General features: G+C 46.2%; 2 protein-coding genes across 2 annotated transcripts; both read left to right on the top strand.

The window, feature by feature from the left end:
- The first annotated feature begins 17,615 nt into the window (after window positions 1-17,615).
- SLC49A3 (solute carrier family 49 member 3) lies at window positions 17,616-43,113 on the top strand. The gene is made up of 10 exons (XM_075410644.1): window positions 17,616-17,760; window positions 26,754-26,912; window positions 27,871-28,090; window positions 32,828-32,904; window positions 33,022-33,159; window positions 33,728-33,844; window positions 35,431-35,583; window positions 38,758-38,915; window positions 39,547-39,659; window positions 41,137-43,113. Exons 1-10 carry the CDS (start codon window positions 17,632-17,634, stop codon window positions 41,289-41,291), a joined length of 1,419 nt encoding a protein of 472 aa, XP_075266759.1. The 5' UTR covers window positions 17,616-17,631; the 3' UTR covers window positions 41,292-43,113.
- Window positions 43,114-66,379: 23,266 nt separating this feature from the next.
- LOC104339335 (neuronal acetylcholine receptor subunit alpha-7) lies at window positions 66,380-129,350 on the top strand. The gene is made up of 10 exons (XM_075410912.1): window positions 66,380-66,708; window positions 83,969-84,108; window positions 100,388-100,432; window positions 102,183-102,292; window positions 104,737-104,816; window positions 106,585-106,752; window positions 108,816-109,010; window positions 110,294-110,380; window positions 123,120-123,229; window positions 128,378-129,350. Exons 1-10 carry the CDS (start codon window positions 66,630-66,632, stop codon window positions 128,897-128,899), a joined length of 1,536 nt encoding a protein of 511 aa, XP_075267027.1. The 5' UTR covers window positions 66,380-66,629; the 3' UTR covers window positions 128,900-129,350.
- Window positions 129,351-144,179: the final 14,829 nt, after the last annotated feature.

Raw genomic sequence — 144,179 nt, 5'->3', positions numbered from 1 at the left:
GGGATTTTTCAGAACCAGTGTTGCCTGAACTATTACTCCTCGATCACTGAGAAGGGCTGGGCTAATGCCAGGCGCTCCTGACATCGCCCACAACTTCTGCCCATACAGGGCACAAATTCAGTGACACCCACAAAGGGGTTGGAGGTTTTAGTGAAGTTTCCAAAACCCAGGTGTACCAGAAAACAAAGCAATGGTTTCTGATATCACCGTGTCCTGAGCAACGGCTTCTGTTGTCACTGAGGGATGGACTGAGACGTATCCAAGCGAGGATACGAGAGATGGGTTGTGACCAGGCGTCCCTTGCTGCTTAGAATGGGCACCCAGCCCCACCAAGCCGGCTTCTGCCCGGACTCCAGCTGAGCAGGTTGCGAGGTTTGGAGTGCTGAGTGAGGCCTTGGTGCTGGTGCCGTGCTTGGCAAGTTGTTCTTTGCAGCTCTCCACGCCTGACCCCAGAGCCATTGAAGGATTTTCCCCACACCTGCCAGCTTCAGGTAGCCAGGACACCCAGGAGCCGTGCTCGCAGCAGCAGAGGTGGCTGGCAGGGAAACCTCACCCTGGGCAGCTGGGAGGGTTTCCTTCTTGAGGGATCTGGCCACTTCTTCCACCCCTCTCCGGGCCGGCCAGTGACCGTGGCCTCTCTTCCTTTTCTAGCGTGACACCGGCTGCTGCAGCGCCTGTGAGAGGGAGCAGTTTGTCCTCCCCAGCTCCCCCCAGCCCACCGCAGTGGATGGAGAGCATGGCCACGGAGCTGGAGAAGCGCTGCCCCATCTGCCTGGGCAGCTGTGAGGAGGCCAGCTACGTGATGCCATGCCTCCACCGGTTCTGCTATAAATGCATACTGCGGTGGGCTGAGAGCAAGCCCGATTGCCCCCTCTGCAAGGGGGGGGATCCAATCCATCTTACACTCTGTGCGGGCAGACGATGACTACAGGGAGCACGTCATCACACCATCTGTGCCACCATCAGGCGTTTTCGGCGAGGCACACCCAGATCCCAGCGACCCAGCTGACAATGACCTCCACGACGACTGGTGGGCTGCAGAAGAGGTGCCCAGCAATCCTGTCAGCCTCCTCCAGCACCCAAACCGGCTCAGCTCTTTCCAGGACCAGGTAACGCTCCTCCAGACCCTGCAGTCCTGGTTCCATCAGGAGATGGAGGACACCTTTGTCAATGGGGTGCTGGAGGCAGCCATGGGCATCCACGTAATGGACACAGAGCTGCCGGTCTGGATGGGGGGGGGTCTCCCTCCAAAACCCCAGAGCCCCCAGCCCCGCTTGCCTCCCGAGGAGGGTCTCCCAGCCCCGGCCCAGTCCCTTCCAGCAGTTCTGCCAGATCCAGCCCCCATGAGCTCCCCGGCACCTCATCTGCTGCCTTTGCTGGGGGTCCCAGCAGCCACCCCTCTGCTCCCATTGCCATCCCCGTGGAGCAGGAAGAGCCCCAGAAGGAGCCAGGGGAGGCTGTGCCCAGGCCGTCCACTTCTAGCCGGGGCAGGGAACGCTCCCCTGGGCAGCCACGGTGACCCCAAAAGAGGAGGACCGGCAGGTCCAAGGGCTCCCCATCCAGCAAAAGGCCAGCATCACATCGCTGACCCTGGAGGGTGCCTCGGGCGATGGCCACACCAGAACTGGGCCATCCGCTGGGTCCTGCGCCAGCCCTCAAGGGCTCCCAGCCCCCCCCTCCCCCCATATATCCTAATAAAATTAGTGCCTGAAAACTACAGAAAAAGTCTCAGTGTCACTAACGGTGCAGGTGGTGTTGAGGGGTCCTTCTACACGTGCCAGCTACTACTTCATTGTTCCCCCTGAAGGCAAGTCCTGCATCCAGGCCTGCAGCTCTGCAGCTGGTCCCGGGGCAGATGTTACCAGCCGGGAGGTCTCCAGGGCCAGCCCGTGCCCCACAGCTCATCTCCCCAGCCCTGTCCTCCTCCCCACCGCACCCTCTGCCCCCGTGGCCTGGGGCTCTGCTCTCCTACCAGCCTGCACTGCCCGCTGCAGCCTCGCAACGGTGGCACCCAAATCCCTCCTCCTGCACGGAGTCACGGCTTGGGGCTGCTCTCGGCATCACCCCAGGCTCCTACCCTGCCAAGGCAGCAGCCCCAACAAGTTCGACCAGAGGAAGTGCAGAGTCCTGCACCTGGGGAGGCACAACACCAGCCACCAGCACATAGAATCACAGAATCACAGAATCACAGAAAGGGAACATTTCCAAAGGGAGACTAAATCCTGATTTGCGGAGCTTTTTTCTTTTGCATTACACTACAGTGTGAATGTAGGCTGATGTCCTTGCAGCAGACCTCTCCTTACCACAAGGCTGCCTTTGACAGCTGCTTTGTTTTTCTCCGTTGTCGCTGTGTAACAGTCCTTGGCCATGGGTAGACCAAGACCTGCAGACGAGAGCTATCAAAGAGCAGTCAGAATGACAGAGTTGGAGGACACAAACACAGAGCAGTGGAAAAGAAAGCACGAGAGCTACTAGTTTACACAGCAAAGCACTCCATAATTCTCTGTCCTGACACATTATCCTCTCCAATACCTCCACCCTGCTTACAGCTTTACATCACCTGCTTTCGCTACACCCGCGCCCCGCATGCTGCTGCCTTACACAGCCACACAAATTCATTCCAGACCAGGCGTGAGCACACAATCTAATTTCCTTCAGTCTAGTCACACAACAAAACTGAGAGCTTATGGCAGCCTGTTGCTGTCTTGCCAGCTGCAGGAGACAAGCATCAGAAGAACGCACCACGGCTTTGCAAGAACCATCATCGGCATTTGTGAAAGGTTACTACAGGCTCCAAGGCCACACTTGCCATAGTTGCATGCTTTTTGTTTGCTCTCCATAGTTCCATTACCGTCCAGTTTCACCGTGGATATGCTACTAGGACGAGGAAAGCATTAAAGTACCACTCAGGAGAACAAAGAGGGAAGAGGCCGAAGGAACACAACTGGCAAGCACTGGGACAAAGTTACCAGTGTTTCACGTAAGTAAAGAGTTGGCTGATCTCAAAGGGCATTCTGCTGGAGTAGCAACCGTGGGCCCACGCCCATAAAATAAAAGCACTGTGAGTCTGGATCATAAATACCAGGGCATTTTTCAGTTGTGCCAAACCCCAGGACTACTCCTAGCAGAGATCAATGCCTCCTCCTCTGCAGCGCTGTGACACATCTCTGTGCATTTGGCAACAGTCCCCACATGCAGGCACAATTCCTGAACTCAGTCTGAGCTACACATGACAACAAATTCAGCACGGCAAGGAAGACCCCCCTGTATTCTTTGATGCTGAAGCTCCCCAAACCGCAGGCTGCTGTTTTGCACAAAGCACAGAGCAGAAGCGTGGTACTTGAACAAACCTTATTTTCCCCAGATTCTGCAGTACAATCATGTAACACAAATTCAGGAGCCCCTCTGATAAAACACCATGCACTCGCAGTGCAGTTTTTAACCTGCATTTGCCGAAGACAAAGCACTACAAGCAAAACCAGCACTCCGAGAGGTACTGCAATGGAAGGTACGTCATTTTTGTGACATGTCTTTAACATTAGCCAAGTCCAGGCAGTGAACATAAAAGCAACCTGCTGTAAAGGAGATCTACAGTTGCCTGGCTTCAACTAGTTTTGAAGGACATATTGGAATAGAGTTGAATGCAAGTACTTTCACAATAACTACTCTCAGAATGCAAAGTAAAAACTGCAAGCCTCTGCACGGCACAAAGCAATTCTCTTGCAAACTGGTTTTGCTTAAACTCACTGCAACACCTGACGTTCTCAAAACCACCTAGTGTCTCCTTCACTTGTTTACCTGGGGACAGCTCAAGTGAACCAGCCCTGTTCTCTGTAAGCTCTCTCACACAACACATGCAATGTTAAAACGTGCCTTCATTCCACCTTGTTTTGGGCTGTGTGACAGCTCTGCACATGAAACCCTGTCCTGTGCACACTTAGAAATAAGGAGAGGAAGCACATGCATTGCTTCTCATCCAGGCTGTTGGAAGCTCTTGGCCTTGTAACTGTGCCCGTTCTTGAAGGACCCGGAGCAAGCATCTTCCCCAAGTGATGTTATACATAGTGACTAAATCAATCCACTGTATCATGATGATTTCACTTATTGATTGCCAAGGTGATAAACGGGGATTTTAATGCTGTGAAGTATCATATTTGGGCTTAGGGGCCTCAAAATCAATTTGTGAAACATTTAGGAGGCATCTACCATCACTTACTGGAAATGCTTCCTTTTACAGGTTGATCTAAAATCCAGCTGCCTAATGAGCCTGCAGTGACAACCCTTCAGTTGTTGAGAAGTTGTATGTTGCTGATTACTGACCCAGCACACACTCTGTGTGTGCAGTAGGCATCTACAGTCCATGAGAAAGACAGAACGGTACGAATGCTATCTGCAGCACTCCAGCTGAAGCCTCCTTAAGTAGAAGAAGAATTCAAAGCTGGATTTTCCAAAGCTGAGGCCCTCATCAAACCAGTGATTGACCGATAGTTGAGAGATGGGGTACTCTCAGTTGGTACTCTTCCATTTTGCACACTGTCAATAGGAATAAACAATGAGCCCAGAACTCTTCAGCCCCAGCTACTAGCCATCAGGCCTCAGACATTCCTCTGGGAGAATGCAAGTCATGTATCTGGGCTACCTCAGCGGAGAAGAGATCCAAATTTGGAGCTCCCTCATTCTATTTGCATACACTGACTTCAGCTTAAAAATGAGTGTGTGTGTGTTTGTGTGTGCACATGTGTTTGGTTTTAGCAGAAGATTCTCTCTTATGAGTCAGAGATTTCCCAACTATTGATCAGACTGTAAACTATGCTTATTATCAGAAAAGTTAGAAGGATAAACACAGTTTATCCCGTCACTCTCAATACTTTATTTACAAAGCTCAACCACCCACCCCAAGACGAGAAACTCATCAGCCCTCAGACCTCACCAGAGAACTGTGCCTATTCTCCCAGTCTCTTCTCCTCTCCATGCATCACCAGTTCACCGTCTCCTTGAGGCAGGACTAAGTTCTTCGCTATTTTGAGTTCCTATAAGAATATCAGCAGAAGCCAGAATACCCAATAAAAAAAAATTTCCCTTCCCTTGGTCTTGTTCATCAGCATTTGAATGGCAAAGTGGAAAATCCTTGTAGAGAAGAATCCTCCCAAGTGATCTGATAAAGTCCAGAAAGCTTTCCTGGATACCCTTACTCATTCAGAGATGCTTACTATTCTCTCAACATTTGTGATACCCCTCCTCTAGCTGCCTAGCTCACTCCTAGCGGGATGTGGTTTAGTCCCCTGGGGATACTCTGAGGAGTGTGCCTCTTGGAGGTCAGCAGTGTCCCCCAGTGCCCAGGGTTATAGGTTCACTGTGCTGCTGTGTGAAGAATGTCTTGCTAGCCACTTTACTGCGAAATCTTCTTAACTCCAGCCAAGTTAATGTAAAAATGCAAATAAAATTATGCACACCACGCAGAGTACCAGACATAGTTACAGAGGCTTGAGTGAAGAAACGAAGGAAAAATCTCTTCCCTTGCAGCTGAATTATATCAGAAGTGGTCACCCTCTCCTGCCAGTAGACTAACTTGTAATTTTTCCTAACACACAGTTTTGTCAGGGAATTTCTGTTTGACTCATTAGGAAGAACCTTCTCCTTGTGGAGCACTCTGGATTTTAGAGCCAGTATTGCCTTTTGCAGACTTTTAGGGAGTGAGGCAAATTGAGACAGACAAAATCTTTCTTCACAAAGCTTGGTCACACCTTCCCACTCATGAAATGATTCAACTGTTCCTCTCAACTGAAATGGCTCTGCTTTATTCACAAAGTGACTCCCTCTTTGTAATCCAAGTGTTCCTTTCTGCATTTGTTTGGTTATTTAACAGCACTTTCATGTCAGCAAGTGAAAATTCCTCTTTCTGGTGACTCGGTCTGTATGCGCCCTTACAAAATGTCTTCTCTGCTGAGCCATTTTCAAACCACGCTGTGATAACAACAGATCTGGAGTGAACCTCACCAACACCTCCCAATTAGGGCTGCTGTACGCAACAGCTGCTCCAAGGCTCTTCTATCTCTTGAAATGCACACTTTTTTTTCCCTTTTGGAGGGCTCACTCCTTCCAAAAAGACAGTGAGATACCCGTAATGAGGGACTCTAATGGTAACTTTCCAAGGAGTTCAGAATCAGACAATCAAACACTAGTCAGTGTTAAAACGAAACTCTCTTTGGCATCTTCCATTTGTGCCTCTTGTCACCTGTGCATAACCCAATGGGCTTTAATTACTTGGGTTTTTTATTTTCTTGTGAAAGATGTGATTTTCAGGTGAAACTGAAGATAATGTGTTTCTTTGGAAACAGGACAATTTTAGCTGTAAGTGGAGCCATGCATTTATCCTGAAACATGTCATATTTAATGGCCTATGGCTCACAGCTAATTCCTGTTCCTTTTCACAAACCCTCACACCCCAGTTTTGAACAGGAGTAGACTTCACAGTGCACCGAGTAGTTATCATGAAGCAGAAGGTTACTAAAGAGGTGATCTGAAATACTGGAGCATGCCCTTTATAAAGCTCTGTGGTGTGCCTGGGATCTTTACATTCTCACAGCTGCTGTTCAGCACACTATGGCCTACCAGATGCTGTGGAGAATTTTGGTATAGGTAATTTGAAAATGGAAATTATTTCCAGTTCATAAATTCTGGTGGGTTTTTTATCTACTTCTGTGCCATTTTCCTCAGACAAAGGATAGAACAGTGTTCCATACAGATGCAGTGGGCAGAAATTACATCAAAGCTGAATGGAATGAGAAGCAAATTACATCAAAGCTGAAAGAAATGAGAAGCAAAAGTTCACAAATATCATTAGGCACCAGAAGCTGAAGGGGAAGAAAAAACCAATTCCCCATAACAAGAACTAAACAGGAAGCATGAGGGCATGAAAATGTGCAGGTGCTCTACCTTCCACTACCAGCCAACCTAGTCAACTCAGTACTGACACGCAGCGTGCTCCTGGAAAAGGTCACAATCAGGGAACGGCTGTTCTGCACTAAAGGTAAACTTGAAAAATCCTAATAATCCAGAGTTTCTGCAGAGGAGGTTCAAAGGAATGAGGAGTGAGCAGACCTAGGCACTATACGTTCAGCCACGAGAGAAAGTTCCTTCAACAACACCCTTTGCCAGCACTGACTCATCTGGAGCTCTGGGAGAAAAAGCAACCTTTGCATTTGTCTGACCAACCTGGACAAGAGAGGTAATTGTCAGGGGAAAGGGTGCCACTGCCCTTAGAGCTGATGGGAGAACTTAGAGAAGGAGGCTGGTTTTGAGTGCAAACTATGAAGTGGGGGAAAGAATTACGGTTAAAAGTTTTGACTCTCCTGATTAAAAGATATGGGCATTTTCAGCCCAGCAGGACATCTTGGGAGGAAAAAGATTTCATGAAGACTCTGATTTCCTTTTCTCTGTTACAAAAGGTCAGCAAGAGATACCTGCCCAACTACAGGTCAGGCCTAGTTTAACACACCTGGACATCTACCACTTCATGATTGTCCCACTCAGAAAAAGAAAGAGAAAGAAAAAAATGGAGCAGAGCAATCGAGTTTTACCACATTAAATTCTTATCCCTCACCTCTTCCCTTCCCTACTTTTTCTGTTCCATGATAACAGCAAAGATCTTTACATTCTCATAGCTGCTGTTCAGGACATTGTGACCTGCAACATCCCATTGGAAGTTTTGGTATAGATCATTTAAAAATAGAAATTAGAGATTACGATGAAGAAGAGATATTCCTAGTCTGTAAATTCCAGAGGATTTTTTACATTCCCCTTTTTAAAATCTACTTCTGTGCTACTTTCCCCAGACATAATGATAGAACTGTCTTCCGTATAGATGCAGACCCAACCTCAGGGAAAAGCCCAGTCAGTCTTGGGCTGGGGAGAGCAGGGCAGGCAGCAGGAAGGTCTGAACAGAAGTTTTGTTTCTCCAGCACGAGCCTTATGACAAGAAGTCACCAACACTACAACTCCGCTCTTCTGTTTTCCCAGGGAAGCTGGCAAACTAGTTCACTCATTGACTTGTTTTTCCCTTTCAAAATGTTGCAAAGGTTTGGAAATTGTAGAGCACACAAAGCCTCGTCCCGTATTTCAGAACTCAGTGCACTGTCTATATTCCAGGTTGTACTTTGGTTGTGTTGGTGGCTTCTCCTTTTTTTGAAAAATGGCAGTCCCAGAAAATCTATGGTCATTCAGTGCAATATTTACTCCTCTATCAAATAAAACATGAGCTGATACTGTAGTGATTACTGCAGTGATTGCTGGGTGAAGTTGCACATACAAGATGTGCAAGTAACAAAAGTGGTGAAAGAAAGGGCAAGTTAAGCACGCGGGCATGCAAAGAGGCAGGGCCTCCTCCCAGATACAGAAGAAGGATGAGTGTCAAGGCAAGGGCAATCCAAATAAGCACCACAGCAAGCAGGAAGCACACCGCCTCCTTCCCCCGCCCCATCACGTTTAGAAGGAGAGGGCAAGAGTGCAAAGACTGGCATGAGCAAGAAGAACCCGAGAAGAAAAAAACACATAACATACAGTTTGGTCCCGACTTTTCTCACTGCGGATCCCTCCAGCCTGTTCACCATGACCTCCACACAAGGAACCACCACGGAGTCTGGCCAGACGGACTCACTATCAGGCATCAGTTCCATAGTACTGTATGCCCACAGCTAATTTAGAACAGGATTGTGTCAGACTAATATACATAGAATAGGATTGGATCAGACTTTTGCAGAAGTACAGGTATTGAGTAATGTTGTGTAAGAACTGACCAAATGTGTTGTTAATGAAGGAATTCAATGCAGTTTAAAAGTGGCCAGATTTGCCAGTCTTCTAAGCATGGCCGTCAAATCAGTCCCTGATTCCCTGAGATACATAAATGCATACAGATGATACAGATGTAGGTAGACATGTAGGTATAGAGACGTTGACCACTACCCTCTGGCTGCGACCTTCCAATCAATTCCTTCTCCACCGAATGGTCCACTCATGAAATGCGTATCTCCCCAATTTAGAGAGACAGGTGTTGTGGGGGACTGTGTCGAAGGCTTTACAGAAGTCCAGATAGACGACATGCGTTGCTTTTCCCTTGTCCGCTGACGCAGTCACTCCATCATAGAAAGTCACTAGGTTGGTCAGGCAGGACTTGCCCTTGGTGAAGCCATGCTGGCTGTCCCGAATCACCTCCCTGTCCCTCACGTGCCTTAGCACAGCTTCTTGGAGGATCTGTTCCACGATCTTCCCAGGCACAGAGGTGAGGCTGCTGCGTCCCTACTTCCCAGGGTCCTCCTTTCTACCATTTTGAAGAATGGGCACAATGCTTCCCTTCTTCCAGTCACCAGGGACTTCATCTGACTGCCGTGACCTTTCAAATATGATGGAGAATGGCTTGGCAGCTACATCAGCCAATTCCCTCAGGACTCTGGGATGCATCTTGTCAGGTCCCATATGTGGATCCTTACTGCATTCTTTAGCTCCCATGTAACACATTTCTTTGTGCAGAGAACAAAGGATAAATTTGCTAATGTTTCTGAGAAGACTTTCTTTGCTTGTCTCGTTAGCCCTGCGCCTGGGTTACAGCAGCAGCAGTTGTGTGTTGAGGGAACCTCTGATGGCTTTGGAACAGGACACCACCTCTGTACTGGGCACCAAGCAAAGCGACCCCATGCTGTACTAGCTGGGTGTAGCTGCAGCCGGCGTAGCAATGAAGAACGAGCAAGAACAGTGAAAATATGGTAACACTAAAGCCCCGATTGCTGATGTTCAAGAGGAAAATGTTTTAAAACGCTCACAACAGGGTGAAAAAAAAAAAAAAAAAATCAGGCGGCAGCCGCTCCAGGGCACAGGCGGGCCGGGGCGGTATTGGCAGTCCCCACTCAGGCTCCTCCCATGGGCGCTGGGCCCCGGCGGCTGCGGCGGGCGGGGCAGGTGGTGGTGACTGGCGTTCCGCTCGTGGTCGGGGCTGGAGGAGAGCTGCTGAGGAACTGCAGACGAAGGTGGTGCTGGGCCGGGGGAAGTGGCTGCTGGCACTTCCTTCTGCTTCGAAGCACAGGTGGGACACCCGCTGTGCCTGGGTCTTGTGCTCGGTTGTGCGGAGTGGAGCGCGGAACGTGGTCAGGTACGATGGTTCGACAGGAGCTTTAGCTGCTGGCGTTCGCAACGCCATGAAACAGGTTATGTTTTCCGTGGGGAAAATAAGAATGAATAAATAAATAAAATACAATAAAATAGAACTGAAAATTTAAATTCAATTAAATTAAATCAAAGCAATAAAATAATAAAATATTGTTTCCATTTCTCTCCTTGAAAGATTCATCCTGCAAGGCACTAGTGGAGTTGTCAGTGTGCAGACAATTGATTTTTGTGTAGCCGTATTCACAATTCCACTCGCTTGCCTTATGTGAGTGGGTAAGTTTGGTATAGACATAAATGGAATGAAAAACTGGCCCAAGGACAACTAAATACAAAAATGAGAAAACACTTTAAAATACCAGGTAATGTTTTAAGTCTTCCATTGAGTGACCTTAGGCTTCAGAAAAGATTGGCAGCATAGACTGATGCCGTGAAAAGCCGGAATTGAAGACTCAATAGTCGGCAGACTATTAAGCAGGTATTCTTTATTGCGGCGCCAGGCACACGGGGGATCTCTCCTCCAAACGTGTGCACCGAAGAGACACAGTTACTAGGTATTTATGCTATGTTAACATACATATTCATTACATTTCCAAGAAATGTTTATCATAGTAATGGTTTTTCCGAGAACTCATTAATATATGGTAATGTCCGTCGCACATGTTTGTTTGGCGTCTCTCGGCAGGGTCTTCGGATTATCCTGCAGCCTCCTTATCTCTGTAGTTTGCATCCCTGTTCTCCCAAGGCCCAGGCGCCTAACGGGATTATTCAGGAGTCCCTTGTCTTGCAACTGTCCCGTCCCAATTATTCACAAAGAACCAAGACTTGTTTTGGTTGTGCAATGATTCTGACCACCGGAAGTGATAACATCCCCTACATGATACATTTGTTACATTTACAGTTATCAGATACAACCATCAGGAGTTTGTTTTACTTTACGTTCACGGACCCACACGCAGAACTTTCTAAGGCACGTGTAATTTATTTTAGCCAGAAAAGTCCTGTTGTTGGGCTACGTTCACCCATCTACGGGAATGGTTACAGCTGCAACAACAAGTCTGTGCTTTGCACACCGTTGCAAGGAGAAACAAGCTGAAGCGTAGGCAACAGGTCTTCAAAGCTTCATTTCGTAGAATCACAGAATGGTAGGGGTTGGAAGGGACCTCTGCGGGTCATCTAGTCCAACCCCCCTGCCGAAGCAGGGTCACCTACAGCAGGCTGCACAGGACCTTGTCCAGGCGGGTCTTGAATATCTCCAGAGCAGGAGACTCCACTCGGAGGCAAGACTGTGTGATGGACGAGTCTCCCACCGCTGTTCTGCATGGCAGCAGCGACTGCTGGCTTCCTGCACCTCCGTCAGGTGCCTGCAGTTCTCTCAGGGGACAGGGTGCTTTTCCAGGCTCACAGCTGCCAGGGGCAGGAACCGGAGGAGCCGTTCTCAGGGCCTGCCTCGCTGTGAAGAGATTCACACCGTGGGTGACTGGTTTGCTGCTCAGAGTGTTCGACACGCGTTTTGCTGTCTCTGAAGATATTTTTTTCTGATTTGACTGGCCTGTTGTGCTCTAGCCAAACAAGAAATCAGTCTTTATGTCTGGAGGAAAGCGTCTGGTCCAGCAGTCTGCAGACACGCCAGTGCAGCTACTTCTGCATTCCTGTTTCCCCTGTGTACCTGTCGGTAATGTGGAACTCATATATGCAACAGTCTCTTCCAGACTGGGAGATCCTTTGTGCTGCTTTGCTCTGTGCGCTTAACAATTGCTTTCCCTGGGGTTTTTTTTCTTTTTTTTTAATGTATGATCTTTTGTTCCACAAAAAGTCTTAGACTTGCATTTTGACAGTCTTGGAAATGAAGATTTTACTGGTTTCTTCCAAGTCACCTTCCTGGGTGCACTGTGGAAACAAACAGGATGCTGGCCTCCAGGCATGCAGAATGAGTCTTTGGAGCACTCTGCCACAAACTATACAAATACAGATTTTAATTAGCGTTAAAAGGTCTAGATTAACTAAATCCAGGATTCCCTAGGTAAGTCTCCTCATGCTTCTATTATCAGGCCAAGAGACAAAACAGCAGTAGATGGTGGATCCATTTATGTAGCAACAGCATTTTTCACTATACTTTTGTGGAATTAAAATTAATCAAGGCTTGCTAATTTAAATGTGAAAACATTTGGAAATCCAAGAATAAAAATTGTTTGAGCAATCCTAATTCCACCTGCACCCTCATACACACACTCTACATCTAATGAGCCTGTGTGGTCTTTAATTACACTTTCAGGTACCATTTTAACCTGGGCTCCATGATAGTAAGGAATGCACAAAACTAGTATGTCTGCCTATTTTATGAAAATCTGTGACTGAAAAGAAAGAACCTGGCCAGGGATCCCAGCTGCTTGGTTTCCTTGCCCTCTAATTCCACGCTGCTGGCCCCATTATCCCAGCACCGCAGCAGCCAGGTGGCAATGTGCTCGCCTGGGTGGCGGCTGAAATCTTTCCGCATGTCTCGCAGCTCGCCCAGGGACAGGGACCGGGTGATAATCTCTGTCTCTATCTCCCGCGATGACCCTGGCTCATCGTCATCCCTCCCGGAGCGATCTGCTCTCTTTGCGTCTTTCTTTAGTTTTACGGAGGCGACTGCTATGGGCACAGGGTGGTCTTTGGGCTCAGCTGCGATGCCTGCGGCTGGAGCTGGGGCTGGAGCAGCTGCCGTGCCCGCTGGGGAAGCCGGGACAACGCCAGTGGCTGCAGCAGCCATGGTGCCGGTCGGGGGGGCTGGGACTGCCTGCTGGGCTGGAGGGGCTGCAGGGCCGGCTGGGGGGGCAGCGCCAGCCGCAGTGCCTGCCACTTCGTTTCCCCCCCCTTCCCCTTTAGGGCACTGAATCAGGTTGAACAGGGCTCGGTAGGTGTGGGCCAGACCCCAGCACATTGCGGTGATCTGTGTCTCTCTGGAGTTCCCAGGGTGGCAGCACACTTTTTGCAGATATTTTACTAGTTTGTCCGGATCCTGCACTTGTTCAGGGGTGAGTTTAAAGCACACCGGTGGTGCCCACTGCTCTAGACACCTGCCCATGCTGTCCCTCACACCCAGCCACTCACAGCTATCCAGCCCCGGGGCAGGTCTCTGCACGATGTTCTTAACGACTTGTTTAACCCTAAACAAAACCTGCAACCCATTCAGGAGGCAGGACGATAGAAACCCGCTGGCCTGAGCATCCCACGGGTACTCGAAATTCTCAAAAGCTGTTAGGACCAGCCTGAAGGAGAGGGGGGGCGAAAGAGTGGGGTAAGGTATCCCCTCCGGTTTTCCCCACAGATTGGGTTTGATTATTAACAAATTCTAAGACATAGGATCTGAGGTACGGAAATGACTGCAGTGCCGCATGCAAATAGAAGCCTAATTTCATGCACAGTGATGTTATCATGTCATAAGTCGATATCGTACAGTAGAGCAAAATCATCATCCTGGTCCTTTTCTCAGTGATGATGAACAGCATGGCAATGAACACATAGTGCAAGTACGGATTTACATAGCAGAGCCACTTGATCAAAGTCAGAAACATTTTTTACCGGCGACTATTTAACTAACACAGAAAATGCGTATAACAAAATTTAACAAAATCTAAGAAAGCAGTTTTAACACCCGCTGCTCAGCCCTGCCGTTATCCCCACCCCACGCTTGGGCACCAAATTTAATGTTCTGGTTTGGCTGCAGCCAGCAACAAAAGCGGCACGCGGCCGCTCCTCCCCCCGCCGGGGTGTGGAGGAGAATGGAAAGAAAGAGGCAGAAACCTGTGGGTCGGGATAAGGGCAGTTTAACAGAACAGCAAACAAAGGGAACAGGAACAACAACGATACAGATGAGGAGAAAGCACAACACAAACCGCACAACCCACAGAGCCGTTCTCCCACACCACCGCCGTGCGCTCCTGAGCCTCGAACGAGTTCCCTCCACCCTGCTCCCCGCCTCCGGAACCCAGCATGATGGCACATGGTACGGAATACCCTGCTCTGTTTGGCCAGGTGGGGTCAGCCCACCCAGCCGTGCCCCTTCCTGAATTCCAGTGAAAATTAACCCTGTCCTGGCCGAACCCAGGACAGCCTTCTTTACCTTAATCTTCACCAGCACGGTCTCCTAGGCCTCAAGGCCTGAGATTCACGGAGGGGACGGATGACCATTAGTGGATGACTCAGGGGTTGCTGGAGAGAACTTGAGTCATACAAGCCTATGGAACCAGAAGGGCTGGGTCCACGCATGCTGAGAGAGCTGACTGGTGCCACAGCAAGGCCTTTTTCGACCATCTTGGAGAGGCCATGGATACCCCTGCCAACTGGAGAAATGTTCTACCGGTATTCAAAAAGCACTCAAAAGACACCCCAGACAACTGCAGGTTGTCCAGTCTCACATCAATCCCTGGAAAAAACATGAACCAAGTTCTCTTGGATCATATTTCTGGACACATGGAAGAGACATAGGCAATTGGGAATAAAGATCATGGGATCACTGAGGATAAATCATACCTGGTGAACCTGCCTGATTGCCTTTTTTTGAGAAAAGAATGGGATTTGGGGTGGAGGGCGGTGGGGGTGGGGCAGAGAGCAGAGGGTGTTGTTTACCATGAGTTTAGAAACATTTTCAACACTGTCTCCCACAGTGTTCTTGTATCTAAGTTAGGACATTATGGTCTGGATGGGTAGCCAGTTGGATGGGTAACATACTGGTTGGATTGGGTCAGAGAGTTGTGGTTAATGAGTTGTACTCTGTCTGAAGGCTATACCATGGCATCTATCCTAGGACTGGTCCAGTAGTAGAACAGGTTGCCCAGAGAGGTTGTGCAACCTCCATCGTTGGAGGTTTTCAAGATCAGATTGAGCCCTAAGCAAACTGGTCTGACTTCATTGCTGACCCTGCTTGGAACCAGGAGGTTGGACTAGAGACCTCCTGAGGTCTCTTCCAACCTGAATGATCCTGTAATTCCTACCACTAGTGCTCAGTGCTGGAAAGCTGCTTTGAATGCAGAATCCTCTCCCAATACCAAGTTTTTCCACACCCATTTTACAACCACGGTACAGAGACTTCAAAACCTGCTTTCACATACCTACTGTCCCAGTGTTTCCCTCCCTGACAGAAAAGAAAAATGGTTTTTGGGGTTTTGTGTTTGTTTTGGTTTTTTTTTTCAGGGACTGTTCCATGTACAAGTTTTGTAGCTGAGTCTGTGCAGTGTATATCACATACGCTCACACATCAGAGACCACAGGTACCTCAATACAAGTGCCTACAAAATAAGAAACTGCTTAACTGAGAAGCACCTATGACACCTGGCTTAAGCTGCTATTCCTGAAAACAAAAGCTAGGATGAAAAGAGGGTATAGGATGTGCTGGGGTGTGGGGAAGAGAAAGTGACACTGGAGAGAAAGGGACTGATGGAGATCTGTCAGGCAGAAGTGGAGCACCAGGAAAGACTGAGGAGGTGTATGGCAGATGGGGCCATTCTCCTTCGTTCAGCACTAGTCCTACCACTGTCCTTGGTGTGCAGCCAGTAACAAGTGGCACCACTTGTTCATGGGACACCTGGTATGGAGCAGACTAATGAAGTTGCACAGAGCTTCTCTGAGCACTCTTAGCTCCCTGCAGCCCCAGACTAGTCCTCGCAGGGTACGTACAACAAGGCAAATACAGCTAGGAGAAGTAGGGGGGGAGGGAACTGAATTTCCTCACAGATGTGACTTACACAGATTCCTCTGGTTATTCTGGTCCAAATGGCAAAGCAGTTCTTTCCCACTGCAGTTGTATTTTTCCCTTTCTGTGGCCTTGCTTGACGCATACTTTCTGACGTCTGCACCCAAGGTGACAGAGCTCTCATAGATGGCATCTCCTGCACTGTCCAGCTACAGCTCACTCCTGGACCATATTTCAAGTAGAGAACAGCATACCATATTATCTTCACACGAAAAATAATTCAGAAAGGAGCTAAACAGGGCAGCCTTGATTCTGAACTGTGCTACAAATATGTGCAGTTTGAGCTTTTCATGTATTTTGCTAACAAAATGAAGGGCACAGAGCAGAAGTAGTAAAGGTGTTTCACATAGGATCCTGGTTTCTGCCAGCATTATTCAGATCTCTTTGACGACAACACAGATTTTTGAGCTGAGAAAGGAATGGACACGGTGGACTGATTACGTGGGCAGAGCCTCAGAGAAGTTCATTCTCACACAGGGCTTGCCTGCTGACAGAAGAGACGGAGGAGAGGAGGGAATGATGGCTCTCCTAGTGAGCACTGACCTCTGGGTCCCATACAACCTGGGCCTCTCCCCCTTCTTCCTCCCTCCCTCTCTCTCTCCACTCCCTATCCCCTGGCCTTGCCAGCATGGAAAATTCCAAGCTAAATTGTTCATGAGAGAATACTTGAATGCAGGATAACCCTCCCTATCCATGCTTCCAAACACATCCAAAACGTTTAAAATAACGTCCTTCTCACAGTAAATGACCTCAGCCTCTGGCTGAGCGTGCGTTGTGCTCTTAGCAGATTTTGGTGAGGAATGGCACAAGAGTTTCAAACGGCTGAGCAAGAGGTGACATGGTGGATGACGGTGCCTTGGAGCCATTTCTGGAATCCACTGGCCTGTTGTCTCGGCACTCCTGAGGCTGAGCGGCGGGGGTGCGGTGGGTGTAGGAGGGTGATCAGACCTCAGGGTTGGGAGGAAGGCATCCAGGGACTATCGGCGTCCAACAAACCTGAAGTCACAGGTCCTGTTCAGGAGTGGAGCAGGCTTTCGCTTTGCACTCTTGGCTTTTTCCCTTGGTGAATGGGAAAATGTCCTTTTTGAGAAGAAGGTAACAGCTAGCGTGCGTGTCTCTGCACTGAGGGAAGGCGACACTGCTGTCTCCAGCACAACCAGTCACATAAAACCATAACCAAACCATGTCCCGTGGCTGACAGATCCCTGTGGGTCTCAGCATCCTCCCTTCATTCTCCTCTAGCCCTTTTTCTGCTCCAGCGAGTGATCGCCCTGGGGCAGGGCTGCTCGCACGAGGCTTCTCCCTCCTCCTGCCACCAGCATCCTGGCCGCCGAAGCTACCGAGCTACCGGTAACGCGGAGCGACCGGCGGGCGCCAGAGAGGTTGTCGCTGTCGCGGTAGTTGTTCCCACGACACACGGGCGAAGAGAGAGGAGCTTCCTCTCCCGAGGGTCCTGGCAGCCCCCTCTCGGAGCACCGCGCTCCTCCCCTCCGCCGAGCGGGACAGGGCGAACCCGGCTCCCCGGGGCAGCGGCAGCCGCCTCCGGGCCGGGCCCCGCACCCGCGGGGAAAGGCTGTCGCTGGGCTCGGGGCGGCTCTGCAGGGCGTGCCCGCATCGCTGCCCCACGCTGCGGGCCGGGCTGGGCCGTGCGGTTCCGGGCGCGGGCGGTGGCTGGGCCGGGGGCGGGGCGGGGCGGGGCCGATCGAGCCGTGCCGGTCCACGCTGATCGGAGCGGCGCGGCGATGGAGGGCGGCGAAGCGGCCAGCCTGCTGGGGGAGCGCGGCCCGGGGCGGCTGGCCCGGTTCAGGACCTACCGGCGGCGGTGGTTCCTGCTGGCCGCCGTCTGCCTGCTCAACTGCTCCAACGCCATGGTGAGTGCGGCGCGGCGCCGGACCCGCACCCGGGAACCCGGGACCGCACCCGCCGGCCGCCCGGCTCCACCCCCCGCGGGCAGCCCGGGGAGCGCAGGCGGCGCGGGCAGCCGGGGAGGCGGGGCGGTGGGCTGGCAGGCTGGCAGGGCCCACCCGAGCCCGAGCCCGAGCCCGAGCCGCCGCTGCTTGTCCCGTCCTCACAGCAGGCGGCAGCCTGCAGGGCCCGCCCCGGTGCGCGGTCTCAGACCCGGCCCCGCGCCCGCGGAGCGCCGGGACGCCGTGGTACCCGCGCGGCGCGGGGAGCCCGGCCCGGCCGTGCCGCGGGCACCGAACTGGCGCCTTTTCCTTCTGGACTCCGTGTCTCTGGTTGCGACCTGGGCCTGCCAGCACCTGCCCTGCGACTGGCGGGGCCCGGGGCACGGAGGGGCGGTGGTGGCGGGGGGCAGGAGCGGGGGTGTGACCGCGGCGTCAAGCCAGGCTGGGACCGAGCGAAATGTATTCCGGGGCACCGCTGAAACTGCTGCCGGAGCCGCTTCGTAGGCCGAGGGGAGGAGGAGAAAGAATTCGGCATCTGTGAGGGTCACGCGTTTGAAACCTCGGAGCAGGGGAACGATGTTGAAACCCCTCGTGTGGAGGAGCAGCAGTTAGCTCTGCCCGGCCGCTGGCCGGTGACAGCAGATGTGTCTGGTCAGGGAAAGGAGCAAGCAGGTTTCCTTGTTGCACCCGCAGAACAGTACAGGTGTTACTCTGCGCCAGACACACTGGTACCTGAACTTCTTGATGCCTACGGGTACTTTATTCTGACAGACCTGGAAAAAAGCGATGCCAGATCATACCCTCCACCTGTTGAACAGATTAAAACTAAGTTCAGTAATTACCAAGATAAACACATAAAGTTTTCCCTGAGCAAGTCCTAGTGTGCGAGATGGAAGCCCAAATCTTTGCTCACCAAGTCGTTGAGGACAATGTTGATAATTATCAGACTGATGTAGAAATACTTAGGTGCTTGAGGATTACCATGCTGCGAATGCAAGCCTGTCTGGCAGCCAAGGCCAGGCACTGCAACCTGCAAACATTTAAATGCGTGGAAAGAAGGAAGAGTAGGTATTCCATGATGCGAGAGAAATGGAAAAAACATGGTGAGGATTTGGCTGTATATCGAAAACAAAAAATGAATGCTTTCTTAAGGGAAAATCACTGTATCCTTTAAGAGTGTAAAGAAGTGTCCTTCCTGCAGAAGAGGAATGTGAAGCCGCACTGCTTGCTTGCAGTTCAATTGGCACAGCACAAGGACATTACGTGGCAAGAAAAAACCCACCCTGCTAGAAGTGGACAGTGACAGAATGGGTGAAGGAAGCTGTACAAAACCCTTCCAGGTCGTCTGGTCAGGCTGACTTTGCTGAAACCTTAAAAATGAAACTGGAGTGTTACTTAAAAAGGTCCTTTCAATGCATCCGCAAGTACAACTATGTCCCGAGCCACATTGCTGAAAACTTTGCAGCCCTGAAAGACTGTACTGTTGTCTGTCTGCTCGGTTGCTTGCCAGCTTCCTGACTGTCCATAGTATTATCATCCCACAGTATGAACTTAAGCCAGAAATTCACCACTTCAAAACTGGGTATTTAATGAATGTCCTAGGGTGGAAATACTGTTTCTAAGCCACTGCAAAGGTCTGGAATGGCAAGTATGCTGGCTTACAAAGATGTAACCAAACGTTTCCTGGTGCTAAAGTTTCTCCTAAACATTCGTGATAAAAATCACATTAAAATGGAGGGAGTGGTTGAAAGGCCATGAAATCAAAGTGGTTGGTTGCCGTTTAAAAGTTCCAGATGGAAAGATTAATTTGCTTGTTCTGTGGTGTGAAAATTGCCTTGCAAGTTAAGATGTGTCCTCAATTCCTGTGCAGATGTTGCATGCAGCACTTTTTTTCCGTGTACTCCCATGTCAGGCTACCTGCAAAATGCTTACGGTAAGGACACGTGATTTTTGAATTGTCTGACTTGGAAAGAACAGATCACCTCATGTGCTGGACCAAGCTTCCAGAACGATGCCTTGTATTCCCCACTGCACATGTGGAGCTTTCTATTAGTGGCCTCCAGTGTCACTAAAAGTGGCAGACAGGAGACAATCCTGAGAGGGCGAGACCGTCAGCATCAGGACGACAAGACAGGAGCCACTTAACTGCAGGAAAGCACGCTCGGTCAAGCGGGAAGGGAATGCTGAGAAAAAAATGTTTCTTAGTTCAGGCTGTTTTAGGATTGTGATTGAGCAAAGCCAGCCCAGAGCAGGTGATGAAAAGGGCACTCTTCCCTACTTCCTCCTGCTTCACATCATTGCGTGAAATCCTGTCTTTAACCAGAGCACAGAGGGGTAAATACGCTTTAAGGGAGGCTTTTACACCAATGATGAATAGTCCCTTACTTGAATCTCTATTACAGACCTGAGTTTAAAAGCCTCTGTCCCTCCCTACTGTAGAAAGCGGATACTGTCTTACCAGGGGTTGGTTCTCATTTCCTAAGTATAGCTATTCTGGAAATTCCTAGCTGACATTGTAGTGTAAGAAATCTTTGCATTATCTTAAGGCATCAGTGTAGTTCACTTGCTGCCTGAAGGTCTGGGCAGAGAGGCTGTTCTGACCACAGCTAAGCCGAGATGGTTGCTCCCCAGCTGTCTCTTGCAACATTCCTGGTGAGGGGTGACCGAACTATGCCGGTAGTTGCTATCCAGACTTGTTTTGTGAAACTGTTTCTGCAATTTTGAGTGTGTGGGTTCTTTAATCTGAAGACTTAATGTTAAAGACCATTCATGGTGTGCTGATAGGTGCTGTAGCAGTAAAATGCTGAGGCAAATGCCTCCTTCCTTGTTGCCTCCTCCCTGCAAAGCTGAACAGGTGGGAATGTTGTGTTTCACAGGAGGAACTTTTTCTTGACTTGGTGCTGAGGCCAGGGAAATGCACAGAAGAATGAAACCGAGAGCATTTCCTGCCCTGTTCTGTGCCTGTCAGCATGAGCAAGCTGGCGAAGGAGGAAGGGAGCAGAGAGTCGGAGCTGGCTCACGCTTGGCTGGGTGGTTCCTGACTCACCAGCCTGGCAGACTTCCACCACTGCTGAGTGTACTTGGGAGAGGAGGGAGAGCTGCACAAGTGAAGACTGCCATGCTCCAGGGCTGGGTGCGCACGCTCCTTGCCCGCGCCCGTCTGCTCCAGCAGCACCCCTGTAGATACGCATGCACACACAGCTGCTGCTGCCCAGCTGTTGGGTCCTGCTAGTCCTTCCCAGCCGTGTGGAGGCAAGAAGTGACATCTAGGCAGGGATCTGACCTTTCTGAAGGTCACGCCGCTGTCCTCACTTCCTAGGCTGCTGTGTCAGCACAGGTACCTTCAGTTGAGGCCGGGGGCTGTTTGCTTCCAGACTGGGTGGCCCTTTTGACCTTGAAGATGAGGAGTCTGGTGTAGGGGCTCCATTGCCCAGACCCAGGGGAGGAGGAGGCAGCCTGTGTGCCTCAGAAAGACGTTCTACATCACCTTCAAAGCAGTGTCTGGGTGCATGGGGGAAAGCAAGCTCTGACCGGGGAGAGCTGCTGCAGGCAGTGCCTGAGTGGGGATTGGCGAGCTGTGCCTGTTACAAAGCAGAAGGTCTTGTTTCATATAAGTCATCCCCTTTGGCTCCTCCTTTTTAAGCTGTACATAAAAAGTATTACAGGGGCATTGCTACACTGTGCACAGCTGTACAGAATGCCAGAGCACTCCGTATGGCAGCCTTTGCTAGCTGATACCACCATCAACATGGAAAAATGGCTTAATTTCCACTCTGCCTGACTGCATGCGTTTGCCATTCTGGAAATGATTTTGCTTTTCACTTTTAGAATCCTGATTTGTTGGGAGAGGGGTAGATGTTGGTTAACAGCTTGCCTTTCATGAAAAACATTTTTGGTCCTGCTCTGGCAAGGCTGTGTCTGGCTGTACATGTGATGCATTGATGCATCATTACTGCTCTTTGAGCTCCAAAAATCCTGGGGCTGTGTTTATTTATATGCTGCCTGCTGCAGCTCACCCCTGTTGCTTATGAAAGTGTGGAGTCTGTAGAGAGTCCTTCCTTCAGCCGTCACCTGGCTACCATTGCAGACAGAATTTGTGGCTCACGGTCCACCAGTAACTTCCGGCAGAAGTGGGAGAGAGGACTAATGATGGACTCCCTTGGAATGGGTGGATGGGAACTGGGTCCTGCAGGCGAAATAGGTCCTGAAGAGTCTGTGTGGGAGTGTAAACAGTAAAGGCAGTAGGGTAGAAGAACTGAACCTGGAGAAGGAGGTAGAAGGGGAATGAGAGCAGGAAGAAAACTAGAGGGTTTGGGCTGATTCTGAGAGGAAGAGGGCTGGATGCACATCTGGGAATCAGCTAAGTGTTTACAGGGGTATCAGAAAGAGCAACAAAGAAGATCAGAAATGGAGGCAGGATGAGAACAGCTGTAATCTGTTCTTGGTTACAGGAGTGCCCAAGCAGGCTGCAATTAATGGGGAAGGGAGCAGGCAGTCTCTGGGAGGTGCAGGAGAAGAGAAAACAAAATGTCAGCTAGAAGAAAAAAGCAGAGGAAGGGAGAGCTGAAAGCGGAGCCAGTACCCTTCTAACATCAGTACCAGTCAGATGTTTTGAGTTTCAGTGCACTTGCTCTCCCTGGTGGTCCCACACACTCCATTGTTAAAGAAGGTGTGGAGGGGGCTCTCCTGTGATTAAGGAGATAAATTAGACTCTGCGTGGAAAAGATTTTTTGCCTTTTCTCCCTGTGATGTGACATGGGTACCCAGCCAGCCAGCTGCGTGCTGAAAGCAGTGGGAGCTGCAGCTGTAGTCCAGTGCAAGCCAGCACAAGCTCGCAGTTCTTCAGGGGACCTTCTATACTCTTCATCAGTTGCCATGTTTACTGTGTCCAGCACAAGTTTTTACAGGGAAAAGCATGTGCTGAGATTCAGCTTCCTGCCCAGACTAGCAGGCACTGGAGCTTTATGCTGTCTGAACTCAGAAATCGCAGTGAGATGAACATGCTTCTAAGGCTTGAGCTCAGGGGAGAAGAGTGCGAGACTTACAATTCCTGCATTTGGAGAAGAAATGGTGTACGTTATTACAGCGGCTATTTCAACATCCTGCTAGGTGGATATCTGAAGGAAGGCATAAGTCCATCCCAAATGCCAAAGATCAACTACTATGGTCTACAACATGAGTGACCATGACCAATGATATTAACGATATTAATGATATTAATGATTAGATTATACAACAGTAGGGGCTGTCATCTGAGAACAAATAATACAAAATCTGTGAGGTAATGCTGGGAAGTGAATTTTGACAAGTATTATCGGGTTGGGCTCACAAACCCATTGTGGTTGTTTGGTGTTAAAAGGTAAGAGTCCCTGTGCTTGAGTGGCTCTATGTGGGCTTCTGTGTAAATGACTTGACCCAATTATGCCATGGCCCAGAGACTGGGCTTCTGTTGACCTCCAACGTCATCCACTCCAACTCGTTAAGTAGCCGAGCTGTATTCTGCTGTGGGGACTGCACAAGGTAGTTGTTGAGCAAGTCAGGGTGTGGGTCTCCGAGCTGGGTACATTTGGAGCCTCAGAGAGAAGGCATTTCTGATCTGTGGGGTGCCAAGCTGGGAATTTTTTCAAAGTTTGCTAAAAGGTTTTGGTTAATTGTAGCCCTGACAGGGCTCGGAAGGGATGTAGGGCATAGTATGTGAATGGAAATTGCTTGTCAACATTACAAGTCGGGAAGAGACATTGACAAGGGGCTGGACTCTCGGTTCTGCTGCTGTGAGATCCATTGAGCTGCCTTCAGAGGAGCGCATGTGGACATGGACGTAGCAGCGTAGTGTGTAACGCAGACTCCCCTTGATGCCTTCTGCACCTCGCACTGAGGCTCTAAGTCTGTGTGGCTGCACGGGCAATGGAGCTGAGTGCAGCTTGACCAGACCACAAGGGCGTGTTTTCACAAAGTGAGGCTTGTGCAGGGACTGAGTAAGTGTGTAGACAGCCCTGTGAGGACAGAGTTTTCTGTCTGTTTCTCCTTCCTGTATTTGTCCTAGCAGCAACTGCTTTTGGGGGCTGGCATCCTATAACCCCACACATTATCTCTTCTTCTGCATCTGTCACAGTGATCCACAGTGAGGAGCTTTGATATTGTTCTTGGTGTGCCAAAGAGGAGTTAAGACAAGTGGCCCTTGGGGAGTGGAGGAGAGAGGAACCTCTCTCAGTCTCTATTGTGTGTCTTTAGAGGTTACAGGGCTTAGACCTCACCAGGAAATAACTGCACCATCCTCACCCTGTTCTGCCTGAGGGTATGTGTATCAGGGCAGTCCCTGCGTAGGTACTAGCCTTGGCATTGCAGAATTTCAGAAACAACATGTGGGATAAGGGCTCTAGCTCCCAGCAGAAGAGCTTGCTAACTGCTGTGGATGAAATCATCGTATCTGGGAAAACCAAAAGCGAACGGTGGCATACTCACTTGCTTAACGTGGCAATTTCCCTGTGTTGGCAAAACCCCACAGTGCAATCACTTTGTTCCAGGGGTGTTTGGCAACTACGTTGACCACAGCTGCACCTTGAGCTCCATTACCTAGTTCTTAATTTCTGTGAGCATCACATGGTAAACAACCCCTGCCTGAATGGAACCAGAAACATACTTTTACTCTCCAGACCCATGAAGAAACCCACTTCCTATTTTGAAGAGCAAACTCAGGCTTGGACAGGCTGTGACTTCCCACCTTCTGTGCTTTCACACAAATACACTACAACTGGACATCTTGCTGAGCAGAGAAATACCGGGCAGCACAAATGCTTGGTTTTCAGTAAGGGATGGCTTTACAAGGTATAATGGAAACATGCCAGAGTGCTTGATCCCAGCTTGCCTGGGTGTATACAGTCACTGAACACAAAATGCTGTGCTTTGCCTTGTGGCATCATTCTCCTAATGATGTCATGGATGAGTGAGGGTCTTGTGTGGAGCAACAGAAGGGGAGAAAATCTACCTGAAGCTGGCTTACAAAATATATCATCTCTTTAATTACATTGTTTCCTGGTGCAGTGTTTCATCACCACCACCCCCATTTGGAGGGCAGTGAGGAACTGAGAAGTACTGTTGCTGGAAACACACAGCTGGGTTTTCTTTAGCAGCAGTTTGGCATCCTGTAATCAAACTAATGATGCTTGTAGCATTTAAACAGTTACATGAGCATTAAACATTTAAATTCTTATCCCAGTCTGATAGAGATCAGTTCTGGTAAAACAAAGGTGGGTGAAATTTCTTCCTGAGTCAAGATCATTCCACTAGTACATATGATTTCAAGGAATTTTTAAAAAGCTCATTTTATTAGAAGTCTGCTGCAAGTCTCCCAGTGACCTGGAATAGCCTCTTTGTTGTCAGACAAAAGTACAATTTCCTTCAGCACCCAGCATCTTCATCCACCTGATTGCAGAAGCTAAGTAAACACCAAATCCACCCTCTGCCAGACCTCTGACTGATCCCACATGGGTGTGTCTGAGCCCAGCACCTCAATGTGAGCTTTGTGCTGAATGTAGGAGATCTGGCATGTCAGCTGCTTTCAGAGAAGAGCAAGAAGCTGATGCTAGGGGTCCTTGTTAGGACACAGATAAAGCTTCTCTGTTACTGCCATTTACTTATTGCATCCCTGCTAGAAGAAAAGCTTAGCTAAACAGTGATTTGCATGTGGCTATTCTCACAGAGTGACACTAAGAGAGAAGAAAAACGCATCTCCCCTGCTGCTTCCATTTAGTGCGGTAGTTTTTATGGTCTGTAGTGTGTAAGAAAATAGGAACACTGGAAATAACAAGTAGCAGAGTGTAGGGACGCACCTTACTCTGAGGTTACCCAAGCCCTTTTACAGTTGCACATTAATGCCACAGCTGATGCTGTCTGCAGGATGCAGACTGTGAAGAGGAAGCTTTTGATGGCAGAGAGGGGTACCTGGAAAGAGACAGTGGCTGTAGTTCTTCTGCAGGAAGCTATAGCTAAAGTTTTTGTTCATATTCTGCAAACTTTATCGTCTGGAGTATTCAGCAGTGGCAAGATCATTTTCTGGCAGTGGAGTAGCTTACATCCACATTATTGAAACTTATTCTTGGGTTAGGCCAGTTTTTTTGAAAAGCACCAGAGAGGGCATCTTCACAAAGAATCCACAGAAACATCCTTAAATTTGGTGTAGTACCCTCATTTCTTTCTTGTGGGTGTGATCTCAGGACCTGATTTGAGGATCAAAGCAGGCCTTGTCTTTCGCAGAAGAAACCAGAAGCAGAGAGCAATCTTATGAAACCAGTGCCTAAAAAGTCTAGGGAAGTATTTTCAGATATGGCACTGAAGGGAAAAGATGGATAGTTATTAATGTACTTCTTGTGTTTTCCTGTTATGTGTTCTGATACATTGAATAGTGCAAATTTGTAAGCCCTTTCCTAACCGCGAGTGTGTACAGAACAGCATGGAATAATGTCTCCCTTGGCTGCCACATAGCAAAGTTGTTCTTACAAAGCCACATCCAGAGGTTACCAACCAAGCTGAGTTTCAGAGGCTCTCTGTTGCAGAGAGGAGATGGCAGCTTCTGTTTTGTTTATGCTGACATAGAAGGATTGCTTGTGGTTTACATCAGGTAAGCAAGTGCATCAGGGGCCAACATGTTTAACCTGCAGACAGAAGAAGGTACTGACTTCTGCTTCAGCCAGCTCGCAGCAGCAGGACTAAGGGATTGGGGATGAGGTAGTGAAACAGATGGGGTGCTCTGGGCCAAGATAGTGATGATATCAGTGGTAAAATAGTCCTAGCATGAGTAACTGCAGACACTGGGCATTTGAATTTTATTACTAGCCTTAAAAACCGAGTTTCAAGGAGAGACTAAGATAGCAAGCCCCTTCACAACTCATTTTGGGGGTGCTGAATTTCTGTTCTGGTGGAGTGTTCATGCTTACTCATTTTTGCTCTCTATTTTGCAGTTGTGGCTGACATTTGCTCCTGTGGCTGATAAGACAGCTGTCTACTTCCACATTTCCCTGGAGATGGTCAACTGGCTCTCAATAGTGTACCTCCTCATCTCAATCCCATTCGGTCTGGTGGCAACATGGGTTCTTGACAGCGTGGGGCTCAGATGTGCTGTGAGTTGAACTGCTCTGTTTCCCTCAGGACATTTCACCCAGACATGGCAGTGGTGACATCCCTGTGGGTTTAGCTGCACAAAGCACTAGCATGCATACTGTGAATGGGAGTGTTGCCAAATGCTGCAGAGGATGAGCATGCTGAAAGCTCTGTACTGGTTCAGTAATAGCTGTCACATCGCCTCTGAGGTGGGCAGCAGTGGGAAAAGCCAGAATATAATGTTGCATCCCTACTTGCCTATTCCTGTTTCAGTTTTTGTTGTCTTAGCCAACTGCCAGCGACAGATTCTGTGAGCTGACTGTGAAGACCTTGCTGTAATTGGGTAAGGTTTGCTATGGAAAAGTGTTAGCACTTTTTTTATTTTGTTTGCAGGGCAGTTTAAGGAGCAGCAAGGCAGGGTGCAAGCAAGGGAGCCCTGTCAGCTCAGAGCTTGGTCTGTGCTGAGCCAGCTTGGGATGTCCACACAGTCTTCCCAGAAGCAAGAGCGTTCTGGAATGTGGGACTGAAACACTAGCATGCTAGTGGTATAGAAGAGCATTAGCAGGACACGTATGCTGGATGACTCTTTACTGTGATCTTTGGATTGTCACAGCAAAGTATGGGTGATGGTGCAAACTTCCAGAGTGTAATTAGCGAACTTTGGATTTCTCATTAATTCCGTGACAGTATCTGCTCTCTTGTATAAACTACATTGTGGTCTAGTTCTCACGTGGGGTCAGGACAGCCAGCTTGATCCCTAAGGAGACAGGTGATTAATTCACTTACCGTTGCATTAGGAGCGTCCTGCAGTGACCCAAAGGGGTGAGGGTGGTCTGCAGGCAACTTTCCATGCAGTGATTACTAACACCTCAGTGTCTCATGTCGTGCATGCGAGACCCTGCTCATGTTACCCTCTTCCGTTAAGTTCTGCTCTTCAGGCTTCAGCACACAACCCCTGGCTGTTTCTGCTTGCTGCAGGTGATCCTGAGCTCGTGGCTGAACATGACAGGTAGCATCGTCCGGATGTTCAGTGTCCTGAAGTTCCTGAGCTTGGGTTCCCAGAGTTACTGGTACCTGTTTGTTGGGCAATGCCTCTGTGCACTGGCACAGCCACTTATCATCTTTTCACCAACAAAACTGGCAGCTCTATGGTTCCCAGACCACCAGAGAGCGACAGCAAATATGATCGCATCAATGTGTAAGTGATACCTTAAAAGTAATATTGCTGCCTCCCAGAACTTGCTAGCATCTGTTTGCCTTTCAGAGGCAGCAGACAGAGGAAACTCTCTGTACTGTAGCCATTTGGCCCTGCAAATACAGCTCTGCCCAAAAGTCTTATACCCATGTGCAATAAACCTGTACCTTCAAGGCCCCACAAGACAGGCAAGCATGTCCATGCTGGGGAGCAAGAAGTGGGCCTTAGCCACCTCCAGGTGCAAAGTTCAAAATAAGCCACCCAAGCTCCCAACCTTCTTCCTCTCTGCCGTGACGAGGTGATCATCTTTGCCTAAATGTCATGGAGGTTGAGAACAGCCCTCAGTGTTACTAAATCTAAAGTCTGTAATGGCCTTAATTCTGCAGCTTGTTAGGAAGGTGTCCAAATTACATGTGATGTCAGTACCAAATTCTGTAACCAGATAGATGTAATTCAGATAGAGGTAAGGCTGCTGCAGCAATTTTGTCCACGACTTCATCCACTAGCAAGTCTGAGCATGTGTTCCCAATTGGTATGTATGCACACACAGATAAAATACTCAGCTGGCCACACAAACATGTTGGAGATGCTAGATGCAGCAGGACTACCCACACAGAAACCACATCTGCCTTGCAAAGTGCCTGGAAGCTGGGGAACTGCAGGGAAGGCGCCAGATACGCTTGCTGTGATCTCATTCCTTTTTTGATTGCTTTAGCAAGAATGGATTTGTGGTATCAGAACAAATAAATTCTTTTTGCACTACCTTCCCTAGAATAGGATGGATCTGATGGCTTACCTTGTTTCCAAGAGCTGAGACAGACCTTCACCCTCTATGCTGGAGAAGAAGCTCTGTTGTTAGTGTGGTGCGATACAAGTACTACCAGAGACTACAGGGACCACTGGGCACTTGGTCCTTCACTGCCCTGAACGACCCCGGTCTGCAGACAACTTGCTCTTTTTAAGCCAGAGAGCGGCCAAAGAGCATTTCTGTCATATCATGTCCTCAGTCCTTACAGGACCAAACGGATATAACTATGGGAAAGAATAACACTGAAGCACAAGGAACAGTGGAAACCCAAGTCCTGAAGCTGTTCAGTGTGTGGCTTGTTGAGATAATAGCGTGAGGACTGAATGGGCTGTGACTATTACATGCTGCCGCACTTGCATTGCTGTGTAGAGGGCTTCCATTAATAATGTCTGGTTACATGCATTACTGTCTGCTGTACAAAATCAGGATATCCCCAGACCCAGTCATTTACTCCAGTGGTTAATTACCTCACTGGCAGATGTCTACATGTTACTTCTCATCTTTATGCTCCTTGTCCACCAGCTACTCAGTCTTGTTGCACCTGTTTGTTAGGTAGTTATGGATGGAGTCACCTCTTCTCTCTTTTGTCTAGAAAGACTGAATGACTCCAACCCAGTCACTTTACAGGCACATTTCGCTTTGCCTCTTCGCAGATGTCTCCATGTCTGCCTGTTGCTCACATGAGTTTTTTCTCTCTGCTTGATCTGATTTATCAATACCCATTTCCTGTGCTAATGCCAGCGCAGCCCTCAGTATTGTGGTACTGTTGGTGTCAGTGCTACACACAGAAACTAGCCCTATCGCCTCCTGCCAGTATACCCACAGCTCCTGTTAGTGCCTCTGGGTAGGCTTCCACATGCCTGTGGGCAGACAAAAATGGACCTTGCACACAGGATCCTGCTGAGCAGCTGAAATCACTACGACTCAGTTGTGCTCTTGAGTATTTACTGTATCTCAGTCCTCCCCATCACTTGCAGAGACTTACTCACAGAGCAGCAGTAGAGGGCCAAGAACTGATCCCCTGTGAAGAACATGAGAAATTCTCCTACGTCAGGAGAAGAAAGACTCGTCTGAGTCCACTGAAGTGGCCTCTGCTTCATCCATGGGATTCTTCATTTACTGTGGTCTGTTGGCACGTCATTCTTTGTACCCTGCAGAGTTGTAGTGCATCAGAATCACTGTCCACAAAACATACAGCCCCATTGCAGAGTACTGTAAGCTAATCCACCAGGACCCCTGGACCATAATGTACAGTTGATTAACTCCAGTGATATCCTTTCCATTCTTAGTCTAGGCTCATACCATTTCTCTTTACAGGGAAAGAAGGCAGCTGAAACCCTGTAATTACTCAAATAGTCTCAGTCTTTTCAAATTTAGCCCAAAACTCACATTTCCACCCCTCACCCACACCTGGAACTGCTTCAGCATTGCAGTAGTTCAGGGAAACATGTGACAGTAGTTTTTGCCCCAACAGAAAAGCTTTAATCCATCTCCTTGGAAACTGTTGTTTAATTGTGTCCATGCATTTAGAAGCAGATAACATTTCACCAGGATCATAAGCTAGTACTTTCTGAAGTACAGAGCAGAAGTGCTACGGTTGTTGTGTGCTATAGCACTATTAATGATGCCTCAGCAGAACCATAGAACAGACAAGGTTGGAAGGCACCTCTTGGGATCATCTCGTCCAAACCCCTCCTCAAGCAGCATTGGCTAGATCAGGTTGCCCAGGGTTGTGTCTAGTCAGGTTTTGACTGTCTCGAAGGATGGAGGTGTTGCAACTTAAATGAGCAACTTGCTTCGCTGTTCAACCACTGTCACAGTAAAAAAGTTTATATTCAGACAGAGTTTCCTGTGTTACCGTTTTTGCCCATTGCCTCTTCCTGCCACTGGGCACCATTGAGAAAAGTCTGATTCCCTCTTCTTTACAGCCTGTGATCAAGGTTCTTTTCCCCAGGCTGAACAGTCCAGCCTCTTTATGTGTGACAGATGCTCTGGTCCCTTAATCATGTCTTTGGTCCTTCACTGGACTTGCCCCATTAACTGCATAATTTCGTGTATTGAGGAGCCCAGCACTGGATTCGTTACTCGGGATGTTTTGTCACCAGGGCTGAGTAGAGGGGAAGAATCACCACCTTCCACCTGCTGGCAATGCTTTTCCTAATGCAGCCCAGAATGCTGTTGGACACCTTTCTGCAAGAGTGCAGTGCTGGCTCGTGGTCAACTTGCAGTCCACCAAGACCCCATGTCCTTCTCGGCAAAACTGCTTTCCAGCAGCTTCTCCATGCTGATCAGTCCCAGCTCTCTCAGTCTCTCCTCACATGACAGAATCTCCAGTCCCTTGATCATCTTTTTGGCCCTTTGCTGGACCAGTAAGTCCGTGTCTCCTTCACAATGGCGAGCCCAGAACTGGACAGAATACTCCAGATGTGGCCTCATTAGTGCTGAGTATAGGGGAAGGATCACCTCCCGCTGACAACACTCTGCCTAATGCAGGCCAGGATGCTGGTGGCCTTTATCATGAAGTCGTGTTGCTGGCTTACGGTCAAGTTTGTGTTCACCAGGACCCCTACCCCCGACACTAGGTCCTTCTTTGCAAAGCTGCTCTCCAGCTGGTCAGCCCCAGTGGGTACTGGTGACTGGGGTATTCCTCCCCAAGTGCAGAACCTTATATTTTCTCTTGCTGAACTTCACAGGTTCCCCTCTGCCCATTTCGTCACCCTATTGAGGTTCCTCTGAATGGCAGTGTAGCCATCTCTTCAGTCCGCCAGTCCTCTCAGTTTCACATCATCTCCAGATGGCCTCCAGATGGACTTCATGGCAGTGATGATAATCCTCTGGGCCCAGCTGTTCAGCTGACTTTCAGTTCATCTCACTGTCCACTTATCTAGCCAGTACTTCATCAGCTTGTCTGCAAGGATGAGACAGTAGCAACAGCCTTAGTAAAGCTGAGATAAAAAACGTCCATTGCTCTCCCCTCATCCACCCAGCCAGACATCTCTCCGTACAAAGCTATCAGGTTGGTTAACCATTTCTCCTTTGCTGACTACTCCTGTTCACCTTGTTGTCCTTCATGTGCCTCGAAGTGGTGTCCAGGATTAGTTGTTCCATGACCTTCCCAGGGATCAAACTGAGACTGAAAGGCCTGGAGTTCCATGGACTTTCCTTGCTGTTCTCCTTGAAGACAGGTGTCACATTCACTCTCTTGCAGTCCTCAGGAGCCTCTTGGAATTGCCATGGCCTTTTAAAGATAACCAAGAATCACCTTGCAATGAAAACAGCCTGCTGCCTCAGCCCTCATTTGTGCACCCCATCAGTCCCATGGACTGGTGCGTGTCTGGTCCACTTAATGTTGCCTAACCTAGTCCTCCTCCACTGAGGGTAAATCTTCCTTGCTTCAGACTCAACCTCCGGTCTCAGGGCTGAAGGCCGGTCTTACAGTAAAGACCGAAGTGAAGAAGGCACTGAATAGCTTGGACTTTTCCATGTTCTTTGTCACCAAGTCTCCTGTCCCATCCAGCAGCAGGCCCACATTTTCTCTAACCGTTCTTCTGCTGCAGATGTACTTGTGGAATCCTTTGTTGTTGTCCTTCACATCTCTCACCAGTCTCAATTCCAGGTTGGATTCAGCTTTCCTAAACCCTACACACTATTAGAAAATTTATAGATAAACCCCAGTTCATAGGAGTTAGGGGTCGTAGGGAAACAGGTTTGTAGAACGGACTTAATGGGGGTGAGGGAACAGATGTGGCAACAATAAGACCACAGAGTCAACTTTTGCAGATGTTCCCCTCCTGGTTTCTCCCTATATATGTTTTGTTCTGTCCTTACTCCTTGCTCTGCTGCACGCTGCAGTGCTGACTGACAGTAGAGGTGGACACATAATTCTGACTGCTTGCATGAAAAAAGTGTCTCTCTGTTTTACTTCCTTCCAGCCAATCCTTTGGGTATTCTTCTAGCAAATGTGCTGTCACCTGCACTAGTTCCTGAAGGAAAGCACATCCCATTGATGGTAAATGAAAACTGCTTTAATCAGCTAGCTGGGCTGATTTGGGTCCAGCTGATTTGTTTACCTGGAGGCAGTAGAGCTGGAAGGACTGGTAACATGTCTTTACTTTGTGTTGCGTAGCTGGGTGTTTATGCTGTCCCAGCAGTAACAGCCTGTGCTCTAGCAACTGTGGGGATTCATGAGAAGGTTCCTCCAACGCCTCCTTCGGCCAGTGCCACTAACTCCACCTCCCAGCCATTCCTCATGGGGCTCAAAATGGTAAGTGCTGTAACACAGAGAAACCAGTGCTGGAGTGAGGGATGCAGCCCTGCTAGACAGGAGTATGCTGGGGAATCTGCTGACAAAGCAGTCTCTGAATGCCATTTTACCAAACCTGCCATGGAAAGCACCCTAATGGAGATCAGGATCCCTTCCTTCCTCGGGGAGTGGAAGCTGCTCACAGCAAAGCTGTGAGAGATGCTGTCTGACCATTCAGCCATGGGCTGGCTGCTATTCAGCTAGCTCAAACAGGCACACCTGTCTCATGCAAGAGGACCACACAACCTGAGCCTTCTGAGCAGACGTGGTAACAGGTAGGACAGCACATGGCAAAGTGAAGGAAGAATTTGGGCGCTGAAGAGATCCTTCCTCCCTACATGATTCCCATTTTAATTTGTCCTCTGGCTGAATGGACAGGAGAGAGCCAAACTCCTCTAATGATCACGGGGTTGCCCTCTCAACCTTTCCAACTGAGGGGTCAGAGCCACTGACCCTCAAGTCTATTGTCACAGCCAGGCCTGTTTTCCCCCTTGACCTGTTTAAGTGATACATTAACTTCTTTCTCTAGCTCCTGAGAAACAAGCCGTACATCATCCTGGCAGTGTGCTTTGGAGGAGGAATTGGGATGTTCACCTGCTTTTCAGCTCTGCTAGAACAGATCCTCTGTGAAAAGGGATATTCAAATGTGAGTCTTCCTCCTTTCCTCCCCATTCGTTGTCCTCATCATCTATGGTAAAATCAAAATTATTTTCCCTGATAAAGGACTCAGAACAAAACGAAGACAGTTGATTGTGCTGAACTGTCTCATATTTCATTTGCTCACGTTATCTAATATAGATTAAGCAGTACATTAATCCAGAGCACAGTCAATCTCTCAGTATAATGGATTATCTGCATTTTCATTACTGCCCATGGCCACATTCCCCTTTGCAAGTGAAAAACCTTTACTCCTCAAACACTTTTTAGGGAAAAAGAATATTGTGTTTTTTCTAAGCCACTCCAGAGCGCTGATGTCTATGCAGCCTTCTGACACCTTCCCCAGAGCAGGACAGGGCCCAGGCAGGCCCTACAGTGAAGAAGAAGGCAGGCTGATGCAAGCACCTTTTCCTCTTTGCACAGTCTTACATGAAGCCAGGGCAGCAGAGGAAGTCACAGGTACTGTGATGGATGTTTCTCCATCCTCCCCATGACCCTGGCCAGGTGCCACTTTTACAGTTGAGCACAGCGTGTGCACAGCTGAAACCAGCAGTAGCAAGGGGCTGCCCCAGTTCCTGCCTTTCCTCTCAGTCCTGCTTCTTGTATCCCCGTGGAGCTCCTCTTAGAACACCTCTCCAGCTGTTGTGTATGCACATCAACGTGCATGGTCTCTGTCCACTCCCTGTCGACTCCCAGATCCGGTACCTGGCTCAGTGCTCCATAGCCAGGCCACATTTGTGCAGTCCATTGGCTTTTAACTGGAAACCTTTTAAACTCTGCAGCCTTGCATGATGCTTTTGTCTGTGTGTGACTGGCTTGCCATGGCCCTTTAGCCCACAGAAGCTTTTCCAGATACCCTTTCCTTCCAGTCTGCCCCTGAGGCTCCCAGAAATGTTACCCAAACTTGTTAAAGCTTCCCTGCTTTCAGGACTGGTGTCTGCATTTGAATTCTTACAGACCTGAAGGAGTGGAACAAGGAAAGATAGTCATAGAGCATGTACCCTGTCCTAAATACTGATCACTGCCTCTCTAATTAGACCTCCTTGCTACAGCCAGGTGATGCTGTGTCTCATGTAATAGGCTTTGGGGCTGCCAGCTTTGTGAAACACATTCCACCCATGCAGGTCCCTGGTCCCTGGTAAGAAAAGGGCCAGGAGCATGATTATAAACAGGACCTGACCTCAAGGCAGTTGGATCTGTTACCACCATTTTGGACGAGGCACCTGATTGCCCCTGGAGGAGCTAAGAACAGTCTCATGCCTGGCCTGGAGCATTTAGTGCCAGGGAACTGCCGCTGCTGTGCTCCCAGCCTCCCTTGCCAGGTGTGCGGAGACTTGTTGTCCGTTGAGACCTTGGGAGTCCTGCAATCGTGCTGTCCCCGCACACTTGTAGCAGCACCTGGGCCCCGTTATTTGTTACTCAGAGCCCTATGGAGGCCTGAGCTATTGCAATGGGCCAAAAAACTTATGCTACCTCAGTCGGTGACACAGTAGCAGCAGACAGATGGGCCAGTGACTTTAAAATCTCTTTCATAACTTCTCTAGTTGCTCATCTTGTTGTTCTTCTGCCCTCCAGGAATTCGCTGGCCTGAATGGTGCACTTTTCACAGTGTGTGGTTTGTTGGGTGCTTTCCTGCTGGGCCTGTATGTCGACCGGACAAGGAATTTTATAGAGTCCACCAAGATTTGTTTCTGTCTGAGCGCACTTGCCAGCATCGTGTTCGCAGTGGTGAGTTCTCCTTTGCATTGCACCATACCTGTGGGTTTAGTTCTGTTGTCATATGATAAATCATCAACTCAAACCAAGGTCATCTGATGTCATAGTGTTTATTAAGCCATGTGTTATACTTTGGGATTATCTCTCTGGTCTAGGAATGTTTTAAAGAAAAACCCTTTACTGAGGGTTTCAGAGTCACTGCAGAGCCTGAGACAGACTGCTTCAAGATGTAAATAAATTGGCATAATTTTGCTTCCCTACATTGGATCATCATGTTTGTTTACTCACCGTGAGACTATTCTTTCCAAATAGAAATGGAACTGCTAGATATCCCTCTTACAAAAATGAACAAGAATGCTGTTGTTTTCTCAACACCTATCTGTAACAGTGGTGGCTGCCAGGAGTGTAAGATTAGCAGAAAGGACCTAGTTATGCGCCCAGTAATGCAGTAGTTCCTTGAGTAGGACAAGACGCTGCCATTCAGCGTGACCTGGATAGGCTGGAAAGTTGGGCAGAGAGGAACCTGATGAGGTTCAACAAAGGCAAATGCAGCGTTCTGCACCTGGGGAGGAACAACCCCATGCACCAGTACAGGCTTGGGGTGGACCTGCTGGAGAGCAGCTCTGCGGAGAGGGACCTGGGTGTCCTGATGGACAACAGGTTAACCATGAGCCAGCAGTGTGCCCTGGCTGCCAAGAAAGCCAATGGGATCCTTTGGGTGCATCAAGAAGAGTGTGGCCAGTAGGACGAGGGAGGTTCTCCTTCCCCTCTACACTGCCCTGGTGAGGCCTCATTTGGAGTACTCTGTCCAGTTCTGGGCTCCCCAGTTCAAGAAAGATGAAGAGCTACTGGAGAGAGTCCAGCGGAGGGCTACAAGGATGATGAGGGGACTGGAACATCTCCCCTACGAGGAGAGGCTGAGGGAGCTGGGCTTGTTCAGCCTGAAGAAGAGAAGGCTGCGGGGGGACCTAATAAATGCTTATAAATATCTGAAGGGTGGGTGTCAGGAGGATGGGGCCAAGCTCTTTTCAGTGGTACCCAGTGACAGGACAAGGGGCAATGGGCACAAACTGAGGCACAGGAAGTTCCGTCTGAACATGAGGAAGAACTTCCCTCTGAGGGTGACGGAGCACTGGAACAGGCTGCCCAGGGAGGTTGTGGAGTCTCCTTCTCTGGTGATATTCAAGGCCCGCCTGGACAAGGTCCTGTGCAGCCTGCTGTAGGTGACCCTGCTTCGGCAGGAGGGTTGGACTAGATGACCCACAGAGGTCCCTTCCAACCCCTACTATTCTGTGATTCTGTGATTCTGTGAAATGCAGGTAAGGGGGTTTACTTGGATCCAGCCAGGAGAGGAATGCAGAACCTACAGACTTTATACTCATGGGGCTGGAGTGCAAGTACTGCACTCAAGCATAGTCATTGCCAGTGGGATCCATCACGCAGCAGGAACCTGAGCATGAGGCACAGGACTCGTAGCACTGGAGAGGACCCAGGCTGGTGCAGGTCTCTGCTTTCCCAACAGGCTTGTGCTGTGCATAGAATCACAGAATTGTTTGGATTGGAAGGGATCTTACAGATCATCGAGTTCCAGCCCCCCTGCCACGAGCAGGGATACCTCCCACCAGACCAGGTTGCTCAACGCCCCATCCAACCTGGCCTTGAACACTTCCAGGGAGGGGGCATCCACAGCTTCCCTGGGCAACCTGTTCCAGTGCCTCACCACCCTCACAGTGAAGAATTTCTTTCTTATATCTAATCTAAATCTACCCTCTTTCAGTTTAAAGCCTTTACCACTTCTCCTATCATTACATGACCTTGTAAAAAGTCCCTCTCCAGCTTTCTTGTAGGCCCTCTTCAGGTATTTCTCCTGCATGTTGAAAAATCCAGCCTTTTAATACAGCATGATCACACCTCCCCCTAGGCCAAGATCCTAGTGAAGTTAGCTCGACTTTGAAGAGACAGACAAATGCAATGCCTTTCTCAGTGTAAGACAGGGTGCCTAAAGAAGACCTTGCATTTCGCCCTTTACTACTCCAGCATTTGTTGGGGGGATGCTCTGAACACAAGTCAGCACATCTGGGCTCAGGTAAAGCACAGAGTAGGCAAGAGACTGTGTCAGGAAAAACAAGCAGAGCTTTCCGTCCTCCCCTTCATCCCACACTGATGAACTCCTTGTTCAAAGTAGTAAAATGAAAAACACCCATTCAAATCTGCTGAATGACTTGATGCTTTGAACTCCAATTCTTGACTTTACCGGTTTTGCTGGACCAGAGCTGCTGCAGCCATGCCAGGAGAGACACCTTGTGTTCCTCTGTGGGAATTTATTGCATAGTTAAGGAAGAAGGTACCAGCATGGTGGCTGCAGGACTTATGGCCTTTACTTTACTAGCATTGGCTGCACAAGTGCATGCTCCTTTCTCCAGAGTTACAGACAAGGCTGTTCTAGGCACTAAAATAATTTCCAAGGTTTGTGAATGTTTCAGGTATTTTGTTTGTTTGTTTTGTGGGGTTTTTTTGGTGGCAAAACTCCAATATTGCAAACATCAGTCTGACATGGTAAGGAATAGTTTTCCTTATCAATGAGCTGGAGCAACCCAGTGAATTCTCATAACCCAATGCAAACACTGGGAGGAAGGTATGTGTTGAAGAAGATGACATAGAAACAAGCCATAGTAGTGCATAGGCCAGCCAGCACCAGTACTGGAGCTGCAAGGAAGATGATACACTTTTGGACAGTGAATTCACAACTCACCATGGGTGCAAAATTCTAAAGGTCAGCTCCTCAGTGACTGCAGAGCCTGGGTGATTTCTTCCCAAGGGCTACCCCCGAGGACAGCGTGCAGCTCGGGAGGAAGGTATGTGTTTCACTTGATGGTGGAGCTACACTGAGCACACTCTTGTAAGTTAGCGGCCGAGAAGTCAAGTCACAGTGACACAATCACACCAATGCTTTTCAGGTAATTCTGCTGATCCTCTCTCCTGTTGCTTAAACTCAACAGATAAATCTCCATCATGTAGCCAGTTGTTGACTCTAGAGGGTTGGAGGTAAAAGAGGTTTCAGGAACAGGTAGGGAAGGTACTGGTGAGGACAGTGAGCCCTAGGGAATTCCTGCGGGTTATGGGTTCAGAGACTTTCTGTGCAGCTGTGGTGACACTGAGACTTTGGTGTTGCTTTTCTGCCTGCAGGCTTCTCGGTTCAGACATCTGGCTGTCACACTGGCTGTCACCAGCTCACTCTTTGGTTTCTTCGGCTTTGCCATCTACCCCATTGCCATGGAGCTGGCTGTGGAGTGCTCCTACCCCGTGGGAGAGGGCACGTCTACAGGCCTGATTTTTGTTGTAAGGTAAGCAGGCAGGTTAAATCCAATTGGCAGCTGAGCTTGGGTTCAAACACAAACACACACACACACACACATAGAGGGTTGTGGTTGCAGATGGAGAAGAGCGTGGACATCAGTGCTAGCCATCCTGCTGAACTTCTCTCTGGTGTCCGTGCACGTGACCATGGCAAGGGGGGAGCAGTCAAAGAGGGGCATTAGACACTGCCTTTGAAGGCTGTTGTCTCCCACTGGTTGTGGACTTTGTTGTTGCTGCCAGCCAGCTATGAATGAGGGAGAGGTTGAAGTCATAGCCTGACTCTTTCCATCCTCAACTCTGCGCTAAGAGGTATTTCCACATCTCTGGCCAGTGACAGCTGTAGTTCAACACCTGCCTGCTTCCAGAGGGATTGTATAGTGGTGGTGCCACACTGGCCTCTTGTCCGGGGGTGTGCTGAAGGCTTGACTTGGACACCCTGTGAGCCAGGGCCAGGTAACCAAGTGCCTGGGCCAGAGGAAGCCAGCAGTAGCTATCTCCACTAGAAGGACCCTGCTCCAGAAAGGGGCCGCACTTTCTTCCCGCTGGGGAAGCTGGGCTTGTCTGCAGCACTGATGAACCAGGCAACTGCCATGACTACGTGTTGGCTTCTCCTTGCAGCCAGATTGAAGGTGTGGTTTTAATGATTCTGCTACAAGCCCTCACCATGCGTGTTTCTGAGGATCCATCCTACACCTGCGCCCTTGACCAGGATGGAGCCCTGGACTGGACAAGTAAGTATGTTCTTGGGAAATGATGCTGGACACTCGGTTGCACCCCATGTACCCCTCACCCTCCTCCAGGTCTCACTGTGAGGGAGCCTGCAAGACTGATTCCTATTGTAGCGTATCTCTTAGCCACCTTTCTCAACCTGATGGTGCACTCCTGCTGCTCCTGCTAAAACAGGCTTGCAAGATTGAAATGGGAAGACCTCTAAGGTGCCATGAATGCTGCTGCTTGCTCTGGGTTAAAATTTCTCTTACAGCCACCCTGCAGAGACCTGAGGTTCACCAAACTAGAAGGCAGCTGTTCTGGGAGGAAGACACTATCCACATAGCACAGCCTGTGCTGCCTTGCAGTGTGGGAGGCCAAGACTACAAATGCATTGACTGAAAACTACTTCCCTTGCTTCTGCACACACAGCTGCCTGGGTTTGTAACACGCCAGTACAGCTTTATTCTGACTTATTCCACATTTCCCTTCCTTTCATAGCTGGTCAGGAGAAGAGACAGCAATTGAGATGAACAGGAGCACGAATATTTTTTCACTGCAGGCTGAACCCTGGTATTGATCTCTCAACTGGTTCATATTTATGTAATATTGACACAGAGTCCAGGGCACACACTGTAAAACAAAGGCTGGCAAACACCTTTCTAAAATATCCTCCGTGGCTGAGCAGAAACTCCCCAGAATGAGCTCCACTAGCTGGCAGGGGACAAGGCTTCACAGTAACTGCCCTCAAAAAGCAGTTTGACTGGTTCATGTCTGAAAGCCCTCAGTTCTCCATCTCATCAGGTGAGAGCTGGATCTCATTATTAGGTACCCATTCCTACTCACTTTGTGGTCTTATACATGCAGGGACATCTGTGGAGAAAGGTGTTGGAGGTATTTATTTGGGACACTGCTGGAATGAGCACATAACTACTTCCAGGCCTTGTTGCACAGCCTTTCTTCTAGATTTACTCTTTTTTTTTCTTCAGAAAAGGTTCTTTCAACACAAATTTTTCTTTGGTTGAAGTTTATCCTTAGTAAAGCTTTCCTACACCTTGCTCTCGGATGATATAACAAGAAGCACTACCTGTGTGGACCTGTTCTCTTATGACACTGAAGTGTTTTGATTCAGTCTTTCTTGTAACTTTTTTCACCACGCCCAACACATAAAAGTGCACACATACATAGAAGCAAACAGTCCCACAAATATACTGTGTGCACTGGTGTAAGACCTCCAACCTTTGGGGTCATGCAGGACAAGACACCTGGAAACTTTCCACATTTCACCCAAATCCTCTTCCTATGCCACTGTTACATGAGGCAAAGTTTGGCTGTTACCAAACTGGCATTGCCCCACTGCGAGCTGCATGCTGTCCTCGGGGGTAGCCCTTGGGAAGAAATCACCCAGGCTCTGCAGTCACTGAGGAGCTGACCTTTAGAATTTTGCACCCATGGTGAGTTGTGAATTCACTGTCTAAAAGTGTATCATCTTCCTTGCAGCTCCAGTACTGGTGCTGGCTGGCCTATGCACTACTATGGCTTGTTTCTATGTCATCTTCTTCAACACTGACTACAAGCGGCTCCATGCTGAGACAAACAGCGGTGCTTTGGTCAAGACAGAAGATACAGCAACAGCATATGTTCCTGAAGCCTAACCAGGCCAAAAAGGGGATGCCAAGAGCCCAGTAATGGAAGGACGCAGGCCTGTGGGCAGGGACCATGACTGCTAACGCTTAGCTGACACATGGGGATATCTGGGTCCTATTGCACAGGAAGCAAGGGCTAGAGCAGAGTAACTGGGGCACCTTTGCTGTGCTTCCTTCAATCTTGTATTTGTTTGTGAGTCTGGGCTGTAAGAAAGGCTATGCTGCCAGAAAGGTCAAAGTGGAATTGGACAACTATGCAGTTAACAGGGATTTTTAGCTGACTTGATTCAAGCTGAAGAAATGTTGCAGAGGAGAGGGGCATCATAATTCAGCCATTTTTTAATTTTCATGTACTTGGATCAGGGGTGAAGCTTTGAGAGGAGTGCAAGCCACGCATATCACAAACCAGTTTAAGGACTGTGGTTCTTGTACAGCACTAACAACTCTTCCACTCTAAGGCTGGAGCTAATTGTGCCTCTTAGTAAAGGGTGGTAGGAGCTAGAGCATCCTTCCGTTGCAGCAGGGAAGTGTAGGTATGTGATCTGTAATACACGTCTGTTACAATGAGCCACTTTGTCCTCTGCTACAACTGGAAAAGAAAAGCTCTGCCTGAAGTGCCACATGTCAAAGAAAATGTCAGTAAGCAGCAGAAGTTAAACACAGCAGCATTCCTCACCCTTCTCGTCCCCTGCCAGATGATGAGACGTTCAGGATAAGCTTGTTTTACTCGGGCTCCTGTTATTTTCTCCATCTCTCGTGCAATTTCAGCGGTTTCGGTTTTCCAAAAGAAGACGAACCTGCTGGTATAAGATTAGGGTAGTGCACCCTCCACAGGCCAAGGCATGCTCTCCTATAGGGGAACGTTGAGAGAGCAGCTCACTTTTTGTGGAATGACACAGCAGTGCCTGGTGTGGTGGAAGCTGGCAGGAGAAGGTGACCACTTAGAGAATGCAGGGATCTGTTGTAAGTTTCTGCAGATTTTTTTTGGGAAGGGGCTTTTTGGGGAAGACCAAGTAAGAAACATCAACAAGCATCTTCCATTTCTCTCTGCAACTGACAGATGTTCTTCATCAGTGTTAGAAGAGATGGGTAGTGACACAAAAGATCCCATCTAGAGTTCAGTTACCCTAACAGTTGCAATAGGTACAACTGGATTTTTCATTTTACAGTACTTCCACAGCAGTCCAGTATGCTGCTTTGGTGTTTGGGTCTAGATGTACAACCTGAGAACTTTTTTATAACATTTCAGTGGTAGAAAAATAAGATAGATAGGACTTGGTGATGCTTCATACCATGCACCTTGCAAGAGGATCTGAGTACTTGATGATTAAGGGAACTTGATGCAAATTGGACCTGTGACTGGCCTTTTCCGGTCCAGCTAAAGCAAAGCAAAGGATGCAAAGGCCCAAAGCAAAGGATGCACTTTCCCTGAGGAACACTGTACAGAGGAGCTCTCTCAGTACCTGAATTCTCTTCCCCGTTATCAGCTAGAAATCCCTCCCTTTGTAAAACACCTAGCTGCATCCTTCTAGGGATCCTGCTAGTTCTTACAGCTCCAGCCTTGCACTTACCAGTAAGCACTGATGTTTGTCAAAGGCAGGATGAAGGAAGTCTGAAGCTGAGGTGAAACAAGATCAGTTTGAACATGTCAGAGGAATGAGATTAACTGTCTTTTGCAAAACTAGCTGGTCAGTTCTGCAGCCCTGGACCTAACACATGGAACAGATGGACACCAAAGTTACCTGCCAGTCCTGAGTCCTACTGTATTGGGAAGCAAGAAGCACTTGGTACTTTATAATTATATATATTTACAAATGCTTATGTTTTTTAATAAAGGGTGGTTTAAGAAAAGTTTGGTCTTTTCTCACTATATTAAAGCATTTTATAGATGCAAGTGTGGCTCAGATCTGCTATGTAGCACAAACCAAAGGTCTCTGTATTTGCCAGCTGTGCATTAAGTTGTGCTCAAAATGATGACATGAAGTGGTATCTCCAATCCATAAAATGACAGTGTGAAATTAGCTGTAGATTAAACTACAGTTAGCGCTATTTTGAAGGACAGGTTAAAGGAGTGAGGAAACACTGCTAGCCAATGTCTCAAAAACCTGCCATTGTCCTGGTCAAATAGTCTGCCTTGCACCAGCTAAGACACTTTTATCTTTTTCCAAGTATATAAAAGGGATTTGAAAGGGGAGATTTTTCTCTCTAGTAATGCACCAGACATATAGGTGTGTGAAGCTAATTCTGAATTCCTAATGTGTAGTGGAGCAGGTTGCTCCTCCACTATACAGTTTGTCATGTCCTGGCAGCATGCCATAGAGGCATTATGGCACTGCTAACGGTGATACCAAGTAGCTTGCACAAATACCTACCTCTCACCATCAGCTGTTTCTGCTGGCTCAGCTAACTTCACATTTTGTCTTTAGAACAAGAAAGGCTCAAATTTCTGTGATAGCCTGTAGTTACTACCATAGCTGAAGTCAGCTTACTGCTGTACACCTTTCTCCTCAAGGCTGCGTAACTCATCTGTCTCTCACAGCTCACATTTAGATGTGCCTTTCCCTGGAAAGCCTATAGAAAGCGTGAAGCTGAAATCTTAGCAGGACAGAGAGATTTTAATGTGAAGGCATGGACCTAGTATGCTGGAGTGGTGGACCCATGTCCCCTCCCTGCCAAAGGAGTGGTCTGGTTGCCTTAACAAGTCTGCTGTGACCCCAGTAACCCCAGCAGAGCCTTCTGCAATAGGTCTGTAGGGGTCACTGGAAAACTGGTACTGCTGAAAGCCTCCTGCAAAGGTGAATGGTCCTGGCTGTGGTCTGGTCTCACTAGAGGTCTTCTGCTTTTGTAAAGCCAAAGGAGAGGGATGTAAAGGTCAGCAAACTGCTCCCATCACAGCTGTGGATTCTAGAGAAGCCCTCTGACACAGGCAGGGACATGCATTCTTGCCATCCTGCACACAGCTGTCATCAAGGCAGCACTTCTGTTGTGAGAAAGGTTGCTCCTCTTACACAGCTTTTAGTCTTGACACCCTTGGAGCAGCTCAGTCCACAGGCTTTCTGCAGAACACTATCACCACCTTCTCTAGAAGCAACTCTGCTTGGTGAGATAGACAGGCAGACTACAGACTTCCTGCACCCCCCCACAACAGCCAACTCTCCCTGCCCTCTTTCTGCAGACTCCCCTGGGGACTGCATGGGGCTGGCAGCGGAAAGTCAAGTTCATGTGAGCCTGGGGGTGAGCTATATTGCAGCCTGAAGACCAAGAAGTTCCTGCCTACCCTTTGCTGTACTGGCCAGACTTGGCTGTAAGTACCAGGCAGGCAAAAGGGGCAGGGACTGTACTGGAGAAAAGCAGCTCCAGGGATGCTCCTGACTACAGCCACCTCATTAGAGAGGCTCAGCTGAGACCCTTTGTGCTGCCATGGGAGGAGTTGTCAGTGTCCAGTACTGCCATGCTGCACCTCTCACAGGGACGGTGGACATAGCAGCATTGCCTCCACAGGTACTTGCACACCAGCACAGGAAGGCCTGCCTCTACAGGATTGGGTCACCCCGGCTGGAGGTTGTCTACACTGTAACCCCACCAAAATCAAACAAAACTAACATTTGGTGTTGTCTTTTTAAGTAAGTAAAAGCAGACCTGTCATCAAAATGTTAAAAAAAAAAATCCAGAGAAACTTTTAAGAGAGAAAATGATGCATTTTGTTTCTTCAAAAGACAGAAAATACTGTAGAAAAAAAACCCAAACCTGTGTATAAACCGTATAGATACAAAAATGTTGCAGTGATTGGAGCTGGCAGTGGAAGCAACACATCATGAAAAAAACACAAATTACTACAATGGCTGGAGTAGGCATTCTGTCAGCTGTTACTGCCCCTTTTCAGACCACTGTGTTCAAACCCCTTTAGCAAAGACACTCGGTAAGCAGGACAGACACTAAAGCAAAAAGTCTAAAGCAATCACACTTTGGGGCTACAGAAAACATCTTGTGCTTCATACCTTCCTGAAACAGAGATTTATTTTCTTCTGACCCCCAGAGCCTCAAGACCTGTTGTCCACTTCTCACCTTCATCTACACCTCTCTTTGGATCAAGTTCATCACAAGACGAAGACGTCATGGCCTACCAACGAAAGCAAACTGTAATTTAGCTTTCTAGGGCTCTGTAAGGTTGGAGCTCTTCAGGGGAGCATAAAGCAGCAGCTAGCATGTCCAAGTTCTGATTGATACTCTGAAATCTTAAAAAAAACAAGCACCAAAAGCAACTAGTGCTTGAAAACTCTCCAGGGAATTTTCATCATGCTTAAAACAAGTGGCCCTGCTCACAGCTGCGATGCATTCATGTGTGTGTCTGCTTAGCATGCAGCTCCCTTAGTAATTTTGGCTCAAATCAGAGGGTGGTATAGGATGGAAGCAAATATATGATGGAACCATATGTGCTACAAAATGGCAACCGAGCTAGATTTCTTGGGAGGTTTTGTGCAAAAGGAGCCCAGAAGAGTGGCAGGCAAAGTACTAACTAGCTGAAACATCTATTATAGTACTTTCTGCCTGGATACATGTTCTAGTTTTGGCTGGGACAGTGTTAATTTTCTCCCTAGTAGTTGGTATAGTGCTGTGTTTTGGATTTAGTATGAGAATAATGTTGATAACACTCTGATGTTTTTAGTCGTTGCTAAGCAGTCAAGGACTTCTCAGCTTCTCACACTGGCCCCAACAGCGAGAAGGCAGAGGGTGCTTGGGAAGCTGGGAGGGGACATGGGTAGGACAGCTGACCCAAACTGGCGAAAGGTATATTCTATACCATCTGACATCAGGCTCAGTATATAAGCTGGGGGAGTTGGCTGGGGTCAGCAATCACTGCTCAGAGATGGGCTGGGTGTCTGTCATTGGGTGGTGAGCAACTGCATTGTGCATCACTTGTTTTCTATTGTTGTTGTTATTATTACTATAATTATTGTTATCTCTTCCTTTGCTGTCCTATTAAACTGTCTTTAACTGAACCCATGTTCAGTAAAACTGAACCCATGAGTTTCACTTTTTTTCGCATTATTCTCTCCATTCCACATGGCTGTGTGGTACTTAGTTGCCGACTGGGGTTAAACCATGACAGTGCTTTTTGGCACCCAACACGGGGCCCAAAGAGTTGAGAGAACAACAATTCTGACCAGAGCATGTTTAAACAAATTTGTTACAAGCATTCATTATATGAGTTTAGTTGTCACTGGTCACAATGTTGTTTTATTTGTTCTCAGAGTTGTGTTATGAAACAACTTACTTGCTTTATATACTGTTTATCAATGCTTATGTGTAGTTTATCAACTCTGGACATTGGATTAAGGTTACCACTTTGGTGTACTCTGTAACACTGGCTTACAGTATAATAAAATCATCATCTGGCATTTGTACTCAGCAGTGATGGGCAGCGTGCAGGGCAGAGTGGCCACTGCTTCTTCACCTCTGTACTTCAGAAGCCATCTATTAGAAGCTATTGATAATTACACTTTTTACCTTTATTTCCTCAGAGACCCAGTCTATGGGGGAGGTACCTTCCTTCATCTACCCTCCTCCAGGCTAATTAGAATAGCCCTCGAGAATTTTAAATATCCTTGGGATGTTCAAACCAGCATGTTCCTATTGCTATGTCTCCTGAATGTGTTTCAGGTCTTGCTTGGGGTTAAACAACTATTTAAAAATACCACCCCATCTGCTACTGTTGCTCAGTATTGTGCAGCTACTCCAACCCCAGCAACAGGCACTGCAATCTCTCCAACCCCCACAACAGGCACTGCGGCTACTCAGACCCCAGTGACAGGCACTGTGGTTACGCAAAGCCCTGAGACAGGCACTGCGACTGAACGAGTGAATCAACCTGTGCCAGTATCAGTCACCCCTATACATAAGAATAATGGACACAAAAGTCAGCTTGTTTAGTAAAGGATGATAAAGCAAGGCCATCGCGAGAACAGGAGAAGGAAGAGGCAGAACCAGCGATTATCATCTGATCCCCATCACTGAGTGAGCTGCAAGGTACATGGAAAGATTTCAGCCATCATCCAGGTGAGCAGCTTGTCATCTGGCTGCTCCAATGCTGGGATAACGGGGCAGTAGCCTGGAATTGGAGGGCAGGGATGCCAAGCAGCTGGGATCCCTGCCTAGGGAAGAGGACACTGACAAGGTGATCGGAAAAAGGACACAAGCCCTCCGCCTCTGGAGGCAACTCCTGTCAGGCACGAAGGAAAGGTATCCCTGCAAGGAAGATGTTATGTGTCACCAAGGCAAGTGGACCACCATGGAGAGAGGTACCCAGTACCCGAGGGAACTCGCTGTGTGGGAGCTGATTTATAATAACCCGGACAAAGCGCGGTTACCCACAGGTCCAGATAAAGTCCAATGTATCCAACCCATGTGGTGGAAATCTGTACAGAGTGCACCAACATCATATGGCAACTCATTGGCAGCCCTGGCCTGGAGGGATGAAGAGAGACCATCGGTGGAAGAAGTGGCTAGCCAACTCCGGCAATACAAAGACAGTATCTCTTCCTTGCTACAGGCCTACATCTTGGCTGTGGAAAGACTGTCTGAAAAATCCAAAAACCTATTTGAAAAACTGTCCTGAGAAGGCCAGCAACTCAAAGAGGACGGTGTGGAGAAACTGTCCTGGGAGGTCCAACAACTCGAAGAGGTTATGTCCAATTCCTTGCCTGTATGGACCAGCATCTCAGGTATTAGGAGTTTGTGTTCTTCTGCTCAAGGGAGAGGGTATCGAGGGTACACACCACATGGCATCCTGTGGTTTTACCTGCATGACCATGGAGAGGACATAACGAAGTGGGATGGAAAACCTACCTCAAACCTAGAGGCAGGAGTGCATGAGTCGCAAGGAAAAACAATGACAAATGGGGGTTCTTCCAGGAAAATTGCTGCTCCAGTTTCCAGTGGGCAGTTCCCCAGACAGAGCAGAAAGGCTGATCTTATTTCTGATCCTGTGGAAGGACCTTGTGATACTTACAAGAAGTGGGAAACAAGAATGGGATTTGAACATACACATGTCACACGAACACATTTGTTGGTAACAAATACTATGACCAGGATTAGAGGGGCCCTGCCTCCAGCCATCTGGAGGAAAAGGACAGACAGATTATTGGACTGTATGGATTCAATGGCCTGGCACATTAGATCCCCAGGAGTGTAAGACTCTAGTACATAGCAGTACACAGTGTACCCTAATGCCATCAAGCTATAAAGGGGCAGAACCCATTTATAACCCTGGATTGACAAGGGGATTCCAAGAGCTAACTGTATTGGAGGCTGAAATAAGCATAACTGAGAATGACTGGCAAAAGCACCTCATCGTGACTGGCCCAGAGGCTCAGTGCATCCTTGGCACAGACTGCCTCCGGAGAGGGTATTTCTAGAATCCAGAAGAGTACAGGTGGGCTTTTGGTATAGCTGCCTTGGAGGTGGAGGAAATTAAGAAGCAGTCTACTTTGCCTGGTCTCTTGAAGAGAGACCTGCACAGGAGATAGAGTTTTCAGGAATAAACTCTCAGTCTTCTACTGAGAGTTGAAGTACAACAGGTGCAAATCACTACCACAGTGATGCACCGGTGGTGATATCATACCAACTGAGACTCCCTTATCCGCATCCATCAGCTGATTCATCAGCTGGAGAGTCAAGCAGTGATCAGCAAAACTCGCTCACCCTTTAATAGTCCCACATGGCCAGTGAGAAAATCTGCTGGAGAGTGGAGACTGACAGTAGACCATCATGGCCTGAATGAAGTCACACCACTGCTGAGTGCTGCCGTGCTGGACATGCTAGAACTTCAATACAAACTGGAGTCAAAGGCAGCAAAGTGCTATGCCACCACTGATATTGCTAATGAATTTTTTCCAATCTCTTTGGAAGCAGAGTGTAGGTTTGCTTTCACCTGGAGGAGCATCCAGTACACCTGGAATCAACTGCCCCAGGGGTGGAAACACAGTCCCACCATTTGCCATGGACTGATCCAGACTGCACTGCAACAGGGTGAAGCTCTGGAACATCTACAGTACATTGATGACGTCATTCTGTGGGGCAATACAGCAGAAGAAGTGTTTGAGAAAGGGAAGCAAATAATCCAAATCCTTCTGAGAGCTGGTTTTTCCATAAAATAAAGTAAGGTCAAGGGACCTGCACAGGAGACACAGTTTTCAGGAATAAAATGGCAAGATGGAAGTCATCAGATCCCAACGGATGTTATCAACAAAACTGCAGCTATGTCCCCACCAACTAGTAAAAAAGAAACACAAGCAGAAGCTTTCTTAGGCATTGTGAGTTTCTAGAGAATGCATATTCCAAATTACAGTCTGATTGTAAGTCTTCTCTCTTGAGGGAACCGGAAGAAGAATGATTTTAAATGGGGCCCTGAGCAGCAAGAAGCTTTTGAGCAAATTAAACAGGAAATAGTTCATACCATAGCCCTTGGGGCAGTCCGGTCAGGCCAAGATGTTAAAAATGTGCTCTACACCGCAGCTGGGGATGATGGCCCAACCTGGAGTCTCTGGCAGAAAGCACCAGGGGACACTTGAGCCTGACCCCTTGGGTTTTGGAATCAGGCATACCGAGGATCGAAGGCTCACTATACTCCAACTGGAAAAGAGCTATTGACAGCATATGAAGGGGTTTGAGCTGCTTCGGAAGTGTTTGGCACTGAAGCACAGCTTCTCCTGGCAGCCCGACTGACAGTGCTGGGCTGAATGTTCAAAGAGAGGGTCCCCTCTATGCATCATGCCACCGATGCTACATGGAGTAAGGAGGTCGCGCTGATCACACAGCGGGCCTGAATGGGAAACCCCAGTCGCCCCAGGAATTGTGGAAGAGATCATGGACTGGCCAGAAGGCAAAGATCGGAATATCACCAGAGGAGGAGGTGACACGTGCTGAAGAGGCCCCACTGTATAATAAACTAGTAGAAAATGAGAAGCAGTACGCCCTGTTCATGGATGGCTGCTGTCTTATTGTGGGGAGGCAGCAGAGGTGGAAGGCTGCTGTATGGAGCCCTACATGACAAGTCACGGAAACTGCCGAGGGAGAAGGTGAGTCCAGCCAGTTTGCAGAGGTGAAAGCCATCCAGCTGGCTTTAGACATTGCCAGTCGAGAGAAGTGGTCAATGCTCTACATTTACACTGATTCATGGAAGGTGTCAAATGTGTTGTAGGGGTGGCTACAGTAATGCAAGCAGAGCAGCTGGCAGCGCAGAGGCAAACCCATCTGGGCTGCCCCACTGTGGCAAGATATTGCTGCCCAGCTAGAACAGTTGGTTGTAAAAATGAGTCACATGGATGCCCATGTGCCTAAGAGTTGGGCCACTGAGCAACATCAAAACACCCAGCAGGTAGATCAGGCTGCCAAGATTGAAGTGGCCAGGACTGGCAACATAAGGGTTAACTGTTTATAGCTCGGTGGGCCCATGACACCTCAGGCCGTCAAGGAAGAGATGCAGCCTATAGAAGGGCTTGTGACCGACGGGTGGACTTGACCATGGACACTATTGCACAGGTTATCCATAAATGTGAAACACACGTTGCAGTCAAGCAAGGCAAGCGGGTAAATCTTCTGTGGTATGCAGGGCAATGGCTGAAATGTAAATATGGGGAGGCTTGGCAGATTGACTACATCACACTGCCAAAAACCCACCAAGGCAAGAGCCATGTGCTAACAATGGTGGAAGCAGCTACTGGATGGCTGGAAACATACACTGCACCCTATGCCACTGCCCAGAACACTATCCCAGGCCTTGAAAATGATGGCACCTATGAAGACATGGCACCCCAGAAAGAATTAAGTCAGACAATGGGAGTAATTTCTGAAACAATCTCATAGACACCTGGGCCAAAGAACATGACATTGAGTGGGTGTATCACATCCTCTACAATGCACCAGCCTCTGGGAACACTGAACAAGAAAATGAACTGTTAAAGACTACACTGAGATCAGTGGGTGATGGTGCCTTCAAGCATCAGGATACACTTTTAGTAAAAGCCACCTGGTTACTCAACGCTAGGGGATCTATCAATAGAGCTGGCCCTGCCCAGTCAAAACTGTTACGTACTGTAGAAGGGCATAAAGTCCCTGTAGTGCACATAAAAAATACGCTAGGGAAGACAGTTTGGGTTATTCCCACCTTAGGCAAAGGCAAACCCATCCATGGGATTCTTTTGCTCAGGGATCTGGGTGCACTTGGTGGGTGATGTGGGAGGATGGGGAATTCCAACTTGTACCTCATGGGGATTTGATTTTGGGTGAGACGGCCAATGAATTAGATTGCATGGCGTTAATTGTTACATAATCCTGCAGCTGTATGTCACCACTATGATAGCTGTATGCTATGTCAATGGTACTACAGTAAGAGTCAACCAGATGAATGAAGAATGACTTTTGATGAAACCGAGCAACACACAACAGTTATGGAACCAGAACTGACCTTAGCATGCAACAATGCAACATTACACACAATCCTCATGCTGCACACAATGTCACCTGCCTGCTACACTGCACCGAAGCCTAGTCCTGCTCTGTTGACTGAGCAGACTTCGCACCATCTCTTCTGCCCTGAGAGACTGTTATGACAGATGGAACCCAAAGTCATGGACTAAACGCACTCGATGGACATTTTAGAGGGATAGCCCATAGACTAAGCAAAAGACATCTCTGTGTATAGATATATATCAAAAGACAGGGAAAGTGGTGGTGATTAATTGGAATGCATGCACCCCTTGAGAGAGGCAGGCCTTGACATCCCATTGTCACTCAGGGAGGGGTGACATGCCTCCCCGCAGCCGAGCAGAGTCTTTGGATGGAGCAGGGGCCAAAGGGGCCAAACAGATCTTCCTCTCTGAGGTAGCGGCCTTGCAGGGGTACAGGAGCTGGTGTCCTGAAGGTCTTCTGGGAGTTTAGCTCCCTGACCAGTCCCACCAGTGAGCCTGCAAAGAAGCTGGGGAGGCAATCAAAAGCTGTTCGTCTGCTGATGGTCCCCAGGCTTTCCTGGAGTCCCTCGTGTGGTCATGGAGCAGGTGGCTCCTGTGGCCGCAGCAGCAGCCCATCCATTTGGATAGGTAGCCATTGCGTGGCCACTGCTTCTCCTCCTTCTTCCTGCCCTGCCCACCACTCTTCATCCCCATGGCCCTTGCTTGCCCACAGGGAGGGCTGGCAGCACTTCCTACCTGTTCCCACTTGGTGCCTTCCCTTTGCGCCAAGAACACAGACTGTGCAACCCCTGTGCGACACCACTGACGTTCCAGATGTGGCAGGAATGGGGGATGCTATGCAGCTCAGGAAGCTCATCCCCCAGCCTCTCCTAAAATGACTGCCACGACACCTTGCTTGGAGGAGGAAGACCTAAATAAAGTTGAGTAAGTTACACATCCAAAAATCAAACAGTTACAGCATAAGCATCCTTGCCTACGTCTGCCACTCCATCACTCCACAGTAATTTCAAGACCCTGTCATAGCTGCCCTTCCTGTGGACCAGACAGGGCTTCCCAAAGGCTTTTATTATGCCAAGGGGACAGCTGTCTCCAGCCAGAAAGCAGGAGGACAGCCACCTCCAGTGGCTGGAGGTGAGTACAGCTACCCAAACAGCAATATCTGTGAAGCTGTGCTCACTGGTGAACGCCTTCGTTTTTAAAGTAATTTTTAAAAGCTCCAAACCCTAAACAAAAGAACATGGCCAAAACTATGGTCTGTGTTGTACTACTGTGGGGCGGTGAGGGAAGCAGAGGAGGAGGAAAAGTGGAGGAGAAGTTCTGGTACAGCTGTTCGCCACTCAGCACAACTGGCCGCAGAACAGGCATCCCTGCTATGGTCTGGTGGGTGGTCTCCCTGCAGGGAGGTGTGATCACATATCAAATTTATGAAAAAGGTCCACAGAATGTGCCAGGTAATTGCAAAACTTTATGGTTATTGTGACCCTGTTTTGGTGGAAAAGCAGCACCCCTCAGTGTTGAAAGTAGTCCTCTGAGAATTTTCCCTGAAGCCCAGGGAAGGCACCTGTTGCATATGCTCCTTTAGCAGAAAGACCACATTAAAATGCTGAATCGTCAATAGGCTGGAGACACTTCATGCCTGGACAGGTTTTGGGGAAGTCTCCACGGGCTGTGAGGCAGGGTCAGCGTTCTGGGGTTTGGAGGCAGGTTTGGGGGTGTTTGGTGTCCCTCGGGAAGGCTTTGCCAGTGTCTGGGAGCCCTGGGGCAGGGTTTGGCAGTAGGAGCCACTTGAGCTTAGGTTAGGGGGTTTGGGGAAGCTCTGGGGCAGGGTTTGAAGCTCGCTGGCGGCTGTCGAGCAGTCTAGGCACCGATGACTGGGTGGCCTTTGAGGGTCCTGAGGCAAGTCAGGGATGCTCAGGTAGTGTGGAGGTACACCTGGAGCAGGGCCTGGGGTGTTTCGGGCTGCTGCCACCGCGACGAGGGTGTCTGGAGACACTGAGGCAGGGCGTGGGGCGCGGGGATGCCACAGACGACAGCAGCCCAGGGCCCCCGGCGCCCACCTCGAGGCCGGGGCTCCCCGGACTCCGCAGGCACCGCCTCCGGGCACGCGCACTTCCGCCGGGGAGCGTCCAGGCCGGAGCGGCTGTGCGCGGCAGCCCCGCCTGTCCCCGGGAGGCTGGTGGCCGCGAAGGGACAGTCGCGGTGCGCGGCCCAGTGGCGCTGCCGCGTCGCCCCGGGGGACGGCACCGAAGAGCCAGGCGGAAGCGGGTGGGGAACTTCCGCGGGGCGCATGGGCAGCGCTGCGTCCGCCGTAGCGAGGGCGGGGAGACAGTGCGCGTGCGCTAGACAGTGGGCGCCGCGCTGCGGGCAAGAGGCGATAGTGCGCATGCGTGTGTATCCGCCCGCATTACTGCGGCGGCTGGAAGGGGAGCAGCGGGCATGCGCAAGGAGGCATGCGCATGCGCACAAAGCCGCGCGCACGCGTAAGGCGGCGGCAGCGAACACGGGGCGGGGCCGGGGAGGGGAGAGGCGAGGCGAGGCGAGGCGGAAGCGCTGCCCGGGGTTGGGCTGCTTGGCGCGGGGCGGCCGGAGCGAGGGGCCAGAGCAGCGGAGCCGGGGAGAGCGGGATCAGGGGAGGGGCGAGGGGTGGGAAATACGGGTGGGGTGAGGACGCTGGGACCGAGAGCGGAAAGGAGGGGCCGGGAGAGGAACAGGGATGGGGAGACAAAAAGCGGGGTAGAGAGAGTGCCGTGGGGACGAGGAACGGAGGAGGGGCTGGGGGGAGTGAAAGGGAGATGGGGCTAGGGAAAGACGGGTGGAGGCAGAAAAATGGGGATGAGGAGCCGAACAGAAGGTTAAAGAAGCAAGTTCTGAGGGCCTGGAAAAGGGAGGAGAGAGAAACATGGGGGTGTGACCAGAGGAAGGCCGCAGGCGTCAGGACCGTGAGGGAGGGGTGGAGTTTGGGACCGGCATGGCCTGGGCCATGGTGGTGCTGCATCTCAGGTGGTGTGTCCCTCTCCCACAGGTGGGCGGAGAGCAGGGATGCGCTTTGGGCCCTGCCATGTGGCTGGGACAGCCAGGCCCGACTCCAGGACAGTGTGCACCTCCCCACACCGCTGGCCACTTGGCATTCTTCTTGCCCTCCACAGCTGCTCCTCCAGCTGGGGTGAGCACTATTTCTCCTGCAAAGCAATGGGCACAGCGCAGGGGGTCTAGGCTGGGACCTGGGGACACCCAAGCCTTTCCAATCCTGTCACTGCACCCACTCACTGCCTACCCACTGCTGCAGGGCTCAGGGACAGCTGGTGGTGACTTGCAAGGCTCAGGGAAGTGATGGACCCTGGGGCTGATGACTTCCCCAGCCGTGCTGCTGGCTGAAGGTGCTGGGGTGCGTGGCCCCAGCAGTGACACCCCATCTCTGGCACTGCCAGGTTGCATCCAGTTCACCCCTGTACCTTGTCTGGCTCATTCAGCCTAGTGGCTCTCTCCTCCTTCACTGCCTCCATGTGCTTCTGGGGCAGAGGGAGGCAGCTGGAGCACCAAGCAGGGCATAGGTGAAGTGGGAGAAAGGGAGATGGAACTCCCATGAGACCTCTGCCTGGCAGGAGGTCCTGGCATTTCCCCTGATGCATCCCTTTGGCATTGCCCTCACACTTGAGTCCCCTCTAGCAGGCAGCTCTGCGGGCACTGGAGGACAGGGAGAAGGACCCCTGGGCACAGGGTCTGGTCCTTGCATGTGGCTGTGGCAGCAGCTCCTCCAGAGCTGCCGGTGCCTGAGGAAGGGACCTCAACCTCCCAGGCGAGCTCTGGTGTGGTGCCCTGCACCATCTCCGTCTTTTGTGTGGGGAAGGGACAGGGCAGGGGCTGAAGTGTCAGAGCCTCCGCCCTCGGGGACGAGGGGCCGCTGTACACCTGCTTGACACTGCTGGAGCTCCATGCTCCTTGGTTTTATCGTGCAGCTCTGCTCCATGTGCTGTTGGAGCATGTACAGCTCAGGCAGCAGCTCCACTGCCACCTCGACCACCCACTGGGGCCTCCACTGCCGGCAGGAATGGGGAACCATGAGATCGCCAGTTCATGCAGACCCTCCTGACACCATGTGCCTCCCTTCGCACCAGCACTGGGGCCCCCCATTGCAGACTTCCCCAGCCTCCCATGTCCCAGCACCCAGCAGCAGTGGGTTCATGCCCACCATCTCCCTGGTCCATCAGCCAGGCATTCACATCCTGCAGTGCTTTCCTGTCTTCCTCCGGCATCCCCAGCCTCCCCACCAAGGCCCCTCGGCCTGCATGTGCATGCCGTGCTGTCAGAGGGGTCTCGGCACAGCCCTGCCATCCAAATTCCTGGAAGAGCAGCTGAACCCAGTAAGTGCAGCATCCAGCTTGACATGCATGGGGATGTTACTGATAACCAGTGCACTGCAGAACACATCAACGCCAGCACTTGGCAGCTTTGCCAGACTTCCCAAAACCACTCATAACACACCCAAACCCCTCCTGGGGAAAAAACAGCTTTGTGAAAGTCAAAGGCTCTCCTGAAGATTCAAGACTATGTGGGACTACGTCTTTTCCAGGGCATCAAAGCAGAGGGTCTTGTGCCTCTGCGCTTCCCTGGAGCTGGCGGTAGCTGGGAAAAGCCAGCAGCTGCACTTTGCAGGGTTGCTTCGGTACAAGTGCTTCCTTCATCCTCCTTTCTCCTTGCTCAACTGTTAAGTGTGACTGTTGCCAACCATCCTTTATCTCTGTTGACGCCCAGCATCAGGTGCTGGGGTTTGGCTTGAAAGTCAAGCCAATGCTGGAGCGGCTGACTCAGCAGCAAACTTTGGGAGAGGTGGTGGAAGAAGCAGAGCTGTCCCACCTGCAGCACACCCGTCTGTAGAGGAGGGATGCCCAGAGCTGAGTTTGCTGCAGTGCAGTGCTGTGACCAGCAGAAGTGACCCCAAGAAGAGAAGGAACAAATCATGTAACTTCACGAGGTGAAAGCACAGCCCGAACCTGTAGGTCAAGCTTTGGTATGGACCTCCTCTACAAGCCCCAGTCTGCAGTGGTCTATCCCAGTTTTTCACAAAGGGAAATGGTGGTGAAAGAAAATGTTTGCCTTGCAGCTCTTTGGTGGAAACTCTTGGTTTCTATGTTTATTTCATCTGCTTCTGTAGGAGAGGAAGGCTGAGCAATGAACCTGGGCAGAGCTGAGGAGCAGCTGTGCATCCTTGCCATATGATCTCGGCCAGAAGAGCCTGGTTTTATCATCCCTTGAAAAGCCTTTTGCAGTGGCAGCACAGTTCAGATGAACAGGAGAGAGGAGGAGCAACACAGACTTGCACGATGAGCTCACTCTCACTGTTTCCTTGCTTGTCAGCAGCCTGTGAGCAGGGAACCGCACTTCCAGGTCCCTGCACTGATGACCAAGCCCATGTGAGCAACGAGCCCAATGAGGAGCCAGGCTCCAGCTCGGGAGGGCAATAAGTTACGTACTTTGCCTCGTAGCACCAGTGCCACTTTGTGATTTTCCAAGGAGAAAACTTGTTCATGGGATGATTTTTCAGTATGATTTTCTAGGCTGCAGGGTGTATGTTTGGTAGTAAGATGTGCTCGTTCCCGCCACCTGGCATGGCTAAATGGCTGTGGGACAAAGCAACCCAGGCATTTCCAAGGGTTCACTTGTAGCTTGCATTTGCAGGCTTGAACTGGGAAAGTGTAGCACCAGGTCTCTGGCCTGCAGGGAGCCATAACCTAGGTGGATTTGCCATCCTCACGGGACCAACCACCCCTTCAGCCTGCGCCCCTGTGAGTTAGTTTCAAAATGGGCTTCCTGGTTCTGCGAGAGGAAACGTGGTTTCCAGCCCTGCCATGAGGAGTGGACAAGCCTGTGCTGGAGGCTCAAAGCATGGGAATAGAGGTTTAGCAATGGCACCTTTTCACAAGATAAGTAAAGCTATTGAAAGCAACAGGGACCCATCATGAAGCTAAGGCTGTACATGGACAGGGCAGTATGAAGGACCACAAACTCTTGCAGGTGAAGTGTAGAGACTGCTGGCCACAAGAAGAGGAACACGTTGCAACAGCACAGTGTGGGGCATAGGAAGGACTGCTGCTGCGTAGCCACAGTGTAACAAATACCTATTTGGGGGTGGGGGGGTGGCAAACATGAGAGGAAGTATGTTGAATTTCCAATAAAAACCCTCAAGCCTGCAAGCACTGAGTGCCTGGCTGTGTTGCACAAGAAGTCTGTCCTGCCACCAGGCATGCATCAGGGCTCTGGCTCCAGCTGCAAAATGCCCCCCGTGCCGCGGCCCAGGCTTGGCAGCAGGGCCCCAGACCCGAGGCTGTCTGATGCTCTCAGAGGTGCTGCAAGGGTTGCTGCCCCCATGGTGAGCCCTGTTGCGTTGTAAGGGGTGGAGGAATTTGGCAGAAAATAAACCCCCTTGCATTCTAACTCTCCTCACTAGAGTGGGAGGCTAGGTGTGGCTAGGTTTAAATTCTGGGTGATATCCAATTTGCCACTACCAGTCCAGTCACGTTTAATTTGTATATTAAACTACCATGATTCTGGATACACTAATAGCAGTCTGCACCTTCAGTCCAGTCGTGCTCATGAACTAGCATCGCCGCGCTAGGGTTCAGTCGCGTTCAGTGAGAAACTGTGACAACTGGCTACTTAAACAGTGCAGTTTTATTTGTGCAACAGGTATACAGGTTTTTTGAATTGCCGGTGATAGTGACTGTCTGCAAGAAAGCACGTGCAAATATGAGATGTTATAAAGTATAAAATGCGTGAAAAGGTTATAAATAATACAGCCTGGCTATAATCATTAGGGATTAACTCTCTAGAGAGATTTCTAAGATTCCCGAGAAAAGCGCTTAGTCTAAGTCTCCCCCAAGGCGTCCCAAGGGGAGGAGAAGCAAGGCTCAGCCCGTCGGCCGATCCCGCTAGTCAGAGGCAGTCTGAGATGGAGTTTCCCTTGACTTACTCACGGTGTTATCTTCTCCCAAAATCCCCTATTTCCCTGGCTATTTTTATATCCTATCTACATTTAAGGTGGAGTTTGGGTGACTGTAGTCATACATACCTTTTATCATGATTGGTGTAAAATTCTCTCACTTCACGTTTAAAGGTATAGTTTACAAAAAATTGAGAGCGCAGACTCAAAGAGGGGTGGTCGCACCTCGGAGGTGGGCAGCCGTCGGGATGGAGGTGTGTTTTGTTATTAAAATGATATTAAAACGAGCAAAGTTCACGAAAAGGATAGCACTTTGGCAAGGTTTCGAAAACCTGTTGGCTCAGGGGACCAGATGAGCTGCTTACCATTCTAAAGGACCATCTCTTCCCACTTTACCATCACGGAGCAGGGCCATGGAATCTCCACTCCGCTCCATCCTCTGTGGTATGTTGCTGTGTTAGTGGAATCCTCGCATGCCTGCTGCAGCTGTGTCCCATCCTCAGAGCTCCTTTTGATTTTACGCTTTTCCTCAATGGGTGAACACTGCTACGTTTTTCATAAAAATTTTAATTTTCAGATGTAAAACCTTAATTTTACTAATAATTCCACAAGCCCTCTCAGCAGGTCTGAAATCAAAGCTTCTGCAGAGTCCCAGGCTCTCAGGGGCCAGAAGGACACTGTGTGTCTCACCAGAGCCAAAGGAACCCTGGCTTTACAGAGCCAAAGGCAAGGCAAAACGTGGTGCTGTTGGGGCTGTGCTGAGCTACCTCCCATGTCAGCTGAGGGGGCATCTGCAAGCTCAGCATACCTGTGCTGGGGGTTTGCTCCAGGGCCACCATCCATCTCCCAGCCCTCCTGCTTAAAGAGTATCTCACTCCTTTAGATGGTCCTTGTCTGCTCCCACAGATTGAGGCGAGGAGTCCCTCTGGGGAATCCTGGGGGTACCCTAGGGAGTCCTGTTCTCAGCAGGTCCTGCAGCCGAGCAGAGTGGGTCCCACCTGCGTCGCCAGAAATGATGCCGTGAAAGACTGGGGTTGAAGACTCAATAGTCGGAAGGTTATTAAGTAGGTATTCTTTATTACAGCACCGGGCAGACGGGGGTTCTCTCCTCCAAACATGTCCCGTAATAAAGAGCTCCAGCTTTTCATGGCATCAGTGATGATCAGGCTGTTCTCTTCCTGCCACAGGGAGCGACTGCAGCTGCCTTTTCCTTTTCTGCTGTGCTTTGAGCACTGATCCCCCCTGAGAGAGCTCTGAGACCCTAATTAAGGTAGGGCCAGCCCAGATGCCCTCCCTGGTTGCAGCCGAAGACCTCTTAGGAAAGTAGAAGTACAAGCTGATTGACAGCTAATTGCAAGTAATTGAGAGACCAGCAAACTGCTTTGATTCTGGCTGGTTTTAAGCCAAATGATTTGAGCACTGTTCCCCTGTGACAGCAGAAAAATCAGGATTCGTGAGAAGCTCTGGGGAGGGATGGCAGTTCAATTAGCATTGTTTCATGGTGTAGTGTTAGAGGCTGTGGTTACCCCTGGAAGAACATGTGCCCTGGCCTTTAACCTTTAACCATGTTTGTGCCCTCATTGGCTTGTCCTAGGGGACACCTTACCCTGTCACCACATAGTGCTACTTCTGTAAAGGAAGCCCTTGATGATTTGTGTTTGTGACCAGGTGTGGGCCTGTTTCTAACATCCCCAAGCTGTAAACACTCAAGCACCAAGTCTGACATCTTCATGCACAAGTAAGCCTTCACATTTCACAACGGTTATCCCTGGAAGGTGCATCACCCTGGACCAGTCATTAAACTCTTAGCCTTCTGTCCGTGGATGTGGACTTACTAAAAAAGTGCAAGGTCCTGCACATGGTGGCAATCCCCACTGTCAATACAGAGTGGGGGAAGAATGGAGTCCTTCAGAGAAGGACTGGGGGCTATTGGTAGATGAAAATTTAGATGTGAGCCAGAAATGTGTGCTTGCAGCCCAGAAAGCCAGTTGTAACCTGGGCTGCCTAAAAAGAAGCGTGGCCAGCAAGCCAAGGGAGGTGATTCTGCCACTGTACTGTCGTGAGGGCCCACCTGGAGTCCTGCATCCAGCTCTGGAACCCTCAGCACAAGAAGGATATGGAGCTGTTGGAGCGGGTCCAGAGGAGGGCCACAAAAATCATCGGAGGGGTGGAGCACCTCTCCTATGAGGAAAGGCTGAGAGACTTGGGGTTTTTCAGTCTGGAGCAGAAAAGGCTCTGGGGACACCTTATTGTGGCCTTTCAGTGTATAAAGGGGGCTAATAGTAAAGATGGAGAGAGACTTGTTACCAGGAGCTGTAGTGACAGGACAAGGGGCAATGGTTTTAAACTAAAAGATGGTAGACTGAGATTAGATATACAGAAGGCATTTTTCACAATGAGGGTGTGAGGCACTGGAGCAGATGGCCTGGAGCAGTTGTAGATGCGCCCTCCCTGGCAGTGTTCAAGGCCAGGCTGGATGGGGCTTTGAGCAATGCAATCTAGTGAACAGAGTCCCTGCCCATGGCAGGGGGGTTGGAACTACGTGATCTTTAAAAGTCCCTCCAACCCAGACTGTTCCATGGTTCTGTGATTCTGTGAACTGGAGAGCCTGCTACGTGTTGTAACTTGGTTTTAAATAGTTTTACCAACAAGGAAGGCTGCCCCTCTAGTGCACTTGCCTGCAGGCAGAGCAGATGTCCTCCTCTGTCCCAACTCTTCCACTTCACCAGCATTTTGAGTTATTTGCTGGATATACGTAGAAGTAGTGACTAAAACTAAACAGGGTCTGTCAAAGCATGTGACTCAGCCTCCAAGGAGGCAATTAAACCCTAGAAATCAGTTAAGGTACAATTTCCTAGTTATGAATTTTGGAAATGTTCATCTGGAGAACAAACAGCCTTTCAGCTGCTCCATCAGCCCTTTATTTGTCATATTTGTTGTCTTCTGCCTTGCAATTTACAGATTATCCAGACTGTTGTAGCTGCTTAGAACTAAGAAGTGGGCCACATTATGGTGGCTTGCAGAGTAAAAGCCCAAAAGTGCAAGGGAAATGACAGGATGTCTCTGAACTAGACTCAGTGGACAAAGGGAAGCAAGTTTGTGAAGTTTCTGATCATAAGGTGGTTTACAACCAACAATAATCCTCACCATGTTTGCATTAAAACTATGCAAAGGAAGTAGAACCCAAACCTACAAGGGGGTAAAAAAACCTGGGGCTGAGCCAGCAGGAATCGATCAATGCCTCCCAGTTTTATGGATGCAACTTTTTGGATTTGCTTAACAACACAACTTCAGAGGATCAACAGTGATCTTAAGGTCAATGGGTATTGCCTTCAACTTTTTCTTTGTGTTTTTATGGCAACTTTTCTATGTGGTTTACCAAACCGGTGATATTGTAATGGACCTACTGAATAAAACTAGACAAAACTGTTGAATACATTGCATTTGTTTTCAGAAATATGTATTATCCATGTCCTTGTGCCAAAGTCTTCCTTTTCTAGGGAGGTTTACAGGTAAACAAGCATATGATTCCCTGGAAACACATCTCTCTTCTCACTCCTTCACCAAGAGTGGGGAAGGCTCTGCACAGGGTTGTCACTGACAACTGCTCCTCTGGTGTAGCTGCATGGAGTCTCAGTACAGCTAGTTTCTAAGTTTGTGCCAGTGCCACTGAGTGTTTATTGCTGTATGAAGCTGGGCCCAGAGCAAATACAACTTACAGTACAGCAATGTCTACAATTCATCAGAGCAGAATGCGAAGCATAACCCCTTTAGAACTACTCTTAAATAACTACACTGCACCATGCTCAGCCTTGAACGTCAAGTGCGTGTTGGAGAACACAGCCCTGGGCAGCACAGAGCTCGGCCCACCAGAAGAGACTAAATGTAGTGTCTCCTTGCTACTGGCTCAGCCTCCCCAAGAGATCAGAGAACACCTCCTGTTCATGCACAGTTGTGGGTACACCATTCCAGTCCTGGCTTTGAACATCAGCATATAGTGAGGTTTCATTTTTTTCTAGGAGGGTTTTGCTACACATTCCTACTGAAAGCACTATGTATGTAGGGAAGGATGAGGTGGCTTTTGCAGGCCAGAGCCACTGGCAGGACTGGAGTCCCATATGGAGCAACAGCACTGAACAGCAGTGGAGCCATAGAGAGCCACAGGGCATTACCCACTGGTCATGCAGCATCTCTCTGCTGCGATTTGGGTGCAACAAGGCAGGCCCCTTTGGCCTTGCAAGGCCCCTTTTCCTTCAGCAGGGTGCCGGGGGGCCTGCGCAGTGGGTTGTGCCTCCTCAGTTCTTGAGGACCTGCAGGGTCTCAGGGGATCCCACAGCCTTTCTGGGCACGCCACTCCACTGCGTAAGGATCCTCTCACCTTAAGGATTTCCTGTTTCCCACCACACCCCACCTCTTGTATCCAGCCTGAAAGTCTCTAGTATCATCTGATGCCACTGTCTCACACCCTCCCACCAGGCACTGCTGGGAAGACTCTGTCCACATGCCCTTGGTCTCTTCCCCACAAGCACCAGGGTGTGCCATTATTGACGTCTCTCCTTTCTGAGACCCCAGAGAGGACATAGGGCCTGGATGAGGCCTGATGGGCGCTGAGCAAAGGGGATCAGCCCTGCCCGCCCTGGCTAGTGGAGAAAGGTAGGAGCAATCCCAACGAGCGAGCCCAAGGCTGCCTTTGACCTCCCATGGGAGGTGATAGCAATGAATAGGATTGGAGTGGGGCCCAAGCACTGCGTCCACCCTGGCCCAAGGGTGGCAGGAACTGAACACAGGAACCCATCTGGAGAAGTGACCGTGTCCTGCGGGGTCTGCACGGAGGGCGGGGGTGGGGTGAGGGGTGCAAGCACCTCCATCAAACGGACACGCAGAGCGTGGGGCTGGAGGCATTGGTCTGATGGCTCTACAGCTAGGAGAAAATCCCCAGCAGGAAGGCAAGGTGCTGCCTTTGATCTGCCATGGGAGAAAGCAGAGGAGCCCCGAGGGCTGGCCAGCAGTGCTGGAGTGTGGGGAGGGCCTGTGGGACTTTGTCCTGCAGCCTCCAAGAGAGGCACGAGGTGTTACGGAATGAACCCTCTTGCTGCATGTGCCTGGAGACGTCTGCCATGGCCAGAGTGATGTGACAGGGCCCTGGGAGGACACCCGCCAAGGCCTCGGGGACTGGTGTGGAACACCCATGGTGAGCACAAGAAAAGCGTTGGGGGGATGGAGGGGGCAGTAGCGTTGCGGTAAGCCCAGACGCATGTGCTGGGGCTGGCCTGCTGCCAGGGCGAGCACCGCAGGTCAAGACGGCCTGTTGTGGTGTGCCTGCACGACGGACGGTGATGTCACCGAGCAATGGGTTCTGGTGTCACCGAGGGATGGAGTGCGACACCTCCGAGTGATGGACGGTGACATCACAGAGTGCTGGGTTCCGATGTGACCGCGACATTGCCAAGTGATGGACTGTGATGTCGCCGAGCGACGGATTTTGACCATGCGTCCCTCGCTGCCTCTATCTGGGCACAGAGTCTGACCCAGGCGGCTCATGCCTGCACTCCAGCCGAGCGAGCTGGTGAGGTTTGGAGTGTCATGCAAGGCTGTTGTTGGTGCTGGTGTTGTGCTTGGTGAGTTGTGCACTGCAACTGTTGGCACCCGACCCCAGAGCCATCAGAGGATTTTGCCTGGCCCTGCCAGTTTCAGGCAGCCAGGGCACCCAGGAGGCAAGCAGCAGCAGAGGTGAGCTGGGGGGGAAACCTGACGCTGGGGTGGGGAGCTGGGAGGATTTCCTTCTGGAGGGACCAGGGCATTTCTTCCAGCCCTCCTTGGAGCAGTGAATGACCGTGGTCTCTCTTCCTTTCCTAGCATGACGACCGCTGCTGCAGCAGCAACGAGAGGGAGCGGCTTGTCCTCCCCAGCTCCCCCCAGCCCACCCCAGCCAGTGGAGAGCATGGCCACGGAGCTGGAGAACCGCTGTCCAATATGCCTGGACAGCTGGGAGGAGGCCAGATACGTGATGCCATGCCTCCACCGGTTCTGCTACGCGTGCATCCTGCGGTGGGCTGAGAGCAAGCCCGAGTGCCCCCTCTGCAAAAGGAGGGTCAACTCCATTATGCACTCAGTGCGGGCGGGCGGACGACGGCTTTGAGGAGCACAGGAGCACGTCATCCCACCCCCTGCAGCACCATCAGTCGTAGTCTGCCTAACAGGAGGAGCTTCTGAACACCCAGCCGCCCACAGCCTCCATCACCCTGCAGCACCCCATCGAGCAGCTGCGGGGTGACTGTCTGGGCGTCCGTGTTCCACGTGCACCCTGCTGTCCTCCATCCACCGCAGCTCTGGCTGCACCAGGAGATGGGGCGGCTCTTTGAGGATGCCCAGGAAGCAGCAGCAGCACAGAGCCTCATCATATCCAGCCTGTGATACTTTGGGCTGAATGAGGGGGCTCTGATCCAGCTGCGGCAGGCCTCCCTGTGCAGGCACACGAGGAGCTTTGTCTGCCAGCTTATTGACACCATTGTGGACCGGTGCAGCGGGTAGGCCCGACATCGCATGGGTCTGGAGGACAGCCCTGCTGCCGGCGGGCGGGAGGGCAGCCACGCAGCTGCCCCTGGCCCCGCTGCCTCCCGACGGGGGTCTCCTGCCCCCAGGCCAGGCCTCGGTGGGGGTCCCGGCAGCCCCCACACCGCCCCTGTTGCCACCCGCAGGGAGCAAGGAGAGGCCCAGGAGGACCCAGAGGCGGCTGTGCCCGGCCCCTCCACTCGAAGCCGGGGCAGCGAACGCTCCCCTGGGGGGCCCCGGCGAGCCCCAAAGAGGGGGCCCAGCAGCTCCAAGGACCCTTCCCAGCCCCCCAGGAAGCCACCCTGTCATCAGTGCCCCTGGGAGGCTGCTTCAGGGGCCAGCTGAACCGGGACCGGGCCACAGTTGAGGCACACCCCAGCCCCTTGTAGTCCTGGCCCCCCAGATCTAACCACCGTATAATAAAAGAAAATGAAAGCAGGAAAACTGCAGAGAAGGTCTCAGTATTACTTTCTAGCCCTGTGCTTTTGCAGGGTCTTCGTGCACGTATTTTCATTTACTGAGGATTGTGTCAGTGTGCAGAACAGGCAAAAAAGTAGAAAATCTCCATATCATTAATGTCTCATACTGTATTTAGGTCTTTGCCTGGCTGATGAATCAACTGGAATGGGGAGTTGCAAGAGCTGTCACAGGTGAGCTAGGATGTGCACAATACTCTGCAGTGCAGAGCTAGCAGCAGTGGGCAAGTGTGTAAGAGGGTATTTAGGGCAGTTCCCCTTTTCTGCTGGAAGTGACAGCTGGAAGGAGCCCATCTAAGAAGTCAGGAGCTTTCTAGTTTCACATTTGCCAGCTTCTGCACTATTGAATCTCCCCAGCCACTTCTCTCGGGATAAATTGAAGATGCACGGCAGAGTGAGCATGCCACAGGTGCTTGCTGCAAGTTGCGCTGGCAGTTGGGAGTGAGCAGAGAGGGACACAAACTCAATTTGCTGGGAAGCAGCTCTAGAGGCACTCGAGTGCAAACACTGGAAGCGCTGCAGATGTTCTGTCTCGAGTTAGGTACAATCTGTGGGGATGTGGAAAACATCTTCCAGGCTGCACGCTCCCCCTACTTGCTGTGCGCACACAGCTGCGTGTGGGGTTGCTCGCATTTGCTTTCGATCAAGCAAAGGTTCAGAATGCTCAGGAATGTGAGTCCCAAGCAAAGCAACCAGCCCCTTTGTGCTTGGATTTACTGACCCAGCACTGAGCTGATTTAGCTTCTGGGCACTGGAGAATCACACTGGCAAATGCAATTCTCTCTCCTGGTGGGAAGCTGATTTGATGCCTTATTACTGTAACAGCCAAATCCATCAGTTATTGTAGGCTGTCTCCAAGACTTCATCTTCTTTCACCCTCTGCTCTGGAAGGAATAGTGAGTCTATTTTCACGATGCTCACAGAAAAGTGCTTGGGATTTGTTTATTGTGGACTATGTCTCTGGGCATCCTTGTTCCTGTCTTTCTTTAAAGGTAAGATCATCTGTGGTTGTCATGTTTCGGGGTTTTTTTGTGTTTTTCTTTTCTTTATTCTAAACGCTAGTCACATCCTTCCCCAACTCTATTTTCAGAAAGACTTGTATCTGCTTGTAGTTTAAACTTTGTCAAGGTCCAGTTCTGGTCCCGCTCTGTTTTGTAATCAGTTCTAATAAGTTTGTGGATCTTACAGTGCTGTGCACCTTCATTTAAGAGAGGAAAAGGTGTAGTGTTTTTTAATGAAAAGTGTGTTATTTTAACTTTCAGAATTGAATTGAAATTATTGTATTTGGAAAGTAATATGTTCTTGCTCTCCTTTAAAAATTTAGCCTATCAGTATTTTTTTGGGAATGAGAAATTACATATCCAGGCTGGACAGAATGGCTGTGAGAAGCCTGTAGGTGTGAGGGTGAAATAATATTGTTCTACAAAGAAAAATGACTGGAAGAAAATTCTTAACTGTTACTTTGTATGTATCATTTGGGAAGATTCATAGTTGCATTAATACCTAAATTTATAATTCTGGGGTTTTTTCTCTTCTAACTTTTTGTATGTTTAGTAAGAGTCCTTTCAGGCAGTGATGAGTAAAGCTGGAAATATCTAATAAAAATAATAATGGGGTTCTGTAGTCTAAGGTGTCACCTGTGACCAAGCTATCTTCTGAAGTTTCACCATGTTACAAACAAAAGTAGGAACTGTGTGATGCTTTCAAAACATGGAAGATTCCAAGGCTAACAATAAAAAACTTTTAAATGAGAAGGGAGGTAGAAATAACCACAGACCTGAAAGATGTTTAGGGTTCTACAAAAAATGTGCTTTCCTTGCTCCTTAACAGCTTGTTACATGAAACATGCATGCCTGCAGCAACTATAAATTTTAAAACTGAGTATTCCAGGTGTGAGGGACTATGTCATGTTACCCATGATTTATGTATAGAGAAAGGAGGGTTGTCTTTTCAAAGCAGAGAAAGCGGACCACGTATTTCAGAAGCGCAGAGCCACAGGAAACTTTTGTATATGTGAAGACGTACTGGACTATTCATGCAATGTAGGGAATTATTTATTTGCTTACCTGAATCTGCAAAGCATCCATGCATTTCATTATTACAGCTCCACATTTCAGCTGCGTAATGTAGCAATGGCATTGCAGAAAAATATTTCCCCATCTTGCTAAATTAAGGACCTTGCTATCTTTGTTTGTAGGACATTTCTGTGCTACTTCAGGAGCTGAACTAGCAGCCAGGTGGTGGCAGCTAGTTGTGATATAACTCACTTTGTGTGCAGTCCCATTTTGAGTAGTTTTGTATCATGTAAATTCTCCCCTTTAAATACTGAATAATCACTAATTCATCAAGGGGGATGCTTAGTTTCTCTGAGCGGCACATGAAGACACAAACTGCTTTTATAAATAATTCAGAGAATTTTTTCTTAGGTGCTCAACCAGCAGTTTATAAATATTCACTTTTACAGACAACTGCTAAGTTAGAATAAAACAAACCTCTTATTAATGTGGTGTGTATTTGACTTCTGCTTTGTGGATATTTTTTTTCTTTTTAAAGAACAGGGAAATAAAAAAGGAAAAGCATCTTATCAGTAGTAGAGTCTTCTAACAGTAAGCTCCAAACGAACTCCCCCAGGATTCTTCAGTGCACTCACATGGAAGTCACATTAAGTCCATCATAACTAACATCATTCTTACATAGTGCTGACTTGTTTCAACAGAATTCATAACACTTCCTCAAATACTGAAAACTCCTGCAAGGCTGTTTGACAGGAAAGTTATTAAAAGGACTAGGTAAAAAACAAAACAAAACAAACATGAAGATGTCGATTACTTTTTCCAGTCCTTTCCACAAATTTTTGGTTCGGCTCGACCCTACTTGCACTACTGCTAGCAGCCCTGGCAGACATGTCATTCATGTTAGGTCATTGACGCCCTCCTTCCTGAAGACTCTGGAGCTAGTGATGCTTTCTGGGACATGGACCCTAGGTAGAATCAGGAAACTGGTCCTCAGCGCCCCTGGATCCCAGATGACGTCTCTCAGAGCCAGACCTCCCTTCCAGACCAGCTGCAATCCTTGAAAAAGCATCCAGAGGATGAAAGGATTGTGTAAGTCCCAGCAGCTACATAACAACCTCAGGTGGAGGGACTTGAAAACCCTGCTCCAGGGAGAGATTGGAAGGGAGGGATCACACTCAGTTCTGCTGCTTTCTCTAAGCATGGTGCAGACAACCCTGCAATGGAATTGTCCTCCTGAGAAACATGTTCCAGCGATCACATGGTCACCTAGCCTCTCTGAGGAGCATTACCTTCAGCTCAGCGCACAGGCACCTGCTGGGTTTTAACATCCAGGGAAGTTAAACATGCATTTTTCTAGTCTCCAGTCACCCCTTGCATTCTAATTACTGTGCTTTTATGTCCTTTTCTTTAAGTGGGGCCACTGGCATGCCACACATGCCACACAGAGCCGAGTCAGGCATCTTAGTTTCTTTGCTCTGTGCAGCCTGACATCAGCACTGTACTCTGGTCATGTGGCTTTGAAAACCCCAACAAAGACAAAGGCAAGCTGAGAACAGAGCCCCTCCTCTGCAGTCTGGTGGGAATGTAAGCACTCAGCAGTACAGGACAAATTCTGTGGCAGGGGATGCTGCAGGTCAGCTAATCAGCTAAAAGCTGTAAATTGTGAAGTAACTCAGCCTGACTTGGTGTACCCAGCCAGTGCAAAACTGCTTTTCTTTGGCTCACACACAATACGTATTTAAATTCCTGTGCTACACTGATTTCATGCTTTCTGACATCTTTGCTGGTTTAGATGAGCTCTGCTGATCACATCAGAATACAACTGGTGATCTCTAGAAGCAAATCCTCACAAGGATACTGTTCTTGGTTCACTTCCGTGCAAGAAGGTGCTGTTTCTGCAGCAGCAGTAGCATTGGCAAGACAATCTCAAAAGGGCAGATTCTGCTGCCAAGCTACAGTTTCTCTAATGTGAGCTAGTTAGACTTGCAGTGACATGAGTTTAGAGACCTATCTAGCAGGAACAACCAAGGCTGGTACTTAAATACCTATGTATGGAGTATAAACTTCAGGCCTCAGCTGGGTAATACTGATGGAAATGCAGTGAGCTGTGTTAATCAAACTTCTTTACTCCAAAGAGACATTCTTAAACAGATGTGAGAAGTCCTGTGCCTTAACAGAGTACAATGTAATGTCATTGGTAATTTAGGTGGTTGGTGAAGGAGCTCCACCTTTAGATCTCATGAAAGTTACCAGATTAGAACCAGGTGTTGCAGGCAGATCATTTAGAATCTTTCATACTCTTAATTTAAGGTCTGAAGGTCTCACCCACTTCGGTTCCCCACATTCTCTGTGTTGATTCTCTGAGTTGTATGACCCCACTGAGTGATACACGGTTTCAAAGACCACAATGCAGCTGTGGCAAGTTTAAAATACAAAAGGTATGAGGAAGACCATTGCTTGTACAAGTAGGTCTTTTCTTCCATATTGGCTAAAAAGATGCCACACATACAACCTGCAGAGATGGGAAATCACTGCCAAACCCCTGCCATTACGTCTGGGAGCACAGACACCAGAGTCTGGTCACTCTTGATGCTGAAAGCATGCTAAGGCATCACAAATGCATGGAGTCAGACAGGAATGAATGCACTTGTCACAGTATTTGTTTGTTTATAGGTGTCACTCTGCTCTGTGATCAAGAACACCAGTGCAGAAACATGTATCGGCATTTAAAACTGGCAAGCAGAGTCCTAGGCAAATCTCTGAGATGGTTTCCTGTGAGTTACTGTCTGCTGCAGTAACTTGCTGTACATGCTTGCCTCTTGGGATTGACTTTTCAGTTCAGTGAACCAGACTTCATGTTCAGTATCTTCTATGTGCATTCACTTGCGCGGCTTTAAAGCTGCTCTGTATTATCATAGGCACAGCTGCAACTGTGGAGCTGGCCCAAGCTTGTGAGTTGTTGCCAGGCTCCAGGAATGTTTGAGGTATTTCCATGCACATCTGCTGATAGTGATCAGGGCTAAATCTTGTGTTAACTCTCCTCAAATCTCACTAGAAAAAGTGGGAAGGTTCAGAAAAAGCACCTGGTCCCTGACATCACCAGAACCTTTTGTTATATGCACCTGCTGGTATCGCACTCTGTTAGCAGCAGATGTAGTGTGTAAGAAAGTAGCATCCATCTGGCCTTTGTGGTGATGGCAGATGGTGCCTTGGAAGCCTTCAGCCTTGCTCCAGTACAGGGGGCCTTGTGATGGTCTCGGAGCAGAAGTTCCCATTCTAGACACATGATGCATGTCCTAAAGACGGTTCCTTTTTTCTCCCTTTGGTTTCTTCTCCTCAGACATGTGGAGGAGAACATGAGTTAGTGATGGCAGTAACATCCTGAACAAAGGGTTAGTGCAGAATTTCATTCACGTGTCACAAGCAAGGAGGGAGATATAGTCTCTCCAGCTCTAGGATGTGATTAAAGTCAATCATATCCCCTTGCATCACTACTGACATGGTTGTTTGAGGGTGCCTACTGCCTAGAGATCCTGCACATTCTAATTAAGGAAGAGACCAAATCTGCCTGAGACAGGTAGGGCTAGCACTGACGATCAGTAGAATCCACGGGACTTAAAAAGGTAAACAGAAGTTTATCACTGGTTTGGGACACACTTCTGAGCAAATATGGCTTGAAGAAAGAGTTTTGCTTATCAAGTACTTTCTGCATTGAGCAAAGCAGCTGATAACAAGGTTGGGGCCAGAATCAGATGGTACGGTTGGAAATAACTGTCTTCTAACCTGCTCACCTGGGACTCGCAATTAAGTCAGTAAATGGCAATGGAAAGAGAACTTGTAGTCAGCATGAGTACTTATGCATGCCAACAGTGAGGTGCAGGTGACTCTGTCCTGCCTCGCTGTCAATTGACTTTGCTAACTCTGTGTCATGCAGTGGGTCTCACTGATGTTGAATATAGGTTGGCTGTAGAGGAGGGTGCTGCTTCGTGTTTTCGGCACCTCTGAGTCCGTAGGTTTGGTAAAAAAGCAAAAGTAAAAGATCATATAATGATGCATAAAATACATTCTTTAATTTGTAGCCACCTTGTGCTCTTTCTGAAGAACTTCCTTATCTTGAGTCTGCAAAGTGACAGAGCAGGTCATGACAAATGGTGGAGTATATTCCCTGGAATGTTGTGTAATTTTTGAAACGTCATCAGCAAAATGAAATCTAGCTTGAGCAGCTGTAACGATAGGAAAAGGAGATAAAAAATTGAAATAAATAGTTGTTAGATGGCTTGCAGTTGTCAGTGTTTCAAGTGGCAAATGAGCAGCAACTTTATTCTTGTTCAAGCATCACACACAGTTCGTAAAAGGCAACTGGATAGCTTCAAGGGTTGGTATCTCAGTCCAAGCATTTCAGCACTCCTGCCATCATCAGCTTTACATATACATTGCCTGACAATGATAGTGAGAGGGCAAGATGATAGAGAAAGGATATATTAAATGGGAACAGGTCTGTTGGTAACAAGAGGAGACATCCTTCTCCAGAGGATGCCTCTTCCCAGGTGGGCGAATCATTTCCCCTTAGGGTCAAAATGCTCTAGCAGACTCAGGAAGTCTGTGTGCTGGGGAATACAAGAGGGCAGGCCAGACAGCACACTTTCTGCTTTTCAGGCTAGTTTTGGTCTCTATCCGAGACCAAGCATCCCACATCTGCAGATATTGCTACTGTATCACAAGATGATAGTCATGCTGCACTTCGACATCTGGGGCACCAATTTTTTAAATTTTATTTTTTTGGACTGACATAATTCAGGATCATTAGATTTAAGTTACTAAAGCTTTAAATCAATAGAGTAAAGTTAAGACAAAATGAGGCTCCCCAGATCATCATTGTCTGTAAGAACCTTATTTTCACTGTAGTTCACTTCTGCTCTTACTCAGGATGTGTGACTCACCCAACACAGATTTGTCTGGCAGGATGCAGCAAGGAGAGCCTTGTATGTGCAATCCACATTGATCCCAGCAAAACCAGGACTCAAGGCCTGTACCTGAGGAAAAGACAATAGTAGCTAGCATTCTGAAAATGAACAGATCAAGGCTAACCAATGCTTAGCTGTCACTGTCACCTTGTGACATTCAGAGTCTGGGAAAAAAACCTGCTGTAAACTTTGTGATATAGACCATGCGCAGCCACTTTATATGCACATAAGCAAATCTGGGCTGAATCAGCAGAAACAAAGCACTTCTTACAATTTCAAGTGTCCTAGGTCAGATCTCCACAGACCTTGTTTGATTGGCCACAAGTCTAATTTGCTCAGAGGCAGTCATTTACCTCATCAAGACAATCTTAGAAGCAGCTTTTGTCTTCAGTGTGAAACAAATTCAGGCTCTTTGCTGAGAATTTTCATGTCTCTATTTACAGCTCCCTTTGAAGACCTGGACCACCAGAACCTCAAACTTCTTTTCCTTGGAAAAAATCCCTTGATAGCACTCACTTCTGCTGCTAAAATCTCCAAACTATCACGAGCCAGCTAGCAGCAAAGCATCTTTCACATAGACAGGCAGCAAGTTTAGCCTGGCCTAGAGAAATCTCAGCAGTGCTGCTTAAAACAGGCCTGAGTCTCATATACTGGTGTTTTATGTAAGCTTTGCTTCCCAAGTGGGAAACTTTCAGGTTTGGGAAAATGTGTCTTCATATTTCCCAGTTCAGGTACTAAGCACTGAAAAGGAGAACAAATAAGCAGCTGTTCAAGCGAGAGTCAAAATTTCCATCAGGGTGGCCTACATCCCTTTCACAGGGCTCTAACACCATGTTTCACATCATCCAGCATTTGAGTTTGCAAGCTTGCAACTTCCTCTACATTCCCAGATCCTTGTTCACTTCGGATATTTGTGCCTTGCCTAAGCCTTGCAGCCAGTGCGGCTCTCACTTTGCTCACAGGCAACAGCTGAGGCTTGAACAATGCAAGAAGAAGGCAAGAGCAGCTATTGCTTGCCTTGCCTATTGCATCCTCTGTACCTTTGCTGCTTAGCATTGCTATGCAAGTACAACTGACAGGCTGGCAAGACAAAATTTCATTGTTCAGGAAACTAGCCATCTCTGGGATCATAACTATTGCCACTGACCAGCACTGCAGAAAGAGAAGGGGAAAGAACCACTACAGCATCTCTGGGCACACTGGATGGTTTATTTCCACAATGCTACTCTCTGTAACATTTCCACTCCAAGCTGTCCTCTGCATTGCCTGGAGACATTAAACAATATCACTGCTGCTTCAGTAACAGCACGCTGAGGCAATGGTTTTGAGGCAAGATTGCTCCCTCACCTCTGAACTATGAAAAGAGGAACAAGCTTTCTCTGCCTAGTAAAGGCATGTCAGTCCCTCAGGAAAAGTGACTGAGAGAACTAAGTTTGGTTTTTTATCCTTGCTCTCTTCATCTCTTGGGGACAAACCAACTGATCTTTCTCATCCTGGGAGGTTAACTTATCTTTCTCCTCTTCCAGGGTCCTGCTGACCCTGGCGTGGGCATCTTTCTAATTATGTTGTCACATATGCATGTTACGAAGTGGAGCCTGAAGAGCTGTGTTGCACAGCAAACTGAAGATTTCACTGCAGCCTTTATCACTGCTATTGTCTGCACTGGGTTTAGGAGAAAAAAATCTCTTCCTACTTTTTGTCTTCTCAGCCCTAACCAGATTTGCCTGTCTCTTTCCTCTGAAATCATTATTATATCTGTCTGTTCACATATGGCTTTCCCACATCTGAGCTCTCCACATGTGCCTGGCTTCTGATGGGAGGTGCAGATTCCCTCTCATCCTTTCCAGACCTCTCTGTGAATGCTGTGCAGATTGCCATGGCTACCTCATGGACAGCACTTGGTTAGTGAAGTTCATAGTTCTTTCCCAAGAAGGGTTTTACCTTGGTTTCCTGGTTTGGATGCTGAAACATGTAGAGGTGAAAGGATGTGACAAGCTGCTTTGCAAACCAGTGGGAGCAAGGAGTCCAGAAGCCCACAGCAATACACGGATGGTAATATCACTGGTGTCTCATTTTTGTCATATGATTTTGTTTCTTTCCATTGGCTTCCATTACTGCACCTCCCCACAAATCCCAGGATGGCTGGCAAGAGTCACCTGCAGACAGCCACAGCTCTCCGTAACACGTCTAGCAAGGAGAGGCCCCCTTTTCACCACTGCTCCATCTCCTTCCTCCTGTGCTTCCTCCACGTCTAATACTGTAGTAATTACAGTTATGTTGCATGGAGCTAATTTTTGCGAATGAGTGGTTAGGTTGCTTAAATGATCACTCAATGGTTTTGCAAGAAAAGATTTTACTGAAAATTTAGAAAATGTGAACTTACAAAGTTCATTGGCAAGGTTCACTCTGTTCCTTACTAAATGAATGGAATACAAAATCAAAGCAGATTTTGCATAGAAAATTATTTGTACAGAGTAAAAAGAAAAGATGTAAGGGGTAAGGGAGACTCTCCTGTTGAGTCAGCAGGTTGGGAATGGACCCCCTTGCTTTCTAAACTCCTTCTCAGAGAGGAGCCTAGGTGTGGCTGGATCCAGAACTGGCCTTAGACCACAATGGTCTATGTCTAAGGGATGTGTTTCACAGCAATTTATAGTCTGTTTAAAGAAAGAGAGAATCAGAGGAATTTAGCAGCTAATAATCACTGGTTAACTTAATATTTACAGAGTGATCGGAAAAGAATTTGCTATTACAATCACTGTAATATTATGTTTTGAATCGATACACACACAGGCAATCATAAAAATCCCCCTTGAGTTCAGTGAAATACTCGCTTCAAATCAAATGATTTCTCAACGGGCAAAGGTTGAGCCTCACGGAGATCAGCCCAGGTGATGACAACAGAGTTCAAGGTACTCTGAGAAGCATTCCACTCAGAGGGCTGGGCTCAGCCCACTGCAGACCAGAAGAGTTCAGAGGGCCTTCCTTGATACCGCTGTTTATAGGGTCTCAAGAAGACTGACTTTAGGCATCAGTAATTTTCCATCCTGGTCACAATCCACATGATGCAATTGTGATATTTAGACAGTAACTATACAATTGCAGTACTACCCAGAATGTACAGTTCTGACATTTACCAGGCAGGTGAGACTCCTGGCATCAGGAGTTCCAGGTGTGGCCAGGGGGTACCTGACTGGCCCAACTCGCTGCTGTTGTACAAAGACAAGGGAAGTGCCAAGCTGTCCTGATTCAATGCCTACATTCAAAGGCAAGAATAATGGCTACTCACACCAGCTAACTATTCTTGAAATGTAAGCAAGAATACAATGTTGGCTGGTACTGGGATCTCCAGGTGTGAGGGCATTTGCACCACCACACTAATGTAAACCAGCATTACACTAAAAATGCTAGTTTTTTCATTTTCTTCTTGTAGCCAGTTATGTTTCTGACCTGGGACAATGAGGCAGTTTAGATAACTACCATACATTTGAGAGGTATCCCACTGTTAATATCTTAATGTGTGTCTCTTCATCTTACACACATATCTCAGCCTTTAAAATGTCTGCATCAAGCCAGCAGGACCAAAAATATAATCCCATCTTTCATTATGTAATGGCCTATATTCTCTTTTTAGTGGGTTGTCATGTGCCTAAAGTCTTTGAGAGGAAATCTTTTCTAGAATACCCTTTAATACCCTTCTCTGCAGGAAGCTCTTTATCTGCTATGAAAGAACAGAAATGACCAATATCAGGAAGATTAGGCCCTTTTTTCCTAGGATAACATGGCATTTCTCACATTCCTCTGGGTATCTAATGAGTTTTGTGTGTAAGATGCAGAAACGATCTGCATAGCGAGAGCCAAAGATTAGAGTGTAAGATTACTCAGAAGGGAAGCAGATTAAAAAGAGGTTTTAAATGAGAGAGGTATTGAAATACGCAACACAGAGACACAGACACACACACACATAGTGCATTGAGGCAGCTGACGTGATTCCATTGTGTCTTATGCGAGCACTCTTCCCCGAAGGTGTGATGGCATGATTTTAAATCAAAGGACATTAAAAGATACCACGTATTTGGAGCCACAGATAAAAGGAACAAGGCTGCACATAAGAACAAAAGGAGATGGGACACATCTGTGTCTCTGGGGATTACGTGACATATGGCAGTGACATGCTTTACATTCTTAGAAATGTGAAAAATATGAAAAATTAGGTGGGTGGTTTTTTGTGCCTACCAAAGCATTGGAACATGCCACATTTTTCTACGTGCAGTTGCCATTCCAATTCTTTATGTCAATGAAGTTGCCTGTGAAACAACCTGCTTTTTCTCTGATACTACTCCTGTTACTTCCCCCATAATTCGTAATTGCATACAGTATGTATGTGTGTCTTCCTGGGATCATTCTATTTGGATTCCCAAAGAAATAGCTAAAAACCCCATCAGACTACAGTGATGAACTAAAAAGAATACAAATAATAGAAGAGGAACTATGGCAGAAGAGTCTGCAGGTTGTTAGGAAAATGCTTGAAAGTTCTAGGATTTAGCTCTGATGCCCATAGGTTTTTCCTAATGGCTTTTTCTTTGTAAATATTCCAGTCATAATAAGATAGTACACAATCATTACAGAACAAAATCTAACAATACTTCTCAGTAGAATGATACTGTTTTTCAAAAAAGGCCAGAACTCCACTCAATTTCTTTTAGGAAACAGTAAAATAAACAAACAAACAAGCAAACACAAACTGAGGGAATGTGGCAAAGTAACAATACAGAGAGAAAAAAAAGACATATATGTGGTGAAATACCTGCAGAAGGTACAAGGGAACTGAATAAATACCCACAATATCACTGCAGTTTAGGACCTTTTATGAAGTAGCAGGGGACAAAATATTTAAAGCAACAATGTGATGGAACAGAAATATGATGTTGATTTTAACTCACTGTGCTCTGCAAGGAAGTTATATATGCAGACTATTCTAGAACGGTTTTGAGAAGGGAAATACAAAAAATCATGTTTTGTGATTCAGAGACATGTTGGCATGCATACATGTAAATATAAAGTGATATGGGAATAATATGATATTTCATATGAAAACCATTGATCCTTTAGGTACCAATAACTCCCATAGTCTTGTATGAATAAAGTTGTACCTGTTGGGTAAGGCTCAGGCCTCTACTAAAAGATATGAGCAACAGCTAGAAAATGTTCAGCTAGCAGCTGGTCCAAAAAAAGTTTAAAGATTATGAAAACAAAACCACGGGCCACTATGAACCAGAGCTGGAAAGGTCAATAAATACAGGTACTGTGGCTGAAAAACCCATGGAAATCCATGTCGTTCCACTTACACACTTGTTAATATTTCATTATTCATTCTTTACTGTGCACAGCAAGCCATTATATGCAGGGCTGCTCAGTCAAGGAGCTGATCATTTTTGGAGCAAACCTGGGGAACTGGCACAGGCTGAACTCTTGCCCTGTACCTCAGTGAACTCTGCAAGCAAAGCAGAGCAGGAGGATTGACTAGCCAAGACCAGACATGGCACCACATCTCCGAGGAAAGGCGGGAGCTGTCTGGCCTTACTAGGCATGGCATATTTATTGTCTGGCCAGAGCTACCTGCAATTTTGACAGCCATTCCTACTAGACAACAGCCTCCAGCTCCAAGAAACACTTCCCCAGATCTGAACCCAAATCCTCAGAAGGCATAAGGAGTATTATGGTGGCACAGTGCGGAGGACGAGATGACACTCAAGCATGGAAGTGGCAATCCATGCCCAGACAGAGAAGGTGAAAGAGGCTGTTGTTAGCCCACAGTAGTGTGCCTAGAGCCCTATGTCTCCTCAACAGGCCAAGCAGAATTGTAAAGGACCAAACCAGTGCAACAAGTGAAAATATATGCAGCACACAAGGAAGGATGAAAGGCTTTGCTACTTTTAGTCAGGATTCTTTCTCTTTCTCTTTCTCTTTCTCTTTCTCTTTCTCTTGCTCTTGCTCTTGCTCTTGCTCTTGCTCTTGCTCTCTTTCTCTTTCTTTTTCTCTTTCTCTTTCTCTTTTTCTCTTTCTCTTTCTCTTTCTCTTTCTCTTTCTCTTTCTCTTTCTCTTTCTCTTTCTCTTTCTCTTTCTCTTTTTCTCTTTCTCTTTTTTATTTCTCCCGCATTTTTTTTTCTACCCAGAGGTTTAGGGAATTTATTCTGTTATTAGCTTTGCAGCCAGAACAGATATCTGAGTTACACCGAGATCCGCATGTCTTGGGCCACCATAAAACACGCAGGCCAATTGAGGCAGCTGTCCTTGCCATTGCTGACAACAGGACATGATCAGTTTAGTCTGATCTTGAGCTTGGGCATGCACAGCTGCTGACTTGGAGTTGACATCAGCCAGTACCAGCTTTATCTAATTTAATTGCAGTATCTCAGAGAATTCAAAGATACCTCTTCATAGATACCATGAAGGCTCACAGTCAGTATGAAACACCATCTGTGCAAGCCTCATCAGAGGTGCCTCTCCCTGTAGCTACGAATCCACATTTGGTCCAGATACACAGATGTAATTATTAACTTGCTTCTACTCTTGCTTTGAGAAGGTGTCTGCAGATTTTTTTTAGTAGACAATTATCCCATGTTTCAGACCTAGTCTTTTCACCTAAGCTGTCTGGGACATTGCAAAATGTCTGTATTTAATAAAGAGGTTGAAATCTCACACATAAACCATCCATGTAGAAGGGAAGACAGAGCTCAGAATAAACTAACAGCAAGATGACTTGCTTTATTTCCTGCTGAAATAATTCAAGGCAAGCATGTTGTAGGGGAACAAAGGAGGAGAAGAACTGCTTTTCAGATACATTTCAGAAATGAGCCCATAGGGAAGCTGCTATCTTCTGTTTCCTTGCTACAGGTTCTTCCTTCACATCACAGGAGTCCCTGATCAGCACAGAGGATACCACACAGCACCACCCTACATGGGGACCTGCCTGGTCTCGCAGTAATGCATTTAGAGGAACCCACATTTTCTTCTATCTCCTGTTAGAAGAGGTGGTAGCATTCTGCAATAGAGAAATAACTCCTAGGCAGGTTATGCAATTCTCAGCAATTCCATCCCAGAAAGAAAGATGAAATTCAACTATAGCATGTATTCTTGACAGATTGATAGCATTTTATAGGTCTTGTTGGTCAATAAGTTGACTTTTTGCAGTCTTTGCACACACAGAAGCATGGGAGGAGATTCAGCGAGGTATTTAAGAGCTGAACATACTCCATGAATACCTCTGTTGTCCATAGAGCTCTTCACAAAACCACCAGGGGACTCCATGCCTGCTGTGGATTGGTTGCCTTGTGCCTCCCAATTGCCTGCAAACTGCAGAAGCAGTTTAGGAAACCATTTCAGGTTAATCACAGAGTAAAGCCTGAGGGACAACCTAGTCCTTGGTCTAGTAACTCCATGTCTCCTTTGCACTGAGGAGCCCAGAACTGCACCTGGCACTCCATATGTGTCTCACCAATGCTGAGCAGAAATGAAGGATCATCTCTCTTGACCTACTGTTGAGGATTTGCCTGATGCAGCGCAGGATGCTGGTGGCCTTTGCTGCAAGGGTACATTGCCAACTTAAGGTCAGCTTTGTATCTATGAGGATCCCCAGGGCTTTTCTGCCAATCTGCTCTCCAGCCAGTAGACCCCTAGCCTATCCTGGTGCCTAGGGTTACTCCTCCTCAGGTGCAGGACTTTGCACTTCCTTTTGTTGAACTTCTTGAAGTTTCCTGTCAGCCATTTCTCCAGTTTCTTGAGGTCTTTCTGGATGGCAGCAAAGCCATGCTCTGTGTCAGCCACTCCTCCCTGTTTTGTCTGAAAACTGGCTGAGGGCGCACTGTGTCCTGTCATTCACAATGATGTTGAACAACATTGGCCCCAGTATCTAGCCCTGGAGTACTCCACCACTGGCTGGCCTGCAGCTGGACTTTGTGCTGCTGACTACAACTCTCTGAGCCTGACAGTTCAGCCACTTTTCAATCCACCTCATTGTTCACTTATCTAACCTGTAGGGCATAGACAAATGTCTGACGATGCTCTTGGACTTGGTGTCAAAAGTCTTGCTGAACGTGAGACAAATATCACACGCTGCTCTTCCCTCAAATTTTACTGAGAATGTATGTTTTCGTGCTGCTTCAAAGATAATTCAGAAACCAGGAGACACTGTCTGAGGCAGCAGGACATAAAAGGCTCTCTGTTGCTCAGAGATCCTTTATCTCAAAAGCACCATGCACTTTACTGCTTACTTGTACTTTCCTGTAACATACATAGGCAAATAAGTCTGGCAATGCTTTGGGAGACTGGCCTGGCAACCCTAAATATTAATGTCCATCTTCCAGCCTAATTTAAAAGATGAAACAGTGCCATTGCATTTGATTAGATCTCTGTGACTGAGGGGTAGGCAGTGGTAAAGCTTATTCTACCACTGCTCCTGGGAGATCCAGACTTCTACATCACCAGCAAACACTCCATTTAGCACACAGAGATGTAGTGTCGCAATGGATTAACAAACACAGGCGTTAGAGAGGAAAAAAGCAGAAATTTCTCTGGAGTATGAAACATTAAGTGTTTGAAGATTACAATTTAAAGAAAAAGTCTATGAAAATAAAAATCTGACTTGTCACCCACCTCAGTTCGTTCTCCAAAGCAACTGGAGCAAAGACATGGCAGTGTGATTAGACTAGCCAGGTCTCTGTGGTACCAACAGCTGCCATGGCTATTTGCCAGGACACTCCAAAGGCTCCACTGCTTCTGAATCTATGTAATTTTGTAAGCAAAACCAGGCAGCACACAAACATGTGGTCACCAATGCCAACTCAGCAGGCTAAGAATACGTAAGCTAAGGCTATGTTAACAATTGTGGATACAAAAGGTTGGAAAGTAATAGGATCATATTACAGAGGTAAGAATTGAAGAAAGGATGGAAAACCAGGTACAAATCTGCAATACTGGGCTACTTCAGCTCACAAAGCTTAACAGGGGAAGAGGCCTGGCTTCAGCATGGTTGGAGCCCACAGTACAAAGACAGCTTCCTGAAGCACACAGCAAAGGGTTATACTCAGATCTCTCCAAGCCAGACCTCCGTTGGGAGTGCTGCTTTAATGCATCACGACAGCAATGGTACCAGGGCACGCTAGCAGTCTAGCTGACTTTCAGAGACTGGTGAAGGGCACTTTTCCCTTGTAAAACCTGAGACAACCAGTTTAAAAGGAAAGTTAAAGGCAAACATTACATAAGTACTCAAGGTGAGAGCAATATTGCAGTCAGTAATTTCTTCTCCAAAGTGCAGGAACAGGGAGGGGTACAGTGGTGGAGCGGGCAGGTGAGTGAAAGCACAGCAAATTTGCTCAAAACATAGAGTCTATTTCCATAGAACAACGTGTAGTGATTTTCACTGGTTTCTTTTCCACAGAAGGCTCTTACAAGTGAGTCAGGGTCTGCTAAGGCACTGGAAAGCAAGTACTGAGGCAGTAACAGAGAACCTGAATCACTGCCTTGCAGAGAAGCTTACTTAAGCTGGTGAAGAAGAGATACTGTGGCCAGAGCTTGTCTTTTCTCATGGTGAAAACATAGCATCCAATACTGATATGTCAGCAAGGGCTGTTGGAGCAGTGCTTACAGCATCTGGTCCTCTGGATCTCCATGGTTATGTAATGTAGTATGCAAGAGCAGAGAGGGCCCATGAAGATGATGTGTTGGTGTAACTTACCAAAATAAACAAAAATACTCTTCCTCTTTGTTCACCGGGCACTGCCACACTGGAAAGCCACAAAGCTCCCTTTAGTATCAGTAAAACTGAAGAGAACGTGAATTAAACAGACTTATAAACAGTTTATAAACTAAATTTATTATTAGCTTTAAAAGGCATGCCTGTTCCAGGCTTGCAAGGTTTGCTGAACACAGTAAAAGTCTGAGGAAAGCAGAGCTGGTTGTTACAGTTTGTCTGCATTGTCAAAAGATATTCATCATAACCACTGTGAGAGGAGTCCTGGTCTCGATGTGCAGAGCTCTGCTCAGGCGTTAAAAACGGTCACACACACAGACTGGGAGCTGCAGTGGATAAAAAACATTTGAGCCCATAGTAACAATAATTTAGAGTGCAGATTCCCTGCCAGGGATTGGATTTCTACAGTTCAGGGAATATGCACTCATGCTCATAAGACTGCTTTATCCTCAGGGAACCTGCAGCCCATGACCCACCCTCTGTTAGATGCAGCTCTTAGGTAGAGCTCAGGCTGCCACTGGCCAGAGCACCAACATCTACACTGTTTTGTGGGACCTAAGCTCCTGGGCAATGTGTCCCAGCAAAGTGCTCACCCTCCCATGGAAAGAGACCCAAGCCATCACTGCTACCGTGTCCTATCCATGGTTGCTGTGGTAAGGAAACCTGGTTATGCAGGTTAGACGTGCTCTCCACACCCACTCCACAGCTCAGGAACAGGGGCATCTTGCAATTTAAGCACAGACTGAAATTCTACTAATCTTTAACATGCTCATATGCTTGCATGACAGCTTCTGTGTGGAGGCTGTTCCTAGTGCAAGCTGAGTTAAGCGTGTAACACCAGAAATTAAATATCATTGTACAAACCTGTCAAATACTCTAGCCTGCGTGTCACCACATCAGTAGGTGTTAACAGAGTGTGCTGCCATCAGAAGGAAAGAAGGCAAGGGAAAACAACCCCAAAGCCTGGAAAGACTGCCATGCATAACTGAAGAGGGTATGAAGAAGGCTTGTTACTGTTCCCTGAACACAGAAAAGGGTCTGATGTATCAGCTCCAAGAAATAAGAATACGTGTTACTCACGCTGGGTAAACACACAATATGTCCAAGTAATACCAGTGACAGCTTACAGCAGCCAATCTCTAGGAAATAAAACCAAGCAAAGAAGAGCACTTTGACTGTCTACCTGGAAGCTGTGTGGTGTTTTTGGAGCCACACCCCTACTGATCATCAACAGGAGGGCCACCAGGGGAGGGGGACGTTTACTCAGAGCCCCAAAGGCTTTTCAGTAGTTTCTGAGTGTTAGAAATGAGTTAGAGTGTAGTAGTTAATTTTTTTTTTAAGAGCTCATCAGTCAAGGATGGAGCAAAGCTGTGTCTGTCACATCCATGTGCAAAATTTTATGGATTTTTTTTGGAAGATCTTTCAAATTACAAACCTATCAAGAGGGATTGTTCAACAAAACAGACAAATAATGGGGACAAGGTTACAAGCCTGAATGACAGATGACTTCTTTCTCTTCCCCTAGTCACTCAGCAGGGTGAAAGCCAGAGACGCTTGTACAGAGAACTGCTGAGAAACTACAATCGTCTTGAACGACCGGTAGTAAATGACTCTCAACCCCTTGTAGTCGAGCTCCGGCTTTCTTTGCTGCAGATAATTGACGTGGTAAGTTACTTGCTGTTCTGTTCTGTGCGGCACCTAACATATCTGATCTTCCTTGTAGGGACCATGCTTTCCCTCTTAATCAGGCTATCAGAGATGAAAGCAGACTGTCTTTGGTTAAGCATTCTTCCTAAATGATGGAGTACATGCTTTGATGCTTTGGAGGAGTGAATATCCTTCTAAAAGCACAGCCCTCTCTGATACAACGTGAGCTGTAAGGAGATTAATTATGTAGCTTTTTCCATTTGTTTTAAACAGAAAAAAGAATTAGATAAATTAGAAGCCATGTCTTACTGCAAATTATTAATGATCTTCTCAGAGCCACATGGGATGCAATAACTGAAGACCATGTGCAGTGTTCAGAGCTAGCGTCACTGTACTTATATTTTTTCATTAGACATTGTAATGGCATTGGCCTCTTCTCCCATCGTGTCTTTACCATGCACTGCAGTTGAAGGAGCCTGGCATGAGATCGTGTTAGAAATATATAAAAGCAAAACCTGGAGACACAGCCCTCTAATTGTCTTGACTGCAATGTGCTTTTTCAGAATTGGAGACACAACAAACAGCTGAATATGTTAGTGCCCCTTTCCTCATCCTACCGTTTCCATAGTCAGTATTATGGGCTGGTTTCCAATCCATTGTCACTGTCATGGAGGGAACAAGGAACAGCGTCAGAGATTTGCAAACATTTGTGCAGTTGCAAACCAGCTTGACAGAGGCCTCAAATATTTAAACTTTTTAAAGCTTCCACAATCTTTCTGAAAATGTGTAGTGCACCAGGTGCTCTCCCTGGAGAGGTAACCAGGACCTTGAAAGCCTAGCCCCCCAGCATCGTGCTGTACAAACGGCAGATCCAGCCAGTTGTGCTCCTGGAGGCAGGCAGCAGCCACTCATGCAGAGTAAGCAGCTTTGTGTTTTGAAATGTTAGCAACTGCATTGAACTGGAAGAGCGAGGAGATCAGTACTCTCAACTAAAATCACTCGTTCATGGTAGCAGCTTAAAGCAAAGAAATTCTCCTGTTAATTTCAAGTAAATTCCAGCGAGCAATTCCAGGTTTATAAAAAGACGTCATAGCCCCAAAGATCTTACTCCAGCCCTTCTTTTTCTGATGGTATTTTCTTGCAATAATTTGAAGGTTAGGGATGGTAAAGGGGACTTTTTAGCCTTAGGGCTTTGAGTCTACATTTTCAAAGTTAGTCAATCAGGAGGAGTTACATAAAACCATTTTGCAGTTGGTTTCACACCCATGTGTGAAACCCATCCTTTCAGGAAACCAGCATTTCTTTAAGCACTTTATCTACATATGCCAATTTTCACTACAATAAATTTAATCCCAGTCTTCCCTTTTGATTGTCCACAATAGGAACGAAGTAATCTAGTTGGTCATACATACCAGAAATAATGCTTTGCTTCTCTGCTTCTCTGCATGCACTATGAATGCTAGAAGTTACTCAGTTCAGAGAATGACTTCTCCCAGTCTTGTGCTCTTGCAGACTGTGCTGATGGTGATTTTAAAAAACATCCAGAGTCATCTGAAATGTTTATCTTGTGTGGTGTAAAAGGGTGCCTGTCTTCTCTAGGGAGGGACAAAGCATCCTTTGTCAGTGAAGTCTGTGAGGTACAAGGGTCGCTGTGCCATCAACAAGGTACAAAGGAGAAGTAACAGCTATTAGCTGATATACCACGATGATAACCAAGCGGGCACCCCTCTGTTCACTCAGATGAAAGACCAGGGGTGCGTAGACTCTGCCTCCTCATCTGCCATGCCTGGCGCGAGACAAAGCAACTGGAGCACAGTTGCTTCTCTCTCGGGGAAGGGAATAGACAGCATCACAGTCTTGACAATGGTATATTCACTAAAAAAGCATAAAGCTGCTCTTTCCAAGGACTTGTGTGTCCAACATGCTCCATTACTGTAACAGAGCAGGGTGCTAGGCAATGTTCCACCCTAAGTCGACTTCATGCGCTGTGCTCCCTGGGGAGGAAACACAGCCTCTGTGCTCAGGGGAGTATGGTGTTACAAGGCATGTACCAGTACTGCTGGACTCATTGCGAAGATTTGCAAGTAGTCACTGCAATGGACGTTAGACAGTGGACCCTGGACTGGTTTCCTGAGGGAGGATACAAAGTAAAGAAGATGAAAACAATTGTCCTGTTTTATTGTCGCATAGAAGGAAGAAGGGGCTGCCACTCACACTCACAGAAACTCACTCCTTGCCCTTGCTGAGACCTGGTATCACATCTAATGCACTTCTACCTGGGACAGGTCCCATGATGTCCCTCCTTAAGTCTTTTTCCTGCACATACTGTATAATAACATAATTAAATCTAAATTCACCTTCTGCAGCCAGCCTGCTGAGAATAGCATTGATGACAATCTAGATTCACTTTGCTGCACAGGAAGGAAAGACATCTCTGAGGTCACTGTGGTTTGCCAAATAGTAGTGACAAGTGATTTACTTTAAATCTCACCTCCTCTTCTCATGTCCATACAAAAAAAATTTCAAAGCATGGCTGTCTTTGATTTGGTTCTCTGCTCCTACCAACATGTATTTGCCTGCACAGGATCTGTGTGGGTTTTAGCACTCAAATCCAGCCATCGTACTCGAAGCCATGAAGAAAGTGTTCTCTGCTTGTCAGAGTGGTGGTAGACAAATGCAAGTGAAGAACTTCTTGTCTTCACAGTTATGACTTCTTCCAAAATTATATTAATTCACAACTACAGCCAACACAGGTCTCTTACAAGCAGGAAACAGACAGAAAGAGGACAGTTACACCTGTTCAGCAGCAGGGCTTAGTTCAGTTTGCATTGTCTTCAGTGTGTAAAGATAACTTCATGCTGAACTGTCTCACGTGTATGCAGTTTCTGAAGGTAACTTTCACTTGGAGCCTGCCCTCCACCATTCACCAGCAGAAGCCAAGCACTCCCTGTGCATCAGCAGGGCATTTGGCTGGTGATCTCTCCCACAGAGCACTGTCAGGCCCTGTCAAGCCCTGCCAGCCCAAGTAAATGTAGGCCACATCCAAGAGTACCTGGAACAAGAATTCTCTTCTTATTTTGCCTAAGACCCCAGCCAGTTGGTCAGGCTACAGCAATTAAGAAGTGCAGCATGATATTTTTCACAGCAGAGGAAATGCAAGATTTTTCCCCTTAGCTCAATGCGATAGGAGCTCACTAGGTAGAAATCGTTTGTCATCAACAGCAATAAGATTGCTTCCATTAGCATATGCAGGTTACCTTTTCTGAAGAGGTCTGCATCCTTTATGTGGAAGTACTGGTGAGGTATTTAAAAAAAATACAGTCTTTATTTTGCAGCTTTCTTTCTGCTACTGATACTGTTTACCATTACCTTTGGGTCAGTGCATCAGTATCACTGCAACAATAGCCTCACTACACTTGTTTGTCCACAGGAAAATCTTGTTTTATTAGCTTTCTGGGCCACATGTTTCGTCATTCAAATGTACAAAGTTCGCAAGTTCAAATGTACAAAGAGAAAATGAAACCAAGCAATCAGCAGAAGAGTCTGAAGAAGAAAACCATGGCTAGACCAGAAATGTATCACGTTTTTTAAAAATCCTCTGAATAAATAGCCTAATTTTAAGAACAGTGCTACAAGGTGGCTGCACAATGCTGCAGAGACAATAAATGACTCAAAATTCCCTGCCAAAAGCAAACATACCTCAAGGTTTCCAGTAACTACTGTGTTGTTGCCTTTCAGAGGCTGTACACTGCAAAGCACACTATTAGCCTCATGCAAGGAGGGTCTAGCTGCCACACTGTCTCTGACAATGTTGTCTTCTGCAGAGCCACCCCAAGGGTCTGGCTGTTCAGCTCCCTGTGTATGGCGAAGTCTCATAGTATTTTACTCCTCCATGTTCACCCTTTCAGGTGCCAGTGACCCAGAAAACCACTCCAGCAGCTGACAAGTTGCCTGAGTATGTAACAACACATTACAGGTGCTCTTGTGGCAATTTCCTCCTGTTTCAGAGAACATAACGACTAGAAAAAGGGACTGTGAGTGCCTAACAGGAAGCCACAAAAATGCTGAAAAACACCCAACCACCCATGAGTTATTTTGCACAGACGCCAAACAATACATCATTTTACTTCATTTTGGGCTGCAAAGCCAAAACAAACACTATATCTGGAAAATTTAATATGTACTCTTTTGATTGGATTGAATAGTGTGTAAAGTGATTGCACATCCTCTGGACTTCAGAATCATCCCAACCTGATCACATCCTTGCAAACAATCCCACTTAAACTGAGATTTTGTTACTACAGTGTGTCAAACCTCTTTACAGGTTTGGAAAGCAGCAAGGGAAGGTAACAGAAGAATTCAGTGGGGCAACAAAGAGCAAAGATTCAGGATTTTCTCCTGAAAACTGGTCTGTGCCTTGCTGTGCAGGGAAACCAAAGATCTGCACATACTTTCCCTGAGCACTCAGATGCAGTCATTACCACTACAAGCAGTGTACTAGCTTAGCAGCACAACATTTTTTATCTTCTCTATCAGGAATTTCTCGAATTGTTGGAGTCAAACTTTAGCTTGAAGTGGTTTTCTCCCACATCAGAGTCTGCAGCCTTGAAGAGGCCGGGTTTTTTTCATTTTGGGTTGTTAGGTGTTGGGGTTTTTTTTTGAGGTAGTGTTTGGTGAGAGAACAATTTTTAAATGTAGGCATTTCTTCACATCAGAGATGCTCTCATCAGCCTGCTCAATTCCTGGGTGATCTGCTCCTTAATCAGCAGGACGTTTGACCTCAGTTCCCAAGAGCTGGTATGCAACGAGCTCTTTGCTGGAGAGTTCTCTGTTTGAGAGAAATTGCCAAAGCTAGAGGCTACCTGTCAGAAGACTCTGCGCCATAAAGTGAAGGTGGAGGAAGGTGACGCCCAGCCCTGTGGTACCTTCTGCCTGTGTCAAGTTTCTTCACCTAATCTCTGACAGCTCTGAATGCCTTTAGCAGTTGAGTTCCCTGATTTGAAGTGCTTCTGTTTCATAAACTGCAAGACAGAGCAGGGCCTTGTTATAGTCCACCAACTTGTGAAAACATCTCTGCTTTCTCATTTGAAATGTGCTTATTCATTCTGGCAAGCATTAATGCAGCACAAGCGGTGTTTCCTACTCTGTGAGGTGTGTCTGCAGGTGAGAGGCACCGCAGGGCTGCAAGGCGGCCCGTGCTGCCAGCGGTGATGCCAGTGGTGCTGGCCCCAGGTGCTGCTCCACAGACGAGCCAGGCGACCAGCCTCCTAACCATCCTGTTCTCTAGGACAGAGGCTTTCTAGGGCTGCTTCTGCCAGTGAATCGAACAGCCAGACAGTTTCTAGCTCTAACTCTTCCCTCCTTTCCTAAACTGACTTTACAGCAGCTAAATCATCCCCTCCCACCCTTCATCCCAGCACCATCACATGTCCAAATCTCTGTGCTGGGTGTTATGCAGCAAACCCAGATCAACCAACAACAGATTCAAGGAAACAAATATAAATATACCAGCACACATATGAAACTGCTCACATATTGTTCCCAATATAGCATCAGTGTTCACTAGATTAAACCATAATCCTGATGGTACATCCTGTACAAATCCTTTATGGATAGATAACTTCAACAATGTAAGCTTGACCACTTAAGACTGAAACACGGAGTATATGAAAGAGAGACAAGTAATAAGCAAAGGATTCTGAAGAAAATATTCTGAATTTTATTTAATTACAAAGGATTGATAAGTGATAGGCAGAGAAACTGACTTGTTCAACCCTTGCAGATTAAAGTATCTTTCTTTTTCCTCTTCTAGTAACGCCTTTGTATTTAGCTGTGGGCTTCCTGCATAGCCTTTGCCAGCTATGTTTACTCTGTTTCTCTATGTAAAGATCTACTCTACCAAATGACATATCATTCCAGGAAGTTTTTTCTCTATCAGAAATTTGTCTCATTTTGCAAGAGTGAATTCAGTGAGACCAGAGCAATAAGACTGATGCAAAACGGTGTGACTGAGAAGAAAAATAGACTGGACATCATTATAAAAGCTGAAAATCAGTAATTAGTGATCATGAACAGTGGTCATTAAAATTCCAGGAAGAAAAATTACAGAAAGGTCGCTAGACCAACAGATTCATTAAAGTTCAATCCCAAACTCTTTCTCCTGATCATAAAGCTCACTTACTGTGACCAATTTTGAATTCTGGGAAGAAAAATTCAATAAATTGGCCTCTTCATTAGCAGGGAAGGAGCTTGAAAAGTTGGAAATCCAAGACTAATTGAGCCATGAATTATTATTTTAGCTGCCTTCTAAGTGCCAGGCATTATCAAAACATCAGTCTCACTAAACCAATTAAACACAACACGTGAGTTTGCTAGCACAATGAAGTTAGACACCGTGCGTATTATGGCTTCCCACCTAATGCTCCTTTGTGCACACACTTGCATGAAACATTATGACGAGGCCTTAATTACCCGAATTTTACCTGCAACTTTTTTTCATTGGCTTCTGCCTGGCTCAGGAGAAAGAGTGGAGAGGGTTTACTTCATGAGCCACTATACAATGGTTTGTTTTCTCTCAGCATGGTTCCCCCAGCTATACTTGATGGCTGTGGCTCTAATAAATAAGAATAGTTGATTTCCTTGTGTGGTTGTCAGTGGTGGTCAGCCAGTTTGGGCATTTCACAATAACTAACCAATCTGGAAAGGCTGTATTATGCTCTTTGAACAAGTGGGAATTTAGATCTTGAGCGCATGGATATTCCTTAATCTTGGGTAACTGATCAGAGCCATCAAGGATTTTTAAGAGGCTTTAGTATTTTTACATTAGCTCCTGAAGATGCACAGGAACAAAATTTACTCAAAGTGAGGTTTACCTGATTATCACTCAGGAACTTAATAGCAGTGGCAGGGAAAGAAAGTCATTGTTTGAAGAAGCACTGAGCGGCTTGAAATGGAAAACATCTTCCACATCTCTCTCCAGGAAAGGCAGCAGGGTCCCCAGAAATCAGAGGCTTCTCCTGGCCCTGCCTCACTGTTGCCCCGGGACTGTGGAAGCTGGCATGGGGAAGGGGCACTGCTAATGTTCATGTTTCTAAAGCCATCAGCTGCAATAAACCGGTTAAACCAAAGCTGTTGGGGTGGCCTTGAGCCTCGTATTTCTTAGTCTTTCAGTGTTTAGAAAGTTAGTATTTTAACACTGTATTATCTGAGTGCAACTCCTGAGAGGCAGTGACTTCAGCTCCTCAGTAAAAATCCCATTTTTGATCCCTGATCACAGGCTTTAAGAGCTCACTTGAGTTTTGGAGCAGGCATACGTCCCCTTTACTTTGCTGTGCTGTCACAGCAGCGTGCACGCACAGGAAGAAAAAGCAAAAGCAGCCTTGCAGATAGCCTGAGTGTAAGTCTCTGGTAAGTACTCAGGTTTGGTCTATTTGAGACCTTTCTCAGCTCCCCCCACTGCTTTCCCTGTGATTTCAGATGCTGAAAAAGGCAATGAATAATGAATAGCTTGGAATAACAATTTGTGTCTAGTCCTGTTTATTGAAACACCTGCCTACTGTGCACTAAACACACTGAGGGCTATTTCAGGATGAGGTGTCCACCCTGGAGAATATACAAACCACCTACATACTACGTGTGGATGACTTGGGATTTTAACCGAGGACTGACTGTTTTTGGATGGTGACATAACATCCTTTTCCCCAGGAACCAAGCCATACGTCGGTTCATCCAAGCAGTCAGTGCACAGCACTGTACTGGAAAGCCACATGAGGCCCGCTGACCCAGCTCCTGGGGTTTCGATGCGAAGAATCTGTGAAACAGTGGGACAAAGCTGGTGGCTTCACCCTCCCTAGGACCCCACAGCAGTGTGGGAACAGGGTGTCCCTGGAATTTTCAGGTCTTTGTTGAAGGGCTTGAGGTCAAACTGTCTCAAACTAGCTCCAGAGTCAACAACGTGACACACTTCACAGCAGTCCTGATCTTCAGGCACTGCTGAGAATCTGCACCTTTGAAAAATAAAGTAAGTTTCCTAAGGCAGGTACCCACAGCCTCGGGCTGTAGTTGAAGGTCATATCACATGCGTAGGGCAAGAAGAAGTCTGCTTTTTTCACCACAGCAGCAGTGTAAATTTGAAAAAGTGGGCAAAAAGGCAGGTAAGATACAAATCTGTAGGCTTGGCACACTCTCAGTCATGAGTAGTGTGAGTGAGTGGGAGGGCTGCCTCCTCTGACACCCCGGCTGGCAGCAGAAAATGGCATTTCCTCCCTTGTTCCTTTCTCCCGTTCTCATCTTTGGGGAATGTGCAGGTTCAGCACTTTCTGCAGTGGCTTTTGCATCCAGGCCTTTGTATTTAACATCTGTACCAAAGTAACTGGTTGGTTTCTGACGTACAGGGAGCCACAGCCTTCATCAGGAACACCATGCACAGATTTGCTGGCCATGCATTTTGCTTCCTGAGGAACATGGCTGGCATCCCTGCATTTGCAGGCTGTTCTCACAGAGCCCCTGATTGACCACCACGCCACTCCCAGTACAGGGTTTTCTTAAACCCTCCACTCTCACCACAGGTGATTGCTCCTGGCTCCAGTGTTTGCAACAGGAGGAGTGTGATCTGACAGTGGCCAGACCCTCCGACATGTAAAGCTCATGCTACAAAAGCAAGTGTGCACAGGGCTGCTGTAAGCTGCAGATAGGGGTGCAAGGGCAGTCCCAGCAGAACACTCTGCTGGGGAGAACACTGTGGGTGGTTAGAGGCAGTGAGACCAGGCAGCCTCATGCTGCTACCCAGTGCAAAGACCAAAGGCAGATCGCACTGCTTGCCCACAGTGAACGGACAAGTGCCTCTCCAAGGCAGGAGAGGGACAAAGCAAGGCATAACCTCAAGGAGAAGCCAGTCGCAACAGGTGGGAATGTGGCTCACCCTTCAGTGAAAAAGAGTTATGAGACATTACATTCAACCTTTCATACAGGAAAAGGCAACAAAATGAGAAAAGCAGGAGGGTGTAGGTATCCAGCTGTGACCTCTTAAGTATACCTTCCTTGGCTTGACAGCACTGGCCTGGCCACATGTCCATCCTGATGGGCAAAGGAATTCTCAGTAGGCATCAGTGGGTGTTTATTCATCCTTTATTATTCCAGTGTATTTTTGTATCTCTCTGCAACCTTTCATCTTGACTCTGGGCCATGCCTTCTGATTCCTGTCTTCCTCCTGAGGGTGCTTTGTTAAAGGTATTGACATGAAGTACTTAAACATCAGGTATCTCTTCAAAGTTGATGTTACCATGGCAACATTTATTCCAACTTTTTAATGAGACCCCTGAAATATAAAGCCTGGCCAGTGATGCTTACTGAATGTTGTCAAGGCAACCTGGGTTTTCCTCAAAATGTTTGGTTTTGTGGGACTTAAACAATACAATGCATTTAAGGTGAGTTTTAGTTAATCAGCTCAAGGTAGTGGGCAGATGGGTGTTTCAGCAATGGAAAGGACTGCATACTGCAGTCACAGACTGAGTGTACAAGCATTTGAAAGCCTCATCAATTCTTTTTGATACTCTTGACCAAAATCCTGTGCATAGACCAACGCCTCTGCTAACAAAACTTTCAAAGTCTCCATGTCAAGGTCTTCATGTCTCTTGAACACATGCCTCTGCATACTGAGGCACAAAAACAGTGTTAAAAACAGAAAATTAACCAGAGTAGCCACATACAGCCTTTGGTGACCTCTGAGAGTTATCTGTTCAATTTGGGACTTTTCTGATCAGTGTCTTATAAATCAAAGGCAGATTCAACTCCCAGTGCTGTAGCTCTGTGACAGGGCAAGGATTAATGATACCTGTCCGTCACCTGTTCTACAGATATGACATGTTACCATATGATGTGACTACTGAACCAGAAAGGGCTTTGGTTTTTTGTCCGTATGCTATGTCCCAGGCAATTATGTGGCTGAGGGCAGCCGCATTTTATGTAGATGTTGGCCTGTCAAGGGAGAATCTACTGACAGGCAGTGGTGAAAAATCCAGGCAGACTTACATACATTCTAAGCTTTGGATTGAAAGCAGGGAAAACAAAACGAAACTTAAACATACACATGTCACAGCATGTGCACTGAAACAAGCTAAACTAACTCTGTCACTCTCCATGGGTCAAAGGTGACTGTAGGAATAAGCATATATCCAGGGCAAAGGATTAAGTGGAGTCAGGCTGGAGACAGAAAGGGGAGAAAGTGACCCAGATAAAGATAGGAAGAATTTAGAGCACAAATGTTTCACTAGATAGTGACCACAGCATTAGATTTTCCAGTATTTTTGAATACCAGAAGCAAATTAATTTGTCTGAACTGACATTTACAGCCCAGGGGAACTGCCAGGAGAGTGCTGGAAAATCATCTCTGGGGGCTAGTCACCTCCAGCCTCACCTGGGATATTAGCAGGGCTACTTTGTTTGCTTTGCTGCAGGGAGAGTAGGGAGCTGAGAGCCTGCCACAGATGGAGGGAAAGTCATCCCCAAGGCTGACATTGCCAAGTGAGACAGAAACCTTGCACAGGAAAAGCAGTGTGATGGATTATTCAAGTTTTCTCCTGGGAGGAAAGACATCATTACAAATAACCTTAAATGCATCTGCACAAACCCATGACACACAGGGAGGGAACTGTCTCCAGCACTTCCCAGGCTCAAGAATTACCTTTTACTTAGGTGAAGAGTACTAGCCAGTGCTCTCTTTCGACAGAGTAAGGCACACATACTCTCATAGTTGTTTGTATATTAAACTCTGTTTAAATGCGTTGTGTTGTTGAAGTCTCACAAAACCAGACAGTTTGAGAAAAGCCCAGGTAACAGACAAACATGGCCCCTCCTGTGCCTAGGTATCTCAGAGATGCACACAGTCCACAGGTCATGATGAAGATAGCACAAGCTGTGATTCGTCTGCAGGTCTGGAAGGGCAAAGCAATCAGGGAACTCCAAAGGATAAGCTATTTCATTACAGCATATAAAGCTCCATGGCTCAGTAAACCACCACACATGCAAAGATGGAAAGCTCCATAGACACCTCTGCCCTTAAAAGCCTGCTGCTCTAACAGAGGAAGGATTCAGGCTCCCACAGCCCTCACCTCCTGGGCAGTCCCAGCATGCACTCTTCCCCTGGCCAGGCTCCTTGGGGTCCTTCTCTAGAAGGGGCTTAAAAACCTACACCTGGACAAAAGCCTGCCCAGTGTAATATGGAAATAATATTTTCTGGGTTTTGCTGTCCATAAAGCCAAACACACTTTGAAAGCTGAGCAGCCTGAAGGCAAAGATGAGGACAGATTTTGAATGGCTGTGAAAACATCATGAAGTGACATTTTTTTCCTCACGAACTGAGAGAGATGTAAGAAGACCAAAGCTTTGGGTAGATTTTGTGCTCTTCCTGACTGCTGTTATCAAAAGACAAAATAAGGAAGACCATGCAGGGCAGGGTTTGACTGTAGGTAAACATGTGAGAACTCTAATAGACAAGTTTTCCTTTGACTGCAAAACAAATCTGAGAAACAGGACAGAGATGATGAGCACGGTAGCCCTGTGAAAAGGAGGCAAACTGTACCCAAGATAATAAATCTAACGCTACCTGAAATACACAGCTGATGAATTGCTTGCAGTCAAAGCTGATTACCAAGTTCATTAGCATCTGATTTTGAACAAGGAGATGGCAGAGGCATGGCAGGGGAGCAGGTAAGGGCAACAGATTATTTTGTGAAATATAGAAGTCAGCCCCTGATTTCTTCCTTTGCCGTCTGTCAACTATAAACTGACTACGTCAGGTAAAAGGGACTTTCCTTGTAAATCCAGAGTCACACATGAAAGGCTCCTTACAGGAGGCATCTCCACATGCAGGAAACCCATAGGCGTCCCAGACCTACACTGCACTTTATGCATCTCGCTGTGGCTCTCAGGTAGCCAACAAAAAAAGGAAGGTCCACTCTTTCCCTTCCCTGTAGGGTGCAATGTACGTGTGTACAATCCTTCACTTTGCATAGGAAAAGCACTGGCTAACTGTTGCAGCCCATCTTTTCCGTCATGTTGTTCAGGCCTTTTTAGCAGTACACGGAAAGACTTTGCAAGGAGGACACATGTAGCTTGCGAGTGTAAAGCAAATATTGATTGGCTAGCAACACAAAATATTGCTAAGATTTAATGAGCACCTCAGAAAAATATCATGCTCACCATCCCTAGAAGACACATGACTAGTCACTGGTGGCCAGGAAGGAATCAGTCAGATGGGGAAGGGCTGGTCTCTGAGGATCCCTGGGACGCAGCCTCTGTGTTGCTGGGTTGCTTTCATATCCCAGGTCAGTGGACACAGATAGCTCTGATGACCCCATCAATCACGACCTCTGGGTTTTTTTCACTTTAGGTTTTTATACCTTTCCAAGTTGGTGTTTATCACTTTGAATCCTTCAGCATGTAAAAAACATCTCAACAAGCTTAGTCCTGTGTGCGATCTTTCTTTTCTTATTTTACTGTGAACTTTCTTACAATTGCTTTAGCAATTGCAACCAAAGGGACAAAGGGAGTGGCAGCTGGAGGCAGGCTGCCATTTGCGCAAAAAGAGGCACATATTTGCTGCCACAATTTGGAGAGCAGCAGAGACATGAAAGATTTTTGTGTGGCATCTCCCAGCAGCAGAGGCAGTTTAGCCAGGTCTTAAGAAGACTCAAGAGGAGCAGAAGGGGAGGTAGTGTGATACAGAGTTTTGCATGGAGGACACCGGCAAAGGCCTGTTTCATGCCTCAAGTTTGCTTTCCTGGGGACAAGAGCCTGGTTGCAAAGAATAACTCAGCCCACAGTGCCAAAGCAACCAGGAATCCTCCAGATCAATGACTAGCAGGCTGTGCTGCCATTCAGTGAGACCTGGACAGGCTGGAAAGTTGGGCAGAGAGGAACCTGATGAGGTTCAACAAGGGCGAGTGCAGGGTCCTGCATCTGGGGAGGAACAACCCCATGCACCAGTACAGGCTTGGGGCTGACCTGCTGGAGAGCAGCTCTGCAGAGAGGGACCTGTGTGTCCTGGTGGACGACAGGTTGACCATGAGCCAGCAGCGTGCCCTGGCTGCCAAGAAAGCCAATGGGATCCTGGGGTGCATCAAGAAGAGGGTGGCCAGCAGGACGAGGGAGGTTCTCCTTCCCCTCTACACTGCCCTGGTGAGGCCTCATCTGGAGTACTGTGTCCAGTTCTGGGCTCCCCAGTTCAAGAAATATGAGGAGCCACTGGAGAGAGTCCAGTGGAGGGCTACGAGGATGGTGAGGGGATTGGAGCATCTGTCCTATGAGGAAAGGCTGAGGGAACTGGGCTTGTTCAGCCTGAAGAAGACAAGGCTGTGAGGGGGACTTTATAAATGCTTATAAATATCTCAAGGGTGGGTGTCAGGAGGATGGGGCCAAGCTCTTTTCAGTGATGCCCAGCGACAGGACAAAGAGCAACAGGCACAAACTGAATCACAGGAAGTTCTGTCTGAACATGAGGAAGAACTTCTTCACTCTGAGGGTGACGGAGCACTGGAACAGGCTGCCCAGGGAGGTTGTGGAGTCTGCTTCTCTGGAGATATTCAAGACCCGCCTGGACAAGGTCCTGTGCAGCCTGCTGTAGGTGACCCTGCTTCGGCAGGGGGGTTGGACCAGATGATCCAGAGAGGTCCCTTCCAACTCCAAACATTCTGTGATTCTGTGATTCTGTCTTCCTTTCTAGTTTGGGGTGTTTCTGCAGCTCCAGCCACCCAAGTGAGTGAAGAGAGGAGATCATGTTCGCGCAAGGGTTCAGCAGTAACAGTGGTCCAGTATTCTGTGTGCTTGGGAATCAGTATTTAGGAGGCTTCTCCAGGCAGTTATGCTTCATGCATTAGCCTGCGAGTCTACAGTTCTTCCGTGGGGCACACGAGAATTAAACCCAGAGGTATCACAGGAGAAAGCACACACCTAGTGGTGCAGCTCAGTGTGAGATGATTCAGTTTGGTTTTGAGCAGCTCACATCTTTGCTGGTCCTTCTGGGGTAGTTTCTTTGCATATGTACTGTGAGTGTGCCTCTGGAGGGGAGGACGGGAGGAAAGAGAGCATGTATGTAGCCTGAGGGGAGCAGCTGTTTTTCCAAAGTGGATAAGTCACTTCTGAATTTGCTACCTGGTTAGCCAATAGGTACTGCAAAAGAAATACCATCATTTAGTAATCAGAGTGAACCAAAAAGCCTAGGCTACTTCAGGACTGTGGCTTGCCTTGTGGTAAACCAGGCTTTTTGAATGTTGAGTGCCAATGAAGAGTAGAGGTGGCATGGACTCAAGTGGAGAAAGAAAGGTGGTAGTGAGCTAGACATCTGGCATGGAGGACAATGACAAGCACATGGTAACTCCTCTTCTACATTAAGGACATGACCAGAGAGGGCCTGCATGCCCAGAGTACTCTGTAGGGTTTAAATGCCTGCCAGAGCAGCCTGCAAGTGCAGGATCTCCCACCCCAAACACTGCAGACAACCATATGCGCTTCTTAGGGTGTGAACACACAGAGACACACATGAAAAGGTAGCTCAGCCATCCAGGGGAGCTGGGCACTGGCACCACGTAGTTGTAATCCCGAGTCTGGGAAGAAACTTGATTTGGAGAGAGCCTGAGCCTGGATCCATAGGTAGGCAGTGGCTCCCTGTGTGGCTGTTCTTAGAGAATACTTGTCATGAGCGTTTGCATCCTGCTGGTGCTTCCACGTTCCCACACTTCTGCGTCGTACCCTGAGGTTTGATCACTGCAGTCGGGCAGTGATGGGCTGCAGCTCACAGGGGTTTGCTGCAGTTTCACAGCAGCTTTGTCTGGTGCTAAAACATATCTCTCTCCTTCAGATATCTCCTGATCTTCCTTGTAATGCAGCTAATCTCTGGGTTCTGCATGAGTTCTGTGTTTCCACTTCGCTATGGAAGAATGGGAAGAAAACAAACAAAAATTTTGCCTCTAATTAAAGAAGAGTAGTGTTTCAGGGGCCCAAATCATAGTTTATTTCAACTTTTCTATAGCAAGGGGAATCAAGCCAGTGCACCATAAAATAGCAATCCCAGAGAAAAGAGGTTGCAGGTATTTCCACTTTGCTGTGGACAAGTGAGTCACCTGGTCCAGGCCACAGCTGTGCCTTCCAACCTGCGCCAAGGGAGCCGAGCTGAATCAGAGCAGGAAGCTGTTGCTTTCTGGTATGTCTCTTGGCCAAGAATGTGGTTTTCTTGGAGAGCGGCTGCATTGGTCAGGCTTGGCCCCAGCTACAGCATCAAACCAAGCTTCAGGACACACCTCAGTCAAAGCTGGAGTGCTCTCTGGAGAGGTGGGGTTTGAACACAGGTGATGCTCTGAGGGGGAAGAAATGCTTCCCTGTGGTGTGGAGACAGCTGGTCATACAGTGAGCCAGCCTCACTGAGCACCGCAGCCTCAGCTCCTGGGAAGTGCAGGGCATGCCCCTATTTGGAGCTGTGCCAGGCAGGGGTGTTGACCTGGATGTCTGCAGCCCAATAGCTCTGCAGCCCTTGCTGCTCCATCCCCACTGCGGCAGTAGCACCACAGGGTCCTGAACCTACAGGGTGACTGCAGCAAGCTGGACGCCCTGTGGCTCCCCAAAGCCCTTGCAGACCAGCTGGGTGAGGGCTTCTTTCTGTTGTGAGTCAGAGCTGCTTCCCCGTGGTCTCTGCATGCAGGAGTCTGAATCTACAGGCTCCCGATCTGCACAGGTGCCACATGAGCTCCCTGTCAGGCAGCATTTGTGTCCTTTTGCCATGTGTTATCTTACACCCAAGGCAAGCCCTTCTTTCCCTTTCAGCTTGAGCTAGGCTACATAATGCCAACACTCCAAAGGAACAGCAGCATTTCACCATTGTTTTGCAGTGGCAGCAAATACAACATAAAATCTCTCCGACTACTACACGATGTGAGGTATTGGACATCATCCTGTTTTGATGAACTAGCTAGAATGAAAAACTTCTGCTTTTGGCTAGTCTGATTGTCCCCAGCAAAATAAGAGTGATTATCTAGTATTTTCACTTCTGTTGTTGTTCGGTTATGATAAATGCAGAAGTTCTCTAGGTTTAGAAGACAGAAAAAAGCCATTATTGCCTGGGCCATATAATGCAGTTCAGTGGTTTTGCACTGAGCTCACAATCTACCTCATAAAGTTTGTGTTTATTTACCACAAGAGTATGGGTTCTCTGGAAGAAACATAAACTCTTCCACCTGTAATCAATCTGTACTTTGAGTCTTATCCCTTTTTCTCTTCTCTTCCCTTTCGTTCCTCCTTTTGTTCAAAGGATGAGAAGAATCAGGTGTTGATCACAAATGCTTGGCTGCAGATGGTGAGTAACCTGTGTCAATAAAGAAAAAAAACACATTCTAATTCAGCAAACTACTGAATGTGATTTCTTAGCTGAAAAGCAAGATTGTTGTCTTTTAACTTGACTATAATGTGAAGTAAGTAAAGTAAGCATCCTGAGTACTTTGAAATGTCTCTTGTACTCCTTGTAGCACTGAAAATTAAATGCAGGAGACTACATTAATCCTTTGGGCAGACCTGTTGATCTTTGAAGGGTGAAACCAACTGCATTGGTAGGTCAGTGGATGTAGGTCTAGTAACAAAGAGCCCAAAGTTAGAGTCCCACCGTAGCTGAAGGAGTGATCCTTCAAGGGGCTCAAGGCCATCTCCAAGCCCAGCAATGGGGACTTGTGAAGGAGCCAGACACCCAGTAAGACCCGAGCACCCTGTACTCACAGCTTCTGGCAAAATCCCCACGTCTGTCTGAAACAGGGAGCCCAGGGTGCCCCCATGGAGGGCAGGGCACAAAGATCCCCAGCGCTTGCCCCCAAACACAGAACTAATGCAGCCTCACTGCACCATGTGGAAACTGCTCAGGCTGGGTGGTGTGGTGGCCAGGGACCACAAGGAGCCCCATGCTGCATTGCTGCTGGCAGTGCCTGGGCACGTCAATGGGAACATTGCCTTCCCTTGCGCTTTAGCAAACCTCATTCATAAACATTCCTCCTTCCTCTTCTGCAACCTGCTCCAGGTGAGGAGTGATCTGCACCAGTCATGCAGGATAAGCAAAACTGATCTTCACTGAGGGCTTTGGGGAAGGGAGTTTCCTGTGAGGTCTGCTGCTGGCTGCATACAGCAAGACATATGATCTTCTCTTATGGCCTGTAAAATAATCTCCTTAATGGCTTGCACTCAGTAATGCTGCTCTGCAGGGAAAAGTCTGTGGGAGACTTGAATGATTGAATTAATTTTGCTTTGATTTTAGCAGCCAGACACTATTTCATGTTAATGGGTGTAAGTGGACAGGCTGTTTCTTCCTCAGATACCTGCTGGGATTTGCAGCAGAAATGAGTTGTTTTCTATTGCAAACACTAACCCAGAACAACCTATAAGACTACAGGATTGTTAGGACAGAGCCTGTGGGTGTGGTGTCCCTGGCAAAGGTGTTCTTCAGTTATAGCATCAGTAACTGTTTCCCTTCCAGCCTTCCCATAGAGCTTTGGTGCAAATGTCAAGGTTCACCACAAAAGCTGTGCCTGTATCTTTCTGGCATTAACTGTTTGTGTTAGGGTGGAGGAGAGGTAATCAGAAACAGCCCCTTCAGATGTAAAGTTCACTTGCCTACCTCTCATAGGATGGTGGTTTTTAAAAGAATCACCCAACCTTTATTACTGATTAAATTATGTCCAACAAAGAAGGACTCTCAGACTGTGGTCCACATACCACTGATGACACCCAAGTCATTCAAACCACCTCAGCTCAGAACCAGCATGCCTCATGGAAGTGCCAGTGTTGCTGCCGGCCCACCAGAAAAAGTTTGCAATGCCTGGCTTCCAGCTGCAAGGTAGAGAGGTTAGACACTGAATTAAAACACAGCACACAGCATTCAACCACCACACTGTGGATGCCTAGGTACATATGCCAACCTTTCTTAATAATTAAAGATGAGCATTAAACTATTCTTATACTACTGCTGTTGCTACTGGCAAAATCCATTATGTGCCCATAATATTCCAGACAACTTAGAAGACTTTTACCAACTCGTATAATCTGATGTATGTATTTGCCAACAGTACTGGGTTGACGTTTACCTGTCTTGGGATCAGTTTGAATACCCAGGGGTGCAGAACTTGCGATTTCCAGCTGACCAGGTTTGGGTACCAGACATTCTACTGTATAACAGGTAAGCAAGATGCGCAGAGGCCGGTGGGAGCCTAGAACTAGAGCATTAGATGCTGGATGTCAGCCCTGCTTCACTGATATTGTGGGGCTTTTGCCATCTGGAGAATTGGCTGTTAATCTTGAAACAGTAACAATGAAAGCAAAGAAGTGCCAGCTAATAGATTTTTCTAACAGCTTGTCTAAGTCTTCCTTGCTGTAGTTCTGCTTATGTCTTCTTTACTTTTTCCCAGTGAAAACAATCCATATTCTCCTTACAACGACCATGGCAATTCAGGAATATTATTATCATGTCTCTGCCATAGTGTTCCTACCCAAACTGAACAAATGGATTTTCTTCTGACTTTCCTCATCACTCAATATTTTATAAATCTCTCCATCACTCCTCTTCCCCTCTGAAAACTCTGTGATCTGTTTTTCCTCCTCCAGAGCTGAATCCAGCTCTCTAGCCAGCAATTCTGCAGTGCTGAATGGAGGGGGAGCTCTCTGGACAGATGATTCTTTAATGCTTTCCGGGAAGATGGGATTTTGTTTCTGTTCTGACTAACGTCTTAGTTTTGGACTTATTTTTTGATCTATCGCAAACTCCAGATGTTATACTTCAGCTTTGCTGTCTTGCTAGATTTTCACTGATCTGTCTTTCTCGGACAGTTTTAAGCATAATACTTTCTAATCATCCAGACTGAACTTCATTCTGTTGGTTTCCCCAGTTCACCAAGATCCTTTTTCCATTCCAAACCCTTACTACAAGGTATCCAAAGGGAGCTTGGAGTGACCTGGATTGTTTAAGAGTGCTTTACTTCAGCTTTACTCCTCATGGTCTTCTTATTCCTTTTCAGTCTTTAAAAAGGAGGCATATAGCCTGGTCCATATTACTGTAGTTTGTTTATAAGAACATGATGTGGCAAGCGCATGCTAAAGTTCAGATATATTTCTGTGTTCTCTTACTCAGGTAGTCAGTAAGAAAATTAGACTGATTTGATGCAATTGGCCGTTGAAAAATCTGTGCCAGCTGTTTTCACCTCATTATCTTTGAACTTGGGCTGACGTGTCTATAATTTCACCTTTTTAAAAAAAAATCAGATTTCTCTTTGATCTTCCTTAATTCACCAAGCCCTTCTTTGCACTCCATGAGCTCTCACAGATAATTGTTAATGCTTCAGAGGCCATTTTGGCCAGTCCTTTCAGTACTCAAGAGTAAATTTCATCAGCCCTGCCAACTGGAATCTGTCTTATCTACACTTCTTTAACCTGTTTCTGCCCTGTTCTGCCCTAGACTCCTGCCATTGTGCGAGAATAAATCGTGTGAGCCACAGTCTTTGAAGAGTGAAGTGCAGAGAGTGCAAGATACTGCAACTCTCTGCACCCTGTTGTTCCCTTTCTTTCCACAGCAAGTAATGGATCTATCTGGTTCTTTGTCTTTTCCTTGTTTCCTTGCATTTATAAAAACATTTCTTGCTGCCTTTTATGTGTTTTGATAGTTATCACTCCTTCTGCACTTAGCCTTTTCAATTTTATCCCATTTGTTTTGTGCTCGGGCAATACTGAGGACTGAGGACTCAGACATGAATAAAGAACAGGTCACAGGAGGAATGGAGGATCTGAATTTTCCACATCTGGTAGTGAGACAGGGTGTGTAAGATGGTGTAGTCATGCAACATAGACCCGCACATAACCATGACAGGCAAGGATCTACAGCATCAATCAGGGGAACCCTCCATAGTTCATGACTTCCCAAGATACCCTCTGGAGCAAGCCCCCAGGCCTGCTCCCTTGAAGAATTCTTGTCCGTGCCCAGCTCATTACTCCATTATTTTTCTCAGAATTTCTGGAATACTGAAAAAATTATCTTTTCATGGTCCCTTTCACCTGGTCTCTGCTGAGTCTCAATGAATCTCCTCCTACAAGCCCCAGATCTAAAACAACTCCTCATGCCTTCCTCCATTGCTTGAAGCAACACCTTGGCCCCTCTGCATCCTAAGAAACTGCAGAATTATTGCCTCAGGCCACCACTACTCCTGCAACAGATATCTGGGTATCATATCTGGGTAACAGTTATGTGAGTATCAGATACTTGATTTATACTGTGAATTGCCTAGTTCTGACAGCAGCCCCAGAAAAGCCTCATTGTCCCAACTGCGTGGTCTTTGAATACAGTTGCTGTGACACTTTTGCTCCTTTCACCACTGCCTTTGCTCTGAGAACTCCAACAGCTCTGCCTCTCATGTCTTTGAGGACACTAGAGCATGCAACCAGCATGCTTGGGTGCAGGCCAACAGTGTCCATATGAAACCGAGATATTGATTAAGGGTGGACCCTTCACCCAGCGTAGGACTGTAATTCAGATATTCTGTGCATTAAGTTCAGCCAGAAGATTATGTTGACAGATCTTAACTCAAATATTAGCTTGTTTTTTATTTCTTATGTTTTGTTTACACTGTGTTATAGTGCGGATGAAAGATTTGATGCAACATTTCACACAAATGTGCTGGTGAATTACTCTGGATCCTGCCAATATATTCCTCCAGGTAGGGCACAGAGAGCATCTGTTTGCTTTAAGTCAATGTGTAGCTTTGAATTAGTACAAGCAGTTTTCATTCATGAATGAAACTGAGCTATTTAGAAGCAGTCTGTGTAAAGTTTGGAAACTGTGTAATTATGGGACACACCCACTGAAATAATTTAGGTCCATTACTAGTGGTGTTTTTCCACTTCACAAATCAATAAATCACTTTCCTGAGCAGTTTGATTAAAACATGCAGAGGCCCAACTGAAGTGTCACCTAAAGCAAGGGAGTGAAGAGGCACGTGACAGCAGGAGACCCCAAGAGCAGCACTCCCTCTGCAGTGAAGTTCTCTCTGCCAGGCTCAGGCTACAACTCCAGGTGAAGAGGCAAACTGAGACTGGTCTCAGCCCACCAGACCTGACTCTCAACAAGCTTTCCATCTGCATTGCCAATTCAAGGCCTGTAGGGCCCAACAGCCAGGACCTACCAGCAAACAGACAGCTTATCCCCACAGTCATTCACTGTGGTGGATAAGAAATGCCCAAACTTTGTGTCATAGCTGCTGCCAGACTGACTCCAAACATGTCCACAGGATTCACCAGGGAACAAGTCAGTCTGCGCTGATGGCTCATCTTCTGTTGATCCCTACCCCTGTGACGCCTTAAAGCATCCCTGCAGTTTCATTGGGATGGATCCCTGGATAAGGTTGCTCTCCAGGGAGAAACATGAGGCAGGAATAAAATTGACATGTACCAGAATAAAACCTTCTCTATCCCTCCAGGCAGGGAGGTGATGCAGAGGGTGTCTATATGGGGAGATCCGGTCCTGCTCATCTCTTGGTGAGCTACAAACTCCACAGAGAAGAACTGATTACTTAAAAACCCAAGAAAAGAGTAAAGAGAGAAAAAGTAATAACAGAAATCTGTTGTGCAAAGCACAGGAAATCCTTTGCTACAGAAATTTAACTGCTACCAAGCTACTTTGCAAAATTTTAGAAGGAAAAGGTTGATAATCCCCCTAGTGACTGGCAACAAGGTCTCACAGAAGGAGCTAGATTAGTCAAGACATTGGAAAACATGGAAAAGTCGAAAAGATGGTGTTTCCAAACCTTCATTAGAGTTTTATTTCCCATGACTTAGGGCCATGTGGCCCTAAGAAGAATGTTTGGAGCATCCATTAGGGTTTTTTTTCTTCTTTCAGCTGAATAACAAAACCCAGAAATCACTAGTTTGCTACAATATACATGTATTAATCTGCTAAACTGCTTAAAATGTCACATGAAATTATTGTAGTGGATTAGACACACCCAGGGTAAAATACAAGGCCCAGGTTAACATACAGAAGATAAAGGCCAACACTGAGCAAGGTTTAGCATAGCAATGTATTTTCAAGGGACTGTGGGTCTAATGCAGGGCCTGACAAGGAACTCCATTCAAAGAGCTTGTCACAGTACTTCCAGCCACAGTGTGTGGACATCTATGTACTCTACACTCCTGCCAGGCCCTGCAGCACTGCCTGTGATCTGCTGTGGCCACCCAGCACTAGGAGACAGGCTGGACTGCCCCTGAGTGGCCAGAGTGTCCTGGGCAACCTACCTCAAGGATGCAGTGAAAGAGAGGGGTCTTAACTGATGCCCCACTCATGGCAATGTCTTTCACCTCCACTGCTAGTTTGGTTATCCCAAGACTACGTAACACAGACTTTTGGAGAAGAAAGTTGTTCATAATCGATACGAGTAGAGAGGAATTGGCCCCTGCACATGCTTGATTCTGACTGGTTTCTATCCACAGGCATTTTAAAGAGCACATGTTACATTGATGTCCGCTGGTTCCCCTTTGATGTGCAGAAGTGTGATTTGAAGTTTGGCTCCTGGACTCACAGTGGCTGGCTGATTGACCTGCAGATGCTCGAGGCTGATGTTTCCAGCTACATTTCAAATGGAGAATGGGATTTAGTGGGTAAATTGGCTGGCCTAAAATTTTTCTGTATTCTAATTTTCAAAGGCAAGTCCCAAATATATGGAAATCATCAATCCCACTGGGACATGAAATATAGCTATTAAAAGTTTCTATGTAGGAGGCAGCAAAAAAAGGAAAAAAAAAACAAATTAGAGACAACCTTTCACCCACATACATTGAACTGTGTCTGAAAACACTGTATTCTGAAGCAATTGCCTGCAACTGAGCACATAAATGAAATCTGCTGGTCCTGATGCATCTGAACAGTTTGTCAGTACTAAACTTGGATGTGTCTCATGTAGGTGCATAGAACAGTACTGTCACATCTACTCTAACAAGTCAGCCAAAAACTGTTTGGTGTAAAAATACTATTTCAGCAAAACTGGAATGAGCTTTTATAGAGATGAACCTCTCTCACCCAGATAACCATCAAAGTGTCTACCAGTTCATAATAACTGCACATAACTGCAGTTCAGTATGTATCTCTTCCCTTCTGTGCTTTGGAAGATAGGCGTATTTTTACAAGGGGAATCTATGCCCAGAATTAGTTATTCAGAGTGAGCTCCTAGCGAGTTATTTTGAACTCATTCATGTAGCTGTAACTCAGAAGCAATGCTATGGAAATTGATAGAGCTTAGACCACTCTAAGGAGAGCTTGCAGAAAGGATGTTTCATCTTCTGGACATACAGACAAAGAAATAACTGTCACTGACCAACTGCGTGCAGTAGTTTTACCATTCAGGGCATCGGAGGAATAATACAATAAGAAACCTAATTCGTATTCAGTTTCATGAGAAGCTGAGGGACTCTACAGGAAAGTTCTCCTAAAGTCTGTCCATTTCAGAGCTCTCCTCACTTACCAATTCTTTATAGTGGTTATTTCTGTCCAACAACTTTGCATATTTGATGAAGAGACTGGCTTGTGGTTTATCTGCCTTCAGCCCTGACTGGGGGTGAACAAAACAGGGCCTTATATAGCTCATACAGCAAAAGCATGAAGTAACATCTCAGGCAAGCCATGGCCATATCCTTTATATAGACTTTGCCACTCTCCTTTCAAAATATACACATTGTCAAATCTTCTGTCGTGCACAGAAACAAAAAAGAGGTCAGCAACAATGGAACGAAAGATATAAGGTGCTGAGTTCTTCCATCTCCCCTGACATTTCCTGTGACATTTCCTGACAGTTCCTGCCACACAGTGTCTTGGACAGGCTACTGCAGCCGGGTCACCATGGCCAACCCTGCAATACAGCTATATTGGACAGCTATGTCTCTTCACCTTCAGTATGACAGACTTTAAGCTTAACTTCACATCCTGTTTGAAAATTAAGCCATATGCTGTTTGGTTTTCCTGACAAAAAAAAGCAAATGTATGTAAGAGAATAACAGAAAAGTAAGAACCAGCGGCATTTGTCACATGGAGAATCTGCTGCCTGGGCTAGTGAACATGACAGCATCTGTTTGTCACCATTCCCTGGATGCAGGAAAAGCAGAATGCATGTTTTACTGAGTTGATCTTTGGCCACTGCTTGCAAATCTTTCCTCGTTGAGGTTGGGATGCTCAGTACTGTTTTGTTCTGGCCCAGAGGAGCTTTCTTGGCTAAGCCTGTTTCTAATCACTCAGAAGGCATGAAAATACACCCTAGAAAACACAGAAGGTGGAGTAGGAACAGCAGATATCTTGCATTGCTGCCTCAGACATTGCTGAAGACACTGACCCACTAAGAGTTAGCTTGGCTCATTAACCCTGTGATGACATACTTCAGCTTTCAAACAACACTGAACTGAGGCATGTTGTCCTTTGTTCCCTTTATTCTATTCATCCATGTGTGCATCATTGGCCACAAGTGTCACAAAATGACTTTTGCCTGGTAGCTGATTTGGGGGTGTCTTTTCTCCCTTATCAATTGCCACAGGACACTTCAAAAGCAGTCTTCAATGCACAATGTGTGGCAGAGGTGCCATACTTTGGCTCATAAACCACCAGTTCTTGCCCCATTCTGAGGGGATACCCAGGAGTCCTGCACCTCTCCCCACTGCTCTGATCTCCCTCTCTGTAGGAGTCCCAGGAAAGAGGAATGAGTTGTACTATGAATGCTGTAAAGAACCATACCCAGATGTGACGTACACCATCACTATGCGCCGACGCACCCTCTACTACGGCTTGAACCTACTCATTCCATGTGTTCTCATATCTGGCTTGGCATTGCTTGTTTTCCTTTTGCCAGCTGATTCAGGGGAGAAGATTTCCTTAGGTAAGTGCTAAAGAGTTCATGCCTTTTGTAAGCACTTCCTATAAAATGGAAAATACATACTTCATGGTGCTTGGAGAAGATTTCCTTGGAGGAGCAGCTGAAGCACTTGTTTGGCTGCAGAAACCAGGGTAACAGCTTTCTGTATGGCATTCACACATCTTGTGCTAAACACTTCCAAAAATCTTTTGGATTTGCTCTGGGAAGAGGCAGAACTTGTCATTGGCACAGGCAGAGGTGATAGTACTCAGTCATACCTGTTGTTTTGTTCTTTAGTTCGTTTCGATGCGTTTCACAGCTGATTAACTCCGTTTTTCAGATACGACATACTAAGACACAGATAGTAAAGGGATGTGAGCAGCAGGAGCTGGGCATTGGATTTTGATTTTCCAAGTTCATAGCTCCCAAACAGCCAAGCCATGAGTCCTCCATGAACGCAAAGTAGTGACAGACAAGGAAGGGCTAAATGAGATTTAGTGTTGCGTGTGTCAATAAAGGCAGGAGGAGTGCTTCCAAGAGAAGACAGGGGAGAAATGGAAATACACAAGACTGGCCCAGGCGAGACCTTACGAGATAATTGTGCACAATTCTGATCAGGACAGAGACATATGAAGTGCCCTCTGTGTTAGTAGAACAATCAGGGATCTGAGCATCTTCCCTTATAAGAAATAAAACATAGGCTATGGGGGATACAATTGCCCTATGAAATATAGGATGGAGACAAGGAAGAGAGTTATTTGAGCTGAAGTACAATGTTGACACAAAAATAGGAGATGATGTTCATGCATTGACCTTGCGATTTCTCAGTACCAGGGCAGTTATGTTTAGCAACAGTCTTTCCAGATAGAACAGACAAAGAGCTTCTTTTAAAACAGGCTGCAGCTCTTTGGAGGGTGTTATGTAATATGCAATTGCCAAAAACTAGGCTTATGTCAGTGCAAGTCTCTCCTAGCCCTTAATAACCATCTGGGCTTTGTGCTATGTTTTGCAAAAGCAATGTAGTTTACTGGTTCTGCAAGCTTCATTTCACTTGGCAGAAAAGACTGCCATTACATTAAGAGGAGCAAGGGTTTTGGGGTAACTGAGAAAAGCAAAAAGACAGCGGATAAATTTGCATTCAAAAATGCTCTCTCTGCAAGTGTTCTCAGCTGCACAGACAGACATGAAGTCAGAGGTTTGGCTTAGCCGTAGATCAGGGCAAAGTTATATTTAACAGCAAAGACATCAGAGGAGCAGCTGCAGAGTTCATGTTCCTCATCTTTCCCTTCCATGTTCACTCCCTGCAGGTATCACGGTCCTGCTTTCCCTGACTGTATTCATGCTGCTTGTGGCTGAGATCATGCCTGCAACTTCTGACTCGGTCCCGCTAATAGGTAAGCTGATTTTCTCTGCTCTGTGCACAGTGTATGATGCTTCTCAACAGTTATTCAAAGCCTGTTTCAGGACTGACCCTTTTTGTTACTACAGTTTTGCATTTCAGCAGTGTCAGGAGTAAATCTCTGTCTTGGCTTTACTGTCTGCACGTATGAAAAAAGCCTACATGAGGGTACAAAAGGGGTCTGGAAATATCAGATAAGCTGGCAATTGCAAGGACTGAGGGGACACAGAATCAAGACACAATGTGGAGGTCTGGGTAGGCAAAGCACAAAGCAAACACCACCAGTGCACAGGCGCGAGTGGGACAATGGAATAGTACTCAGCCCTGGTTCTGGATTCACTGAGTCTGCCCATAAAGTCCCTTCAACAGCACTTTGGATGTAGCTGTGTGCTTTCAAAGATCTCGGCGCTGCAGAAAACCAATCAGTCTTCTTCCATATGACCAGCCCCCCCCGCCCCCTACTGTTACGCATCTCTTCCCTGCCTGACTCCTTCTGCTCATCTTCTCTTCTTGCTACCACAAGAGCAACTTAAGATACTACAGTCAAAATTCTAATATATCACTGGAACATTTTTAATATGTGCTCAAAACTATGGGACACATTATCATCTTGTGAACAGAGGCCAGACAGGCATTGATACATCCTCTCTTTCCATAGGACCTTCCCTTTACCTTGACATAATTGGGCCTCAGTTTCTCAGCTGTGAACTGGCAAATACGTTATTCCAAGACCTCATAGCAGGGTAAAGAAAATAAACCTGTTCTGGTTACAAAATAAGGAAGTACGAATACCACAGAAAAACTCATAACCTTTTTAGTTATCATCTCCTGAGCTAAGGTCTATCTTTGCGCACAAATCATGATTAAGTACACATTCAAGACAGTCAAAATATTCCACAATATATCTAGGTGATGCTGGAAGGTGCATCTCACCATTGTATAATTAATGCCTCGCACAAGTTATATCATGAATAGGACAAAAGAGCATTTTTTCAGGCAACCTCATTCTCTCACTTCAAGGATTAAAACTTCAGACCTAACGCTGGGGAAGGAAGGTGACCACGCAACAGTAAACACAACAATGCCCATAGGCAAGCGTTTCTGAAAGCCTCCAAATAACTTGGACGTCTTGTGGAAAATCAGCAGGACTCTTGCTTCTGAGTCTCACAGGAGCTTCCAATAAACTAACGAAACCTCTCTCTGAACATATACCTAGGACTCCACAGAGGCAGATACGGTTTTAAGAGAAATTTTGTGGTTGTGTAGGGAGGAGACACAAGGCATCCTGGACCAGTCTTCACGTAGTTTTACTTCGTGTAATATATAACAAAAGCTGCTGGAATTAGTGAAAGGATGCACTTGCCTATGCCCAGTCCACTAGCTTTAACTAGACCAGTTTCTGCTGATACTGTCTCCTATCATCGAAGGTAAGATTTATACCAAGAAAAGCTATGAATAGTTATGTATTATTACAGATTTTGATGCTGTAATAACAGATTAATTTATATTTATCACAGGATAGCTATGCTAACATCACATATCAGGAAAGGGTGAAGGCCAGTGGTGCTGGGGAATCCTGTTGCATCAAGTCTCCCTTCTCCAGGTGAATATTGGCTCAAGCATTGTGACCTCTCACATCTTTCCATTCTTTTTGGATCACAAAGTCAAGGACATAATAACAGAGTATCTTCTCCTGAGTGTGCCTCGTTGACAACATGTATTGTTGCAAGCTTTTTCCTAATGCCCAAATAATTAGAGCGTATCAAATGTACTAGAAATGCACCTCCCAAAGTTGTCATTGTAGATCAAACACAGTCTGTTTCTTTCATCTGTTCACTAGACAAATTTTGTACTGTGAAACACTGTGAAAGAATAATCCTTGCACACAGATGCTTTGTAACACCCTGGAGACTGACTTCAGGTATCCAGATGAGGGATGCCTACAACAGTCCTCTGGCTACCATCATCTGATACTTCCCTGTTACAGCCCAAAAGCAAACTGAACCTAGACATACTTGGTGCACTCAGGCTGCATGCTGTAAAACTCAACCTTTCCCGTGCAATGCGAGCTCTTGTTTCACAGGATCATAAAACAGTTCAAGTTGGAAAGGATCTCGGGAAGTGGAAGACTGTGTCAAAAGCCTTTGTAAAGTTGACATAAATGACAACTACTACTCTCCCATTGTCTGCAAATGTTGTGGTTTTGTTATAGAAGGCAATCATGTTGGTCAGACATGATTTATCCTTGGTAAATGCAGGCTGGCTTTTGCCAGTCTCCACCTTCTCCCTCAGATGTACAGAAATGTTCCCCAAGGACTTGCTCCCCAATTTAACCAGGGATCAAAGCAAGAGAGACAGGGCTGTAGTTCTCTGGATTGTCCTTTTGGACTTTTTTGAAGATGGGTGCAACATCTGTGTTTCTTCAGTTGTCAGGGATCTTACCCCATCTCCGTGGCCTTGCAATGATACCCTTAGGACTCCTGGTGACATCTATCTGGTCCCATGGACTTGGGCAGATTCAGATCTCACAATAAGCTCCTGACCTCATCCTCGTCCACTGCTGGTTGTTTTCACTGTCCTTGAACCATGTCTCTAAGCACAGAGATATAGGAGACCTTGATGGTGAAAACTGAGGTAAAGTACACACTCTCTTGGCCTCGCCTCTGTCCACAGTCACTAAAACATCCTCCCCATTCAGCAGCAAGCCCATGTTTTCCTTGTTCAGATTTTTACTGTTTGTGTAGTGGTAGAAACTCTTCTTGTTGTCCTTCACTCCCTTGGCAGTCTCAGCTCCTGAGCTTTAACATTCCTAACACCAACCCTAATGCCAGACAATGCTTCCAAATTTCCCTTCTGCACCCTGTCCCTGCTTCCTGCATCCCCCACTCTTCTGCACTGGAGCTCCACCAGGAGTTCCCATCCTAGCCACACTTATCTCCTGATGTTTGCTTATGTCTCTGAGTAACAGGAGGGACCTTTCTTGCACTTGGATGCTCCTGTACTTTCAGGCCTTGCAGTTTTCTTGTGTTGCTTGATCTTTCAGAGCTTCCTCCAGGGGGATCCCAGCTACTAGTCCCCTGAAAAACATGAAGTCTCTTCACCTGAAGTCCAGGGTCTATACTCTGCTGTTCTCATTCCTCACTCCCTTCATGGACTTGAAGCCCACTATTTCGTAATAACTACAGCCTAGGCTGCCATTGATTATCATGTTCCAAACCAATTCTTCCTTGCCTGTGAAGAGCAAAGCCAGCTGTGCACCAACTCTAGCTGGCCTGTCCTGTACTTGTATCGAGAAGTTATCACTGACATCCTTCAGAAATCCTCTTGACTGCTTGCATTACACTGTGTTGTGTTTTCAGCAGACATCTAGGAGGTCCAAGTCCCCTGTGACAACTAGGATTTGTGAACCGAGGCTTCCCTGAGCTGCTTTAAGAAGGCCTATTCCACATATCCACTGTGTATCGGTGGTCTATAATGCACTCCCACCACAGCATTGCTCTGACTGGCCTCTTCACTGAATCTGACCCACAAGATCTCCAGCAGCTCTCATCCATCCTTGGTATGTCCTCAGCATTCTCTGTCTGTTCATAAAGTTGTCCACAGCACAGACTCTCTTACTCCACACGTGTAACTTCCCCACACATGCAACTTCCTGACACGTGTACTCCCATTTCTATGTAGCCTGCTGAGTGCTGTGTTAATAGACATCAAAAACAAGCCAACTTCTTTTCTGTAAAAAGCAAGTGACAAAGCTTGGCCTAGAAATCAGCAGCAGGCTGATCAACACCTTTGAACACCAGGAACCTGCTGCTCTGCTACACTGCAGGGGGATCAGTAGAGCTTTCTTTTCCACAGGGAGCCAGCCCCTTTCTGTGCCAAAAAGTGTTCCAGCTGGACAGGCTGGGTCACTACATTTACTCCCTGGTCTCAATCAGCTTCCTTGGTGCTTGCAATTACACCAGTAACTAGCTACTCCTTGCCCAGCAGTATCTCTGCTCCTGTCCTTCTCCAGGGCAGCCTCCCTTTTTTGGGCAACAAGATATTTCCAAAGCCCAATTTTAGCAGCATGTATATGTGCGAGGAAGGCACCTCAGTCTTTCAAAACTTAAATGCTGCCCTTCTGCAAATTCACCTGTGATGCTAAAGGAAGAAGTCTGGGAAACAGAGCAAAGATGCTTCTGCTTCTGTTTAAAACATTAACCACCCCTAGCAACAGAAACCAGCTTAGACATTTGGATCAAACTTATTGAAGTCCCATGACACAACAAGCACAACAGCTTGGCCAGAATCCAGCACAACTTAACAACATGAACAAGGCTTGTTTCACTACAGGGTTCTGAAGGTCCACCCTGGCACTTAAGATCTCTAGAGTGTAGCTCCTAAAAGACTTTCAGACCACGACTTATACAGCAGCACCTGTATCCTAAACTTACCCTTCCTAGTATAGCTAAATAGTGGCTCACGGGAATTGTGTCTGGCTGCGCTTGTGATTTGACTTACTTTTAATTTCCCTCTTTAAAAATACTTTAATCAAGAGTCTATGTGAAGTAGACAGCTGGAAATCCTTACTTGAGGAAAAAATATACAGAAATGCAGAGAACTCCATATGTGTTGCACATCTGAAATTACTGCTCTGAGTGCACTATTCACTGGGTAAAATCTTAAAGCCTGCATGATACAGCTCAGGTATAAGACAACAATAATTCTTTCTGCTTCTAAAAACTTATGCAAATAGTCACAGATTTGTCTTGCACTATAAATGCCAGTAATTTCATGAGGTATGAAATTTCATTAATTTCATGAGGAATCATGGGTGCCCCAGTTCAAGAACGATGAGAAACTACTAGAAAGAGTCCAGAGGAGGACTACGAAGATGATTAAGGGACTGATGCATCTCTCCTGTGAGGAAAGGCTGAGGGAGCTGGGCTTTTTTGTCCTGAAGAAGACAAGACTGAGACGGGAATCTTATAAATACTTATAAATATCTTAAGGGTGGGTGTCAAGAGGATGGGGCCAGACTCCCTTCAGTGGTGCCCAGCGACAGGACAAGGGGCAATGGGCACAAACTGAAGCACAGGAAGTTCCATCTGAACACAAGGAAGAACTTCTTTGCTTTGCGTGTGACGGAGCACTGGAACAGGCTGCCCAGAGGGATTGTGGAATCTCCTCTGGAGATATTAAAAGCCCACCTGCACAAGGTCCCGTGCAGCCTGCTGTAGGTGACCCTGCTTCGGCAGGGGGGTTGGACTAGATGATCCACAGAGGTCCCTTCCAGCCCCTGCTGTTCTGTCATTCTGTTATTCTGTGATTTCATGCACCTTTCTGCCCCTACCACATAAGACGGTTGTACCCATTCTAGTGCACTATGTAAGAAGGCATATCCATAACCAACCCACTGTGTTGATTTCCTGGTTCAGTGACCAAATCAAAATTAAACAAATACTGTTATTTCAATTAGAGCTTTTGTACAAGCTCAGGCCCTGCTCATTGAAACTAAAAGCTTAGGTAATTCATCTGAGACCTACATTTGAGGCATTTAGATGTAAACTGGAAGGGCTTTTTTATTTCTGTAAAGACAATGTGATTCATGTAAATAGCACTGGATAATCATATCCGGTTTTGGTCATGGTTTTCTGATCATCTCTGAAGAAAGGATGTGTTCCTTCCTTAGGCAATAGACTTACGCCTGAATTCCTTTTTTTAAAGAGCACTGTGCCTCCCTGTTTACAGTCTGACCTGTTTCATTAAGCTGTGTTTTCCATTTGAAATCAACCTTGTAACTAAGGCTAGGAAATCACGCATTAAGAAGCCACAAAGGAACAAGTTCCCCTAAGTCAAGACAGATTCCTAACTGTAACTCTTCCCTTTCACAACTATCCTTTGACTAGAGCCTCCTTAAGCTTACACAGTTGGTGGTCACATTTACCCACATCCAGCAGTACCTGGTAAAGCAGTGACCAACATCTCATTCATCTTACACTGCTGTAGGAATTTCAAAAATCAGTGTCTCAGTATAAGCTGGTAGTTTGGACTCATAGAGTTACAAAAATTCATCTCCTAATAATGTAATGTTTAGTTACTACCAAAACCAGTCAGTTTTTCTGAAAGACAGGTCAATCCACAGCCCATTTTAAAGTCAGACACGGCTAAAAGCCATTGCTCTAGAAAATTGAGAGGGATACAGTTGTGACCATAACCAGTACAGCTTCCTGACTCTTCTTTCTCGCTGCCTGCAGTACCACCTCCAGAGGGGCAAAACATTTGGGGCCCCATGGGACTGAAAAGTTTGTAGCTGTCCCCACTCTTCTCTCTCCTTGTGTGATTCCAGCCACTTCCAGCAACAGATGTTTTGTTTTCAAGAAAACACCGTTAAGCCCCTAGCCCTAGCAAGCAGCAGGTTCACCTCTTGTTCTACTCTGTACTCCCTCCTCCACCCACCGACACCCACCTTGCTCTCACCTCTGGTTTACTGTGCTGCAGTCGCGCTGCTGTGAGCATATGGTGACACCATGCAGAGGCAGACCCTGAAACGCTCACTTTGAAAACCCCACCCAGCTCTTTACACTCCTGTTGGTCCAAAGCCACTGCAGCCTTTGAGCTCAGGCCCCAGGCAGCACAGAAGCTGCAGTCACACAGGGAAAGAGCTAGCAGCGCCCACAGCAAGATGCTTTCAGCTTGAGACCAAGGCTGCGATAAGCTCTGAGTTGGCTGCTCTCCCCAGCTCCAGCCAGAGCTCTGAGGAAGTGTCACTTTCAAGGTACTTTGTCAAAGCAGATAAGGCATGCTTCTGCCCAAAAGCCAAATCTTGGAATAAAATGTTCAGACCTCCCATGTCAGTCAGATTATTTCTTTCTCCCATAAAATCTTTTTACACCTGGAAATTCAAGGCATTCCGTTGCACAGGATAAATGCTTAATCATTTCTGGTTTTTTTTCCATGCCCAAATAAATCCTAAGTGCTGCAAGTCACTATTTCCTTCCAGCTCTCTCCAAAACAGCACTATTGATTTTGGATAAAGAATCTGCATTTTTCTCTAAAAGGAGTTTTATAGCAGAGAGTGTAGAACACCTGAAAGCTGGTGTGTGCGGAGTGTTTGAAAGGGGAACATGGGGCTCACGAGTATGAGAAACTGTCATTTCCTATGATTAACATCCACGCTATGCTTGACACCTTGACTGGACATATAAAATAGTGCAGAATAAAAATTAAGTTCTCTTCACCTCCAGATAATAAAACTGAATTTCCCTCTGTCTTGTTTTTCTGAGCTCCTCTGCCTGCTTCTTTAAAAAACACAACATTTACTTGCTCCTTAGGGCTCTACTATCATGACTTCTTTTCAGTTGTCTCCCCTCCTTGCCATTCTTTATCATGCCTATGTTATTTCAGCAAGAATGAAGGTTTTATGCTGTGAATAAGCATGTTTACAGCAGATGCTTGGGGTGATTTCTTGCAGTTAGTCATACAGCAAATTCAGATTACTAAGATGAGGAAGCAATGTGGTGCTTTGCCATCTCCAGGAGATACAGATTGCTTTAAGTTATGAGCATAAGGCATTAGTGGATCTGACTAGAGAAAGAAAATGAGATTAATAGCCTGTTACATTTTCTGTCGTCTGCCTACATATTCTCAGCTGCTCCCACTTCACTTTACTCTGTCTCTTTTTGATTTTGTGTAGTGCTTTTCCCTCATTCCTTTCATGGTCCTGCGTGGTACCTTGCCAGTGTCAGGACCCTGCTCAGCCTCTTCTGTGAAACAGAAATTCTTATTTGCAGCAGCTCTCACGATTTCATACCCCATGATCAATGGTGCTTCTTCCAAAGTCATGAGTCTCGGATGCTTCTCCTTTATTAAAAAAAAGAGAACAGTTTTACTTTTCAGACACCCAGTTCTATTCTTCAAAAGCACGTGGGAGGAGAAGAGTTCGAAAATATTGTGAAAACACTGCCCCTGTGCCCTCCACAAGTACCATTACCGAAAGGTAAACACAGTGCCCAATCCTAAAGTCTCTCACTCTTTCAAGACATTTCATGTTTATGGAGGGATGAGCTGGACTGAGATGATGCTCTTCACTTTCTGCTGTCAGTGAGAGCTAATGGACGGCACAACGTGGCCCAGCTACAGCAAATCTCAACAGTGGTGGAAATTGTTTTCCTGCCTACATCCTCTTCTGGGTTTCTTTGCTGTCTGTGTACAACAGCAAATCATTCAGCAAGAGAATCTCTCCTCTACCTTTTGGTTTCCCCAGCCACTGAGAAACTCTGCCATCACACCCTGTAGACTGCATCTGCACCTGCCTGGCACCAGGCCTAGTCCCTTCCATAGAAGAAAAGAAGAGTGGTGGAAGTCCTTCTGCTGATGTCTGAGGTTTCCTGCATTCTCCACAGGCTTCAGTTCATTACCTTGGACCATTTCCGGAAGGAAAAGTCATGAATATCTCATTCTGTGTGTAATCTGGGATATTTCTCCCATTTTCTGAGACTTCACCAGAAGCACAAAGCATGAAGCACTGAATGACTGAAATGACCTTAGAGCAGCCCTAAACTATTCCATAATTTCACACACAAAACCTGAAGTTTCCTGCAAAGGAGGAATACAAACAGGAACACCAGTGGAAGGTATCCAACTTGATAACTGAGAATACCCAAGCACAACACTCTTCTCCTCCCTCCACTATTTGATAGAAACAGCAAGACTGTAACTGGTCACAATGAAGAAGCTCTATCTTTCATATGATAAACTATGTTAACAAATGTGGATAATATACTGCTTTCTCAGTCAGTGTTCAGCGATAAAATCAACAAGGTAAAGCATCCATCTGGAATCATCTTGCTCCTCTTAGCGTTTTCTGTTTTATTTATGCAGTTCGTAATCAGTGCTTAAAGTTACTCCTGTTCCACTCAAGAAGCAGATCTTCCAAAACATCTCTAAAATAAGCCGATGGTGCTTCTCTAACAATAGATAATGGCATAGAAGGCCCAAAAATGGTACTGGAAGCCCCTCAGGTTATGAATTGCAAGTCATTGTCATGCTTTTGGTATCAGTGATGCCAAAGGATGTCTGCAAGAACAAATAGGTATTGTCACTGCTTTTTTAAAAAGACTTTCTGACTTTCTGTGGTTGTATTAGATCTATATTTGCTATGACAACAGTACCTGAGCATCTTCTGACAGTGCTGAGACAAAGGCTGACAGCTCCCAGATGTTAAAACAGCTGTCCAAGTAATGTGTTACATCATGCCTGCTTTGGCAAAGAGATGGAAGAAAATAAATTGTACAAGGGCAAATACATCATACTACTTGAAAGAGATCAACAAATCACCCAGAGAAGCTTTTCCATTCACACACATGAGCTGAACAAGGCAGCATGCATGTCTGAAAACACATGAAGAGCATCTAGTGGAGACGAGTGCAGCTCTCAGCATCCTTGGGGAATGTCGCTGTGTAAGTCAGGGATATTGAGGGGCTCCAAACACAAGTCTTCTGGTCCCTTTTCCTGGCCTGTGACCGCTGTCCAGGGCAGAGACTGCAAATGAGCTAGTTTGCCTCCAGAAGGGGTTAGTCACTTCTCAGCTGTTCCTCAGAGCAGCTGACATACAGTAACCAGGCCTTTCAAATGCACCCTAGTCTGGGATTGCTGTTCCTGACACTGCCAATGGTGAAGTAATTTGTTAAATCCTCCAATATGACCCATCCTGGTAGCCAGGAACTCTGAAGTAGCAGAGACGCTTAGTGAGAGTTATTGAGCATTTCCTTTCTGTAGTTTAAATAAAAGGGGCTGAGATCCTTTGTAAAATCAGATTTGCGTTTACCCCTGCCAACAGACACATGTGAGGGTAGGACTTTGTGTGAATGGCAGCTTCAAAACCCTAACTGTGCAAGTGCTGTATCCTTCAGGATGAACGCTAAAGTACTAGTGGAAAAAGTCTGGTGGCTGGACTGTGGCTGCCGTTTTGTCAATCAAAGCTCAGCTATTACTCCACCACTTGTCTCCTGTGCCACATTTCACAGGAGAGCATCCTGTTTCCATGCTCAGCAACATCAGTGGAGGACCAGAAATAGAGTTCGCTAATTCAGAGCTGTGTGGGGATAGGGTAGAGTGAATGAAGACTGCAGTTCCTTGGCCCCAAGGAAAGTGTTATCTATGCATATTGTAGCTTGATCCTTTCAGCAGCTCCTCTTCTTGCAGGATTGCTGGAGAAGGTCGAGTCACAGTTGTATCAGAGGAGGTGCTAGAGCTGAAAAGGGGCAGGAGCCCTTGTGGCTTTCATCAAGTGACAGTTTGATCTGTCTGGTGCAATGGCTAAAGACGGTCAGGAACGGAGATGCCAAACCAGCAGACTGGAAGAGTATTAAGCCATGCTTTTAGGATGTGCACGAGAGACTGTACAGGATTCTTCCCCACCAGTTCTCCTGGCTGCAGCGGGATGACCATGCTTTTCTACTGCCAGGAAAGAGAGGATGTAGGATTAAACTCTGGAAGAAAGGATCAAGAAATGCTGAGTGGGTATGCATACTGCTTCAGAGCCAGCACCATTTTGCCTTATGGACATACCCGCTTAGTTCTGGGGCCTTTCCTTCCCTGACAGTTGAACCGGCACTGAACCCAGGCCCAGCTAGGCCTTGGCCATCTCTGCCTGTGGCTCTGCCCCAATGCTGGGTCTGGATTGCAAGTAGAGTCATGTTTTCAATCAAAGAGACCCCTGGGCAAAAGATCTAGCAGTTCCTTTGTGAACAATGACTGCTAGCTCTACCTTGTATTGCCACAGGAAACGAGGCAACAGCTTTCATCACATCTCCAACTAGAGATGTGAAAGGTTAACATGACAGGTGTGCCAGCCATTGGTACTTCCTTCCTCCCCTTTCACTGCTGGTTCTTCAGGGCTGGCAAAACCAGCCCTAGAGTAGGAGAGCGCCAGAACTTTGGGGCTTTCTCCCCCTGAAATTAATACAGCACTTGCACTCACCTGGGCTGCATAAGTCCACCTGCCAGTTCTCATTTCACACACATCTTGTGACATTTGATTGCCCGACACTTCACATGGCTGAAGTACCATGTCCTATTTCCTCCATCCTTACTTTCCAACTGAAAACGTCATTGTACCTTGAACAGAAGGGCCCCCTGCAAAATGCAGCTGATGCACACCCAGTCTTTGCCTATCACAAGGCAAAACCAGAAAACATCTTTCTTCTTGGGTCCACAGCCCCTCTACAGTTCCCAGTCTGTTCTGGAGAGAACTGTTTTCCCTGTTTACTGGCAGGTCTTCATAGCAGTTTCCTGACCTCTGATCCTGGGTTTATACCACAGAAAGCTGAGAGTGTGAATTTCTCTGCTAGTCACTGGCTGGCATCTTGAGTCAGATAATACCAAGATGATTCCATATTCAACCAGGTGACAGATTTTCCAAGGATTTATGAATAATCCTAGCCAAAGCCATTCTCAATGGACCACTTCAGGCCTTTGAAGTTTGGTGGCATCAAAATTATTAGAATTTGCAGAAAGAATTTAGTGACTTATGGTGGTAATTAAACAAGTAATAGCAAAACTGCTGTTTCTATTTCATGGGGCATACTGGAATCAGGTTCTCCAGCTTTCCTAAAACCTGAGTTCATGGTTTGCTCTGCTTCTGCGTGGATGTTGGCTCTGTTCTTTCATGAGTAAGTGCAACAGAGACCTTTCAATTCACCTAACCCACGGGACTATTCTTCTAATCCAGCTGTGTAATTCATTTTGCCACAGAAAGCTATGCCTGCCTCTTGAAGCAACGGCAGTGCTGGTTTCAGGAAGGCCTTAAAACCTCATTATTATGAACAAGGTTTTTGCTGCTGAGACAGTGGAAAGTGGTGTTAAGAAATGGAGCCAGAAAAAACTTGCCTTGGAGCCTGTATTGTATTTTTTACTTTTCCTGCAAGCTGCAGGAGGGCGGGCTGGGGCTGGGAGGAGGCTGCAGTCTAGGGCAGTGTCACATGCTCTCTCACATCATACCACCCTATCAGCCAATGGTAATGCTCCCTGGTATTTTGCCACAGAAGCCTTCAAATGTCATTAGCCCTGTGGGTAATTCCCTTTTACACTCCAGTGCATCAGCCTCACTCCTGGCATGACAAAGATGTACTGCCACTTAGGAGACATGGTTTCAAGTTTCATTTCTGACTTTCAAGATCTTGATTTCTTTCCTTGCACAGCAGCCTCAAATTTATCACTCAGCGAGAGTGTAGCGTCCTTTTGTAGGAACAGAAAGAAGTGGTCTTGAGAGCCAAGAATTGTGCTGAAAACCATGCATAACTCATTGTGAGCAGTCATTGGGTGAGGGAAGGGATCCAGTGACACCGTGAGGATGGCATTTCCCTCCAGCACCTCTGCTGGTACCATGGGGTGACCCAAGGCTGGGAATGCTGGTGTTCAGTGGGTCTGGTCAGCTCAGGTCCTCACTGTCCTGGCAGCAGGCAGGTAGCAGGTCCTTAGCGGAGGGCCCTACCTCCCTCTCTGGGAACAAACACCAAGCAGTTTACACCTTCCACTGGTTCTAGCCCTTTCTTCACTGGAGAGGAGGCAGCTGAACAGATACACTGAAAACCTCAAAGGACTCAAATGGTCCAGCATGGAAGACCAGAGAAGAGGATGTTTGGATGTGACACAGTGCTTTTCAAATGTAGATCTCAGGGCATGGCCAAGGAATATTATGTGCCTTTTGTTTGTTTCTTCACCTCCTAATCAAGTCCTCCTTTTAATTGCAGCTCAGTATTTTGCCAGCATCATGGTCATCGTTGGTCTGTCTGTGGTGGTAACAGTGCTGGTTTTGCAGTTTCACCATCATGACCCGCAAGCAGGAAAGATGCCCAAATGGGTAAGCAGCTTTGGTGGTAAATATTCAACAGCCTACTGAAAGAAAAAAAATAAGCTAAAACCTGTAGGAAAACAGTTATAGATGAGGGGCAGAAGTTGTTCTCCACTAATCTGAAGAGTCACTGAAAGACAATATGTTTGACACTTATGCTTGCTATTGGAGGGAAAGAAGAAACATACTAAATTTGGTTTTCCGTTAAAGCAGTATCTGTTTTTTTGGTTTTCTATTTAAACTTACAATGAGGTGGTTGAGTCATGGCAGAGTAATTTTGGTCAGCACCCGCTCTGTACGTGCTAACCCCGTGGGCAGCACCTTTGATTTCTTATGCAGCAGACACCAGTACTGATAAAATGTGACATTTCAAAGCACTACACAAACACTTACTGGTCCCTATGGGGCAGTTTGTCAGTTTTGTTCACTTACAGAGGCTCTCACTGCAGTTCGTGGCAGAGCTGTAGTCTCCCAAAACAAAGACAGGAGATGAAGCCAGTTTACTTCTGTCTTGCAACTGTTCCAGATATGATCTAGTTGCTTGAGTTGCTGGAAGGTCAGGAACCCCAATACTTCAATGTAGTGAAGGTGTTGAGTACTGAACCCAAGCTTCTTTGGACCTCAATGCTACTGCACCAGCAGTAGAAATAGAAAGGCAACGCTGTTGGGCTCAGTCTGACTGTACTGAGGAGACCCCTGGACTTCCCTGGCTTGGAAATCTGCCTTCTGCTGCAGCCACATCCACTTGCCTGTGTGGAAAAATAATTTTGTCTGCTGCCATCTGATCAATTTTCGGTGTATTAGCACGCAGACCCTCTTTTCTCTACAGGAGCAGACTCTGCTAACCCAGTGAGGTCTGGTGTGAACACCAGCTGGCTTTCATGAGGAATGTGTTTCCTTTAGATTTTCAAGTTCAAAGAAAATGACACTTTTTTCTCTCTCTTTTTCCGAAGAATAGATTTTATAATAAGCAAAATATGCTTTGTATTTACAAAGGAAAAAAAAAAAAAGGAATGAAAGCAGAAGCAGATACAAATAGTCACAGTCAACTACCTACCCACCCTGGTTTCATGGAAGTCTGCTTCTACAGCATCCTCTGGTATCTTATTCATCACATTTTTCATGTTAGACAACTATCCTGACATGATGTTGAAAGTCACATGATTACCAATGTCAGCCTGAGTACAGAACTGCTTTCTAATTTAGCCTCTCCAAAAATAAACTCCAGCCTCAATGCGAGTGGAAAAAAATCCAGTAGCAATTAAGCACAGTAAAAATTATTTATTAAAGTGCTGTATCATTTAAAATCATCCTACTTTCAAGACAGCAGAGCATGTGAATTCTGGATGAACCCACACTTAAGCAAGACCCGAGGGCACAAATCTGGGTAAACTTGCTTCAGATGTCTATATGGACAGGTTAGGCAGCAGCAATACCCCCATGGACAATTTCACTGTTTCATATGTTTTTTTGAGGAGCCTAGACACAATGGCTCATGTTAAACCTGCTCACAGACCCTGCAAGTCAGCCCTTGCTCTCTCATAGTCTCTTACTCTCTTGGCTGGAAATACAGTGTGCAACAAATTCTCACTGTTGAGGAACCTTGTTTGATGGCCTGACAGCTGAACTGGCATACATTCAAAAAATGCCATCAGGAAGCAAAGACTGTGGAAAGCACTACTGGGAAACGCAGATGATAGACTGTGAAAGCTGTAGACCAGGCAAGCTGACAGAGCTGAGAGATCTCAAGAGACACAGGGTGAACACCAAGCGTGTAGGGAAGAGGCTGACCCCTCAAAAGTGGTCATTAGTTCTCTGCAAAGCATACCAAGGCTCAGTCATTAGGATTCATAGCAAAGTCTCCATTGTTTTTTTATCCTGTCCACCTGTGCCAGGTGTTTCTTGTTTATGTCAGGTAAAAACCAGGAATCTAAGATAGCCATCTGCAGAAAGAAGGAAATTGCTTGCTTAAAATTTTTTCTCTGCAGTTCCAGTCCCAACAGATACCCCTACCATCTACTTAGTCCCCACACCCTCCTCACTGTAGCAGAGCCAGACGCCAGATTATTGCAAAACTGTAATCCTGATTATTTGGGTATTGTTATAGGATTGTTCTCACCTCCTGATTAAATGGAATTAGCTGCTGGACTAAGTTGCAGGGGAAGGCATTGGGCTTGTGTGGGAGCAGCTCCAGATCTAGAAGATTTAACTAACCACATTGCCCAGACACCTGCTTTCTAAACTATTTACAGTTGAGCAGTTTCCTTTACCTGCCTGTTTCTCAAAGGCTCTGTGCTTGCCCTTTGAATTAGAAGAGGGAGATGTGTGTGTTAGTATTTAGCATCTCTGTAAGTGCTTGCTTATTCCCTTACCCCACTTCTGAGAATTGCACCTCCTTTTCTACTAATCTTTGATGACTTACTAAAGCCAATGTTTTTCAACAGAGGATTTTGAATTCAAGGTGTTCAGTCGGGGCATTTGTTGGCTTCACAGTTGAGAAGTGAGAGCTGCTGGCTACCTGACACTTCTGATAATGTCTGCTGAGCTAGCATGGAAAAGAGCACTAGAGAAGGTCCAGCTAAGGAGCAGTTTAGGAGTGAATAACATCAGGCATGGGTTACAGCTCCGTTGACCTGCCTGGTGACAACTAAGACTGTTGCATAGGCAAGAGATATGGAGAAACCAAGCATGGAGAGAAGAAAAGGTTTTGTGGGAAAAGGCAAGAACACTCGGGCTCTTTGCTGTGTCTGAATCAGGTTCATTAGGTTTCAGGCTTTTCTGTCTACATGCTTTAAACCTGGACATGCACAGATTTGCTCAGGAGAGCAAATGCTTTCTTATCAGGAGATTAGAGAGCATCTCCCTTATCAGGAGAGCTTGAATTGGAGTCTCTCCCCTCTGGACTAGGCCAGGCAGATAGCTACTATGGGAGCTAGCAGCACAGCTGCGTTATGATTAGGAGATGACCTTGGTGGAGAGGGTCATATCAGGGTTATGCTGTTGAAGTCTGAGGGTAGCTGTACGTGTGTCCTTCCTTCGCAGAAACGCAGATGTGATAATGCAGGTGAGAACATAGATTCATACCATCATGCTCAGTAGTTTTCTAACAACCTCTATACTGCAGCTGTCTCCTGGTAATTGGTATGACAACAACAGATTGATGCCTGAGTGTCTGTGTTTTCAAAGAAATAGGCCATTTGGAAGTTCAAGCAAGTTAAAAGCTGTGTTGCTGTCTTCTGTGTATTTATTTTTCTCTGGGAAATGAGTTTGACTGTATTTATAAATGTAATTTCCCTAAGGAATAAACACTATGTCTTGAAAGAAAAAGTAGCATTCCTGTAGAATAGAGCTTTTTCACCTCATGTCTCCCTCCAGAGCTAAGGCAGACATATTAACATTTTCTAATAAGAAAGTTCGTCTGGCTTAGTATTTTGGAGTTTCACACTACTGGAGAATTAATTTGTCTCTCCCCTTTGCCACAGACACTGTTGAAATGTTACTAGCAATTAAGACCTTCATTTTGTTTCATGATGTTCCATTTTGTATCCATAAGCAGTCAGAGGACATTATAACTAAGTTCAATTGAATCCGGGATTGAATTTTTTAGGCTGCTACATTGTAGTTTTCTATGGTGGCCATGCAGGAAAGAATGAAATATTTAAAGACCCCAATGAAAGCAAAATAATATGAATCCCAGGAAAATACTCTTTCGGAGTGAAGAATAAAAGATTCAGTAGTGGGAGAGGAGCAGAAAGGCTTACAGAAACTGGCATAGGGCTCTGATCCAGAAAAGCTTTCACAACAGAATTTAAAAATTGTGTAATCAGCTTCCACTGGTCATTGGTTTGGGCTGTTGCTATTATTATTCCCACCTGTGATAATTAATGCCTCCTCCTTTCTGAAATTTTGTTGTCATTTCAGCAACAACTCAAAGTGCTAGTTGTAATTTCCCCAACCCTGCATCTGTACTGTACAAACACAGGAGACAACCTCTCCTGCTTGGGTGGAGTGGAACAAGTTTACACAGGGAATCCCGGGCCAAAGCTCAGAAGGTCACATCTGTTCTCTCCTGGACATCAGATTGTTTGATTTGCAACCAGAATTAAATCAGAATTAAACCAGTCATTAAAAAGGTCACCTATATGCCCAGAGGGACTCTCACAAACACATCGCAAATATCCATTTTTGTATACATAATACCTGCAGGACTTTATAATTACAAGATTTTGCTGATTTAGTTTGCTGCCCTTCACACAAGATGTTACAGATTTGGTAGAATTTGACTGCCTTTCACAGCAAACGATGTTAATAATAGGAATCATAACAGGCTTAGACTGCAGACAAAACATCTGAAGATCAAATCACTGGGAAAAAGTGCTGGATGCACTTTCTGCAGTTGGCTCATTTGATGACCTTGATAAGAAACACATGGTGCACAATGTGGCACGTGCAGGTTAGAGCTCTCTCATGTGCCAGAGCAATTGTACACCAGACCACAGGGAAATGCCAGCAGTTAATAGTAGCATTCAGATTTTGAACTGCCCAATTGAATTGATTTACCATTATTCTTTTGAAAAAAGTTGTGCTGTATTATGTGGCTGAACTCTTCAAAGGAGTATTACAATGGCTTTCAAACAAAAAATACCTCCAACAATCAAGGGTGTTTATTTAGACTTCAACAATAGAGATAGGTGTGCAGAATGTGCTAAAAACAGCTGTTAGTCTGTTGTATAGAGGGGTTTCCAGCAGAATCTAAATACTAGCTCTTCAAAAATTTAAGTGTATTTTTTTCCATACTGTCTGAAAAATGGTTGAAAATCATGCAGCCAATTTTTTGCCCTCTGCTTAATTAGAGAGATCCGGGATTTTTTGCTAAAGATAGGACTTCCAGAATTGTTTTATAAATGAAGATTTTATGTTTCTTTAGCTTTATAAGCTAAGTGAGCATTGAACACCTCTATGTTGAAGGCACATCTGTAAAAGAGTCACGCTTGGGAGGAAGCCAGACCCCAAAAAACTCCATTTGAAAGTAGATAGCTGGAGAACACAGAAAGACATTAGTCTTTCTAACAGACCATACAGAATAACCACAGTAGTTAAAAACCTTTTAAATGTACAATAGTTCCCTTTATTTCTGTTATGATCACTCTCTTTCAGGTGCGTGTCATCCTGCTGAATTGGTGTGCTTGGTTTTTACAAATGAAAAAACCTGGGGAAAATATAAAGCCCCTCTCTTGCAAATATAGCTATCCCAAGCACCATCTGAGCGTAAACAGCATGGAGATGAATGTCCTGCCTGGGCACCAGTCCAACAATGGCAACACAATCTATAGCTACCACACAACGGAAACTCCGTGCTGCCCTCAGAAGAATGATCTGGGTAGCAAGAGCGGGAAGATTATTTGCCCCTTACCAGAAGATATTGAGCTTGTTCAAAAGAAAGCTTTAATGGATACTATTCCGGTGATTGTGAAGATCCTGGAGGAAGTTCAGTTCATAGCACTGCGCTTCAGGAAACAAGATGAGGGTGAAGAGATCTGCAGTGAGTGGAAGTTTGCAGCTGCTGTCATAGACAGATTATGCCTGGTTGCATTTACCCTTTTTGCCATCATTTGCACATTTACAATACTAATGTCTGCTCCAAATTTCATAGAAGCTGTTTCAAAGGATTTTACATAAGGACTTCAAAGATGAGCATGATAATTTAAAATTGAATATTGCCAGTAATTTTGCTAGATAATTTAACTCAAATAGAGAAGTGTACTTATATGTGCTAACATACACAGCAGGGGATGAAAATAATTGTTCGTGATGTTAGTGATTGTAGTTACTGAACAGTAAACATATTCAACTCTGTTATTTATTTCATAGACTAGTTTCACGTGTAATTATGTCATGATCTCTGACAAGTGATAGACAAGAACACAAATCTACAATTCATTTATTACAAGTTAACACTAGTATCAATACTTTACTATGAGTTTGTGAACTTTTAGATATTGTTAATAACTGAAATAATCATTGATGACTATAAGACTTACAGCATCTTGTTGCTTTCAGTATACTAGTGTTTCATCATTTTTGTTTAGTGTGCCTGTGATATTCACTTCTCGGATTTGACAGACATATCTCCACAGTCTTATGATGCTGTATATTGTATATGCAAAAATAAACTATCATTACATTAGCTCTTACTAGTGCAATGACTGGAATGTTTTCTCAGTAGATATGTCTCAGTAGATACATTTTCCCAGAATATTTCTTCTTTGTTTTTTTTTTTTTTTAACTTTTGCTGTCATCTTGAAACTCTACTTAATTTGAAATATCTCTGATGTCTTTGGGCCACGGTTGTCAACCTAATACTGACTATTACTAACTTTGTATAATTAGGGCAAATATCTTGACTCTGCATAATCTTTAGGTAATTTACCATTGATTTCATTGGGCTCAGATTTCATATTTAGTCTACACCACTGAAGTAGTATTTTTTGAAAATTCTATTGGTATAGTCCCCTTTCCAACTTGGTCAGTATGGCTTTGCTAGGAGTGTGTAAAAGACTGATTTTATTTTGCTAAATTTTAAATTAGCAGTGTTTATTATCAATTTCCTGTCCATAAGCACTCTAATATAATGTCTATTATGTATTAATAAAAAATAATCCGATTATGCCACTTGCCTGGAATATCAGGGCAAAAAAGCACTATTCTCAATAGCAGCGTCTTTCCACTCACTACTGTGGGTGGGAATGACACCTCTGTTGGTGAGATTTTATTTTGCCTACTGCTCACAGCACAGCTACAAAAGGACATGGTCTGATGTAGACACATTTCCTGTTTGGGCTAACAGCACTTTTCTGATTGTTCACTAAAAGAAAACAACAGCCTCTTTTCTTTTTTGGCTGACTTTCAACTTCCTGCTCTTCCAGTATTAGTGTACCAGAACTTACATTTTCCATATCTGCATAATGGGATCCTTTCCATCATCACTGTTGGAGAGAAAGAAGTAGATCGTGGTACTATTATCCAACAGAAGATGTTTCCATCTAAAAAGTGATGGTGAAGCTGGCAGATCTACAGACTGAAGAAATATGCAATTATTTCTTTTAGGATAAGGTGCTTGAGCTTTTCGACTACTGTTCTTCTTTAGCTGTTCACAGAATATCACAGAATATCACAGAATAGTAGGGGTTGGAAGGGACCTCTGTGGGTCATCTAGTCCAACCCCCCTGCCGAAGCAGGGTCACCTACAGCAAGCTGCACAGGACCTTGTCCAGGTGGGTCTTGAATATCTCCAGAGAAGGAGACTCCACAACCTCCCTGGGCAGCCTGTTCCACTGCTCCGTCACCCTCAGAGGGAAGAAGTTCTTCCTCATGTTCAGACGGAACTTCCTGTGCCTCAGTTTGTGTCCATTGCCCCTTGTCCTGTCACTGGGCACCACTGAAAAGAGCTTGGCCCCATCCTCCTGACACCCACCCTTCAGATATTTGTAGGCATTTATAAGGTCCCCTCGCAGCCTTCTCTTCTTCAGGCTGAACAAGCCCAGTTCCCTCAACCTCTCCTCGTAGGGGAGATGCTCCAGTCCCCTCACCATCCTTGTAGCCCTCCGCTGGACTCTCTCCAGTAGCTCTTCATCTTTCTTGAACTGGGGAGCCCAGAACTGGACACAGTACTCCAGATGAGGCCTCACCAGGGCAGCGTAGAGGGGAAGGAGAACCTCCCTCGTCCTGCTGGCCACACTCTTCTTGATGCACCCCAGGATCCCATTGGCTTTCTTGGCAGCTAGGGCACACTGCTGGCTCATGGTTAACCTGTCGTCCACCAGGACACCCAGGTCCCTCTCCACAGAGCTGCTCTCCAGCAGGCCCACCCCAAGCCTGTACTGGTGCATGAGGTTGTTCCTCCCCAGGTGCAGGACCCTGCACTTGCCCTTGTTGAACCTCATCAGGTTCCTCTCTGCCCAGCTTTCCAGCCTATCCAGGTCACGCTGAATGGCAGCACAGCCTTCGGTGTATCTACCACACCTCCCAGTTTGGTGTCGTCAGCAAACTTGCTGAGGGTACATTCTAAATCTTCATCCAGGTCATTGATGAAGAAGTTAAACAAGACTGGGCCCAGTACTGACCCCTGGGGGACACCACTTGTCACCAGCCTCCAACTAGACTCAGCGCTGCTGATGACAACCCTCTGAGTTCTGCCATTCAGTCAGTTCTCTATCCACTTCACCGACCACTCATCCAGCCCACACTTCCTCAGCTTCCCTAGGAGGATATCATGGGAGACTGTATCGAAAGCCTTGCTGAAGTCAAGGTAGACAACATCAACGGCTCTCCCTTCGTCTACCCAGCCAGTCATGTCATCGTAGAAAGCTATCAGATTGGTCAGGCATGATTTCCCCTTGGTGAATCCATGCTGACTACTGCTGATAACCTTCTTTTCTTCCACTTGCTTCATGATGGCCTCCAGGATAAGCTGCTCCATCACCTTTCCCGGGATGGAGGTGAGGCTGACCGGCCTGTAGTTCCCTGGGTCCTCCTTCTTGCCCTTTTTGAAGATTGGAGTGACATTGGCCTTTCTCCAGTCCTCGGGCACCTCTCCTGTCCTCCAAGACCTCTCAAAGATGATGGAGAGTGGCTCAGCAATGACATCCGCCAGCTCCCTCAGCACTCGTGGGTGCATTCCATCAGGGCCCATGGATTTGTGGACGTCCAGATCGCTTAAGCGATCCCTCACACAGTCCTACTCGACCAAGGGAAAGTCGTCCTCTTTGTAGGCTTCTTCTCTTACCTCCGGGGCCTGGGATTCCTGAGGGCCAGTCTTAGCACTGAAGACTGAAGCAAAGAAGGCATTTAGTAGCTCTGCCTTCTCCGCATCCTCCGTCACCAGGACATCCGCCTCATTCAGCAGCGGCCCCACGTTGTCCCTAGCCTTCCTTTTGCTGCTGATGTAGTTGAAGAAGCCCTTCTTGTTGTTTTTGACATCCCTTGCCAGCTTCAATTCCAGGTGAGCCTTGGCCTTCCTGGTCGCATCCCTGCATGCTCTCACCACGTTTCTGTACTCTTCCCAAGTGGCCTGTCCCTCTTTCCACATTCCATGGACCTTTCTCTTCTGCCTGATCTCTGCTAGAAGCTCCTTGTTTAACCATGCAGGTCTCCTGCCTCCTTTGCTAAATTTCTTTCTCAGAGGGATGCATTGCTCCTGTGCATGGAAGAAGTGTTGTTTAAAGAGCAACCAGCACTCATGGACCCCCCTGCCTTCGAGAGCCCTGGCCCACGGGATTCCTCCCAGTAGCTCCTTGAAGAGGGCAAAGTCAGCCCTCCTGAGGTCCAGGGTTTTGATCCTGCTTATCGCCCTGCTTCCTCCATGCAGGATCCTGAACTCAACCATTTCATGGTCACTGCAGCCGAGTCTACCTCCAACCTTCACATCCTCCACCAGTCCCTCCTTGTTTGTTAACACGAGGTCCAGCAGGGCGCCTTTCCTTGTTGGTTCCTCCACCACTTGCATCAGAAAGTTATCATCGATGCTCTGTAGGAACCTCCTGGATTGCGCCTGCCTAGCTATATGGTCTTCCCAGCTGATGTCAGGGTGGTTGAAGTCCCCCATGAGAACCAGGGCCTGTGACTGTGAGGCTGCTTGCAGCTGCCTGTAGAAGGCCTCATCAACCTCCTCCTCCTGGTCAGGTGGCCTGTAGTATACACCCACCATAATGTCACCCTTGTGAGCCTGTCCCTTAATTCTAACCCACAAGCTTTCAAATCGTTCCTCATTTGCCCCCGGGCCAAGCTCAATGCATTCCAGTTGCTCCCTCACATATAGAGCAACTCCCCCACCTCTCCTTGTTGGTCTATCTTTCCTGTTTTCCTGTTGATGGCTCCCTTGAAGCAGAGACTTCACTGTAATGAGTGTTACTTCTGTAGCTGTAAGATTAGATCATCACACCAATGGATTTATCACACTGCTTGGACTTATGTTTGAAAAAGCACCTAAAAGCTATTGGAGATCTTGACTACAGTGATCTGTTTTGTATTTCACCTAGCTTTTGTGCTTCTTGTTGTTACTTCATTTCTGGCTGCAGCTCAAAGGGGTAACAATGCCTTATAGTAAAAGCCTCTACTGAAAATTCAGTCCATATATCAAAGAGATCTTGTTTTCCTTCATAGGAGCATTGGTGCTCTGAGTAGCTCTTTCTGAGCCTGCAGGAGAAAACTCACATGATCTCTGCCTCTTTCTCCTGCCCATTTTGCTGCTTCTACTTATAAAATTGGCTTTGCTGAGGTACAGCATGCAATTCAATATGGGTTTGCCTAGTAAAAACATCTAACTGAACAGCAGAACTTGTCTGGGGACTTGAGTTAGTGGTATCAGGCTCTGCTCTTGGACAGCAGCTGAAACGGTTACTGCAATTTATTGCTTTAGTTATGGGGATAATTGATGAGTAAAAAGTCTAAATACCCCATTAGTCCTGCAGCTTGTGATGCAGGGTCATAAATGACCTTTAGAACACTTGTTCAAGGACCACTAGTATTTTTGCTTGAAAATCTCCATTTTTGAAAGTAATCAACAGTGACAGGATAAAAAGGGAAAAGCTAATGTTAAAGCACACAGTCACAATAACTTAGGATCCTAATGCAAACCATGTTTCCTTACATGAAACACAAAGTCGTTGTATAAAAGTATTTTTAACTGGATGCATATAACTTAGTATCAGAAGGAGGACGGAAACTATCTGAAAACAACAGTGGAAAATTAATTTCAATCACTTTTTTATTTTATAAAAGCCAGTGCAAATAAAAAATTCCATTTATAGATTACTACCTTATACTGTTAGAATGCCAAGGCTGGGTTGTCTCTTAGAGATAGGTCCTAAACATCTAATTGTGTTAGTGCTATGCAGTTTACAAATCTTGCCACTGGATGCTTACTTTTTCAAATGACAAAGTAAGGCAGATCCTTTTGATATCCAGTTATCACTTGGCCTTTTGGAAGCTGGTAACAGGGTTACTGCAAAATTTGTAGAATGGCCTTGTGTAAAATGGTACAGAAGAATGGTTACTCTAAGTACAGAGCATTGCAGAATGAAGTGCAAATGCATTTAAAATTTACCTGAGTACTACAGTACACGTGGAAAGATTGATGTATTATCTGTGTGTAGTGACTCACAGCTCCTGATAGCATCTCTAGTCAGTGTCACAGAGTATCTGTCAAGGTATTACATAATTCTGAAAGATGAAAAAAATAACAAATTTATTACAAAGGGTAAATGGCAACAAGAAACTAACCCATAATATCCTTTACAAAATCCAGGCACTTAAACAAACATTACATAAAGAGCAGTGGTCTTACCCTGCCCCGCTAACACGGGAACATGATAGCAAAGGTCCTTGTGCATTTCTCTCGCCGATGAGTACCTTATTTCCCAGAAGGTGGGATGGAATGGCAGATTTCTGGTATGGAATCATTCAGCATAAGAAGATGAGAATCTGCACTGACTTCTTCAGCAAACATAAAGAACTGTAGGTATCATCAACACAATTTTAATTTTGACTCACGGGTTATTAGTTTTTTTGAAGTGTCTTAACTATCATGACTCTAATACATAGATACACATGAAAAAATTTGGTTTTCATTCGTGATAGAATATTTCAGTCACCCATGAAACTTTGCTGTTTTATCTGCCACACTGAGAAGTATGGCTGTATAACTTCCAAAAGTATCAAGTATTTATTTACTACAGTAAAACTACACAGTTCTTTCAATCAACATTAACTTTTTAGTAGCAACTATAATAAAGAAGTAGAGGATCATGAGCTAAAACCATTTTCTTATTCTAAATTACCACATGCCCACGATAAGAGGATGGTATAAATCAGAAGAATGTTAACAAAGAACAGGACTAATCTGCAATTTTAGACAGGAAGAGTGTCAAATACTGTGTAATCCCTACAGAAATAAACAGAGGTGAAACCAATTGAAATCCATTTCCTTTTGTGAGGCTCCTCTTGGCAGAATTTCGAAGAAAAATTCAAAACTCTGTAAAACACTCAGTGACAGTACATATGGGTTCAGAGGTTGAGCTGACTTCTTCTTCCCAGAATTATATATCCAATTTCAAATTAACTGCAAACGAAGGCTTTCTTAGTCTTTTTTCTCTTGATGACATGCAGAGTAAGGGAGAAAGGACATAAAACATTTGAAACCCCAAATTTCAATTTAGTAAGAATGAGTGCTCAGAAAGCTAGCTCCCTTTCTTTCTTGTTGAATGAACTGAAGGCTACTAAGGGTCTACTTATTGCAGGTTTTGCACAGACAAGAGTAGAAGTGTCTCTTGGGTTTATATTTGATACCACAGCTGTTAAAGCTAGACTCCATCACAACTGCTTTCTGTCACCATTTAAGATGGTCTTCAGATCTCTAAAACTTATCATCAAGCCAGTTGAATCACACAAATCATTCACAGTCTCTCTCCTGTCCCAGTATGGGAGCCAGAGCAGCTGTGTCTCAAGTACTTTCAACAGATGCTTAATCTTAAACTTCCAATAACAGAGAATTCGTTTTCCCAAATGGATCATTGATATATTTTATGACTGCTTGTTAATCTCTAACATATAAATGTATCTACTAGACTCAATCACTTAAAAAACCACATTTCATATGAGAAGGCAAAATATTCAGATCGTTAGCTGACCCAATATCAGTAAAAGAATTTTTTATGGTGATAATAATGATCATTATTAGTAATCAAAGTCCTAATTATCATCCATCATGATGCAGTTATTTTAACATTGGCAAGATCTTGATCATGTCACAGTTATGATTTTGGAAGAAAAACTTTCCCAGTATTTCAAGACATAGCAAATTTCTTTTACAAACAGAAGCCTCTGAGCTGTTACATGGGATATCAGCACCTTGACCCTGCAGATTTTCGTTTAATGTAAGAAATTGGTGAAGACCTTCCCAGGTAAAATATAGTTTTGACACAGACCAGATAGACTTGTCTCAGTAAAGGAAAAAAAAATGGCAAGATACAAGTTTGAAAAAAAATAAACGCAAATATAATTAGAATGTAGAAATAGGACAGAATACTAGGAAAAAAACATGCAGCCACTCTGATGATAAACTCTAAGGAAAGCTGTTATTGCAGAAACAAAGACTTAAAAAGATTATCATTTTCAGAATGTGTGCTTATCCCATACAAGCACTATATCTTCTAGGGTTTTAAAATACATTTATCAGAGAAAGCAGGATCTAAATTTCAAATCAGGGATAGGAATATGGCACTGCGGTTTTAGGAGTGTCTATTTCCTTATATAGAATTTTTTTTTTTTTTAAATAATGTGCATGGTTATACAACATCCAAAAAGTGAGTATATACACAACACAAGGAGATATCCACTGAGTTCTAATTAAAATGAATTTTAAAATCATATTTCTGACACTGGCTTTCAGACACATGACATTGCATTTCAAAATTTTCAAGGTACAACCATTACGTACATCCAATAATAGAACATATTTTATAAGGGGAAGGCATGCTTAGGAATCCCAATGTCCTTTAACTGTCTGCATCCCTCAAGGTTACAGTTGTATATTCATCTATTTTTGTGAGAATTCTGTCCTTTAAAAAGCTGGTAAATAATAATTTTTTCCTCACAAATTTCATGTCAAAAAAAGGCATAAAAAGGCCTTTCTCATTGAAAAAAAGCATGAAAAGCAAAAGCAAAAAAAAGAAAAAATCTTGTAATTTTAGGTGAAACTTATGAAAAAAAAAGTAGGATTGAGGCTATTTCAGGTACAGATTTCTGAAATCTATGAAGTACAGACTTATAGTACATGCTGTTGTAACCTTAACTCTGCCCCCATGCAGCAAGTCCTGAAAGCAACTTTAACATCAATCCCATCCTTTTGTGTTCTACCTGTCTTAAAGTTCAAAACTGTATACTAAAAGTATACCATATTTCTGTGTGTTCACACATACAAAATGCACTTCAGTCTAACGTGATGCAGTAAAATCTGAATTTCACTTGTGTCTCACCCTGTTGCTGACAAGACCCATGTGCAGCTCCCCGTACAGCTCGTCCAGGAGAGTCTTTAAGGGAGAGGATGGGAATTTCACATATGGTTTTGCCTTTTAGCACATGCTTGATAGTTGAAAAGATTCATGCCCTCACAGGCCACTTTTTGTATCTTATTAGTTCTGTTAAGATATTAGGATTAATTTCTTCACTATTTAATGTAGCTATACTACCAGCGAATGCTGTTAGTACACTTACAAATAATTCTTGTTAACTACCACCAACTTTAAAGCAACACTTATCCGGTTTAATGTATCTTAATTGTGTACTTGCTGGTTTTAACACATTTGAGTTTCATTAAACTCAGTAATACAGGAAAAGCATACATCCCTAGTTCATTCACCACGTTTTGTCTCTGGATTATTTACTTAGAATAAATCATTTCAGGGAAAACAGATATTGAAATAAAACTATCACCATCGTTCCTAGTGCTTCTGAAAAGCCTAATGAGTAGTCAGTGGATCCAAAGTGGACAATCTCAGCATCTTGGGCTCCTTAGAATAATGCACAACAGTGACTTCTGTTACAATGCCCAGAGATGTAGCACCATGGAAACAGAGAAGCTGTTTCGAGAGAGACGTCTAGTATGTACATTTCTCACAAATAAAGAAATTTCCTTTGGAAAAGCTTGTAGCTTGGTTTTCATTCAATATCTTACCAGAGGTTTAGATTTAATCTTCTGTGCATTCAAAATGTCTGTTTTACAGCTCAAACAATTGAAGGTTTTGAACAGAAAAATGGAATTTGAAAGAAATAGTTACCTCTTATTGACAGTGTACCTGCTCTGGACCCAGTTATAGAGTGCTGAATTGTGCAGTTGTGGATCAGCTTCATAGTTCCTCTGCAGTTCAGAATAGAACACTGGTAACAATGGATTCTTTTGCCTAGGCAAGGCACCTTCTAGAAACATTTCTTCATCATCTCAAGCACTTGCAGTCAAAACCATCCCACGAACCAATACACTTTCTTCAGGGCATGGCCACTGATGAGAACATCAGCTCATGAAGGAAGGGAAAAGGTCAAAGCCACAGAAACCCCCAAAATAGATTTACCAAATTTATTCTAAATTTCATTTTAATTAGAAATAATTCTGGTTGAAAACTTTCCCTAGTTTTTTTGAGCTCTAAAGAAGACATATGATCTGGCATTAAGAATTTATTTTTAATTGCTTAGCAATGTCAGTTTTATTTTATTATAAAAAATTACTCCTTCATAACTCTGTTAAGAAATGTCAGAAGTACCTCCTGTTAAAAATTTTATCCTCACACAAGTGGGTTACACTAGGTATTGCTTTATTCACAACTCAGAGTTGGGCCATCACCTCAGTGAGTGGCAAAGTTTCTACAGCTTTACAACTAATAGTCCTCAACGAATTAACAGGCCACATGGTATGTGTTGAGAATTATTAAGAATACAAAACATGTTTATGGCTAATGTTAGCAGTTCTGCATATGACCAGACTATTTTTATAATGCATTTTCTCAGCACTCTGAATCCAGATACTTCAACTTCACAAGGAAATCAGATACGAGTCACAAAGTTTTTCACCAGTTCTAAAAGCTTCCAATTGTATAATTATGTGCAATCAAATGCCAGACTCTCATTGCAGAAGTGTGCCAAATCTTACATAGCACAGGCACACAATAATAAGCAGAAGGAGGTGGAAGTGACAAAAGGGAAGTTTCTACATTAGCGACAGGGTGGACAAGATCCTGAACAGCAGAACTTGAGGTTTTAGGACTCTGTAGCATACATAATCTCCAACACTCACGCAGTTCCAAACCCAAAGTTCGAAATGCCCTGTTTGTTTAAGTCCCTTGGGTATTCTTTGAAGATGTGTCCCCTGCATACTACTGCTCTAGCAAATCTCCCTGCTAAATTCCTGCTGCTGCTGAGTTTAAAATGAATGTGCTCTGGGATTAAGTAACCCAACATACTCCAGCACAAACAGATGTAACATCAGCAGAAAAGATTGCCAGAGTTTCAGGTTCTCAGCAGGGCATGTTTGAAAGGCAAGTAGTCTTTGTGGTAATGAGGAGGACAGCTAGAGACTCAGGTCCCTCTGATTATCTTAAAGTGACAACAGTGTAAAATGCAACGCTGCTGCCCGAAACCTACTAGACCACACATGTGGCAAAGCACCATTAAGCTTATGCTATTCAAAGAGGAAAGGGAAACAGTAGCCTCAGACAGATCCGACGGACAAAGGAAACGAGCTGATCTCAGAGATTGGTGCGGTGCAATGACCTGCAAGCAAGAAGCTGTGGAGCTGCTGACCATCACATGTGCCACAAGAGTGATGCTTCAGCACGTTCTTCCCACTGCCTGGAAGTCTTTGCCTTGTAGAACAGTGCTAGACTGAAGCCATGTTTCCAGAAACAGACTTGACTATTGTAACGGCACTAACAAATAGCAGGCTTTTCAGTGGGTGTGCTGTGTGAATTTTACATTTTAATTCCAAGTTAGCTTTAGAGAAAGGACTACACAGAATATTTGGGCCAGCCTCTTTTTTCATATATCTCAACAGCTCCCATAGTTGCACCAGAGAGATAGATCAAGCTCAGGACAAAATTCCCATACTATCAAGCAAGGCTATCCTGAGGACAAGATCTTACACCCAGTTTCCTAAAGGCTGCAGAGGATATGCCGCACTGGCTCACAAAGCAGGAACCTGATTGTTTAGAAAACTACCGTAGATGTTCTCTGTGTCTTCTGACATTAGCACAAAATCAGCAATAGCTATTTTGAGGGTTTTCAAAGAGCCCTAAAAACAAGATTTTAAAATGTTGTCACAGAATCAGAAGCGGACCACTTACCCCTTACTTGTAGCTATGTTTTTGAAACAGTTGCCTCTACAGGATAAGCATAACATGCTTTTTATGCAAAAAAACAGTCTCATCTTCTGGTATCTGGGTATTTGGTGGAGGATGTCAATAGCAAGAAACAGCCAGATTTATGCCATGGGCAACTAAGATTGCCAGGTGAAAGTCTGGGCTTTCCCAGAGTTTATAGTTTAGGAAACTAAACTATAAAAACTTTCCCAGAGTTTATAGGAAACTTTATAGTTTCCTATAAAACTAAGGATTGCTAATAAGTATCTGCAAAGCACTGAAGATTCCTGTGAATTTGGCAGAACTCGGTAGTGAGAGAGAAAGAGATCTATTTGTAAGGAGAAATGGCTTTTTGCGCTATTCCTGGGCACGTATGTCAGGGCCTGTAGCTTGATTGCACGTAAAGAAAGACTAACTGGTCCTTCAAAACTGAATGAGACAAAAAATCAACTGTAATTCTGTCCATGCTTTTATTCCATGGCTGTTAAAAGATGGAAGCAGTAGGCACTGTGGATGATTAGACAGCAACAACTTTGCTTCTCGTTTTAGACAGGTTTTGATGTAAAAATACTATATCGTGGCTTTTGTTATTAATTTTATTATGAATTTTGGATATGAGCTTCCTTCCCATCGACACATCAAAAGAGCCTGGCTTTTATCTCATTGACCAACTATTACAAAATGGTTCTACATTTTGTAGCTCAGTGACCATATGTTTTCTATCACATATTAGCAGACTCTTCTGGCAAGACGATAAAGGGTTTTTCTTTCAAATAGACTGTGTAGTTCTCAGTTGAGATATGTTTTTCCAGATGACTCACCTGAAGTCTGTCTGATGGAATTCCCAAGCAAACAGATATGACAAGTGAAACAGGGGATCTGGCCAGTGGCAGAATCAGCTTTTCAGGGGTCAGCGTTCATCATGGGCAGCATCTTGCCATGCTATTCACCACTTTTAAAGTGCAGAGGGCAAAAAAGTTACTTCATCTTCCCAGAAGCGCAGCATATTAGCTCCCTTACAGTAAGAACTCCGTGGTGTTCTCCTAACATTCTCCTCCACATCAGGAGGAAATCTCACTCAGAGCTCTGTACTGTCCTGAGCTCAGAGACAAGATAATGTCAGGTACCTGACACGGGAGGACTAATGTGTTGCACAGTGAACATCTTAAGAACAGGGTAAATCTACTGAATATTTAGCAGTGGTTCACTGTGCTCACAAAACACTGCATCCAGGAAGGGAGTGACAAGCTCCCTTGGCTTACATTGGAGTTTATTCACAAGCAAGCTCAATACCAATAGCACCAAGTATCTGTAAACCTTCTAGAAGTAAAGGTGACAGTTTCCTGACAGGAAAATCCATCAAGAAATTTTACATCTCTAAAAATATTGAGCTGTAGTTAAATCTGTTTTGCCATTCAGCCATCCTTTGTAGACCTTCTCTGAGTTTATAAAATAGCCTGAGAAGTAAGGCTAATGAATACTAGTGGGGGCCGTAATTTTTTTTTTTTATCTGGGCAGGGAATTCTTTTTCCTACAACGTACATAGAAGTAGAATACATTTCTTCTTCTCTGACTGCAGTGCTGGCTTGCACACTGCTCTATTTGTACTTATCATAGAAAAGGTAACTGAGAAAGACTCTACCATTGTGATCCGTGGTGAAGTTCTAAGGGGTATGGACCCCTCTTGATGGATGGACCTAGAGCTGTCTGATATAGACTGACTGAGGAAGAAAAAAGAAAGAAAAAAGAAAAAAAAAAACCACTTCCTATGCTGTGTCAGGCATTACTAGAAAACTTCAGCTGAGAAACCTGTTCAGACACACAGGTGCCATGCTTTCAACTGATTCTGTACTTATAGTGAGTGTAATTTCCAGGTAGGTAAAGAAAGACAGACACGAGAGACTGTGCTGTCTATACTCTAGACAGAATTAGACCTTACTTCAGTAAAAACACTACAAGTGTCAAGTTACTTCTGTTTACTGACTGAAGGAATGGTAAAGGAGTGAGAGATTTGGACAGTGAGAAACATTTAAGCTCACAATACCAACCAGTTTATTCTTGCACTTTTCTATTCTGACAAACATTAATGGCACATCTTCTCTCTGATTCTTATCAATTGAATGGATGTAATGAAATCCTGCCGGTGTTGTTACAAGTAGCATTGCTAAAATAGCTTTGAGATGAAGGAGGACTAGCTACCAAAGCACAAACATATCTCGAGTGAAATGTGGATCCCTGCTTTCCATTCTCAAGAACATCACTGTGAAGGGTGATTTTAAATAAGGACCTTCTAGTCGGGTGTCTGCATTCACTCCTCGGTGTCTAAATGTGGATTGACTTTGTCTTGAATGACCTTCAGAACCTTTGCTTTGCACACATCTAAACTAATGTTTCAAGTACTTCAGCCTCCAAAAAATGTGCTAGGTCTAATTTACGGTTTTGTACAGAAATTCTCCTCTTGCATTTGCAACAACAGCTTATGGACCACATTCAGGCTCACATTAATAAAGTTAACTTGGAACATTCAGTGAGTCATTGCAAAACAGAAGTGAAGAGATTTGTGTCATATGCAAGCAGTAGTCTGAAATCTTGCTGTTCTTGCTATGGAGACTGGATGAAAGAGCTCTTGGTGTTTGTTCAACATTGAAGGTGCTAAGACATTGAGTTCAAATGACTACCAGCAGCAGAAAGCTTTGTATAATAGCAAAGTAATACAAAAGCATCTTTCACTTTCCATTTGGCTTTTCTTCTATTTCAGAGCCATAGTAAAAGTAAGAGATATCCTAAATATTCAGGGACTTCTCTTAAAGAAAAAAACTCTAAACCTCAGGTGAATTCAGATTTTCATTACAGTGTAGTCAAAATTTCTAAAATTAAGATTTAATGAAAATTATTAACTCTGTGATGAGAGACAGCTGGGAATAATCAAATCTAATGATCATTATTTGCAGTTCAAAACCAGAATTTACAGACCTATCTCCAGAGTACAACACTTATACCAACTGTCACCCAGTGCAAAAAGAGCTACTTAAGTTCCATACTCCTAACAGTTCATGCAGATTATTAAACCTGTCCACCTCCTGCCCAAGCACAGTGGCTAGCAGCTCACAGGACCCTCCTTCCCATCACAACAGCTGATGGAATACCAAGATATCTACCTCCCAACTTCACTCTGCCTCTGAATTTCTGCTCAGTATCTCTGTGCGGAATCCCTGCATGCATCAGGGACTTGCTTCCCGTGCAGTTGTCAAAAGCTATGTTGCCGTAGGGAGGAACAATCTCTGCTGAGAGATATAGATCTCTCTTATATCATGTACAATAAGACAAAAAAACACCCAAACTAGATCTCTCACGCTACTGCAGCCAACTAAACAGCAGCTCATTGAATAATACCTGTTTATTTCAGCAGTGGATCTGGTCACTCCTGAATTGCATATAACACTTTACATGTTACAAAGTGACCAGAGAGGTGGCTTTAAATAATTCTTCTCTAAATAAAAGATAAACCTGGGGGAGGTTTCCTAAAAGTGTTCTAAAATAAATGCTTTTCATCATGTTCTAAGCAGAAAACACTGAACTACTAAAATTATACTTTCTCAAATGTATTACAAAGCAGACACAAATTAAATGCCGTCAGAATTATGGTGAAGCCAGTAATAATATTCTAATAGGCAAACAGGGGCAGGTGTTCACAAGAAAAACATGGCAGGAGAGCGTCTGTATCTGACTTGCTTAGGTACTTACTACACAATATTAACTGCGGTGCTTGCCTGGGAAAAGTAATTCTAAATGAATTTAGAAGTCTTAAATGATTAGAAAAATCACCTCTATCACTCAAATAAATTTTCATGATGAGGTATCATAGCCACAATATGTATCTTCTGTTCCACTAGGGAAAATATCTTTCTCTTCTGGCGAACAGCTTTTATTACACATTCTCTTAGCTCTTATTTTAATTTATTTTGTGAAAGCAAGTTTTAACACTCACATCACCTAAAATGTGTAAATTTCACAGCTGTTTATACGCTTACCTAGCAGCCAAAACTACGCTGGTG

This window comes from Opisthocomus hoazin, chromosome Z, assembly GCF_030867145.1.
Source record: "Opisthocomus hoazin isolate bOpiHoa1 chromosome Z, bOpiHoa1.hap1, whole genome shotgun sequence".
NCBI classification, from domain to species: Eukaryota; Metazoa; Chordata; class Aves; order Opisthocomiformes; family Opisthocomidae; genus Opisthocomus; species Opisthocomus hoazin.
This window is presented reverse-complemented; position numbering and strand designations above follow the sequence as displayed.

Coding starts and splice junctions, on each gene's coding strand:
- SLC49A3 (XM_075410644.1), top strand. CDS start 17,632: ATGGAGGGCGGCGAAGCGGCCAGCCTGCTGGGGGAGCGCGGCCCGGGG. Junction 33,845..35,430: donor GTGAAAAGGGATATTCAAAT/GTGAGTCTTCCT, acceptor TCTGCCCTCCAG/GAATTCGCTGGCCTGAATGG. Junction 39,660..41,136: donor TGGAGCCCTGGACTGGACAA/GTAAGTATGTTC, acceptor TCTTCCTTGCAG/CTCCAGTACTGGTGCTGGCT.
- LOC104339335 (XM_075410912.1), top strand. CDS start 66,630: ATGCTCACAGAAAAGTGCTTGGGATTTGTTTATTGTGGACTATGTCTC. Junction 104,817..106,584: donor CTGCCAATATATTCCTCCAG/GTAGGGCACAGA, acceptor TTCTATCCACAG/GCATTTTAAAGAGCACATGT. Junction 106,753..108,815: donor TGGAGAATGGGATTTAGTGG/GTAAATTGGCTG, acceptor CCCTCTCTGTAG/GAGTCCCAGGAAAGAGGAAT.